This window comes from Balaenoptera musculus, chromosome 10 (genome assembly GCF_009873245.2).
Source record: "Balaenoptera musculus isolate JJ_BM4_2016_0621 chromosome 10, mBalMus1.pri.v3, whole genome shotgun sequence".
NCBI classification, from domain to species: domain Eukaryota; kingdom Metazoa; phylum Chordata; class Mammalia; order Artiodactyla; family Balaenopteridae; genus Balaenoptera; species Balaenoptera musculus.
Genome location: NC_045794.1, coordinates 87,404,896 through 87,549,074, shown reverse-complemented (window position 1 = coordinate 87,549,074; position 144,179 = coordinate 87,404,896). Strand labels below are relative to the sequence as shown.

General features: G+C 38.7%; 2 protein-coding genes across 13 annotated transcripts; one reads left to right on the top strand and one right to left on the bottom strand.

The window, feature by feature from the left end:
* The first annotated feature begins 28,719 nt into the window (after nucleotides 1-28,719).
* APPL2 (adaptor protein, phosphotyrosine interacting with PH domain and leucine zipper 2) lies at nucleotides 28,720-79,904 on the top strand. 7 transcript variants are annotated; one of them, XM_036867310.1, is made up of 22 exons: nucleotides 28,746-28,991; nucleotides 29,915-30,053; nucleotides 35,852-35,950; nucleotides 46,455-46,514; nucleotides 47,067-47,138; nucleotides 51,855-51,942; nucleotides 55,052-55,093; nucleotides 55,210-55,268; nucleotides 56,414-56,560; nucleotides 59,429-59,511; nucleotides 61,593-61,751; nucleotides 63,231-63,419; nucleotides 65,148-65,190; nucleotides 65,274-65,330; nucleotides 65,431-65,519; nucleotides 70,325-70,483; nucleotides 70,646-70,698; nucleotides 72,344-72,518; nucleotides 76,245-76,281; nucleotides 76,500-76,640; nucleotides 77,445-77,492; nucleotides 78,764-79,904. In XM_036867310.1, exons 3-22 carry the CDS (start codon nucleotides 35,927-35,929, stop codon nucleotides 78,896-78,898), a joined length of 1,860 nt encoding a protein of 619 aa, XP_036723205.1. In that variant the 5' UTR covers nucleotides 28,746-28,991; nucleotides 29,915-30,053; nucleotides 35,852-35,926; the 3' UTR covers nucleotides 78,899-79,904. The 7 variants fall into 7 exon arrangements, with proteins under 7 accessions (XP_036723200.1, XP_036723205.1, XP_036723202.1 ...); XM_036867305.1 differs by lacking the exon at nucleotides 29,915-30,053 and having other exon boundaries at nucleotides 28,720-28,991; nucleotides 78,764-79,888; XM_036867309.1 differs by lacking the exon at nucleotides 29,915-30,053 and having other exon boundaries at nucleotides 28,840-28,991; nucleotides 78,980-79,900.
* On the bottom strand, nucleotides 57,420-143,185 carry WASHC4 (WASH complex subunit 4). 6 transcript variants are annotated; one of them, XM_036867300.1, is made up of 34 exons: nucleotides 143,042-143,185; nucleotides 139,725-139,864; nucleotides 138,744-138,797; nucleotides 138,582-138,647; nucleotides 137,782-137,827; nucleotides 137,251-137,318; nucleotides 133,930-134,012; nucleotides 132,252-132,294; nucleotides 131,698-131,801; nucleotides 130,979-131,099; nucleotides 129,421-129,544; nucleotides 129,189-129,316; nucleotides 128,190-128,350; nucleotides 123,038-123,164; nucleotides 118,966-119,091; nucleotides 117,033-117,140; nucleotides 116,372-116,518; nucleotides 116,168-116,247; nucleotides 114,715-114,820; nucleotides 114,033-114,149; nucleotides 112,702-112,870; nucleotides 111,930-112,084; nucleotides 110,248-110,322; nucleotides 108,416-108,520; nucleotides 102,751-102,885; nucleotides 100,730-100,838; nucleotides 96,879-96,945; nucleotides 96,322-96,408; nucleotides 94,238-94,385; nucleotides 91,833-91,929; nucleotides 91,047-91,243; nucleotides 90,632-90,731; nucleotides 88,618-88,693; nucleotides 57,420-58,112 (listed from the first exon to the last, which is right to left on the bottom strand). In XM_036867300.1, the coding sequence occupies exons 1-33, from the start codon at nucleotides 143,100-143,102 to the stop codon at nucleotides 88,626-88,628; spliced, it is 3,522 nt and encodes a 1,173-aa protein (XP_036723195.1). In that variant the 5' UTR covers nucleotides 143,103-143,185; the 3' UTR covers nucleotides 57,420-58,112; nucleotides 88,618-88,625. The 6 variants fall into 6 exon arrangements, with proteins under 6 accessions (XP_036723195.1, XP_036723196.1, XP_036723194.1 ...); XM_036867301.1 differs by lacking the exon at nucleotides 57,420-58,112 and adding an exon at nucleotides 72,571-72,589; XM_036867299.1 differs by lacking the exon at nucleotides 57,420-58,112 and adding an exon at nucleotides 86,041-88,279.
* Nucleotides 143,186-144,179: the final 994 nt, after the last annotated feature.

The following is a 144,179-nucleotide window of genomic DNA, read 5'->3' as shown; positions in this document are numbered from 1 at the left end:
TATTAGATCAATGATATTAATGTCATTTTTCTTGGTTTTGAGCATATGCTATGCTTATGCTAGATGTTTTGGGGGGAAGCTGGGTAAAGTGTACATAGGAACCCTCTATACCATTTTTGCAGCTTCTTGTGATTCATAAACTAGTACAAAATATAAAGTTATTTTTAAGAAGAAATTGATACATGTACACATACAAATATATACTTATGTGTGAACGCATAAAACATCTGGAGGCAGGGATACACAACCAACTGAAAACATGGATTGACTCTGAGAAGGGGAATTAAGTGACTGGGGAACAGGAGAAGATATTTCTCTGTATTGTATACCTTTTTGTTCTTTATGACTTTAAAATCTTATTTAGGGACTTCCCTGGTGGCACAGTGGTTAAGAATCCGCCTGCCAATGCAGGGAACACGGGTTCTATCCCTGGTCCGGGAAGATCCCACATGCTGTGGAGCGACTAAGCCCGTGCGCCACAACTACTGAGCCCGTGTGCCAGAACTACTGAAGCCCACGCACCTAGAGCCCGGGCTCTGCAACAAGAGAAGCCACCGCAATGAGAAGCCCGCACACCGCAATGAAGAGTAGCCCCGGCTCGCCTAGAGAAATCCTGCGCAGCACCGAAGACCCAATGCAGCCAAAAATAAATAAAGTAAAATAAATTTTTTAAAAATCTTGTTTAAAAAAATACAGCTTTTCAAATAAGATTTTGAGCAGTGAAGGTACATGATGGAAATCAAGGAAGAAAAGTAAAAATATCAAAAGCGAAGAGCAGGTTTCAACCCTGGGTTTCTCAGAATGTGATCACCAGCAGTGAAAACGGTGCTTCTTCCTTTTAGAGTTCAGAAAAGAAACACCTGCCTTCTCTAGTGTTTGCTTTGCTCTTTCTTTAAAATTCATTTGCTGAAACGAGCATTTTTGTAACAACTGAGTAAAAAGAAGGAGTACCTAGAACCAGATAAATGTTAGAGAAATTTACAGTCAGTCATCAGCCAAGATCTAAAAGTAAATTTTTCTCTTTTTCAGGATACTGAGAATCATTTAATTTTTTTCTCTAGAGTTTGTTACATTAGTTCAGGGAAAGCATTGATGATTGTTCTGAAATTGTTTTCTAGCTTTTTAAGCATAGTAGATTTATATTCATAGCCTTTATTATATAGATTAGTGTGTTTCAAAAGCAAGGCATCTGTAGTATTTAGAAGTAGGAGATACTTTTGAAATCGACAGAGTAGTTTCAAGAATTATTGGGGGGGAGTATTGAAAGTATTTTTCAAATTAAAAATTATCACAGAGACTAATTTTTCCTTTTTCTGGCTGAACTTTTAAAAATCAACTTTCATTTCATTTCTTACCTACCTTTAATAGATTATTTAGAGTGAGTAACCCTGGAACAGTTCCCATGACTGAGTCTGTAAATCGACACTAATTCATTCCAACAACTGAAAGCAGCATATGTTGGTTGCTATTTTCGAAAGAAAATTAAAGAAAGCGGCTGGCGGTAGAGAGTATTTCTTAATAAATAAGTAACGACTTCTCGAGGAGCCAGAAGTGGTACAGCATAGCAGATCCGAGAGTTAATGTTTGCCTTTTTACATTTTTAAAGACACATCCAATTTAAAACCCACAAGTAAATTATTGGACACTTATATGGGTTTCTTGTGAAATTAATCTTTGTTAGTTATTGACCAAGTGCCTTCACCCATCTGAAAGGAAGGGTTTCTTTGGTTTACAGAGATTCCAAAGAGCCCTGGGCAGATGCGGAGCTGAGGGACACATTCACCCATCCCAAGCCCCAATCTCCCAACCTTTATTACTGGCACCTCCATCCACCCAGCTTATATCACTCCTGACTCTGCCCGCCGTTTACTCACAGCTAACGTTAATTTCTCCAAATCTCTAACGTCTCATTTGTAATATGAGACTCATAATATCTGCCTAATAGAATTGTAGGGTTTAAGTGAAATAATGTGTGTGAAGCACTCAATGCATAGTTAATGCTGACAAAGTAGCCTTTGATATCCAGGCACTGGTGTGCTCTCCTGCTGGACATAAACCATCTCACAGGATATTAACATCAGACAAGGCCACTCTGAGACCATGATAAAGCACAACAAATGAAGGTTCCATGCAGCCCACAGAATACCAAACATCCCCCGTCTCTGCTAAAATCAGTGACTGCTACTTCCTTACCAATTACCATACAGCTTCATCCCCCGCTCTGGTCTGCCTTGCCTAGAGAAGATTTATTGAAATGCCCAGTCGTGGTATGGTCCCTGCTTCCTGATAGCACCCAGTCTAGAGTGGGCTCTTGCTTTATCAGACCCTCCCCAAGATTACCCAACCAACACCCAAATCCTGTTATAGTTTCTTTCTAATACCCCTTACTGAGATGCCCCATGGTTTCCACGGTGTGCATTGTCTCTGGCTGCCATGAGCAGTAAACCCAGGCTGTTCAACCACAGGTGCGTTCCTGATGGACTGAAGAAGCTCCTTTGGCTAAAGGATGTTGACGGTGCTCAATTAACGATAGTTATTATTTTGGGGAGTCAGTTTCTCTTCCTCTTGTGATGTTGGAACATGCTTACAAAAGGTAAACACTGTGCTTCTCATTGGTGTTAAATTGGAAAATCCAAGATAGTCTTAGCTCTATGGTTCTGAAAGTCTGTGATTCTGAACTTGACACTCCCAGAGATGAATGGAGCTCATTAATTTATTCTATATTATTTCATTTACAAATATATACAGACCAAACCTTATTGGTATGCCCACATACAGCACTGTTCTTAAATTTTGCCCTTGTAAAAAATCAATTTCAGAAGAATGGTCAGAGCTGTGTGTTCTACATTAAATTGATGACATTGTGGGTTAGTTTCATGGAAAAAAAAAATCTTGGTGGTATTTTTAATCTCCTCTGGGATCACTGAGTGCTAGCTAAAAAGGAATCTCAAGGTATTACAGAATACTTTTCTCTTTATCTAGAATTCCCTGCATGGCAAGTGCCAGGTTATTATTTGGCTTATAATCACTCTGTCCTTGTTAGTTCAGTATGTCCCAGATTTGAAATAATAGAAAGTTTTGGCCTTGTTTGTGTAAAGGCCTATTCTTTTTTTTTTTTTTTTTTTAAGGCCTTTTTTTTTTTTTTTTTTTTCACAAACATGTTCATTGCCGTGTTACTTAAAATACCCAACCAATTGGACTCAACTTAAGGCCTATTCTTGATTCAAGTGCAATAAAAGCCCCATAGGTCTGTAGGGGCATGTTGGTCCCTTAGAGCAGGGAGGGAACCAGTGACCTTGGCATTATGAAGGTACACCTGAAGCGACTGTCAATAGACAGCTACTACTCCCACTTTAGTTTTCCTCTCCTCATATCCACTAGAAGATGGTTAAGGTTCCTTTTAATTCTAAAATTCTATCAGCCTAATATTATACTTTAAGATCCTTGCTCTAACTGACTGCCATTTTATTTTTCTCCATCCTGTAATATGATATAAATTCAGCAAACATTTTCTGAACACCTACTATATGCAAGGCACAATTTTAGACACTGTGGAGACTACAAAGATGAAAAAGACATGTCCTCACTCCAAAAGATCTAGAGAGTGGGTGGATGGAGGAGGATGACACAAGGATACAGACAAACAGGTTCATGCAGAGCGTGAAAAATGAGTTTGTGAACTCCTGTAGGGAGGATCCCTGTTAGAAGGAAACTGAGAGAGAGAAGTTGCCATGTAAGAGCTGTCAGCTGCTTCTCCAAATGGAAACAGCAAATCATCTTGGTGCAGAGTTTCTCAGCTTGGGAAGAATTATGTAGGTGGCTTCTCCTACCAGTGTAAATGGAAGGAAAGTTGTTACCTGTTGTCCTGAGGGAGGGTGTAACAGGACTCTGGTCTGACAAGGGCTACCCTTCAGAGGATCAAGGGTACTAAAAGCTGTTAAAGAATGAATAATTTTTAAAGATGGTATAATCATGACTCTTATACAAACGTAAAATGAACATTTGTCAAAGATTTTAGTTAACTCATTAATTAATGAAGTAGCCATAAGATGTTGCAATCAGTTCAAAAGAGAATTCAAAGTATCCCACTTACATAGGTCAATCATGAGTGCAAAGATAAACTTAGAAATAGGTGCAAAACTGGCTTCTTTGGGTGAGGAAGGGGAAGACATTGTCCTTATAGCAGAGAGAATTTACCTTTATCCACAGAAAAGTATAGTTCACATTGCTATTAGCTGTCTTCAAATTACAGTTATAAAATTCCTTAAAGACAGCAGAAGGCACAGAGCTCCCATACAATCAGATAATCCAGAAAGATGTGCCAGAAAACACCTTGTTTTTCACTGAAGACAAATAGTACTCTTTTCGTTCATCTTAATGACTGAGACAATTTTCCCTACAAAACTCTAGGCCACTGGGATTGTCCTGACTGAATTCAGGACTGAGAGAGAAAGGCAACAAAGGCCCAAGGAAGAGCTCTCCAGAGGGAACAGGAGACATAGGCTCAACAGCAAGGTCTAGGGTGTTGGTCCCGGCATGTGGCAGAAGTGGTCTCTCTGCTCTGGAGACCCCTGGCATGGTGGACATGCTGCAGGAATGGAGACAGAGTATGTGAGTGTGAGTGTGGGACCTGGAATGTTGGAGACCATGAAAGAAGCCTGTGCAGGTACTTGGGACAACAGAGGTGTCCTACAGCAGCGGACAAGGACCCCATGACCCAGGTGGGCCATCAGTGGTGGTACTGATAATACAGAAAATTGGATCCCAGATAGACTGATTAGATTTTCTAGTTCTTCAGCTTCATGAGGCATTTGGAAATAGTCCCCTGGAGTCTGAATATTTCAGAGGAGGCAGAATTCTGAGAAACTGTAATGTTTAAAGAATAAGTAAAGAACTGCATTTACAAATTTCTTAGACAAGAGTTCCAGGAGAGTGATAGGTATAGGTGCCGGATTGTAAATGGTTGAGGAGTGAATGGGAGGTTAAAAAGTGATGACAATGAGTGAAGTAGTAGTCCTAGTGATAATAATAATAGTAATAATAATAATAATAATACAGCAGATGCCGTTTTCTATCTGTATAAAGCAATTAGAACTGGTTATTGTTTAGTCAGTTAAAAAAAATAACTGAAGCAGGGAATCATAAAAAATAGTTCATAGATACCTTAGGCATTATCTGAATGTAAAACACATAACTGTGTATACAGTCAACAGTCAATTGATACACTATAGCCAAAATTTTTACTTGAGTAAAGGTCTGTGATTAGAGTTCTGTATCATGTTTCTTGAATAAACCACACTTGTAAACCATTTTGTGGGCAGAATCCTTCTAGAACTTTACCATTTTTCCCAATCTTTTACACTAGTTTTGCCCATCCCTAATTTTGTAGCAATTCTTTTTAGTAATTCACTTTTATCAAATCTTTCCAGAACATTCATAAAGCATTCAAAAGACATTTCACAGAAACAACTCTCTTTTTGCACTTCTATGACATTGGTTCAGTAATAAATATGTAATTATTATAACAAGCACAAGTGGGATATACAGGTTTGGTTTGGGAACAATTGCAACTCAAAAGGTGGGAACAGAAGTGTCCAGCAAGCCATAGGTGTGTCCTGGGTGTCTGTCTGTATGTTTTAAGAGAGAATGGAGAGTGAAGTGTAATCAGATGGATGAATTAGGTAGATGGCGGTTAACAGAGCTTCTGTGAAATATAACATTGGTTGTGTTCTTACTAGGTCCAAGCATCCCAGTGTTGCTTTAGCCTTATCTCATTTAATCTCAGCAACCAATGAAGCTCAAAGAAGTTAAGTCATTTGTCCAGGGACACACCAAGCTAGTAAGTGGCAGTAACAGAATTTAAACACAGGATGTCTTACTTCAAAACTGGTGTCTTAACTCCTTCTTTACAATATTTCCTTTTGAGAATTTTGGGAGTGAACCAGAGGAGAGAGGTGAGGTAGCCTCAGGGGTGTAATATATATCAGCTGCTTTGCCTCTTGGGAAGAGCACCCTAATTTTCCTCTGGGATCACACCCATTCCTTACTCTCAGGTCCACATACATCATATAGAATTTACCTCCTGGCCCTAGCTCTAGCAATGAACATGACCCAGAAATGGCCAATGAGAGTACTTCATTCCCCTAACCACAGTGATTGGCTAAGATATGGGCACATGACTCAAGTCAGGCTAATGAGGGTCAAGCTCTAGTAATATTGGAAAAGTAGAGTACTTTTCCACACCTTAACCCCCCACACCCAGGATCACTAGCTAGGGACCATGGCAGCAGTCATCACTGATGCTGGCAAAATCCTGTCTGAACATGAAGTCAACATAGGAAAGCAGAGTGGTGAAAAGAAAGAGACCAGTAAGTAATCAGTTTTTGAGCTTCTGGATCTGGCCATACCTGAACTCTGCAATTCCTAATAATTTTTTTCTTGTCTGAAAATATATTTCCTGTCTAAGTCTACAGGAAGACATGCATGTACAAAAGCATGAACATTTTAGCTGTGCAACCTCTTTTCAAATGAAATCTTATCTGGAATTCCAGGATATAAAATTGTAGCTGTTTAGGTTGAAGGTGGTACAGGGGGCCTGAGGGGCACAGACTGACAACCCCTGCTATGACAACGCTTTTATCCGACAAGTCTCTGACTTATAGTAAATGATGATGGGTCTTGACAAAGTACAGAATAGAATTTTGACAAACCTAACAATTTTTGAAAACTCTTTGTCAAATCTTGTCAAATACTACAAAGATCCATCAAAATGACAATCTGCACACTCTGCTAACATCATTACTTCTTTAAAACAAGCAGAAAATTCATTAAACTAAATGAAAGAAGAAAATGTAGAAAGATATGTCTAGCATCATCTCTCTCTCTCTCTCTGTTTTAACAATTATGTGGCTTATTGGACAAAAAGTAGATATGGAACCAACAAGGTAATTTGACCAGGGCAATAATTTCAAAAAGACTATGTTAGAAAATAGAGAAGGGAGTATCTTTGGAGAGTTCAGGTCTGTATTTTAAGCACGTGCGGCTGCAACAGCACCTCTGAAAAGAAAAATGAACAGCTGTGGTATGTCAGTGTAGACCATCTTAAGCAGTAAATCAACAAAATCATCATCGTCACCATCACCATCACCATCCTCATGACCACCATCACCATCATCATCATCAGTAACATCACCACCATCATCCTCACCATCATTATTGTCATCATAATCACAACCATCATCATCACCATCTTCATCATCTCTAACGTTCTGACCACCGAGCCTGTGTCGGACACTGTGTTAAGTGTGCCATGTGCAACAACTCATTTCATCTTCAGCGTGGCCCTCTGAGGTAAATACTGATATTACCCCTAAGCAATTAAGTGACTCACTCAAGGTCACATAGCAGGCAAGGGTCAGAGCTACGACCAGACCTCAAGTCAATCTGTTTCCCAAGTTCTTCAATGCAACCGGAGCTTGTGAATAAGCATTGGAATGTGAGGAGCCCAAATATCCCAGCACAGGCCCACAGCCAGTGGCTTCAGCACCCCCTGTAGTCTGGTCTCCCACCTTTTTACCCACCAAAGAAAAAGGACTGTATGTGTAAAGTTGCATAAGTCTGAGATTCATGGCACCTTATTCATGGTATTGTTTAGTTCAAAGACCTTGAGAGCAAAGATCATCTCCTTCATCTTCTCAGTAGTTCTGTGAGTTAAGGAGAGGTGGGTTTTTGAACTCATAGAAATAGACAGTAGAATAGACAGGTGGTTGCCAGGGGCTGAAAGTGGGGGAAAGGGGGAGATGTTGGTGAAACGGTCCAAAATTCCAGTTACGAGACGAATAGTTTCTGTGGATCTAACATGCAGCCTGGTGATGAGAGTTAACAGAAGTGTATTATGTATCTGCAAGTTGCTAAGAGAGTAGATCTTAAATGTAATCATCACACACACACAAAAGGTAACTATGTGAGGTGATGGAGGGGTCAACTAACCTTATTATGTTAACTGTTTTACAATATATACATGTATCACATGATCATGTTGTACACCTTAAACTTATACAATGTTACCTGTCAACTATATTCCAATAAAACTGGAGGGGAAAAAAAGGAGAGGCAGGTTTTTTTATTACTTACCTCTATCCTAAAGAAGAAAACACAGATACAGAATATTGTGAAACTTTCCAGGGTTATATTGATACAAGGAATCCTTATCAGTAATAGTAATCTCTGTAATAAACCACTGGATTTCATGCTAGAAGGGACTTTGGGCCTAAGCCCTGATCTTTCTAGTTCCCAACTTGTGTAGTCTGGGGTCTAAAGGGCACCTTAAGAACGTGATCATAATAGCTAATATTTTTGAGCTTTTACAATGAGCTTTACATACATTATATCATTCATATCTTTCAGCAACCCTTTGCAGTAGGTACTATTATTTCCCCCATGTTAGAAAAGAGGAAACAGGGGTTCAGAGTGGTTTAGAAGCTTGCTCAAGATGACAAACCCAGGTGGAAGCAGAGCCAGCATTTAGAATTCAATCAATCCTACTTCCAATCCATGCTTTTAACCTGGTACAAATCAGCCATGTCCAATGTACAAAAGGATAGTGTTCCAATTTGTTTGTTTAGAATTGGAACATGTTTTCTCATAGAAACAATTTCTAAAGGGTAGGGCTCCCAGATCAACCCCCAGAGACTTATTTATGCCTTGGTGTTGTTCAAATTCTATTTGCAGGAAAAATTGCAGGAGCAAGATGTTTCAGTGACGGTAATGAAAGTAAATATAAAAGCAAATACAATTAATAAAGAATGTTTTTTATATCTTAAACATTTATCTAGGGGACTCAAAAATGACTAGAAAGGGTAAAGAAGGTAAGTGAAAAGTTTTGTTAGATTATGAAAATTTCTCCCAACCAATTTCAAGCACTTTAGAGTTGATTACTGCTGGCCATTTGTTATGAATTTCCTATTCCTTGGTCCTGATACACCAGCAACATTCATCATATGAGTATCAGAAAAGATGAAGGTTTTTTTTTTTCAGTTTTGCATCCAACTAGATAGGTATTTGATATAAAAGAAAATGCATGAACTTTGGAACCAAACAGACGGGGATTAAAAATCAAAGCTCTGCCAAAGCAGAGAAGCAATTCAGAAATCTCAGCCCCGTTTTAGTAGGGCTTAGGTAAGTTTGTAAGTGGAAAGCATTGAACTTCAGATTTTCTCGTCATTTCTCTGAAGAAAATAGGGTGTAAGACCTTGGGTACCATATGTAAATAATACGTAGTTTGATGTTATTGTAAATTGAATTATTTTCTTTAATTCTTTTTTGGATTATTTATCATTAGTGCAAAGAAACAGCTGATTTTTGTGCATTGACTTTGTATCCTGCGACTTTGCTTAATTCGTTTATTAGTTCTAACAGTTTTGTGTGTGTGTGTGTAATCTTTAGTTTTCTGCATGTAATATTATGTAATCTGGAAGAGAGATAATTTTACTTCTTCCTTTCCAATTTGCCTTTTATTTTTGTTTCTTGACTAATTTCTCTGGTTAAGACTGCCAATACTACGTTAAATAATTGTAGCGAGAGCAGGTATCCTTGTCTTGTTCCTGCTCTTAGAGAAAACGTTTTCATTCTTTCACCATTGAGTATGATGTTAGCTGTGGGCTTTTCATATATGGACTTTATTATGTTGAAGTAGTTTGTTGAGTTATTGTATCATGAAAATATGTTGAATTTTTCAAGTTTTTTTTATCCTTTCAGTCTGTTTCTGTAATGTAATACATTGATTGACATTCATTTGTTGAACCACCTTGCATTGCAGGAATAAATTCCATTTGCTCATAGTATATAATCCTTTTAATATTCTATTGAATTATGTTCGCTAGTATTTTTGAATATATTTGCATAAATATTCATATGGGATATCCATTTGTAGTTTTCTTGTAACATTTTTGTTTGGCTTTGGTATCAGGGCAATGGCCTTATTAAATGAATTTGGAAGTGTTCCCTCCTCTTCGATTTTTTGCAAGACATTGAGGAGGACTGGTATTTATTCTTCTTTCAGTGTTTGGTAGACTACACCAGTGAAGTCATTTGGCCCTAGGCTTTTCTTTTTTGTGAGGGTTTTGATTACTGGTTCAATCTCCTTATCAGTCATAGGTCTGTTCAGATTTTATATTTCTTCATGAGTTGGTCTTTGTAGTTTGTGTGTCTCTAGGAGCTTTTCTATTTCATTTCAATTATCCAACTTGTTGATGTACAGTTGTTCATAGTACTCCCTTATAATCCTTTTTATTTCTGTAAGATCAGTAGTAATGTCCACTTTTTCTTTTCTGATTTTAGTTATTTGATTCTTCTCTTTTTCTTTGTCAATCTAGCTAAAGGTTTGCCAATTTTGTTGATCTTTTCAAAGACCCAGCTCTTGGTTTTGTTGATTTTCTCTATCATTTTTCTATTCTCAATTTGGTTTCTCTCTGCACTAGTATTTATTAGTTCTTTTTTTCTGATAGCTTTGGGTTTATGGGCTACTTATTCTTGATCTCTGCTAATGGACATTTTCAAGCATTATCTTAGATACAGTTTTCAGTCAATTGCTCAGGAAGTTTGGCTCTACAAAGTATCAACCATTTATTATTTACTACAAAGGAAATGGTTTCTCTTTACCTTTTCTTGAGGACACACCCTTGGCACTTTCCCTGTGGAGGGGAAGAGATCCAATTCCATTACTTTTGGTAGACGGTGTAACTTCCTGGATGGAAGTCAGGAAAAATTCCTCTCTGGGACCTGATTCCAGGTAATGTCATCAACTATAGCCTGGCACCACAGAAGTTACTGCTCAAGGCTTTCTTCTTCATTTCATTTTCAATCCCTTTCTTGCTCAGTATGCCATGAAAGCCAGTGGTTCTCAATCTCATTTGTCTTGTGTCATTTGAGAGATGACCAAGTTTTCTAATGATTTACACTTATGTTTTTAAATTTTAAAAGATTCAAGATTATCCTTCTAATAACTGCATTTTCACTTGTTTTCCAAAGTGCTTTCTTTAGTAAGAGAGAAAGGAATGGAATTGAAGCTAAACTCAAGGGACCTAAAGATTTCCTTAGAACATATGTATATGTATAACTGATTCACTTTGTTATAAAGCAGAAACTAACACACCATTGTAAAGCAATTATACTTCAATAAAGATGTTGTTTAAAAAAAAAGATTTCCTTAGTACATGGGAGTGTCATGGGGAGGGTTGAGAACTCCTGGGAGAGCAGGCTTCAGTCTTATGAGGTAATGCTCAGCATTTGGGAAAGCTGATATGAGGTGGGGGAAGGAGGTGGTGTGGGAGAACCCTGGACGAATGACTCCACTTGAAAAAGTAATACCTGGGATAATATTCGGCAGACGCAAAATAAAAAATGCTTAAAGCAATCACATGGATTTTGGAGATGAATATAAAGTGCTAAATGAATGACTTTGTTAAATGAATGACTGAGAAATTATCCCATTCTCCATCCCCCTTTACATTTTATGGTTGAGAAACTGAGGAACAAAAACAAAACAAAAATCTGATTTGCCCAAAGTCATACATTTAGAATGTGACAATGCTGAGCTTCAAACCAAGATCTTTTGACTTCAATAACTGGACTCTCCACTTCAGGACACATTATATTAAAGAAAACATTAAAGAAGCATTTGCATCAAACATAAATATCTTGATAGAGTATTAGAACATAATAATGATAATAGCTAACATTTCTTTGAGCACTCACTAGGCACTCATTTAATCCTCTCAGCAACCTTCAGAGGTAGGCAACTGAGACACAGAGAGGCTAAATAATCTGTCCAAAGTCACACAGCTAGAAAGTGGCAGGGCCAGTATTCAAACCCAGGATCTGCATGCTTAATAACACACAGCCCCTCAGGCTAACTGAGTCTGCCACCTCTCAACCTCTTGTGCTGGAAACCCAGGTGTGGCTCAGCTAGAGGAAGACCCTGGCCAGGAGGAAGAGTCAAAAACAAAAGTTCCCAAGGAAAGTCCAAAAGAGTGAGAGTAAAATTGTATCTGACTTATGAGATGGCAATTGTTCTCGCAAAAATGCAAAAGCAGAAGGGAATTAAAAGTAAGTTAAAAGATAGAGAAAGAGAATTAAACCATCTAGAATACAAAACCACTGGGCAACAAGAATAAGTTAAAGGTGACATTTATTGTTTGGGGAACTTTTATTGCACTTCCTTGACAATTACATAGTGAAATTATTTCACAATAGGCCATTCCAGTTTATTAGCACTAAAAAAAAAATGCCTCCTTCACATAGAACAAAACAGCCTAACACCATTGCTACTTCAATTTTACTTTGCCCTTATTTTTCCTGCTGAGAGCAGCGTATTTTGCACACGGCACCTTGTACCTTTCTCTTGGATGGACTCCGGGTTTCTCAAAGGCTCCCACCCCAACCGTAGGGAGGGTTATGTCACACTTAGCAGTGCCTCGGATAGCTGAATACTTTTTCTTTTCTTCCCTAGATTCTGATGAAATGGAGTCATTCTGTGCTCTTTTAGAAAGAAGTGTCTTCAAATTATTTTGAATCCAGTTTTGACATGTGATGGCTTCTACGTTTATAGTGATGGTTTTGTAGCATCACAATCTATGCTAATTTGTTATCCAGATGCATGATGAAAGCTTTATCAAGACATTTTTCACAGTTAACTATAGGTCTTTTTTCAGCTTGTACATGTGAGCTTATGTTAGAATGTATGCATGCTGGAACAAAATAGAAAACAAATTGGAATCTGAAACGTTAAATGGGTTAACCAGAATTTTAGAAACAGAGACCTGATTGAAATAAAAAGGTGTTTATGTGGGGTTTGTTGGGACTGCAGCCCAGGACACAGATTCAAGAAGCACTTGAATTGTGTTCTGCCAGACTACAAAATGGGGGAGGCTTATAAAGGCAAAAATCGCAAGGTTACAGTTAGTTACATGAGTTATTCATCAAGAATTATAATTGGAGCTGGCAAGAAATAAGGGTGTTTGTTAAGTAAGGGTTTGTTGGGGTCCGAAATGGTTGCATCGATACAAGGGGAGACCTTGAGACCATAAGGTTGTAGCTGTCAGGTGGTGTTCTGAGTATGGCCGGTGGTGTCCTTGGGTCTGGTATAGTACAAAGAAAGTTCAGGTTTTCAGTGGGGCAGAGATGTATCTGAGACCAGATCCTCAATGGTTGCCCAATTCCATTTCTGTCTGCCCGAACTGTGATTACTCCATTATTATTTCAATTTGTCATCCCATGTATGCAGTATAGAAAACTCCATGTCCATATTCAAAAGAGGCTTAGTAACTGAGGGAACCCGACATTGCCAGGAATGAGAAAATCTGAGTTCCTTCCACGATAAAGCCCTGTGATTTGGGAAAGCTAGCTAAATTTGTCAATCCATTTCCCCATTGGTAATTATAAACTGAGATTGATTTCATTGCCATCATTGAAGCTTTTCCCCCAGAGCTTTGATTACTCTCTCAATGAGAGTATTTTCTATTATTTCAGCAGAAATTTCATATTGTGCATACATCAGCTAAGTCTGCAATTTAATACTTTTAATCTGTCCCTAAAAAGGATCTCTCCGCCCCATTCACATTATGATAAATTAGCTCTTTGTGAAAAGTATCCAATATTTCAGGGCGAAAAAATTGGACTAGGGCCATAAGTGGTCTAGCCAAGTTTCATCACTGAAAGTAAGGAATGATCGTTGTATTCCATTCTTTCCTTCTGGTTCCTTGGGGTACACAAAACAGGGAAGGGGAGGGTTCTCCTTGTCCATTCCCTTTCTCTCTAACTCTTTGCTTGAAGGCACTTTCTTGAGCCAAGCATCCCTTGCCTACAGTGGCGAATGCTCCCAGCAGTTGGCTTTGGGCTTGTATCTGCTCATTTCTAAGAAGGTTCTCTTTATCTATGAAGGTCCCAAACAAAAGTTATTTCCTATGAGGCCTCCTCAGGACATCCCTTGTGACCCTCTTCCCCAGAAGGTTTAATCATTCCTTCCTCCAAATCCAGTAACACTTTGTAACCACCACTGGTACAGCACATAAAACATTGTACTATTTTTATTTGGGGAGGAACTCTTCCCTATTTATCTCTGTATCCCCAGTGCCAAGATTTATGGCATGTATATCAGTGCCAAGCATAATGTTGGGACTTATTATTGAATTTATTAAAAACAATACAGTGAAGTTTTAGGGACCTCACTTCATGTCCCTGATTATAATAAATATCATGAGGAGAAAGATAGGTTTTCATGGCAGAGACTGTTTTCAATCTTCATTTTCCCTTTCCTCCATTGTAATAGAACACCGATTTGTGGCTGGGCATATGGCAATGCAGAAGAAAGGTTGGGTTCCTCAGCCTCCTTTGCTGCTGGGTAAGGCCATGTGACTCAGTTCTGGCCAGTGAGATTTAAGTGGAAGTGTCATGTGACAGTTTCCAGGAATCCTCCTTAAAAGAAGGCAGGCTTGCACCATTTACTCTTTCCTCTTTGCCCCTTTTTTACTTTCTCCTGCCTGGAATTTAGATTTGATGGATGGAGCTGAGCAGCCCTCTTGGACCATGAAGTGACCTTTGGAGTCTCCGTATGGTAAAGCATCAAGATAGAGGAAAATCCTAAGTGTCTGTCTGTGGATGGATGAATGGATAAAGTAAATGTGAAATAGTTAAAGATATATTATTCACTTAAAAAAGAATGAAATCCTGCCATTTGTGACAACATGGATGAACCTTGAGGGCATTATGCTAAGTGAAATAAGCCAGACAAGGACAAATACTGTATATTCCACTCACATATGGAATCTTAAAAAAAAAAAGTCAAACTCATAGAAACAGAGGAGAATGGTGGTTGTCAAGGGCTGGGGATGGGGTAAATGGGGAGATGTTGGTTCAAGGGTACAAACTTAGTTATAAGATGAATAGGTTCTGAGGATCTAATATACTTCACAGTGACTATAGTTAATAATAATGTACTGTATACTTGAAATATGCTAAGAAAATATATCTCGAACTTCCCTGGTGGCACAGTCGTTAAGAATCCGCCTGCCAATGCAGGGGACACGGTTTCGAGTCCTGGTCCGGGAAGATCCCACATGCCGCAGAGCAACTAAGCCCGTGCGCCACAACTACTGAGCCTGAGCTCTAGAGCCCACGAGCCACAACTACTGAAGCCCGCGCGCCTAGAGCCTGTGCTCTGCAACAAGAGAAGCCACCGCAATGAGAAGCCCTCACGCCTCAACAAAAAGTAGCCCCCGCTCGCCGCAGCTAGAGAAAGCCCACGCGCAGCAACGAAGACCCAACACAGCCAAAAATAAATAAATAAAAGTAAAAAAAAAAAAAAAAAGTAAAAAAAAGAAAATATATCTCAAGTGTTCTTACCAAAAAAAAAAAAAAAAAAAGTAACTGTGTAACATGATGAATGTATTAATTAACTTGATTGTGGTACTCATTTCACAATGTATACATATATTAAATAATCAAGTTGTACAATTTAAATATATATAATGTTGTCAATTATACCGCAATAAAGCTGGGGGTGGAATTAGAGAGAACCTAGATCCCTGAGGACCCCGCAGAGTAAAGTGCTATCCCGCCCCTAGACTGCCAATTCTGGGATTTTATGTAAAGGAGAAATTTCTATGTTGTTTAAGCCATGGTGATTTGAGGTCTTTGTTACTCACCGCTGAACCTAATCCTGATATTGTATTGCATTTTGCTGCTTCCAAGTTGGCGTGTTTTGTAATAATATCTAGAAACCTTCCCCCAGAGGTTTAGATGAATCATATCTAGAATCTCTAGACTAGAAAATTAAATTTATTATATCATCAATTATACACCCACATGCCTTTGGGGCATCAATTAGTAGCTTTTGTTATTGAGCTTACTGTATGCCAGATTCAATGCTACACTTTAGATGTATAATTTTATTTAATTATTTTAAAAAGCTTATGATGTAGGGACTTTTATTATCGTCTCCCTATCAGTGAGGAAGCTGTAGATTAGAGAAGCTAAGTAAACAGCTGGCCAGTAACCAAGGCAAGGCAGTCATCCCTCTAAGCCCATGTATTCACTGGATACTTGCTGCAGCACAAAGGGCTGAGGAGAGACCATTCCTCCGCCCGCCCACCAGAGAGCTTTACTTGCAAATCCACTGAGCGCCAATGCTGCAAATACCAAGAATTCCAGGAGTGAAATTCTGCTATCTGCAGGGTGACCTGGATACACGCCCGGGAGAGATCCAGAGAAAACTGAAGAGCGAGGAATCCATCTGCTGACCTCTCTAGAGAGAGCCAGAGGCCAGAGACACTCACCTCTTCATGAGTAAATTGGTGGGGGGAGTGGGAGGTGAATGTGGGATTGAGGGGGTCTCACAGCACAGGCAGAGTTGTGGAAATGAAGTCTGAAGTCAGAATGACACAGGCACACAGAAACCATCAAATCAGCTCCATATTTAAAGATTAGAGGGTCAAACGCCTGAAACTCATATTCAACAAGAAAGGCATTCAGAAAAAAATGATTTATACCTTTTGCTACTCTGACCACAAGGGTAACACCCCAAACATACTGAAAGAGTAATGCCAACTAAAAATTGTCACTTGCCATCTACCTCTACAAGGATTAGGTCACTAGCCACTGTAATCACTGACCTTTAACATACCCTGAAAGGAGTTTGGGGTGGAGATTAGGAATGAGGCACTCTGTGCTCTGGGAAAAAAATGGCAAAACAGGCTTTCCGATAGTCAGATATTTTCAGAAGAAGATTTTATGAGCCCAATTCTTTTATCTTCGCATATCCAGGAAAACACTAAAATCATTAACAGTGACATCTATTCCTCATGACTAGCCACAGGCCTCTGCCAAAATGTGTGTCTGACTGCACGTACCCCCTGCCCCTTCACTAAAATCATCTATACTACTGACCTTGTCCCACCACCTCTTTGGAGCGGTTCCTCAGAGCTCTCTGAGATGCTGTCTCCCGGGGTAGAGTCCTCATTTTGCCCCCAAAGAACTTAACTCACACCTCTCACGTTGTGCATTTTTTTTTCAGTTGACGGTGATTACTTTCCTTTCATCATCCAAGGCACAAATGCTCGTTCATTCAAGAAATAGGTACTGAGGCACTACGATGTGCAGTGGCTTTGCTGAGCAGGGACTGGGACACGCAGTGGAAGGGACCCTCCAGGACGGCGCTATTAGGTGGGATACCCATCTGTAAACAGATCTGCACAGTGCAGGGTGCCACACACTATCATGCAGGTACGCACAGTGAGAAGCATCCCACCTTAGGGTCAGTGAAGGTCTCCAAGGTGGAGCAGGAGGGATGGCTAGGAACAAGTGACAAAGATGGGAGTGTATGCGCCTAAGGAAGGGAAGCGCAAGTGCCAAGGCTCAAGAGAACCTGTCGCCTTCCAGGAATTGTGCTTTCTTAGAAAGGCTGGAGCCCAGGTGTAAGGAAAGAGAGTAGCTCTTAAAGTGATCAGCTTCGTGAAAAGCTATAACAAATTTACATTTTTTTGGTTGACAGGCATTCGGAGTTCCTTCCCTTGCTTTTCATGGTATTTGAAACAGGTAGTGGTTTCAAACTCCCCTCTTCCAAAAACAATGCAGTGAATCAAATTGTCTGCTACTAGCATCCATCCCCCTTCCTTCCTAACAGACCACATTTCCTCGTTCTTCACACACGTCCACTCCTATCCCGCATGACTCTGGAGATGCTGATTCATCACTAGGTTCAGGGGTGGATGCTGGTTAGTCTACAGAGGTTGGTGAGCTACCGATGGTCCTGCTGCCTGTTTTTGTAAATAACATTTATATGAAAACAGCCACACCCATCATTTCCTATGGCTGCTTTCGTGATACAACAACAGAGTTGAGTTACAGAGACTCTATGGCTGGCAAAATCTAAAATATTTACTGCCTGGTCCTTTTCGGAAGAAGTTTGCTGACCCCTGGTCTAAGCCAATCAGAGCATTGAATTCCCCTGGCAGATGGTATTGTTCCAGAGGTGGGCTTGTTGCTTACATTAGACCATCAGATTAAAGAGGAGAATTCATATTTCAAGCTTATAACAATGATTCCCTCACTGCTATCAGATGATGCCCTCGGCTGCTGCTAATAGCCATCTTATAACAATGAGCTGCTCTAGACACAGCAAAACCAAGAGATGGAAAGGTCTGAGTCCCTGATAATGCTGTTGAGCTATTAAAATCAAGCAACCCTGAAGTCTGCCCTATCTCTGGACTTAGTGTCATGTGAGATGATACATTTCCTTATTATTTAAGCCAGTTTGAGTAAGGCTGTCTCTTCCTTGGAAGTAATAGCATCCATCATTGCTATATGAGTAATGCCATCTTGTTCAAAGACCAGACTCACAAGAAGCTATGATACCTAAAGCATTGTCACAAACCCAGAATAAAACAAAAGAGACAGTCATAAGAATCAGCACCGTCATGAACCCACACACAGTGCCTGCAGGGAGAGTCAAGAGGCGGCCACACACCCTTACCCACAGTTGACTGAAATTTTTTGAAAAGTAAAGTTCCCAACTCAATTAACTCAAGATGGTTTTCAAAGAGTAGCAGATTCGATAAAGGAAATTGGAAACTGGGGGAGTGGGGAGGTATATTACCAGAAGACGTCCCTTTGACTTCAGAAAAAGTGACAGGTTACTGCCTAAGAGGAAGGAGAAATAAGAAACAGAAATAAAACAAAACCAAAAAAAGTAACGCATGCCAGTTAATATAGAAGCCAGAGCTCCCTACAAAGCAGCTTGCAATAGCCCCAGGGATGACACTAGTTATGTTAGATGTTCATAGTTCATGCTTATATAAAAAATGGTCTTGACACACCAAGAACAGAACTATTCTTGAATGTCCAATCTACTCTGTTTAATAAGGCAAAGAAGATCAAAGGCTCTTTTTTTTCCCCAAGATTTTTGACCCTCCTCAAAAAAAGTTTTCTCTTAATAACAAACTGACAATTCAATGACATGGGAAACACACCCTGTTCCTAAAATGCTAGATCAAAGGAATCTTTGCAAGAAGAGTCCCACTTCAAGACACATCTTCACTGGTTCCTGGACCAGAGGATTGGACTTTTCTAACTATCAAACGCTGAGTCAATTATAGATTTTTCCCAGAAAGTAAGGCTGAGGTATAGAATCACATTTTTGATTTGCAGGGTGGGAGTGGGAGTGCAGTATAGTGAGCAAAGCAAATGCATTGGAGTCAGGTGGACCTGAGTCCAAGTCCTAGTTCTACCTGCAAACTAGCTATGTGGGCCTCTCTTTCCAAATACGTAAGACAGGAATAAGGGTACATAGCTTGCATGGTTGCTGTGAGACCTCAATTACATGTAATATATTATAAAGTATTAGCACACCATCTGACATATATTAGGCCTCCATTTATGGCAGCTATCTTTATCTATTATTGTTGCAGTAGTTGTTGTTGTTATTCTATTCCAAGTATTCCAAAATATTCTATTTGATAAGCGAAGTTGCTGTAGTGTTACCGAGTCCAAGCTCACTCTGCTTGCCCCACCACAGGCCAATGAATCGGGAGATGAGGTGCTGAGGCAAGGAGTACGACTTTATTCGGAAAGCCGGCAGACCGAGAAAGTGGCGGACTAGTGTCTCAAAAGAGCCATCTTATTGGGGTTTGGATGCCAGTTTCTTTTATAGAACAGAGAGGGGGAGGAGGTGAGGAAGTAAAGTAAAAAGGCCATAAGTTCTGCAAATATTCCCTGGAATGGGCGGCCTCGGGGAGGGGATGTGTTAATTTCTTCTTTCTTGTAACCATCCACAGGTGGGCGGGGTCCGGATGTTTCCCTGAACAAAGGCACTTTGGTTTAACCTTCAGGCAGAGGGGAAGGGTTCCCCGAGGCAGGCCATTATATACAGACAGTATCCTTTAAGTGAACAAAAGCAATGGGAAGCAAAGGTTAAAGTAAAAGAAACAGATCCAACATGTAGTCAGATTTGGCTCTTCCCCGTTACAATAGGGCAGTCTCAAGCTGGAGATGACCATCCCATCTGCCTCCTTTAAATCTTCAGTGACCTCCTGGAGAGCAGAGTGCGCCAAAGTGCTGTGACCGAGAGTTGAGTCCTCCATGTCGAGGTTCTCCAGTGAGGATTCTGAGTCCTCCAGTGTCAAAAATAATGATTTAACAGCAGTTTATTCAGGAACAAGAATTCCATGACATCCTGTTCATGGATTGGGAATGATTGCAAGTGGTCATTGGATCCAGCAACCCACTGCCACTTCCAAGGTGTCAGAGTTCAGCTGGGGTCATCAGTTCAATTTAAAAAGTGCAGTGAGAGGCTGAGGCAGTTGATGTGGTCAGTCTAGCCTCTAACATGCCCTGGAGGGACCCAAACTATTCAACAGTGACTAGCACTTAACAGAGATGTGTGGAAATTAATTATGACTTCTGGAGACTAGGAAGTCCAAGATCAAAGTACTGGCTAATTCCTGGTGTGAGCCCTCTTCCTGACTTGCAGAAGGCCGTCTTCTCACTGTGTCCTCACATGCTGGGGAGGGAGCGACCTCTCTCTCTTCTTCTTATAAAGCCACTAACCCCATCATTAGGATCCCATCCCCAACTTATCTAAGTCTAATGACCTCCCAAAGGCCCCATCTCCAAATACCATCACACTGGGGGTCAGGGCTTCAACATATGAATGGGGGAGGGTGCCTTACTGGGTCCCTAGTATGACCCTTATGAGACTTCATCACTTAAACAGTTCTACAATTCTCTAAGTCATAAATAGCTCCTGAAAGTGAGACTGGTCAGACTTCCTGAAATATTTGTTTTTTAGCCATGATTAAGTGTGAAATATTTCATCTCAGCTAGGAGAACATGGGGAAAATCAGCTCTGTATGAGTAAGAGTTCTTTAATACAGAGACTTCGTGACATTCCTCTCTCCTAAAGAACACTTCGAAATTACACGAGGGCAGAAGGTCACAGAGAAGTGAAGGGAGGATGGAAAATTGGCCTATGTCACCCAGAACTCAAGCATCCAAACAGTTCTGTTCTCTCGTTCCTTAGCCTGAGCTGAGCTCTGGAGCCAACTGAACTCCAGACGAGACACACACAGTTTTGATTACCAGACATGATATGTGTTACAAGGAAATAAACCTCTAATTTGTAAGAGAAACAATTAGGGGAGGGGAAGAGATTGAAAACATTGGTCTGCACTGAGTGATTTCCTTGAGCCTAAGGGGAATTACCTCTGGAGTAATTTAGTGAGAAGGCCTGAGCTGGTGCAGGGGCCAAAGAGCTGGTTTCATGTTCATTCCATGTTGATCTCTGCAGTGGTTGGAAAAAACAAAACAGAACAAAACAAAACAGCTCTGGCAAGATCAAGCATCCATCTCTTGGTACCTGAGAGCAAAGCAGAGAAAGAGAATCCCCAGCAGAAGGTGGAAGCAGAGAAAGTCTTAAAATATGTAGGACTGATTTGGTTACCTCTTGGGAGGTGCAGAGGAAGAGGGAGGAAGTGAAATCACATTTCTCGAGAGCTAACTGGAATATAAGGTCTTAGAAAGAAGGGGGCCTGCCTATCTTGTTCACCAGTGTGTTCCCAGCTTCTATCATAGGCCCTGACATGCAATAGACACTCACTCACTATTTGTTGAAGGAGGGACAGACATGGCACAGAGTCCATTATACAGTGGCATCCAGTAACTACTTTTGAAAGAATCAATTAATTAATGAATACCTACTGCATGCCAGGCATTGTCTCATTCTTTCATTCAATTTACAAATATTTTACTGAGTGAGCTCCTATCATTTGCCAGACACTCTGCTGGATGCTGTGAATTCAAAAAAGAAAAGAGACAGTTCCTGCCCTCAAAGAGCTTACAGTCTTGTTGACGTGGACCCACAGGCAATGGCGATGCAATATATAATGACCACAGGCTATATCAGAGTGCAGGCAAAAGTAGATGAGGTCTTAATCTTCCTGGGAGAGTCAAGGCAGTCTTCACAGAGGAGGCAGCCTTTGAACTGAGACTTAAGATGCATGGAGAATCTCAGACATTTCAGGCAATGAGGTTGGTGTGAGAGAAAATTACAAGTTCATCCTTGGAGGAGAAAAAATTCTGTGGGGCAAATAAGTGGGAGAGTGAATGGAGAAAGGAAAGAAAGGAGGCTTCAGCCTGATTTATTTTAAAGGGTCTGGTATTTCATTTAAAGCAGCTTGAACTCACCCATTGGTTTAATGCTCTGCTGTCGGCTGTCTTGAAATTCTCAATAATTTTATTTTTCTTACTTTATTTTATTTTTAAAATTGAAGTACAGTTGATGTACAATATTATGTAAGTCACAGGTGTACAATATAGTGATTCACAATTTTTAAAGGTTATACTCCATTTATAGTTATTATAAAATATTGGTTGTATTCCCTGTGTTGTACAATGTATCCTTGTAGCTTACCTTATACATAGTAGTTTGTACCTCTTAATTCCCTACCTCTATGTTGCTCCTCCTCCCTTCCCTCTCCCCATTGGTAACCACTAAGTTGTTCTCTGTATCTGTGAGTCTGTTTCTTTTTTTTGTTATATTCACTAGTTTGTTGTATTTTTTAGATTCCACATATAAGTGATATATATGGTATTTGTCTTTCTCTGTCTGACTTGTTTCACTTAGCATAATACCCTCTAAATCTATCCATGTTGTTACAAATGGCAAAATTTCATTCTTTTTTATGGCTGAGTAGTATTCCATTGTATATGTATATGCCACATCTTCTTTACCCATTCACCTGCTGATGGAAGTACTTTTATCTCTGCACTTGTGTTTTGTAAGTGAAGGCCAATAAGACAATGGAGCATACCCACAAGCAGAGGAGGTATATGCAAGGTGCACATCTGCATTACCTTGCTGCTTCATTCACATGTAGTGTTTGTGAAGCTCCATGAGCACAGAATTCCAGTGGGCCTACTACATGTGGGAGTTTAGTGACTCAAAGCTAGTACAAGGTAAGCATATTATGGAAGGCATCAGCACCCACTGAGTGTTGATAGACTATGTGCATTTTAAGAAGTGAGAGAAAACAGTTCGGCTAGTTTTGTACAATGGGCTATAAAAAACAAATTGTATCATTTCAGTGATTCCTCATATGAGTTAAACACTCATGTTTGCATTTAAAATGGGCATTGAACAATATAAAGATGAACAGTAAAGTTCACGCTAATCATTTATCATTCGAATTTTTCTTTCCTTAGGACATTAAGTGATAAATAAAAATATCATGACATGTTGAGAGACAGACTGCCAAAAAAGGGAGGAGACTTTATATTTTAGTAAATTTAATGGCACTTTTCCCTTGCTTTCTGAACATTTTGCACCAGGCTCCACAAAGTATGTAGCTGGCCTTGGTGGAGAGCCATTAAAAAAATCCTGAGCAGGGAAGAAACATGACAAGACTATTACTTTAGAAAAATAACTCTCAGCAGAGGGTGGAAGTTAATATAGAGGGAGGCACAACAAGGAGAAAGAAGATCCGTTATCATGGTCACACTGGCAAAGGATGGTACGGTCTGTGCTAGGGCAGGGCAGGGGGATGGGGAGAAAGGCGTAGAAGTGTGAGGAGTTCATGGGCAGAGTTCTAGGGCTGGATAAGTCATTCCATGGGGGAGAGGACTCCAGACTTCTGGCTTCAGCCACTGGGTGAAGTCATTCACTGAGATGTGGAATAGAAGAAAGAGAGAGTATGGGATGGTGAGGGAGGAGGGATGGGTTGAAGGGGAAGGGTGGTCTGGGAGAGGGGGTAGACTCTTCATGCCTGGATCTATGCAGTACTTCTCCCTCTGCCTTCTTCTGGTAACTGACCCCACCTCCTCTGGCCTTGAGGGTGCAGTCCTGACCTGGGCTGAGTCCGTCATGGCATGAGGAAGCGTGTGCATGTGCACACACACAGTCACAGCTAGCGGTCCAAGGAGTGGGTAGGTAGTGGTCCAATGAGTGGGTACGTAGTGGTCTTAAGGCAGGATCATCAGAGTCCTTAACTAGGATATTTCAAACTAAAGCTGGGAGACATCCCTTTCCTCTTTGGTGCCAGAGGTGAACGTGCAACTGCCAGCAGATATGGTCTAGAGACCCTGAGACTCAGGGCTGAGAGACGGAAGCCAACATGGAGAGGATGACCAGTCAGGAGCGAGCCCCGAGGGCTTTGAGTTCCTCCTTCTGACTGTTCCCAGCTTCACATCTGCCCTTCCTGGTTACACAATCTCAGAAATCCAACCTTCCCTCACTCCCCTCCACCCTCTCCCAGCCATTTATATTTTCCTTAAGCTCATTGGAGTTAGGTTCTGCCATTTGTGACTGAAAGAGTCCTAATTAAAACAGGACAGGTGGCCAGGCACCCATGGAAACAGGCTGTGTTGATATTATCATTCCCATATCATAGAGAAGTGAACTGAGGCTCAGAAAGTTTGGATAACTTGCCCGAAGACTCACAGCTAGCATACTGAGATGCCAGGGCTCGGATGCAGGTCTAACTCCAAAGTCAGTGATCTTCATATGATGCCACACTTTCTTCCTAATCTGTTCATTATTCTTAGCATTCTTTTCTATAAACACGGGGCTTCAAGTTTAGGTATATTCATGCTACTGAACTTCCAGTTTTCTTGCTTAATGACCAAAGCTATGAGGACCAGACAGTGATTTCTCTGGAGCATTTCCCAGGCTCTGACTATTCCCACTTTATAATTTACTGGTAACAGAGGGCCTAGTTGCTAACTTCGCAGAAGTCTAAAGCCAGTGGCCTTATGACCAAGACTGTTTTTCCTAAACTGTCTTGTTTTATGAGTTCAAATGGAAAGTCAAGTCTTATCTCTCATCAAGGAGGTGATGATAAACTGAGCCCATGGCTTCAGAACTTGAGAACATCTCTCTGGGAGCTTTTCTCAAGCTTGCTTCTCAGTTCATTGTCACATACTTGTCTTCTTTTTTTAAAAATTGAAGTATAGTTGATTTACAATATTATGTTAGTTTCGGGTGTACAGCAAATTGATTCAGGATACATACGTACATTCAGATTCTTCTCCATTATACGTTATTACAAGATGTTGAATATAGTTCCCTGTGCTATATAGTAGGTCCTTGTTTTTTATTTTATATACAGTGGTGTGTATCTGTTAATCCCAAACTTCTAATCTATCCGTCCCCTCCCCTTTCCCCTTTGGTAACCATAAGTTTGTTTCCTACGTCTGTCAGTCTGTTTCTGTTTTGTGAATAAGTTGATTTGTATCATTTTTTTTAGATTCCACATATAAGTTATATCATAATAATTATCTTTGTCTGACTTACTTCACTTAGTATGATAATCTCTAGGTCCATCCACGTTGCTGCAAATGACATTATTTCATTCTTTTTTACAGCTGAGTAATATTCCATTATATATAATTCCAATTCCAGGCGTGGGATTACTGGATCATGTGGTAAATATTTTTAGCTTTTTGAGGAACCTCCATAGTGTTTTCCATATTGGCTGCACCAATTTACATTCCCACCAACAGTGTAGGAGGGTTCCCTTTTCTCCACACCCTCTCCAGCGTTTATTATTTGTAGACTTTTTTAAAAATAAATTTATTTTATTTATTTTATTTTTGGCTGCATTGGGTCTTCGTTGCTGCGCACGGGCTTTCTCTAGTTGCGGCCAGCAAGGGCTACTCTTCAGAAAAGAACAATCAGAAAAGAACTCCTTCATCCTCCTCCATTTCATCCACCAACCTACTGTCTCATGTATCAGCCTGAATGCACTGTCCCTGCTTCCATCGTGTGTGACTTGGATCCCACTCCTTTTTGTCTGCTCAAGGACTTTCATCCTGCAATTGTCCCTTCACCCTTCTGTATCTTCAATTTTCCTCCCTACTCTATTGGATTATCCTCATCAGTGTACAAATAATCTAAGAAATACAGTCTTCTCACCCCTCAGTTTCTCCCAGACTTTTATGTTTTCTTTAAGCAAACTGGAGTTAGGTTTCTGTCAGTCGCAACTGAAAAAATCCTGATTAATACAGGACACATGGATAGGTACCTATGGAAACAGCCAGTGTACTTTTCCCCATTGGTCTTCAATGGGTAAAAAGAGTATAGCTCCATAGAGTTCACCCTTTCTCTCCCCAGAGGACATGGCAACTCTAAATTGTTCATTTGTGTACTTTCTTGTCACCAACCTCACAGCTGTCCAGGGATTTCAGATATAGTTGGGTGGATGTTTGAAATCCACCCTCGCAATAGTTTAATAGGGACCAATATTTTTTAATTTTTTTAATTTTTTTTTATTTATGGCTGTGTTGGGTCTTCGTTTCTGTGCGAGGGCTTTCTCTAGTTGTGGCAAGCGGGGGCCACTCTTCATCGTGGTGCGCGGGCCTCTCACTGTCGCGGCCTCTCTTGTTGCGGAGCACAGGCTCCAGACGCGCAGGCTCAGTAGTTGTGGCTCAAGGGCCTAGTCGCTCCGCGGCATGTGGGATCTTCCCAGACCAGGACCCGAACCCGTGTCCCCTGCATTGGCAGGCAGACTCTCGACCACTGCGCCACCAGGGAAGCCCCAGGGACCAATATTTTTAATGAAACATTTTTAAAACTTCCTAATGTTTACATGAAAATTCCTCTTACATAGTTTTGCACAGATTATCTATTGAATAGGAGAATATTTGGCTTCAGAATTTAAATGAGGGTCATAATAAAGACAGTAAAATGAGTGAGAGATACAGTGCTTAACATCGAGCAGTCTATATTTATTAAATGAATGAATAATTGGATGAATTAATGAATGAAATTAATTAAATTGACAGTTTGCAAATGTGTTGTATTCCCAAAATTGGTTTTGTAACTTAGCTGGTTTGAATTTGGGATGCATTATTCAACGGAAACGATTTTATAAATGGTACTTAAGTGCCAAGAAATCCCACTAAGGCTGTTTAGCCCATAATATAGCAATAAAATGTAGAAAAGTAATGGCATTGTGTCAGAATTCGGTTTAAACAATTTGGAATACTCGTGATTGAGGAAAAGTAACTTTAATTAGGAGAAGAGGTGGTGCATGAAAAATGTGGTAATTCTGAAGGGGACTTCTGAGACCTTTCAAGTGTTCTGGAGGGTACTGTCTCCTTTTTACATCTATTTTCAAATAAAAATGCATGCATTTCTCTCCCTAGGCACAGTCTTACACTATTCTTATCATCAGCATGATCATTATTGTTTGCTTGGTAGGCAATTAACAACTGTTGTGTTTCCAGTTGGATGGAAGGGTAGGAACAAAGCAAGATGGAAGGTCGAGGGAAATTTCTCTTAAGTAATTGGAAAAGAGTTGGAAGAAATGAGCATGTCATAAACAGCAAACTTGTATCTGTTATTATGTGTCTCAGTATTCAGAATAGAAGGAAGGTGACACAGAGAAGCTTAGTATTTATAGAGGAAGTAAGACCCACACGTAGAAAGAAAAAGCACTACTGGGTAAGTCATGTTGGATGACAATCAAGGCGTTGCCTGTTCAGTGATCTTTGGGGCCAGGAAGGGAGCAGGAATTGCTTGAGTCTGACCTTGTGCAAGAGGATTTCAGTGAGAAAAGAGTTGGAAGAGTATATGAGGTGAAATTAACTGAATGGTACTTGATAGAAAACACAGGAAAAGGATGAAACACGGTGTGAGCATGATTCTACCCAAGAAGAAGAAGGAATATGGTGGGGAAAGGATGCTGGATGATTTCCCCATGGAGCTACACGATGGCTCAGGAAAGGTTAGTGCTGATCTAGAGCCGGACAGGGAATAATGAATGGCCTTGGAGTTTTCAAGTGATCAGGCAGCACGTGATCAGACTTTCAGAGGTGTTGGCAATTCAGATTGTGCCTTAATATACCTAGGTGTTTCTATAAAACACAGAATTTGTATTATTTTACCATATTCTGACCGTTTTTGTTTGTTGTTGGTGTATTACACAAATCTTACAGATTCCTAAAGAAGGAGATTCTGAAACCCTTGCCTTTGGTATTAAAAGATGTCAAGTACTCCCCCTTCCCTCCTTCTCTTCTTTCTTTAGCTTTCTTTCGTTAACTGACTCTGACCAAATCACTTCATTCTTTGGGTCCCTGATTATTATTATTTTTAAATCTCTAAACGACAACACTGAACTAGATCATCTATCCCTTCCATTTCTAAAAACTTGATTATGAAACTTTCCAAAATGACAAAACACAGCAATCACGAGGACGAGCCCTAATAATATTGGCCAAATTAAATAAATGTGGTTTCCCAAAAAGTTACTTCTAAATATCACAGATGTTTCAGTTACCCCCTTTTTTCCCCTAGAGCTAGTTGATCTCTCTACTCTCAGAGCTGTTACGAGGGCACTGAGATTTACTTAGAAAAAGTGGTGCGGGAAGCGCGGGATTTTCACATAGCATTTCACAGATTTTCACATCAGCAAAACTGTAAGCTCGTATCTCCTTGACTCAAAAAATCTGGAGAGCCACACGTAGATAAAACCTTATCTTTCCGCTCTTGAGTTCCCCCTCCTGGGCTTTAGATGCATTGACCGGCATAAGATTCGGCCCCTTAACTGCTGAGCCTAACACCCTTCGCGTTCGCTGGGCGCCCGGCTGACCCGTGGGGTCTGCGGTTTCCCGCGAGAGGTGGGCGCGGGCGGAAAGCGGGGCCGCCACACTTCCGGTGGCGGGTCGGGCGCTCGCCACACTTCCTGTTGATGCGGCTCCGCTGAGGGCTGGGCCGAGAGGAGGGCCGGCGGGCGGGTGGCGGCGGTCACTCACTGGCCAGGCGTGGGCGCACGCGGGGCCGCCCTGGGCACAGAGCGTCGTCCGCCTCGTCGCCTGAGCCTCGAGCACCCTCGGCCGCCGCGTCACCTGCCCTCCGTGCTTCCGTCCGGCCCTCGGCCCCGCCGCGCGGCACCATGCCCGCCGTGGACAAGCTCCTGCTAGAGGAGGCGTTGCAGGACAGCCCCCAGGTACCTCCCGCCGCCCGGGTCCCCCTCGCCCGAGGGCTTGAGGCCGAGGAGGCCCTTCCAGCCCCGGGGTGGAGGCTGGGAGTACGCCGGGCCCCCTCGGGGGCGAAGAGGGGGCGGGCCCGGCCCTATGTCTTGAGTCCGGGATGCTCCGGGAGCCGGCATCCCTCAGGCAGAGCTGGAGACGCCGGGAAAGCTCCCCGCGGCCGAAGTCTTTGTGTCCCGACCCCTTTCCAAACTCAGCTGAAACCGAGGCTGCTCGGCCTACGCTTGGGCTCCACCAAGTGCCCCGGGCAAATCATCTTTTTTTGCCTCAGCTTTGTCGTAAGATAGGAAGAATAATTGTACCTGCCTCCTAGAGTTGTTAGAATTAAATAAGGAAATGCCTGTCAAGTTGTTCGTGGGCAATGCCTGGTACAGAATAAAAAGTCAGTCTTACTTATTATCATTACTACTACTGATATGATGGGACCTGGTGGATTTAGGACCAGAGTGGGATGCAGAGAGCCTAGACCTCTTCCCCAGCGGTGCCAGACCTCCCCTTGGCCCTGTTTTCCCATTCGTAAAGAGGAAATTACAATACCTGCCCTATTTGCCGCACAGGGGAACTTCATTAGCGAGCGCACCCGAGATGAGAATCAAGTCCTTTGAGCTCTGCAGATGAAAGCTGGTGTGTAAATGTAGTAAATGAGTGCAGAATGACATTAGTTCATAAGTCAGTGCACCTTTCCCCAGGGAACCTTTGTTCTCCTTCATTAACATTTCCCCAGCTTCATATCTGCCCTAGAGGCTCTGCATCCTTGGGTTATTTAAATACCTCTCTTTATTCCCTAGTATCTCAACTCTTGAAAAATTAGAGTAAGAGTAACCTGTTTTCCTTTCACCGTTTCTCTTCCCTTTGTGCTTCCTTTCCATTTTCTTCTTAGTGAATTGTGCCTCCCCAGGATGATCCCTTGATGGACTTACCAACACCCACTCTGCATCTCTCCAGTTCAGAATTAGTAGTCAAAAGGACTGTGTGCTTAGTTGCCTTGTGACCATTTCTTTGTGATCTTCTTTACATAGGCAAGTAAGAAAGTGTAAGCAAGCTGTGATTTTTTTTTTTTCTTTAATTGTTATCCGCTGGTCTGATTGACTTCTCAAAGGCCTCTCTGAAGTCTCTAAGTTTCTGGCATTTTAATGGGATCAAAGCCCTGGGTAGAAGTCATTTTGTCCATCCTCACACCTGTTGCGTGGGATCTGAACATAGTATTGTGGAGTTTCTAATGATATAATTTTGAACAGGGATTTCCACTTGCTTTGTAGTTGGAGAAACTGAGATGCAAAGATATATTGCTTTCCTAACTGAACATGGTGACGGCTGAGCCAGGTTAGAGAAGTGGCACTAACTGATTCTCCATGTTGCCCTCACCGAGGAGTTACATTCGGAATTTTTGGCTCTCACATCAATGAATAGACACTGGTTCTGAGTTGTTTACAGGATGTGCTCAGCTGTGAGGTAGGAGACAGCGGACTGGCAAACGAGTCAGGACACTTGGGTCCTAATTGTGGCTCTAACACTAACTTATCATTTGATTTGGGCAAGTCACTCATCCCCATCCTGTGACTGGCTGGGTTTTCTCATCTGCAGAATGAGGGTCACGGAGCGGATAATATTTAAGGGGCTTACAATTCTGTCATATCTGCATGATTTATAACTGAGCTTGTATGAGGAAGAAGAGGTTAAGAGGCATTGTCATTTCTGTTTAATGTTCCTCTTTACGTAGGGAATTTGTCATTGCTTTTGAGACGTGGGTGTCACCCTGTGAGGGTTCTTGGTGAGGTTTGAATGGAAGCAAACTACCAGGAAGGTCTTTGATAACCATCAGAGCATATTTAGCACTCTTGTATGGGGTATGTGCCTAATGCAGCTTTACTGCCAAGGAGATTCATAGACTTGTAACTGGAAGGAATCTAATCCAGCTCCTTAGTTTTATCTGTAAAGAATAAAACCAGTAGCAAACACCTGTGCCATACATGCATTTTTATGTGCCAGGCACTGTTCTCAGTGCTTTACATATGTTATCTTATCTAATCCTTTCAACAGTCTTTTTTTTTTTTTTTTTTTTTAAATTTATTTTATTTATTTATTTGGCTGTGTTGGGTCTTCATTTCTGTGCGAGGGCTTTCTCTAGTTGCAGCGAGCGGGGGCCACTCCTCATCGCGGTGCGCGGGCCTCTCACCGTCGCGGCCTCTCCTGTTGGGGAGCACAGGCTCCAGACGCGCAGGCTCAGCAGCTGTGGCTCACGGGCCCAGTTACTCCGCGGCATGTGGGATCCTCCCAGACCAGGGCCCGAACCCGTGTCCCCTGCATTGGCAGGCAGACTCCCAACCACTGCGCCACCAGGGAAGCCCTCAACAGTCTTTTGAAGTAGGTCCTCTATTAAAATTACCAAGGAGCTGAGAAGTTAAATAACTTGTTTCCAAGATTATACATTATCAAGTGGCAGAGCCGGGATTGGAACCCAGGCAGTCTGCCTATGTTGTTCAAGTTAGCCCAGCTACGTAGCACCTGGCTTTTCTGTCATCAGTGACCTAAAGTGTTTCACTAAAAGGAAGTGATCTTAAGAAACCATCTATTGTTTGTTTCCTCTTGTTTTATGTAGGGTATTTATGAGGGTTGCTCCAGTAACCTGGCTGCAAAGGATTCATTAAATGAACACAAAAGCTTTTATAGTTGAGCTCAGTGACCCAAGAAGAGCTGAATAGCAGTTGACTGACCTTATACACATCTATTCATGCCCTTTTCAGTTCACAGTGCTGCACAGTGTATTATAAGACTAGTCTTTGTGCATACGTGTTTTATTTCTGGTTACCTCTGGTGTATGAAAGACGAAACATTTTAAGGATTAAGGTACTTGTCTCCACTGCTGTTTGCGAGCCTCTGTTCCTCGCTAGGTGCTGCTAGCTGCTGGGAACATAATGACAAATAAGATAAGAGTGCCTTCCCTCCGCTAGTTCACAGTCTGTTCTGGGAGACAGATAAGGAAAGCAGCAGTTGCAGTACTGTGTGAATGCTGCTGTGATAGGAACACAAATGCTGCTTTGAGCTGCTGCAGCTCGCACCTCTCCAGGGGCTTATTCCCTTTCCTGTAAGTAGTGTGCTTTTGAGATAAAGTGTAGCACTGTTGCTTGCTGTTTTGTTACAATATTTGTTTATTTCCTTTGCAGTTGGCACAGCTGAAGCACAGAGAATTTAAAGATTAGGTTCTGAGATTATTCAGTGGGAGGTCCAGCTGGGAAACCAGGCCTTTTTTAACTCAAGCAGGATGCCTCAAAACATTACCTGGTGGTTTTGTCTTCATTGTGGAGGGCTTTTGTCCTGCTGTACTCTTTATGATACATTTTCCTTTCAGTAGGCTTGGTTCTACTGAGACATTTCTCTCCCTCTCCCACACTGTGGGAATAAGAGTTTTAATTGTTTTTACCTTAAAAAATATATATATGTATAATATTTATACTTATATATGATAAATATTAAAACATTTAAAATATATTTAAATATATATAAAATATACACGTGTGTGTGCGTGTGTATATTTTACAATCACAGCTGTTAAAATTGTGCCATTATATAACTAGATGCTATTCTTAGGAGTGAAAAATGTCTAGGACTAGTTTATTAGATGACACCCAGTTTCTTTATTCTAAGATAGAGGGTAATGTGGAGCTAAGGCTAAGGTGTTTGGTTTCGTTTTTCTGTCCATGCATACTCTTGAGAGTGTAGGGTAGTAGAAAAAGGACGGAATTTAAATCTTGATTCTGCAGGTTACTCAACCTCTCTGAGTTTGTGTTTCAACATGTGTAAAATTAGAATAAAAATAGTTGCTTAATTCTTATGAAGAATAAATAACATATGTAAAGTATCTTCATGCCTGCATATTATAGTAACTCCATAAATGATTGCTGTTACTGTCTTTATAAGTGATACGCACCAATGTCTTTTGGAATTTTTGGGGAACTTTCGAGCAACTGGTATACCTTTGCCTGGTCCTTGGTCTTATTCCTTCTTTAGGTCTCAGAACATTCCTGTTCTTCCAAATATAAGTTTAAGCAGATGCGGAGCTGATAAATGTGGATATTAAAACAGTGTCTGAGATAGCAGGGTATATTTTTTTTCAAGGATGATCATGGCCTAGTTAAGTTAGAAAGGGAAGACGGGAGTGTTTTTGTCAGTTCTAATGGATGTCATGGTAAACATGTTCAGAATATAAAGAAAAAAAAAACTTGTGATGTAGTTTTGGCAGTTATCACAGGTGAGAGCATGACAGTAGGATGACCCAAGAGAAGTCAGCTCCAAGCAGTCTGCATCCTGCCTCCAGACAGGACGGTGGGCTGTGGGCCAAAGAGCATGCCCACTGTTGAGACCCACCTTTGCTAGGTGGTGGATGCAGCCTCTTGTGGTGGAGAAAGCATGGCCATTGGTACCATCCAGACCTGGGTTTACATCCCAACCCTGCTGCTTCCCAGCTGTGGGAGGTTGAGCAAGTTTCTTAACCTTGATGAGCCTCAGTTTCATCATCTCTAAAATGGGATTAATGTGACTGTGGTGTCTACCTCATAAAGTTGTCGGAAGGATTAAATGAAGTAATATTTAGTGCTCAGAACAGTGTCGGACACATAGGAAGTACAGAGTAAATGGTAATTTTAGTTTTCTTTCTACTCTCTTTATGGAGGACATTTATACAAGCCCTCTCTTTTCATCCTGTGGCTCATTTTCCATTCTATATATTTTATTTCTAAGAGTATTAAAAACAATAAATAGGACTCAACTAAATGGACATCGTAGTATTTAAAAAATTAAATATCCTCAATCCAGTTGTATCACTCTTTTTCATTCTCTTAGATACAATGTTATAGCAAAGAATGGAACCAGAATCATCATAAACATTGAAGGACTCCTCCAGCATTGGCACCACGAATACCAAAAGATTCTCTCCTATTAGATGACATTTATAGATAGCTATGTAGATAATAGTGTTGCTTTAGTGTTGAAATGAAATCATACATGTGAAACCCTTAGTGTCCAACACGTTATAAGCAAAGTTCATTATCTTCTTCATAATCAGTATCATCTGCTATCACTGTGTATTAGGCACTGGTAGGCACTTTATGTAATTCATTACCTCTAGTGTTCCCTGCAAATTAGTGTTAGAGCCTGAATTTGGACCCAGGATTGACACGGTCCCAAGGGGATCCCATATCCTTTGAGAGGCCCCAGTAGACTGTAAGCTCCTGGAGAACAGAGTTGGTCTGATCACCTTTGAATCTCAGATCCCAACACAATGTTTCATCAAATATTGGATGAAGGCGGAAGTATATACATGAATGAATGTAGAGTGATAGACCAATCACTGTAGGTTCTCAAAACGTCTTTTAACAATCTTTTTTTTTCAAATAGTATATTTTAAAGAGATGTAATAAAGAATTCTAAACCGATGTTTTTCACCTACTCACTGACATCCATTAATGGATTATGAGATCCAGTGGGTCACATCCATGATTTTTGATTTGTTTGTTCTGATCCTTCTGTTGATAAGAATTGGTACTGAAGAGAGTACATTGGTCTGAGAGCAGGTATTTTTAGCCTTAAAGACCTCGGGAAAAAAAAAAAAAAAAAGACCTCGGGCAAAACCAGGATAAGCATGTACTACTGTGAAGTCCACCAGAGTTTGTCAACAATATCAAAGGTAGAATGATTCAAACGTCGGGGTTCCTCTTCCAGTTTATTGGGGGTGCTTTTGAGTCAGTTATTATTCTCTTACCTGAGATAGGTTAGAAAAAGAAAGAAGGAATTGAAATTCATTTGCAGGAAAATAATGAACCTTAATGGATTGTTCTTTGTAAGGTGCCTTTGGTATCATCTCATTAAAGACATTTCTATAGCTTACTCTCCATTCTATGCCTAATGGGTTTTCTGAAATATAGATCCCATTATCACTAATGTAGTATTTTAAATTCCCACTGTGCTGGAGACATTAACAAAAGTCCCTTGAATAGATATGGTCTCTTATGTGGTCCCTTGATACTTCTTTAGACACCATCCAATATATAAATATTTCTTCAGTGCTCAGCGTATCAGGCACTACGCATGAAAATGGTAGGAAATACCTTTCATCTAAGACATTGCTCAGCTGCTCTCGAAGCACTGAGTAGTCTTCCCAAAGGAACTGAGCTAGCATTCTTAAGTTGCTATTTGAGTTTTGTGCCCAGAGCTTCCACTGGTGGGCCCATGGTACATGAAATTTCCTGGTCATGAGTTTGAAAATTGGTTGAATAGAATATGACGAAAGACATGGAGCCTGACTGTAGTATCTTAAGTGGAAAGAATGACACACCCCTGCAAGACGTCCAAGATTGCAGAAAACCGGACAGATGGTTAACTGCTGTGATGATGAAGTGCTGGGTGACCACACCCCAGGTATACACACAGGCCAGACATTGAGTTCAGTTTATGGGCTTGAAGGGAGAGACTGCCCTTTTTAACACTTATTTTATTGGATGGACTTTACTGGTACTTAGGTAGAGGCTAAAGTCGAGACAGGTAATAGCCCTTGAGTCTTCTTAACCCTTTAAAAATTGGCTTTCTTTCCCTGGCCCCGATACTCAAACTGTATTCAGTTTGCCCTCGCAATGTAGTCTAAAGGATTAGAAAAGGAGTTCTGAATTAAAGCTCTAGGAATCAGCTTATATTAGTATTAGCAATAAAAAAGTAAAGCCAGACAACAGACATCTTCCCTCCCCATATCTCTGTGTGCGTGTGTTTGTTTTACCTCCATTGTAACTTTTCCACTTAGAAATAAAATTGACCTCTTTTCTTGCAGACTCGCTCTTTACTGAGTGTATTTGAAGAAGATGCTGGCACTCTCACGGATTATACCAACCAGCTGCTCCAGGCGATGCAGCGCGTCTACGGAGCCCAGGTATCCTCCTGCCCCCTCGCCTGGAGAGGAGCAGAGTGGGAGCTCTCTGCCCACCTTGAACTTCTCTCAGGAGGCTGAGAGATTTGAGTCAGAACACCACCATTTAAACTTTTGAAATAAAATCACAATTGTTTTTCTCTTCTGTTCACCTCAAAAAACTGAGAACAGTTTGTTTTCACAGCTTAAGAAATAGGGTAACTTTTCTGTAACTAGTAGACCCAGTAGAAAGGTACCACATAACTGCTTTTTAATTTTTAAAAAAATTCTACTCCAAAGGGAAACATTTGAGTCTCCTCTTCCTCCCTGTGAATGAGTGGGTTCAGTATTCTGAGGCATGGCTCTTTGTCTTTCTCATAAATGGTCAGTCTTAGATGTCAGTGTAGGCGAGTAGAGATGTTTTTTCAAGGGCTTCCTCTGAAAAGACTTGAGTCACAGTTCTGGAACTGTTGGGTGGCTTCTTTGTTTTGAGGAACAAATATCTCTGCCTTGCAAAACCATGGAAAATAAATTGCTGAGTAGCAAAAGTGAAACTTTTTAAGATCAAGAAATGCCCATGTGTGTTACTTTCTAAGAGAAAACTTGTGAGTTACTTAAAAATAAAATTTGTTATGTTACACATCAAAATATTATGGCAACCGATACTTTTCATTATTGATTCCTTGCCGACTTAAGCCTCTGTCTGTTAATATGTTCCTTTTTCTCATTGACGATCTCTAAATAAATACCACATTCAGTGTATAATAATAATATATCAATAATCATGTATACTCATTTATTTTACATAGCTCTTAATATTCATATATAATCATTTATTATCATGGTTTTGTTAATCATTCATTCATATCATATATGGGGAAAAAAACTCAGCTCTTGCCATTAGGGAGCTTACAACTGGATTGGGAGACAGACAAAAATAATTACCAAAGAGTGTTAGTGGTGCTAGGAGAGAAGGGTCACCTAACCTGGAGGAATTGTGCTGGGCACCCAAAAGGAGGATGATTATGATAGTTGAGACTTATTGAATACTTCATAGGTTCCAGGTGCAGTTTCAGGGGCTTTTACATGTAATCATTTCACCTAAATTCCCTAACTCTGAGGTGGGTGTTGTTATTATATCTTCATTTTGTAGGTCAGGAGATTTAAGAATTCTGATGATGAATGACTTTCCAATTCCACCCCATTAATACATGGTAGAGCAAGTCAGCCTGAAGCCAAAGCCCAAACACTTAACTACTAAGCATAAGGGTGGTAGCCTGAGCTAGGGAAGTGGCAGTGGAATTGGAAAGAAGTGGATTGGTGACTGATTCTATGTGAAGGGGTTGGGTGGGTGAAGGATGAATCAAGAGTGATGCCCACGTCTTTGACTTGAATAACAGGGTGCATAGTTGGGAGAATACAGGAGGAGGAGCAGGGTGTGTGTGTGTGTGTGTGTGTGTGTGTGTGTGTGTGGCAGTGGCAGAAATGGCAGGGATGCCAATCTTAATTCTTTCCTTTTTTTTTCTTGGTGTCATCATGGCTTGCAGGATCTTCGTTCCCTGACCAGGGATTGAACCTGGGCCCTCGGCAGTGAAAGCGCAGAGTGCTAACCACTGAACCACCAGGGAATTCCCCTTAATTCTTTCTTGAGAGGCTGATTTTGAGGTGTCCATGGGACATAAAAGTGGGGAAAGAGATCTTGTTGAAAGTTCAGATCCAGAGTTCAGGCTGGAGATCGATATTTGCAAACTACTGTATTATAGAAGTGTAACTTGATTAATTGGAACTAATTTTAACGACCAAAAGAATCATGCGCTCATTTGTGATTTTGCTCGTTTGTTTAGGTAAAACATTTAAAAACTGGTACATACTTTGTCGATTTTTTAAAAGCCCTATTTATTTCTATTATATGTTTTTGTATTTTTCACTAACTATTCAAAATTTAAGGGAACAGAAAATTTTTTACTGAGCTTATACCTGCTCTTTAGGAGTTTGAATATTGTTATTAAGTGATTTGTCTCATGTTTAAGAGTCCCAAGACTTAGGGACTGTGACTCCGCCACTCCCAAGAGTCTCTGTCCTGCCTTTCCATGTCTGTCAGAATCATTTCCTTGGAGATGTCCAGATGCTCTCTTATGCGTTTTTTTCTTTTGAGCCAGAAAACTGCATTTTGCCAAAACTAAGTGGGTCTTGCATTCCAAAAGGCTGTAACCAGCTTTTACTTCACATCACATGATCATCCCATGGGTTACTGGCAGAAGCCCTTCCTTCTGCCTCGGCATTTCCCGCAGCAGAAGCTAGCAAGAACGTCTGGCTAGTGCTGCCAACTCAGTGACAGATACAAGCAGTGGTCAGTGGCATTCAGATCGGCTGGGTCAGGGTCAGTTGTTTTTCAGGTTTATTTGAACATGTTTTGTTTCTTTTCAATTAAATTAAAAAGAAAACGTTCTAACTCCTCTTTGATCAGTTTGTTTATATGTATGTATGAGGGTGGGAAGAAAGAAAGAAAGAAAGAAAAGAGTTACCAATGTTTTCATTCAACTTTTTTCCCCAAAGTTATGTTTTCCTGGTTTTATTTAACATTCTTCCTTAAATATTTTACACCTAGACGTGTTAAATTACATTAATAGAGTTTTATAATTTCATTTTTAAAAACAGAGGCACTTAGTAAGATGTTTTTCATTATTATATTTTTTAAACCAGATTTATGCTGCTAATAAATGATAAATGTTCATAAAAGATATTTAAAATCAGGCCACATGGTAAGTTTCTGGATTCTGATATAGTGAATACTATTTGGACCTTAGTTTTAGAAAGAGGAAGAGTAAAAAAAAAACTAGAGGAAAGTTCTGTGAACAGTTTTGCTGATTTTGGCTAGTTTGGGGGAGATTTTAAATTTTATTTGGCTTAAGCAGTAGAATGAAGCTATAGGCTATAAGCTGTTTTCAGCATTTTACAGCAGTCCCTGGTCACATCTGGTCTCCTGACTGCCAGATGTGCCTTTGCACATGGGGGAACTGAGTACTCCATCATGGGTCATCTGAATGAAGGAAGCCGTACACACTTCTCATGCAGCAAGAGACGGCTTACTTAGAAAGCTCTGCTATCTTTCAAACTATTGACTAAATTTAAAACTTCTATAGTGTCTGAATAGATGCATAGGTATACGTATTCAGTAAAATCTGCTCAAATTTTGCATTTCATGCATTTGATATACTTGTTTTGATTCTGTATATCTACCGTAATTTTGTTTCTTTCCTAGAGAGGTTAAAATTTTAAAAAATCTTTTCGAAATGGATTTTTTAGGGTCTTACCATGAAATTTACTTACGTAATCTTACTTCTCCTCTCAGACATTGTATTGAGAAAACGGGAAGGTCAAATGATGTTCCTAGCAGTATTAGTGAAACCTGGCATCTCCTGGAACCTGTCTTCTCCAAAGGATGACAAGCCTCTGTAGTTGGTGCCTTCAGTCTGGATGGAATTTTTTGTTTGTTTTGTTGATTTTTTTTTTTTTTAAGTACATTTTGGATGGAATTTTTCAAAGTGAGAACCATGGTTCAGGCTCTCTCACTTCCTTTCAGCAAAGCAGGCTTACACAAACACAGTCTCATCTCTGCAGCTGCTCTGAACCAGACCTTTGGGAGTGCAGAACTCCTGATCCTAAAATGTAAAAGCCCACATTGGAGTTGGGAGTAGTATCTTTTCAAACTGGGGTGAGACTGTGGGAGGGGATAGGAGTAAAATACTTTGAAGGGAAGATATGCATACATTTGGTATTATAAAGAAGAAAATATTTTTCTTTAGAAATGATAATATATATAGATATCAAGCTAAATAAGTTAATGTTCCTCTTGGGAAACAGAGTAGTGGGCATTCAGGAGTGTGAGCTTGTGATAGGGGAGAGAGAAGGATTTGGGAGGCAGACAGGATCAGAACTGTATATTTCAATAATAAAAATATTATTAGGCACATAAACATACCACACACTAGGCAAGGCACCGCCTGTGTATAATCTCATTTAGCTTTCACAATAAAGGAGAGGTATTATTATATGAGAGAGGTTATGTAACTTGCCTGTGGTCACACAGCTGATGAGTGGCAGGAACAGAATTTGAACTCAGGTCTTTGACTCCAAAACCTCCACTCTCACTCTGAACCCCTGTGCTGTACTCTTTGGACATACTGGTCTCTAGAAATGGCAGCAGAGGCTAAGGAATTGGGAGTCTTCAAAGGTTGTTCTTGTCACCATAGAACACCCGCACTTATCAGCCTAACAGCTTTGTAGTGTGTTATGGGTGGGAGCCAGCTCCTTTTTGTATCCCAGAGTAACTTCCCTTGTTTAATTGGTTTTTATCCATAATGGTTTCAATCAGTGCATTTTAACAGCTCTCAAAAACAGTCAAATTGAGGTTTCTATGACAGGGACAGAGAAATATGTGTGTAGCTTAAGGCATTCAGGAGTAGAGAGTCCCTGAGTGGTTTCTGGAAGCAACTTCAAAGACCTGAGTTTTTGCACTTGATTTGCATGTGGGATCTACAGCCTTCCCTCATTCCGGCATTGAAGGCTTTCAGATTAGTATGGAAGATTATTCTGGGCCAGGCTCATTCATTAGGTATGAGGTTAAGTGTGTGACCTTAGATGCATCAGATCTGAGTTCCAGTCTTGACTTGGCCACTTGCTGTGTGACCTTGGGCAAGTCACGTGATTGCCTGAGTTTCCTTATTGGTTAAACAGAGGCCATAATAATACCCACCTCATAGGTTGTTATTAGAACTAATACCTGTAAAGTATAAGATCAGTCCCTGGTACGAAGTGCTCACTGTTAACATAACCACCTTCTAAGCCTTAGAATAATAATAGTTATGATAGCACTGTACCCTGGGACTGCTACTTGGGTTAAATAGAAGCTTGGTCCTCTGATCTTGACGTTCCTGAAGGAGCAGTCTGTACCTGCATTCCTCACTTCCTCACTACATAGTTGATATTTGCTCCTCCGGCTCCTCAGTCTGGGCTCTATCCCCCACTGGCAGCACAGGCTGCTTCATGCCTGGTTCACAGCCTCTCTCCACCCTCCATCCCAGGCAGCACCCGATGCTATTAACAGTGCCCCCTCAAAACTGTCCTTCTTTGGGTCCTGTGACAGTGTCTGTCCCGAGTGTCTACCCACCATTCTTGATTGTTTTCCTTTCCTGGCGCCCTTTTGCTGCCTGCCCCTAAAGTCTTGGTGTTCTCCAAAATTCCACAGGAGTCCTTCTCTGGTTAGTCTCTACTCGTTTCCTGGGCAAAGTCACTTCTTCAGCAAAGCCTGGCCATTTCAGAATCTATTTCTAGCCCTCGTCTCTAGGTCCTTATTCCAAACGACTTTTGCCTGTTGTCACTGTGGAGAGTGAGTTTTCAGCTCTTACCTGGGCTATTGCAGCACCGTCCTGAGCAGTCTTTCTGCCGTCAGGGGCTTGTTTTCCCCTTCAATCCATCCTGTACTCTCGAGCTACCACATGCAAACCTCCCTTCCCTCCCTGTCTTCACCTGCTTCCGTGGCTCCCTGTAACCACAAGGCAGAGGTAAAAACTCCTCATCAAGGCACGCAAAGCTCTTCATGAGCTGAGTTCCAGCCTACTCCTCTAGCTTCGTCTTTGGCTGTTCCAGAACGTGCCAGGCCCTCTGCACATCTCGAGACTTTGCTGTGCCCTTCCTGCTTCCAGGACTCCACATGGACCCCTTGCCCTGGCAAATGGCCTTCCCGGCAAATGGCTTTTAAGACTGACCTCAGGTCCGAGGTGTCTGACACCTTTTCTTTCTTCCTTTTCTCCCTTTGGACCAAAGCACCCTTCAGCCGTGTGCCCAGATGCCCTGCACTCTTGTTGGTCAGAGCACTGAGGGACAGTGGGGGATTTTCTTTCCTCCCTGTGCACTGTGAGCTCTGAGAGCAGATTGTCTTTGTCTCCAATGGCCAGCACCTTCCGTGGCCCCTCTCAGTGTTTGATAAATAGATGTTAAAGGAAAGACTGCATCCAGGCCACCTCGACCAGACCGTCGGCACACCCCCTCTGTGCGCTTTATTGTCCCTCCCAGATCTGTGTCCCCTTGTCAGCGCCTTAGCTCGGCGCACTGCCATCATGGGTCATCCAGTCTAGGGTCCGTTCGTCTTGGACTCCCCCTCCTTCCTCATTCATTCTAGCCTGTTGTTTTTGCCTCAGCGATACCAGGCAGATCTCTGCTACTTTCTGGCTCGGGCTCAGCCTTTTTTCTCTCTAACTCGACTTCAGGTGGTCTCCTGACCCTCATGTCATCCTGTTTTTCCACCACAGCCATTCATGATTTTTCTTCTGCTCACATCTGACCTTGTCATTCTCCTGCCAAAGTTCCTCGGGGCTTCCCTGGTGCTGGCAGAATAATGTCAGAGTCCTCAGCAAGCGTCCCCACATGGCCCGCCCCAAACACAGCTCTCCAGCCTCTGTCCTTGTTTCTCACCACTCCCTCTGTGTGCCGCCCACACCCACCCCCCCGGGGCTCCTGATCCAGTGCGACCCCCTGACCCCAGCTTTGGGGTAGCGCTGTGATGAATGAGACTCTCAGCCACTTGGCTTTAGGTAACATTTCTGGCCAAATGTTTGGCCTAGATCAAAGCAGTGCCTACACTGTGACTTTGACTCTAGTGGATTTCCTCTGCCCCTGCTCCTGGCCTCTCCATTCCTGCCCAGAGGCCTTTGGGTGGTTTCAGGTGACAGTTGCAGTTAGCGAGCGCTCTGTGCCACCATAAGGTAAACATTCCTTTGCCCAGAGCTCAGTTTTCCTTCCGGGTTTGTTAACCACTGGTCTTTCTGCCTTGGCGCCAGCCTTGGGAAGTTCTGATGAACATAGGATATTCTGTCGGTAAACCCTCCGTCAGGTTATCTCTTAAGGCTTCCTGTGAGGCACCCAATAGCATAGATAGTAACCAGAGAGCTTTTCCAGAGTGTTGGACTCTTACTCGCAGAACTCCATTTAGAATCTACATTTTAGGCCACCACGTTTGCTGGACTACAGCTAGAAAAGTATGGGATTTATGCTGATATCTGTAGCCCCTGTGAGGCCTGCTCACTGAGTACAGTACTACTAAATACAGTTTTGGACTTTGGATCAGAATAGTATGGTGTTAAGCACTTGGGCTTTAGATTTTGAGTCTGACAGATCTGAGGTGAATCGTTGCCTTGCCAGTTACTAGTTGTGTAATTATAGAGAGGTATTATCCTTTCTGAACCTTTTTCTCCTCATTTGTAAAATGAGGGTAAGAATATACCCTACCTCATAAGTGCCTTGTAAGAATTAAATGTAATAATATATAAAAAATGCTTAACAGCAATGTCAGGTCCCTAAAAAAGACTCAGTAAATGTTAGCAGCTATCTTTATTATTGTTACTGCTAATATTTACTCTTCACGCAAGTTCCAGTTTTGCAAGTCTTGTTGCAGAGATAATTAGGCAAGCTTACCTCACAGGGTGTGTATTAATTAGGTAAAGCATTTCATAAAACCTTTGTGTACAGTAGATTAAGTGTGAGTAAGATTAAAGTTGGTCTATTTTCATGTCACGTGTTCTGTATAGGAGAGGTTCATTTCTTTTCAGGGCAGTTGACAGACCATTTTATACATGTATTGTTTGTACCCAGTGGAATCATGCTGGTAGAACAGAATCTTGCTGCCTGAAATCACACACATCTGAAATACATAGCACCTTTCAGAAAGTATTTCTAGGAGAGACCCGGCAGAGTCCACTGTACACAGGAATTTTGGAAGCAGTTGTCCTTGTTGTGTGCTGTGCCCCTTCTTCCTCGGCCTCAGTGGAGTTGTGCGCATGGCACATGAGTGCCCCCCATTGGCCTGGGCACAGTCGGATGCTAGCAGCTCCCTGGCAGGTGTGTCCACTACACGTGGGGTGCTTGCCAGTACCTTCTAAAGGAGAGAAGAATTCAGGTAGCCTGTGGCGCTTGCTTGTTATGAAAGCACGGAGGGTGGTTATCATATCTGTTGACCGGTCTCTAAAGAATACAGATATGGGGGAGAAATATTTTAGACTTAGCTAAAATAAAGAAAAGAACGGACCAGAAGAGTAGAAACTGTTTCTTGAGTCTGAAGGATTGTAGCTTCATGGAGAGCCTCCTGAGGGAGCTGTGGCAGAGGACGGCTCTTTTGAGACAGTTACTGTCTAAAGCAGGATCAGTACTTTACAGCCCTTGGACTGGACTCTTATTTTTGTAAATAAAGTTTTATTTTAACAAAGCCATACTCATTTGTTCATGAATTATTTATGGCTGCTCTTGTGTTGTGACAGAGACCGTATATCCCATAAGCCAAAAATAATTGCTATCTGCCTTTTACAGGAGAATTTCATCAACTCTAGCCTAAGGCAATGGCCTTCTCAGGTCTTTTCTCTTAGCAGGACTTGGGATCTTAGAGAGTAGTGTTTAAGAGTGTGGATTTTAGACAGACATGGATTCACATCCCAGCCCTGCTACTAACTAGCTGTGTGACCTTGGGCAGGTGGCCTAACATCTCTGTGCCTCCATTTCTTCTGTAAAATTGAGTTACTAATTAGAACATGCCTGACAGGGTTGTCAGAATTAAATGACATAATGCCTGGATTGCAGTTAGTTGGTATCTGGCATGCATTAAGTGCTGTGTAAATGTTAGCTGCTATTGTTAGGATGATTCTGTGGGTCTGCAAATCATAGTCTACGTGGGGCTGCCTGGGGAGGCAGATGCCAAGGTAACTTGAACAAATCCATCTTAAACGCACTGCTGCTAACTCAGAGAAGAGGAGATGGGGATTTTCTGATACAGCAGGGTAGCAGCTCAGTGAATGGGCTAAGACCCTTGTTCCCATGTGCCCTGATCTTCAAAACAGCACTGCTAAAGATGGTCAACTGGCTGTTTCCTGGCTGACTGCTTTATGCCTGTCCACTCTGTATTTTATTGCCCACCATTGGTGATGTTGCCTTACAGGGTTAGGAAGTATATCTCCCCTCACACTATGATTCCAGGTATTGTTTAAAAACTTGAAATTTATATGAATCTTCTAACCTTGTTTGTTCCTTCATTCATCAAACATTTGTGGAGTGCCTGCTCTGTGCTAGGAATGGTTGCATGCTCCTGTCTAGATCCAGGACATAGCACTTCTGGATTTGTTTGTTTGCCCTCCTCTTGGCTTTGTGACTGCCAGCTCTGGTTAGTTTTCAAAGTGGTGGCACCCCAGTAGGATGCCAAAGCCAGGAATTATCATTATGTTTGCCTGACTTTATTCTGGGGGAGAAGAGAGAACGCCACGTTTCAGGGTCTACTGATGGCTGTTTCTTGGGGCAGATGAAGGAAGTCAGGGAACAGGTTGACCAGTTATCTGCAAAGAAGGCCCAAAAAACATAGGATTAGGCTCTGATGGGTCTTGCAAAAACCCATGAAAAATAAAACAAGCTCCGGCAGAGTTCAGGCCTTACCCCTAAGGAACAGCAAACCCAGGGGAATTAGAAAGGAAGTGGAGGCCAAGGCTGGCCAGTGCCCTCCCCTTATCTGCTCCAGGTCAGACCCAGCAGCTCCCTCCCTCTCTTAGGAATACACCCTGAACCTAAAAAGAATCCTTAACTGAGCTTTAAAAACGTAAGACACGTTTTCTAGGTTGGATGTGTTGATGATGGCAGGATAGTGGTAGACAGCTGCTGTGTAGCTGAAGATCAGAGGGATAAATACGAGAAGAAGAAAGTGGACAGTATTGGCCAGTGAAAAACAGCACAGAAAGGGCCTTCCCAGGCATTGTAGCTGTGCTTCTGTGTTACCGTCCATCATTACTGACCTAGTGCTATAAATTTGGTAGAATCTGACTGTGTCATAATGTTGCTTAAATTCCCACTGCACTTAAAGTCTGCAACTGGGCCATGGAGCCCCGCATGCCCTTGCTCTGCCTGTGTTGCCAGGCTTGTCTCATTTCCACGCCTTGCACCCCATGCTCCAGCTATGCCCTGCTTTATAGCTCTTCAGACAGGCAGGGTGCTTTTACATGCCTGCCCCTCCTTCTGGAAAGCTCATCCCCATGGCTAGCTCCTGGTCTTTCTCCAGGGGTCTGCTTAAAACATCTCTTCCATGGTCTTCTTGAGGACCATGCAGATCCTTCAGTCAGAGCTTCCTCCTGCACCCAGTATTTCCTTTGTGGTTCTCATCATGCTTGTAACTATTTTTTAGTGTCTGCTTCCCCAGTAAACCCCATGAGGGCAGGGACCACGTCTTTGTTGGAGGTTTGGCACATGTTAGTTGTTTACTACATTTGTTTACTGACTGAATGACCAGAAGGAGCATCAGTTTATAAATGATGGGGAGGAAAAAGCAAGCTTTAACCTTTTAATTTGTTTTGGTCTTGTTTTCCAAATAATTTCTGAACAAAATATTTTATTATTTTACAGATACATACATATTATGTTTAAGTGATTCTCTGAGGTGGCATTTTTCAGTGACTGTGTATGCACTGGACAAATCTTACTTGCTTTTCTCTTCTCCCTACAGAATGAAATGTGCCTGGCTACTCAACAGCTTTCTAAGCAACTGCTGGCATATGAAGAACAGGTAACTCGATATATATATGGCATATAATGCTGTGCTTAGGACTCAAGCGGAGTTCTTATAAAGGAATTCTCTAGAGGCAACCTTTAGAGACCTTCCCTCCTTCCTTTCTTTTTTTCCACAGACCATTTCCATTTTTTCTTTTGTCTTGCCTTTTCCTATCCACTGATAAATTCTGATGATTGTACCAAAGTCTTTATGATGTATTCTTATTAGCCTACAGAAGTAATCAACTGCCCTGAGGGTTCATATTTTTCGAGGGACTGCAAGTGAATCAACACTAAGAATTCCAGGAAATAAACTGAAAGATACCATTATATCTAAACAGAAGGGTGATGACCGACAAAGGAATAGCCTGGGAAGGGCGGTTGACTGCGTGGCTGGGGCAGAACAAGGGGAGAGCTCTAGTTCTCCGCAGTCAGACGCTCTGACATGATGTGCTCTTGGGAGAAGAGAGGAAGTCGAGGTGGAGGGCAGGGTATTATGGGGCAATGCTATAGTGCTGAATTCCCTAGCATTCAGTTAACACCTGCCACTTTTCTTCTTTGGTCGTAGAATTTTGCTCTTGGCAAAGGCGATGAAGAAGTAATTTCTACACTCCACTATTTTTCCAAAGTGGTGGATGAGGTAAGATAGCCACATGGCAAAATTTTATTTGATTCTATTTTGAACTTTCTTTCATCTTTATTTTGGCCCACTTTTTATTTTTAGGTATCTACTTAAATATCTGAGAAGGTATCTCAACCTTATCTTCCAAGGTTCATTTCATAAAAGAGGTTGTATGCTGTTCCATTTGTTTCTGGTTTGAGGGGAAAGGCTTTGGTGTATATGAACAATAGACTGAAAGAAAGACTTCTAAGAATTCAGTTTCCTAAGGAGGGAGAATTACTTTCTCAGGGCTGCTGTAATAAAATTACAAGTAGGTGGCCTAAAACAATAGAAGTTTATTCTCTCACAGTTCTGGAGGCCTGAAGTATGAAATCAAGTTGTTGGCAGTGCTACGTTCCCTCCAAAGTATCTAGGGGAGAATCCTTCTTTGCTTCTTCCAACTTCTGGTGACTCTGGGTGTTCCTTGGCTTGTGGCAGCATAACTCCAGTCTCTGCCCCTGACTTCACATGGCCTTCTCTTCCCACGCCACCCCCGTGTTTTTTCTCTTCTGTCTGTGTCTTTTCTTCTTATAAGAACTCTTGTCAGTGGATTTAGGGCCCACCAGGATAACCCAGGATGGTCTTATTTTGAGATCCCTTATTGAATCTGCAAAGACCCTTTTCCCAAATATTCACATGGTGTTTGGTATAAACATATCTTTGCGGGGAGTGTGATTCAACCCACTACAGAGAGATTCTTACAACTGTTTTTGTAGCTGTATTGTATAATACATTTGGAATATTTGTGAAAAGCAGGTATTGTTATAGGAAAAAGTACATAAATCCTAATTGTACAAACCGAGCTCAGATGCTACTGGTGTGGGGCAGAACCCTCTGCCGAATTAGGTAGGTGTGAACTGTTTCATCTTCCAAGGAGTGTGTAGTGCCTACCGTAGAATATCATCATAGAGAATACGCAAAAAAGGCAGTGCACAGATGCCATTTCACTGTGCAATCATTGATATGAAGGTAACGCTATCTTCAGTTCATAAAATGAGAAACTAACGTTCATATAAAATTGTACCAATTGCCTGTTCATTCATTCAACAAATCAGTTCACCGAGGCATTATTTATTCAACAAACATTTACTGACCACCTGCTATTTAGCAGATGCAGTTCTAGGCACTGGGGATATAGATACAAACTGTCCACTTCCTTGTGATCTTTGTCCTCTATCCCACTGCTGTGGCTCTTTGAAGTGTGTGATAATATGGATGCATATCTATTCCAGAAGAGTAGGAGGATGAATGGAAAATGGAATTAGAGAGGAGCAGAAAGTAAATTTTTTTGAAGGTGGGGAGAAGAATTTTTCTTAATTAACAGTGAATGAATAACCCAGGGGGAGAAGCAGTAGTCTACACCCACCGAAGTTACGTGTTTTCTTGACTAGAGGGGATTTGCTCAGGAAATGTGATTAGTTGTCAAAACCCTAAACCAGGATTTCTACTTTAAGATATTTACTCAGAGCTGTATTTTCATGGGTGGGAATGATGATTCTTTTTTTTGAATTAATTTTTTATTGAAATATAGTTGATTTACAATGTTAGTTTCTGGTGTACAGCAAAGTGATTCAGATATATGTATCTTTTTTTCATATGCTTTTCTGTTATAGTTTATTACACAATATTGAATATAGTTCCCTGTGCTATACAGTAGGACCATGTTGTTTATCTACTTTATATATAATAGGCTGTATCTGCTAATCCCAAACTCCTAATTTATTCCTCCCCTCTTCCCCTTTGGAAACTGTAAGTTTGCTTTCTATGTCTGTGAGTCTGTTTCTGTTTTGTTAATAAGTTCATTTGTATCATGTTTTAGATTCCATGTATAAGTAATATCATATGATATTTGTCTTTCTCTCTCTGACTTAACTTCACTTAATATGACAATCTCTAGGTCCATCCATGTTGCTGCAGATGGCATTATTTCATTCTTTTTTATGGCTGAGTAGTAGTCCATTGTGTGTGTGTGTGTGTGTGTGTGTGTGTGTGTGTACACACACCACATCTTTATCCATTCATCTATCGATGGACACTTAGTTTGCTTCCGTGTCTTGGCCATGTAAATAGTGCTGCTGTGAACATTGGAGTGCATGTATCTTTTTGAATTAGAGTTTTCTCTGGATATATGCCCAGGATTGGGATTGCTAGATCATATGGTAACTATTTTTAAGTTTTTTAAGGAACCTCTATACTGATTTCCATAGTGGCTGCACCAATTTACGTTCCCACCAGTAGTATAGGAGGGTTCCCTTTTCTCCACACCCTCTCCAGCATTTAGTATTTGTAGACTTTTTAATGATGGCCATTCTGACCGGTGTGAGGTGATACCTCATTGTAGTTCTGATTTGCATTTCTCTAACAATTAGCGATGTCGGGCATCTTTTCATTTGCCTATTAGCTAATGACAATTCCTTTAGTGAGGAGTGAATCATTCCAAAAGGATGGAAGCCTAGAATTGTGGTTTAAAGGCAGTGTCATGGCCTCCTGGAAGCTTAACACTGTGAGTTTTTAAACAAGCCTCTCGATGTCAAGACCTAAGCCAGTGAAAGCAGTTAACTCAGGTGGGAAGAGTAGAGTAGCTTTTGAGGTGGTTTTCTCAAAAGGTGGGCCTACATCAGGTTGAAAATTTTTCAAGAGAAGTAATTTGACACAAATTGAAAAATCCAACTAAAAGTAGAGATTTGTGTTGCTTATATTTAATAGAATGCATTGGATTCAGGTGTTCGATGTCTTAGGCATACAGAGATTTTTTATCCTTGGTGATTGCACCAAAAGCAAGGTTTCTAGATTACTTCCTTTTAGTGCATCTGAGACAGGAAATCTTTGACATTATGGATTTCATTGCCCAGTATGTGTCAGGCCCTCTGCTCTGAGTGTTTCCTATTCATGTTTTGTTTTATTGTCAAAAGAGCCATGCAGGGAAGATGCTGTTAACGCCCATTTTCCATGTGACGATACTGAAGTGCCAAGAGGTGGTCTGTGCTCTTCGCACTCTCCTCGGCAAAGGTGCTGTGTTTGGAAGTGGTTATCCCTTACCTCTCAAAGCCCCAAGGCAAAAAGTTGGTGACACAGACCACTTGATCCTTAAGAAGCAGTAGTAGAGTAGCTAGGAAATTTGCTATTCTTGAAGTGCATAACCACTGGAAAAAAACCATTTAACCTCTCTGAGTTTTGTTTTTTTTCATCTGTAAATGGCAGTAGCAGGACAGACCACTTAATTAGGCTGTTATAGAGGTTAAATTAAATAATTATATCAGAGCATTCGGCGCAGAGCCAATTCATCTAATTAACTGTTAGTAAAAAAAAAAAAAAAACCAGTACATTTCTTATTGAAGTTATTCAGGAAAAGTAGTTAACACATTCTATCCTAATGCATTTTTTGGCATGGCTGGCTTCATGTGTTCCCCGCAGAAAAAGCTGCCATTCTTTGGCTTGATTGAAAGGGAGAACATTGACTTCTTGGCCTGTCACTCCCTGGCCTGACAGATGGTTGACCTTAAGCCAGTCTTCAAGCTTGTCAGAGCAACCTCTGCAAGCACAACCCTGAAGGACCAGATCTGTTGGGGGGAGATCCGTGTGCAGAAGGGGGATTCGGACATGTGACTGCTATCACTGCTGAAAGAAAACTTTGCCAAATGTTTACTCCACAAGATGACTGCTGGGTGATTTCCCCTTATACACCCAACAGGAATCCCAGAGCATCCTCATAATATCTGGAAGTCTGGGCCTTCCACTGTGTTCATTACTGACTACCACATGTTTAAAGTTTTGGCAGATGTGTGAGCATGAAAGACAAACTCTATATCCCAGACAATGTGTTGGAAAGAGCATGGATTTTAGATCCCAGTAGCCCAGGATTAAAATCCCAGCTGTGTCACTTAGTTGCTCTCTGGATTTGGAGATTTGTTTGACCGCCTGTAAAAATGAGGATAATAAATAACAGCCATCTAACAGAGTAGGTGGGAACTAAGTGGTATAAAGCACGTAAAGGTGGCACACAGAAAGAGCTCAAAAGGGGTAGTGCTGATGGTGATAATTTTTATTTCTCCTAGACCATTTACAAAGACAGGATTTAGTAAGGCCTTGAGGTAGAAGGGGAGAAAGAATCAAGGGCTGTTAAAATTATCTAGTGAGGAGGAGCACATTTGAATACAGCCTTCTTGTACTTAGAAAGGTCTGAAATCTGGCTGAGTTATTTCCGCGGGGAACATTCTTTCTCCAGAGCAATTCCCGGGCCCCCAGTGTCTGTAGTTGCAGGGTTAGTAGATTCCCAGCAGGCCTGTCTTTCAGGGGTGACTTCAGCCCCCTCTGAGAGTGAGAGAGCACACAGAGGCCTGGCAAAGTGCTGACCTGTGCTGCCAGCACATCAGAGCTTTCTCCCTCTCTAGGCGGGTGTGGCTCACATCAAGAACACAGAGCCACAGTTTGCACAGTTAACAAACAGTAACTGTGGGCTCGGGGACTCTTTTAGCAAACTTAACGGATGCCCCGGTCAGTTAGAAACTTGCATTTAGTTTTTAATACCTCTTAGCTTCTGTCATTTACTGCTTTATGAAGGGTATTTATTTGCTTAAGGAAGTCTGACTGAGCTCTTTAACCACATGGATGTGTTCAGTGTGATCCCTCAGTGAAATAAGACAGTGTCAGTAATAGTGGGTATAATTTTCTTCAGTAGATTTCTCTTTCTTTCAGCTTAATGTTCTCCATACAGAGCTGGCTAAACAGTTGGCAGACACAATGGTTCTACCTATTATACGGTTTCGAGAAAAGGATCTTACAGGTAAAGTAACTGAGTTCAGTGCCATATACTTTAAGAATATTAATTCATTTAATAGTAATTTTTACTGCAATTATTTCTTTAAGTGTGTGGATCATTGAGAAATGCCTTCTTTTTCAGCTTTTATTAAATCTTCACTATGTTCTTGGCTCACCTAAAGGAAGTCACAGGCCAATAAGAAAACAGACTTGGAAACAGACAATTGTAATATTATGTGATGAGGGCAGCAGGACAGAGATGTACAAGGAATAGAAATGGCACACAGAAAGGCGTGATTACCCTTTGAGGATGAGGTGCCAGGGAAGTCTTCCCAGAGAAGAAGAAGATCTCTGAGCTGGGTTTTGATAAATAAATGTTTACCAAGTAGACAAAGATGACGAGGCTTATATTACAGGTTAGGGGACATTTGTAAAGGCATGCTGTTCTTGGGGAGCCATGAACACTTTGGAATGTAAAGTGGAAGGCTTGGAGAGGGAAGGGCAGAGTGGGGACCATACTTTAAATGTGCTAGACTCTGGGAGTACAGCTGTGAACAAGGTATATAGGGTCCCTGTTCTGATGGAGCTCCATTTTAGTGAGTGGGAGTATCTGTGACTAGTTCAGAGAGCCTAGTTGATCTTTTGGATTAATTTTGGTTCTTCAACTCAAATAAAACTTCAGAATAATTTTATATCATTTGAAATCAAGGTAGTCAAAAACTAAATATAAAAAAGAATAAATAATCTTGAAAAAACTTAGTTGATATTACAAAAGGGAATACAGATTTTCTAGTCCTTTTGTCCTTTCTTATTTCATTGAAAATATTCATTGCATAGAGAATAAAGAATTGTATTTTCTAGAACACCAATTATAAAACATTGCAGACCAAAAAAGTCTAAACCTGAGTGCTGAAAGATCTGTTGTTCAGTATAGTACTTCCTGTTTAAAAACAGGAAGTTTAAAACTTTCTTTTTAGGCAGAAAAGATGCAGTAAATGGAAGGCCAAATCTTAAATATGAAGCTTTTTTTCCCCTCACTTTGAGATCCCCTGTGATCATGTCACCTGAAGCCTATGGGGGAAACAGTAGAACTGGCATAAACTCTACCCAAGGGCAGAGTGACAGCACTAACACTTGGTAAATAAAAAATAATAAATAATATGTCAGCTTGTATAAAGAGAAACCTTGATTGAGAAGGGTTTTTAGTGTTTTTTAGTGTTGCTCATCTGTAATCGCAGGTAAAACCCAAACTTAAATGTGGCCATGTGCTGATTATCCAGTAGTAACTGAAAGCCTCATTGACTGCATTTTTAAAAAAGATTTTCTCTAAATGAAAACATTAGAAATGTGTGGGGATATCATTTAAATACAAACTCCAAGTCTTTTAGAAACAAAATAATTACCCCCTAAGACTTGTATTGTCAGATTGATGTCTTTCAGGTTTGTTTATGGGAACCTAGGATTGAGAATGCCCAGCATTGTTGATGATGTGGCCTTTGTTAGTCCAAACGGGCTCAACTTGTGGATTAGTAGTATCAGTAGTATTTGCCCAGGATGATGATTTTTTTTTAAGAAAATAAAACTGTCTAGTAGTAGTAAAAGGAGAAGCTCTTAGTATCTATGAAAAAAGTTAATCAAGGTATACTTTTCTGCTGACACCAAGACAGAAATTTGAAGTGTTTGGCTTGGGTCATACCTGAGTCAAAATCAGAACCAAATTAGAATCTGGCATCCCCTCTGCTTAGTGGTGTTTTTTTTTGTTTTGTTTTTGTTTTTTAACATCTTTATTGGAGTATAATTGCTTTACAATGGTATGTTAGTTTCTGCTTTATAACAAAGTGAATCAGCTGTACATATACATATATCCCCATATCTCCTCCCTGTTGCATCTCCCTCCCACCCTCCCTATCCCACCCCTCTAGGTGGTCACAAAGCACCAAGCTGATCTCCCTGTGTTATGCAGCTGCTTCCCACTAGCTATCTATTTTACATTTGGTAGTGTATATATGTCAGTGCTACTCTCTCACTTCATCCCAGCTTACCCTTCCCCCTCCCCGTGTCCTCAAGTCCATTCTCTATGTCTGCGTCTTTATTCCTGTCCTGCTCCTAGGTTCATCAGAACCTTTTTTTTTTTTTTTTTAGATTCCATATATATGTGTTAGCATACGGTATTTGTTTTTCTCTTTCTGACTTAACTTCACTCTGTATGACAGACTCTAGGTCCATCCACCTCACTACAAATAACTCAATTTCGTTTCTTTTTATGGCTGAGTAATATTCCATTGTATATATGTGCCACATCTTCTTTATCCATTCATCTGTCGATGGACACTTAGGTTGCTTCCATGTCCTGGCTATTGTAAATAGAGCTGCAGTGAACATATGGTACATGACTCTTTTTGAATTATGGTTTTCTCAGGGTATATGCCCAGTAGTGGGAGTGGTGTTTTATCTTACATTTTGTTGCCTTTTTCATTTACCCACCAATATAAGTACATAATCTGAAGACAATACAAGAGTTATTCAGGAAGCTATTTAAAATTGATGAGGAAGAAACTCTAAAACTGCTCCAACAGGAAGTAGAAGATGAGAAAGAAATGAAAAATTAAAGAATAGAAAGGCAGAAAGCAGCCCCATATCAGAAAGAGTAAGAAAAATGTGAAAAATTTAAAAGCTGGAGGCAGTTTTGAGACAAATCGAAAAACAATGTAGAAGATGTGAAAATGCTTTGCTCTGTTTGACAAAGTAAAAATGGATTGTTTTAGAATCGTAGAAAGTGTCACTTCCTTTTAAATATCTCTGTGTTTTAAAATTTTTAACCTTGGACAGTCATTGCTCTCACTAACTTTTTGGTTTTTTGGTGTTAGATTTTGTTAAGCCGTCTTTGTGCATGATGGGTGTGGCACCCACATGGGGTAATATTTATTGGTGTTGGCTTGTTGCAAGTACAGTATACTAGATTGCTTCAGATTTCTTTCATTAAAACAAGCATCCCCAGGCACCAGGACCTGAGGGTGCTGGCGGAGCTTCCCCCTTTCCACGCACATATCTTTATTTTCTTGGGAAAGCACAGAGCTCTGGGTTAGCGTATTTTATTTTTCTTTGCTTTAAGATGTTTCTTTTCTCTTGTTCAGAAGTAAGCACTTTAAAGGATCTTTTTGGACTCGCCAGCAGTGGTAAGCATCTTCTCTGTTCTTGGTATGTGAGTTTAGTATGTCTGTGGGAAGAGATGCTGAATGAATGTTCTTGCCTTTCAGCCCATCTGGGTGCTAAAATATCTCTTTATTTTTAGAGCATGACCTCTCAATGGCAAAATATAGCAGGCTTCCTAAAAAAAAGGAGAATGAAAAGGTACGAATACCTACCTTCCATTTTTCACTTCATTTACTTAAGCTCCTTTTATGTTTCCGTATTGTGAATTTGTGGCATTGAGGGTGTCCTGATGAATTCTTTTTTTCTCCTATACATGGATTTAAAAAAATATAAATTTATTTATTTATTTATGTATTTATTTTTGGCTGCGTTGGGTCTTCGTCGCTGCACATGGGCTTTCTCTAGTTACGGCGAGCAGGGGCTACTCTTGGTTGTGGTGCGTGGGCTTCTCATTGTGGTGGCTTCTCTTTTTGTGGAGTATGGGCTCTAGGCGTGCAGGCTTCAGTAATTGCAGCACACAGGCTCAGCAGTTGTGGCTTGCGGTCTCTGGGGCGCAGGCTCAGTAGTTGTGGCACACGGGCTTAGTTGCTCCGCGGCATGTGGGATCTTCCCGGACCAGGGATCGAATCTGTGTCCCCTGCATTGGCAGGCAGATTCTTAACCACTGTGCCACCAGGGGAGTTCCTGGATTTTTAAAATATTTATTCCAAACCTCATAAGTAGACTTCTTCTCTGTTCTAGCTTTTTTCAAACTGGTTTATTGAATGTCAACTTGGAACCATTGTAAAATGATAATCACATAATGATTCTAACTTAAGCTTGATAGCTCATATGGTTATCTGACTCACATATACTTGGGCACTTGAACTCCTTGCCCTGGATGTTGACTCTGATTTTTTTTTTTTTTTTTGACTCTGATTTTTTAACTCATGCTCTCTAGCTTTTTAGCTGCTATAGATAATATCGAATATTTTCAGGCATATAGCTTTTACTTCTGTTCCATGATTTCCTGGGAGTACAATCTTATGAGTGAACCAAAATATTTATGGCTTTGAATGCATGCTGCCATATTGTTTTCCTAAAGGATTGTAGCTCTTTGTAGTGCTACCAGCAGAAAGTATTGTCTTCACCCCAGTGCAGCCTCACAAACGCTGAGATGCCATTAATTTGGTATTTTTAATTTGGATTTTTTAAAAACTTGAGGTGGAATCTCATCTGCTTTTTATTTGTCACAAAAATTGTTCTAATGAATTAACAAACATGTTTTGAAGTTGCATGCTCTTACAGAATTGCCCCTTGCTTTGGACAGCTTGATGTTTGTTTTCCTTTCCCCTTTTAACCAGGTAAAGACTGAAATTGTAAAGGAGGTGGCAGCTGCCCGGCGGAAACAGCACCTTTCATCCCTTCAGTATTACTGTGCTCTCAACGCGCTGCAGTACAGAAAGCGGGTGGCCATGATGGAGCCCATGCTGGGCTTTGCCCACGGACAGGTAGGGTGATCCCTGTCCCTGAGGCGTCAGACCTAAGCCCGCTGTGGAGAACAGCATGGCATTCTGCTGACGTAGCCTATAGGAGATACTGAAGCATCATCAGAGAAAGAAACACAGGTGCACAGCCTCGCTGGAAATTTCTGAGATTCAGCACTTGGAGAGCTTCCAGAGGGGCTGGGTCATCATTAGTTGGACTTACTAGGCTATACGTGCAGGAAATGATGGCTTTGATCCCAAGACTCCTATGGGGAGGAGCTGGCATGACCCTTTGTGTCGGATTCAAATGAAAGCCAGGCCTGGTCCAGTTTTCTGAGAAGCCGCCGACTCCCAGGTTGGTGGAGCTAGGCCTACAACCCAGGACTCCGCACGATCCTTTGCTGCTCTGCGTGGTAAGGGTCACCCTCAGCTGGGCTGTTCTTTAAGGATACGTTGCTGAGGTTACTGCTGGCACCTTGGCATCTGGGGCGTGGGGAAGTGTTGCCGCTGCCTGCTGAGGTCTCTGTAGAATACTTATCTGGCTTCTCCTCCCATTTCGTGGGCTACGGAACGTTTGTTTGCAGGGAGGCTCCAGTTTTGGGATGGGCCCTTGACCGTGCGGCACTAGCCCTCACCCTCCATCCCTGCCCTGCTTCAGCCCCACTTAGGTTGGTGCCAAAACCTCACTTGGGCATGTGAGAAACACAGCTGGGAACCTTCTCTCAGTTGACAATCTAGGAACATAAAAGAATGTGAGGAAGCAAAATGTTGAGAAGAAAAAAAGCAACTTAAAAAAACCACATGTGAGCATCTATTTTTTTAAAATACATTTTAAAAATACATATATTTCAAAAGAATACAATATCAGTTTCATTCAGGGAAAAGGAGAACAAGAGAGGATCTTTAAACATCTAAGCTCAGCTGTCTGTCTTCTTCATGTGGTTATTTTATTGTTGAGTGATAGGAACACTAAGGTCAGCTTGGTGTCTTTAGAGGTAGTATTTAACTAGAGCAATAAAATCATTCTGTGTCAGCTGAGTAAAGCTGGATTAAACCAAAAACTAGCACTGTGCAGCTGGGGGCTTCAGTCCTCAGCAAATCCTTGGGAGCTCCCCCCGCTTCCTCATAATGGGCACTGTGTCCACACGTGTATACTCGCTCACTCTCTGTCACCCTTCCCTCTCCTGTTGCACCTCTGCCCCTGCCGATGTCCTGGCTTTGTTGGAGAATGCCAGTACTCCTTTGTTGTCTCTGATTAATACCTCCTCTCACATCTGTCCTCCCTGATTGACATTTCTTGCCTTTGAAGCAGTAATTCCTGCTCAGTTAGAGACCCTGAGTCAGGGAGGGACCTGGACTTAGCATCTCAGAAAGATGAACTGCTCCAGGCCTGATGGATCAGTGCTTGGGGAGCTTGGTTGTTTAGAGGAGGGTCTTCACAAGTCCTAAAGGATGGGTTTGATACTGGCTGGTTTCACTCGCTTCCATGGCCAAGGACTCCACCACTTCTCCCAGCCTGGACACAGTTGGGGAGGACAAGACATTGGGTGCAGTAGCACCAGTGTAGCCCCCGTGCCTAGGAAGTCAGAACAGAGCACACCGTCATTGTTGGGTGGTGGCAGCGTCATTTTTGAGGACTGAGGATGGCATGTTTCATTTTTCATATGAAAAGTATGCAGATTTCAAGACAGAAGACCAAGTAAAAGTCTCACCCTGCAGACTTTTTCATCCTGATGAAAACTAGTTCCTTCCTAAAGACCAGGTTGTTGTCTGACACCATGAATCTTTGGGATGATTCTAAAGCATTCGCTGTCCTACTGCCTCATCAGCCCTCTTTAACCAATGCCCATTGAGCATCTACTTTGTTAGTTGATGGTCATATGACCCTAGTGCTTCCTACTGTTCACAGAGGGCCATGAACTCAGGTCTTTGGATGATGTTGCACTGAGTGAGACTTCTCAGCACCACCCACCTTAGTGGAGGTGGTTTGACTCCATTCCTTCCGTGGCCCTCATTAAAGAGGTTTCCAATTAGACCATGATTCAGTCCTCAGGCCTGCATACAAACTGAGGTTTTGTTATCTGTGTACAGGTTCATGAGAACACAAAAATGAACTTTAGTGTCGTATTTACAGGGTAAGTACTACATAATGTGGCTGTAGAAGCCAGTGTCGTATCCCTTCCTTCCATCCGTTCATTCATCAGGTTTCTTTTAGGGATTGCATGAGCCCCTGCCTTAGGCATTTACAGAATAGTAGAGGAGCTAAGACATGGACTTAGAGTATAAAATCCAAGGAGTTAAGGGAGGGGAAAGAGAGAAAAAGCCACCTTGATGTTGTGCACTTAGAAATGTAGAAAGCTTATTTAACGGACCTTGATATTCAACATTTCAGGGACTCAGAATGGCATTTACAGTGTTATCTCTGTATGGTTCAAAGATCATGGGGCCAGAACATCTCCCTGCAGGTATACCTTGCATTAGGATAATCATGATCATTGTGTTTCTGTACTGTGAAAACTAAGTACATTGGTGTACATACTTCCCCAGGGTGTCTGGGGAGCCAGGTGTAAGGAGTCAGAACTGTGCTGGTGACACCTACTAGCCTTCTAGAGGTGAGAGGTCGATCTCCATGCCCACCACCCAGGGCAAGAGCTGCTTCCGGATCAGAACGTTGGGGAGCAGGCTTCGCCCTCCTCCCTCTACAGATACACCAGGGGCTTTGGGAGTCAATCTCAGCCGGTGAGGTGGGGCTCAGCAGAGAGGCAGCAAGTGCTGCCGGCGAGGAGGGGCCAGCCAGTGTCTGCTGCCCCTGTGCTGTTAGTCTCACGTGTCATGAATTCATCGATCACCTTGCTTAGACACTTTTCAGAATATCATAATTATATCTTTCAGATTAACTTTTTTAAGAAGGGAGCAGAGATGTTTTCCCAAAGTATGGACAGCTTCTTATCCTCCGTTGCAGACATGGTTCAAAGGTAATGCCGCACTCCGGTTTGCATCTCATGTATCTTTCCTCACATCCTGCAGCCTGTGTCCTCTCTCCTTGTCAGTGTCTCTCTGAGCCATTACTAGGCCATCAAAGTGCAGCACCAGCTGTTCCCACAGTTTTGTGACTGGGCGTTGAAAGCCCCGGCCACACAGCCTGCTCCCGAGGGCTGGGTCTAGTTCTGTGAGTCGTGCTTCTGCTGCCTGACCAGGCACATCTTGTTACAGGGGCAGCAGGCAGGGCTCCCAGTGGAATCTGGGAGCACAGGAACCTCCTGGTTCAAACGGCTAAAGCATCAGCTAAGAATTCTAGTTTTCCTATCCCTTACGTTGTATCCTGGTGAGTAGATAAATACTGCTGCTCCTGTGCCACTAGGAGGGGTCTTGCTGCCACATTGCTGTGCATCAGCAGCCAGCCAGCCCGAGTGGCCAAGGAACAACGTCTAGTGGTGGCTCTGGGCTCCGCAGTCCTTCCCCGGGAGGTGGACGCCTGGCCTCGCTGCATCAGGGTGTAAGGATTCGGAACCCAGCCTAAACCCAGACGGGTGGCATTTCAAACCACCCCACAGTGCCAGGGGCTTTTCTTTTAGTCCCTACTTCACAGTGATACACTTCAGGCTTTTTTCTTGGCTCCTACACACACACACACACAGACACACACACACACACACACACACACACGCTTTTTTGATTTAAAATAAAAATCTTCGAAGGGAACAATTGAAGGTAGTCGCTTTTCTACCCTGTTCTTTGAGTTCTGGGAGCCTTGGATTAGCTCAGAGTTTTTGAGCCTCCCTGTATGGGTCGGGGAGCAGAGGGGGGACAGTTACTAAAAACTCCCTGGAGTTGTGTGCATGATGTCACGTTGGTTCACATGAGGGCTTTTCTGGGGGAGACAATCCTTACCTTTCATCAGATCTTCAAAGAGGCTTCTCACAAAAGCTGAAGGACCTAAGCGGTTCTGTATACTTTTGGCTCTCTCCATCCACTTCTGTACAGCTTAACTTCTTTTTTCTCATTCCATTCTCTCAGGCTTGGCAATGACAACCCCGTTAAACTAATGAAGTTTGTTGGTGGAGCCCCCGGTCGTTCCATTCAAATATCAAAATAGCCAAAATTAACTTGGACTGACCGCTTGCCTCGGGGTTGCATTAAACAAGACACAGGTAGTATACACTGTGAACCTCTAAGAGGAGAATCTGGAACATACAAGCCCAGTCTCACTCACCTACAGCACGCTTCTGAAAGGAAATGCTGAGGAGCTCACTCTGTAACACACTAGACTCGCTAGCCCCTAGGGCTCCTCCTGATTTCAACATTGGAATTCAGTCCTATCTCCTTTACACAGTGGAGAAGTGGAACAACGCCTCTAGAGTTTGTTTTCTCGGATAGAGGGCCCATTTTGGCAGACTGTGTTTAGGACTGTCACCCAGGCTGTCACCCCTGGGTGGGGTAGCTGTTGAGGCCTCACGTTATGGGGAGAAAGGGCAGCTGCTTATTTCAAGCTAAAGCTTCCAGCTTTTCCACGCCTCAGACCATGGGCAGACGGGCCAGCCAGCCTGCACCGTCTCAGGGCAGTTGTGTGGCTCTCATATAAGGAAAAGCATTGCTCTTGGCTTTGCTGTTGCACCTTGGTACCACCTCCTGGTCACTTTCTGGTCTCCAGTGGCCGTCCCCACCATTCCTGCCTAAACCGGTGGGTGGGGGCCATGAATGACTGCCGTTTCCTTCTTGCCTTTCGGGCTCTTTCACAGGCTGCCAGCACATGCGGCTCCTGAGGATGGGCTCATCTTCTAAAACTTGCATCAGCAGTTCTGAGCCTGGATACCACTGTGTCAACAGAGAAATTATTTAGCTGGGTTCAGGCATTGTCCAGTGGTATTCGTTACGCTCTGTTTGAAAACGACAATCATATAAACACTTTTGGTAGCACAGACCGGAGTCCCTGTGATCTCCAGCTTTCAGAGCCTCGGAGGTGGAGCGTCGTGCCCCCCTGTGTGAAGCAGGAAGCCGTGGGGAGGCTCCACCATCTGCTGTGACGAGTGACTGACCTGACACCTTGTGTCTCAAGCATCCAGGTGGAACTGGAAGCGGAAGCGGAGGAGATGCGGGCATCCCAGCAAGAATTACTTTCTCTTGAGGAAGCTGTTTACACTCCAGACTTGGATGCGGCTGCACCCCAGATCAACAGGAACCTCATCCAGAAGGCTGGTTACCTTAATCTCAGAAAGTGAGAGTTCATTGCCTGCCTCTTCTTCTAAAATCTGTGTTCCCTGGGAGTGGCTAAACACCTGTTACGTGCCCCATCAGAGGGCGGGGGTGTGTGAGGTTGGGTTAGAGCTCCCGCCACGGCGCCCCTCCTGCCTGGGACATAGGAAGTGTCTGGGCCCAGGTCCCAAACTGCACTGAGAGATGGGGCTTGAAACAGTCGTGTGAGTAGAACCCAGTCAGTGCGTGGACTCCAAGACACCACAGGCCGCCCCTCCCTGGTCACCGTGGCCATTTGACATAGACTGCTCTTCACTGTCACCATCCTAGACCATTGAGACCCTTCCCCAGACCCCTGACGGGTGAGAGCAGTGTGCCAGTGACGCAGCACTGAGGCCAGAGTCTGAGGGCCAGGAAGCTTCCAGAATCATCCAGGTTCATACAGACTGAACCCCATGTATAACCCTCAGGTTTCAGATGTTCACTATGAATTAAAGAGGTGCCCAGGTTTGACTGTGCCTGAGAGCAGGTGGGGTTGTTGTCAGGTGCGGTGGTGAGCTCTGACTTTGGTCAGACATCCTGGCCCGGCTGGGCCCCGCTGTCCCGTCATTTCATCTGTAAAATAGAGCTGAAGATTGCACCTACTTCGTAAAGTTGTCACAAAGATTGAGTGAGGTAATTCCTAGCAGGTATAAGCACTCAAATGTTAGCTATTACCATTTTTGGAAATTGTAATTATTGAGGCAGGAAACCTAGTGCCCCATACATAGTTGCTACTCAGTAAATACCGAATCAAATAAATATATTTGATATCCCCCAAATGGAGGATGTGTGAAGAGGAATTGCCAGCTGTTTTCTTACCAGGTTAGAGCCTTTCAAAGGTCTGTAAAGCTCATTGAGATCACAGGCCAAAGGTCTCCTTTAGTTCTGTACAGATAGAAAACTCCACAAGGTTCTGGTTTTATTTGCCAGGAACTAGATTTTTCTCTTGTAAACAGCCCACAGAAGAAGCATAACATTCAGCTGGAGCAAAACCCAATCTGGTATAAAGTGCCCAGGATTCGGGGGTGTGCGCTGTGGCCGGGGTAACCCTGGTGACTAACTAGACTTAGAGCAGTTCAGCTCTGTGTCTTAGAGAAATGATCTTCCAGGTTTTCAGTTCCCGATGGTGATGGACTAATTCCGTTTCCAGATCCCGGGTTTAGAAGCCAGAGACTGGCTGCAGTGGGGGTGGGCGCCCCCTGCCCCCACCCTGGAGTTGGCTGTGGACCGACTGGCCTTTCCCGTCTGAGCAGAGCCCATCAGCTCCCAGCTCGTTCAAGCTAACCTGTACCTCTCCTGCTACTCTTTGCACCTGAATTCTTTTCAGAGAAGTTTTGCTTTAATGTAAAGCAACACATGATTTCTAAAATGCTACCAATACCCATAAAGAGGCAGCAAGACTGAGGTGCCTCTCATGCTTCCTAGTACTAATGAGCTTTTCACAACACAATTCTTACAGTAAAACAGGGCTGGTCACCACCACCTGGGAGAGACTTTACTTCTTCACCCAAGGCGGGAATCTCATGTGTCAGCCCCGGGGCGCCGTGGCCGGAGGCTTGATCCAGGACCTGGACAACTGCTCGGTGATGGCGGTGGACTGTGAAGACCGACGATACTGCTTCCAGATCACCACTCCCAATGGAAGAGCGTAGGCCACACGGGTTTTATGTGGGAGGAAGCAGGTGCAGCGACCCCACTTCTGCCCAGGGCCTGCTAGGTCACTCCTGTGTGCCAGCCCTCCACGGGGGAGGCCCCGTTCGGGTGGTGGTGACCTTTCGGGAGGGTGGTTTTATGTCCTCTTTAAGCCAGCACACAGGACCATATGGAATCCAGCCTGCCTTATCTAAGAAGTCCCAGAGAGGATTTGTGTGTGGCTGTGGAGGAGAGGCGACGTCCATGTGTAAGACGGCAATAGAAGGAGCTGTTTGTCGGCGGAGACTCAGAGAGAGGGGTGGGGCCGTAGCCGCTCCTCGTCTGTTCTAGACAAGCCTTTGTGTCCACATCACGGGGTCGGGGGGCTGAGGGGGAGAGTGGGTGCCTGCCCGAGGAGTCCGCTTCCCCAGCCGACACAGGAGATGTGAACAGGACGTGCCGCTGCAGCAGAGTTATTCGTCAGCACTCTGTCCCCACATCTGCCGTGCGCCTCGGGCCCAGGAGAGGCCATGTTTGCAGAATGGCAGCCGTGTATCATCACAGTAGATCCCATCCCAGCGGGACCCCCTCTCACTTAGAGCAGTGGTTTCAGACTGCTCCAAGGAGTTTGGAGCCCCATGAAGTGCTCCAGGCTTCACCTGCTTGGGGGAGAGGAGTGGCCCCGTTCTCAGTCAGAGCTGCTCTGCTTGCATTTGCTTTCTCTGTTGGGCTTCTGAGTTGAGATTTTATTTAAACAATAGCACGTTCATGGCGAGGGGGCAGCATTGGTATGATGTAGACCATCTCTTCTCCCAGAACGGCAGAGCATTTTTAGACATCCTCCTCCCTCTCTGGGTGATGGTAAATGACCTGGGAATGAAGATTCTGGGTTCTAGTCACACACAGTCCCAGGCTGTTACGTAAGTCCTCTGGGCCTTGGTTCCCTCAGGTAAGAAATAGGGATGAAATCCATGTTCCCCGCGTCCTACAGATGAGATGAGGAACACAGGGACTGGCACGTGTGGAGTGGAGTCCCTGTAAGAGTGACGCCTCCGCTGAAGGAGAGCAGTATTCTCTGTATCTTACTCCTGAGTGACGCCTCCACAGAAGGAGAGCAGTATTATCCGTATCTTACTCCTGAGTGACGCCTCCGCAGAAGTAGAGCAGTATTATCTGTATCTTACTCCTGAGTGACGCCTCCGCAGAACTAGAGCAGTATTATCTGTATCTTACTCCTGAGTGACGCCTCCGCAGAACTAGAGCAGTATTATCTGTATCTTACTCCTGAGTGACGCCTCCGCAGAAGTAGAGCAGTATTATCTGTATCTTACTCCTGAGTGACGCCTCCGCAGAACTAGAGCAGTATTCTCTGTATCTTACTCCTGAGTGACGCCTCTGCAGGAGAGCAGTATTATCCGTATCTTACTCCTGAGTGACACCTCCGCAGAAGTAGAGCAATATTATCTGTATCTTACTCCTGAGTGACGCCTCTGCAGAAGGAGAGCAGTATTATCCGTATCTTACTCCTGAGTGACACCTCCGCAGAAGTAGAGCAATATTATCTGTATCTTACTCCTGAGTGACGCCTCTGCAGAAGGAGAGCAGTATTATCCGTATCTTACTCCTGAGTGACGCCTCCGCAGAAGTAGAGCAGTATTATCTGTATCTTACTCCTGGCCCGCTGCATGCAGATACTCAGTCACTGAGGTCCGGGAAGCACTTACTTAGATGTACTTTATTTCAGGGGAATAATCCTCCAGGCAGAAAGCAGAAAGGAAAATGAAGAGGTAAAGGTTTTGTTTGTTTCACTTCTGTTCTAGTATAGTGGGTGACTTTGGGATTCAGCAGGTTTTTTTCATGTCATCTACAGTGGATATGTGCAATAAACAACATCTCCAGACAGATCTACCTGACTGACAACCCAGAGGTAATTCACAGCTGCCCTACATGCGTCTCAGCTCTTTTCTCAATGTGAAAGGTAAGCGTCCACCTCTTGCAACTGAGCGTGTCTTCCTCTGGATTTTTAGGCAGTCGCTATCAAGTTGAATCAGACGGCTCTGCAAGCAGTGACTCCAATTACAAGTTTTGCAAAAAAACAAGAAAGCCCTTGCCCCAGGTAACTAAAGGACAGAGAAAAACTAGCTTTTGTGGATCCAAACTGTGTATTAGGGGTTTCACCCATACTAGGAATTTCATCCTTACAGCAGCGTGGTGTTCAGCCCTGTTCTACAGAAGCAGTAACTCTGACCAGGAAAGGGTAAATACTTTGCCCATGTTCACACCACAAATGAGGGGCCGAGTCAGAATTCAAAGCTGTCTGCTTTCAATGTCGACCTCCTTCCCCTGGACCATGCAGCTGCAGCCTGAGCACACAGGACATGCATTGAGCATCCTGCTAGTCAGGGGTTCTCCCCACATTTCGTATCAGCATCAACAAAATTATGGAACCAAAACAAAATTTTTTTTAAATAAGGAAGAAAATCACCTTTTATGTGTCCATGTTATGGTGCAGGCCTTATCATATGTGCATTTATTTCACATATATATTTTTCATATTTCCACATTTTTCATAATTGTTCCTTTACACACTATTCCATCATTTATTATTATTGACTATTTGAATATTTAGGCTGCTTCCCCTTCCTTTGTTTGCTGTTGTCGTTTATAGTGAGCATTTTCACACATACGGCTTTCCTCGTTTTGAATGCTGCTTTAGGATTTATTCCAGGAATGCCATCTTAATGGGAGTTTCCATTTGATTAAATAATAGAAGGCTGTATTATCTGTTATGCTAATGAAAGCATGGCATCACAGGGCAAGTTGAAATCATGACTGTATTAGGCCTCCATCTTTAGTGGCAAGGTAGAAAGAATCCCGTTACATGTTTTACAGATATTGTCTAATGACTCCAGAAGAAAGTTGTCAGAAAGCTCAGAGTGGTTGAGTAACTTCCCAGGGTCTCAGTGCGGTGCAGCGTGGAGCCAGTGCTCGCACACCCAGCCCTGGGACGCCAGGAGGAGCGGCCCGAGAGAAAGCAGAGAATAGGCTGAGTCCGATGGTGAAAGAATTAGGTGCCCTGCTGAGGAGCCACAGGCAGGGGAACAGAACTGCAGGCTTTGACAAGAGGGGAGGCATAGTCAGAACCGGCTGGAAAGACTGCTGGGCGGCACCTTCTGGGAGACAGCGGGCGGGGCCGGAGAAGGGAGGGCAGCGAGGCCCCACGGGAGGTCCCTGTGGTAGTAGCTGTGAGACAGAGCATGAGAACCTGAGCAAAGGGGTCAAAACGGGGACGGGGCAACAAGGCTGAGAGCACTCCGGTGCCATAATTTAAGGGCGACAGTTTACACAAAAGTAGCATGCTTACTAAGTGCAGCTTTAAGGAAAGCACTTTATAAATGGAAATGGAAATACAGATCCGGCCAGTGGGCTAACCTGTTGGCATTGTACTGGGTAAACGTGTCTGTCTTCTCTCTGTAAAGCCACACGAGTGTTAGAGGGACATAGTGGAGAACACTGCACTAGACTTGGAGTTAGGAGACATGGTCTTAATAACAGCTCTGCTCTGAACACAGCTGGATGTCCTTGAGCGGGTCGTCAGCACTCGGGGCCCCTGGCTCCGCAACTTTGTGATGTAAGATGAGAGAAATCAGACCACCTCCAAGGCCTCTTACAGCTCTAAAATGCTGTCTTTCTGAGGTAATCAGAAGGTGTGACTGGTTTTCTAAAAAAACAGTCTGCAGCTCAGATTTATTTATTCAGTAACTGATTTTTCTCCTCTGTTCTACAACAGAATAAGTAAATCACATTCTTAGAAAGGAGCCCATAGAAGGGATACAGAAGAATCCCTAGAAAAAAAATGACTGTAGCCAGACAGCTGAATCAATGCAAAGATTGGAAGGGTGACAGATGTGGCTGCCAGGTGACGGCCCCAGAGCAGTGGAGGGGCGGGGCAGTCTCTCTCTCAGGGTCAGCTCATTAGAATAAAGAGGTGTTTTGATGACAGTGGGAGAATGAAGCAGAGAAACTCTGTTCTTGGGAACAAACTGCTGTTCACGTCCAAGCAAATTTCATGTGTGGCCTTCCCTCATTCTGCAGTTACTTGTATCTAATATTCATTCATTTATCCAGCTATTCAACAGATGTTTGTTGAGTGTCCAGTATGTGTCCAGGCGCTGAGCTAGATCATGAAACTTACAGACTTGTAGGAGAAGACAGGCAAAAGGTAAACAAATACTGAGTTAAAATACAGGAAAGCACTATTACGTTAAAGATGAGGGTGCTGTCATGGAGAATAAGGAGGAGACCTATTTAGGGCCTGTCTATAGAGATAATTAAATTGAGAAGTAAGAGATGAGAAGTAGCCTCTCTTGCAAAGAGCCAGAGGTAGTGCATTCCTGATCCCAGCTGTGGAGGCTGAATGGCAGAGAAGAGCTTGGTGTCTTTCAGGAACTGAAAGGAGATCACTAACTAGACAATGGTCGGCAAAGGGAGGTCATAGAGCAAGACGAGGTTGGGAGGGAGGGGGGCAGGGACAGATCATGAAGCAAGTCAGGGCAGGGGTTTGGGGAGCTGTGGAAGGGTTTTAGAGGTAGGGGTGTGTGAGAGAGAGAGCGAGAGAAAGATGATCCACTTCACATTTTGCAAGATCAGCTCTGGCTGCTGTGGAGGACACACAAGGCAGAGCTGGGCAAGCAGGTATCCAGTGAGCGGTCTGTAGCAATAGTCCAGGAGAACACGGTGGTGTCTTAAACGGATCATGGCAGAGGAGATGAAAAGTAGGTGGACTGGGGACTTACTTTGAAGGCAGAATCTGTAGGACGTTTGTTATGTGAGATGTGAAGTGGAAAGAAAGGAACAAACAAAGGATGACCACAGTCTGGGTTGAACACCTGGGCAGTTGGTGGTGATACCAACCATGATGACACCACCATGAAGACCTGAAGAAGAGTTGGTAGTATCAGGAGTTCAGTTTACGACATAAGTTTGAGACGCTTGTGAGACATTCCAGTGAGTTGTCAAGTAGTCAACTGATATAAGTCTGGAGGGCAAAGAAAATGTCTGGGCTGAGTCTCTGAATTGGGAGCCCATCAGCACGGAAATGGTGGTAGAAGAGGTCAGCTAGGGAGAGTGTAGAGGGAGGGAAGTGGAGCCTGGGACAGAAGTCTAAAGAACTCCAACATGTGGATTAGAGGAGAAGAAGCCTGCAAAAAACACTTAAGAAACAGCAAAAGAGTAGGAGGAAAACCTATAATGTGTGGCATCAGCACAAACCAAGAAAGGAGAATTTCAAGGAGGAGAGGTCAATCATGTTAGATGCTTTGGGAGACCAAACAGGATGATGACCCCAAAGTGTCCACTCGAGTTGGTGACGTGCAGATCACAGGTGATGCTTTAATTTGCATCATTTCCCTCCTCTGTTCAAAGAGTCTTCAGCGGCCACCTACATGCAGAGTCAAGTTAGACCTCACCCGATGGCGTTAACAGCCCTCTACAGCCTGGCCCCGTCCTGTCTTCGTTGTGTGATCTCCCCTCATACCCGCTGGGGAACCAAAATCTTGGGACTCGCTTCCTTCCCTTGAAGCTTCTACTCACACCTTCCTCCAGTGCTTCACTTGCTATATCATACTCCTCTCTTAAAGACTGGATCATATAGCAGATGTGATTCATTTGGGTTACTCAGGCAGCATAACACTGTGGGAAAGCACTATACTGGCAGTGAGGAGACCTCAGTTCTTAATCTACCTAACTCACCAGATAACTGAGTGCCTTCAGGATTACTACTCAGCTTCTCTAGAGGCCTTGGTTTCCTTTTCTGTTAATAACTGAGGTTAAAACTAAGCATCTCTCCTTGCAGTGACCGTCTACCATTCTGTCTATTGTGCTTGTATCCATTTTCCATTCATTATGCTCATTCGTCAGATGATATTATAATAGTTCCATACAACCTATTTAGTTATTGACATACTTGAGAAATTTGAAATACTGATACACAAAATATCAAATGAATGGAAAGATATTGAGAGTCTTCTTATGGTTCAAACAATGTAAGAAATCAAAATACTTTTACATGATTTGCCCCTCAAAGGTTTTTACACTCTAGCTGAGGAGAAAAGATTATAAACATGAAAAGGTTAAATTACAGCATTCTGACACTGGAAGAGAAGAAACATGGAGGCACGTGATTAATTACTACATACCGTGCTCTACTTTTACGTGCCACAATCTCAAAACAGTACATGTGGGCACAGTGCTCAGGAGGCACATAGAGATCCAAGACTGTCCTCGTGGCTTACTGAGAAGAACCACAGGACTGCAGAGGAAGGAGAGGGTCAGGCTGGCTTGAAAGGCCTAGTGGATGAGTGGCGATTTGAGCTGGTGTTTGAAGTGCAGGAGAGAGTTAGTGAGCAGCAGACCTGCGACGGAGTTGGAAATGAGAAGCACATGTGTGTTTGGTGTAGCTCTAGTGGAGGATGCATTAAGGGAGGGGAGAGGGAGACCTTCAGGAGAAAGGACAGCCAGGTGGTTGAATGCTAGGCCAAGATGTATGATTCATTCAGCTCACGTTTCTGAGTGCCTACTATGTACCAAGTAATAAATATGATTTAGCTATAGCTCCTGCCCTCAAAAACCTGTCTCAAAGGGAGAAAGATACAAACAGGAAATTAATAGGTAATACAGTAAGTAGTCTTAATGCAGAATGCTGTGCACCAGAACAAGCTATAGGTAATGTGGAGATCTGAGGGATTTTAACCATGGACGTGAATGACATTTTACGAAGATTTATTGGTAGAGTGGGTTAAATCTTCTCCCTTATCTACTTGTAAAAGTTACATCGGCATTCAACAAGTATTCATTTGATTGTAAAAGCTTAAGGTTAAAAGGGATTAAAAAAAATTTTTTTTTTCCTATTTTGTACTCCAGCCAGAACATGAAAAGTTCAGAGGTGGAAAATGACAAGATTGTTCCCAAAGCAGCAGTCATTATACCTGAAGCTGAACAACTAATTGCACCTGGAACACCTATTCAGTTTGACATTGTACTTCCTGCTACAGAATTCCTTGACCAGAACAGAGGGAGCAGGTATGGGCTAAGGGGGGTTATCTCTGGGAGAACTGAAAATAAATTTAACGTCTCATGTCCCTACCCACCTCCAGAGACTATCACCTTCTGACTTAGAGTTCAAGTGTCATGTGTCCCTTTAACTGAAACTGTCAGGATGTTTGACTCTGGCTATTCCCCTAGGCGTATCAACCCTTTTGGTGAAACTGAGGATGAGACATTTCCAGAAACAGAAGGTAAGTGGCTAGTTCTGTGTACTTACTCTTTCCCCGGCACAAAATGACCAGGGCCATTGAAATAAGATGTGAAGTCATGTTCCAAAGAGCTTTGACTTGAAATATGAATTGAAATTACGATCCACAGATGTGTGTTCTCTGTGCAAACTCACTAGGACACATGCAGTTAGGACCGTCCTGGGATAAACACTAAGGGAAGGCTGACAGATTTCCTGCAGCTGTCGTACCATCAGCCACATCCATACCCTTTTTGTAGCTCCTGCAGAGAAATGCTGCCAAATCTAAATCTGCTATAACATTACTGCAAAACAAAGTCCAAGAGGATAAAATCTGGGTGAGTCGTAGACATGCTATTTCATTTTAGAAAACCAAAAACACAAATAACTCATTCTTAAATTTGAAGATGACATGAAAAAAAAAATGGTATTTAATTTGTTCAAATTCAGATTCTGATTTTTGTTGTTTGATTTACATTCTTACAAGGTACATAAGAACATACTCAGTAGAGCTGACCATAACCTGCTACTCCAAAGAGCTACACTTCCCAGCCAAGGCAATTTAGAAGTGCTGGCAAGACCTCATTTTACCACAGCCTCTCCTTGACTGAAGCCTGAGAATGTCATTAGAATGAAATGCCACTTATTTAAATTTAAAAGTAGGACTTGAGAACTGGCATTCCTTACAGCTTTAGGTAAAAAAAGAAAAAATGATGTTAATAGGCTCTGCATCAAATCTGACTCTCTGCTTATATCTAGCTGACTTCTCACACAGTCCACAGTTTTTTAACTGTCTACACAAAAAACGTTCTAACTTGTAAAAATTAGCTTCATATGGGAGTAACCATTTATAACATATCAATTATATTTTCCTAATTAAGTTTTTTTAACCCTTATTTTTTAGGGGCAAGGATACTCATAGAGAGGACAAGTGAAGAAAAAGTAGGCTTCTTAGTTTCAAATGGTGAATAAGTGAATTACTGTTCTTACAGAAAAAAAAAAAAAGATCTTTTAAACCTTCTTCATGATCTTCCAGTTGTGGCTGCTGTTATTCAGTTTGTCAGGTTACGTGCCATTATCAAGAAGCCAGTACTGTCAGCTCACTAGCCTCAAATAAGCTAATCAATAGGTCTGCAATCTCCATTAGTTTATGGAATGTCACCACTGCCCTTCAGTAAATGATGTGCATGAATTGAATGAAACCCAACATCAGGTCTTATTTTCTTCTATAAGAGGACTTTATCAGCGGGCCAAAGTAATGAATGAGTTTTCTGTTGTCTAGTGGAAAAGCTCTTATTTTCAGAGAAAAGGTAAGATGCATATACTGCCACTTACACGTAGTCAACCTAGAGTTTTCATGCTAGAAGGATGTTCATGTGGTTTCATTTTATACATGAAGAAAAAGAGGTACTTTTCTAGTCTAATGAATAGTTCCAAACAGACAAAATATGGACAATAGGAGATTCAGAGCTTTGGCAATTTGTGGCTTATATAAAAGCAGAGTATTCAGAAGTTTTGGTAGAAAGCCCTCCAGAAAGCAAGGCAAACCCAGGTCTTCAGCCTGTTCTCAGATCAGCACATGTGCCTCTGGTATGCGCATCGACAGGCAGGAAGTGAAATGATCCTGAGCAGAAAATGCTCTCTTGCAGATTCTCTTTTGCAACAGATGTTTATAGTTCGGTTTTTGGGATCAATGGCAGTTAAAACAGACAACACTACTGAAGTGATTTACGAAGCGATGAGACAAGTACTGGCTGCTCGGGCTATTCATAACATCTTCCGTATGACAGAATCCCACCTGATGGTCACCAGTCAAGCTCTGAGGTACATTCAGTTCCGTTTTCAGATTTTCTTACAGCTTCGACTGATTCCCCTTTGAAAGCACGTTTAACCATCTAGAATGTTCACAGTAGAATTGTTTGATTAGATTAAGTAAAGATGCTAGTCATGTTTCTGCTCTGTTTTTTACATTTTGGTTTTATAAGATACATTGGCTAGAAGAAGTGCCCTTGAAGACAAGAGCTGGTATTTTTAGCAACTGGTATCTTTAGTGGTGAGTGAATTCTACCCTGTTGGGCGTAAAGATGCCATCACTCGAGAGTTACTCTCTGTATCTCAGAGCTTGCAAGTGGAAGGGTTTTTGTTTTTTCTCTTCCATCTCTGAGAGTACTATTTATAAAAATTAAAAACTATGAAAACAGAACAGGAGCCTGCCTGAGGTAACTAGACCACCACAAGGAAAATCTGATTAATATTTGTTGGGCTGAAAATAAAGAAGCCAAGTCATGTTAACTACATGATTTGGGGTTTCAAGTAATAAGATCCGTATGAATGATGGCAAACAACAGTCAAGCTGTGGCTGCCACGGGCATTAAGACCTGTGCTGTACAATACTGTTGCTACATGTATCGCTTGAAACCTAACTCGTCTGAATTGAGAAGTGTTTTAAGTGTAAAACACATACCAAACATTTAAGATCTCATACTATCCCCCCAAAAAAAGAATGCAAAATAATTTTAAAATTAATAATACACCTAGCCGGTAATATTTCCAACCTATTAAAGTGTATTAATTTCAGCTGTTTTCACTTTTTTTGATGTGGCTGCTAGAAATTTTTAAATTACATATGAGGCTTACACTAAATTTCTGTGGGACAGCAGCACTGCTTTAGAGCCTTACTCCTGACTTTGGCATTTATTAGCTGTATGAACCTGAGCAAGTTACTTAACCTTTGTGCCTCGGTTTCTTCAGCTATAAAATGAAAACAACCATATCCACGCCCCATAGTATTGTCATGAGGAATAAATGAGTTAATTCAGGTAAAACATTTACAGCTGTGATGGGCACATAGAATGTACTCAATAAATGGTAGTTTCAAAAAAGTTAATTAGTACTTCGGCAAAAATCAGAATATAGTTTCTTCCATTTATTAAAATCAGTCCTTTTCATTTGTTATAAACCTTTTACTGAGAATGAGGTTCTTATGAATAAAACCTTATATTTATTTAAAGATTTTTCTCTAAGGATGTCCTGGACCTTTCATAGGCATTGAAAGCTTTCATAAGCTACAAAGCTTATGATAATCTTTCTTATAATCACCACCAAAAAAGATCAGAGTAAATATATGTAAAAGCAATGTGAAAAACCGTAGTACATCAAATAACACTATCCCCAAAAGTGCAAAGACAACCCACAGGATGGGAGAAAACATCTTCAAATCATTTATCTAATAAAGGTATAGTATCCAGAATATATAAAGAGCTCTCACAAATCAACACAGAAAAAACCCAGTTAAGAAATGGATGAAACCCAGTTAAGAAATGGAAGAATGTCTACTTGAGTTGACATTCCTCCAAAGATATGTAATTGGCCAACAAGCACGTGAAAAGATGCTCAGTGTCGTGAGTCACTAGGGCAAAATGCAAACCAAATCCAGAACCACTTCACACCCACCAGGATGGCTATGGATTTTTTTTTTTTTTTTTAAGAAAGTAACAGGTGTTAGTAAGGATGTGGAGAAATTGGAACCCATTGCTGGTGGGCATATAACATTGTTCAGTCACTGTGGGAAATAATTTGGCAGTTCCTCTATAACTTAAACATAGAATTCCATTCCTGGGTAGATACCCAAAAGAACTGAAAACAAGTGTTCATATAATAGTACTATTCACAGTAGCCAAAAGGTAGAAATAATCCAAATGTCCATCAAAAGATGAATAGATAAACAAAATGTGGTATATACATACAGTGGGATATTATTCAGCCTTAAAAAGGAATGAAGTACTGGTACATATTACAACATGGATGAGCCTTTAAAACATTATGCTAATTGAAAGACAGACACAAAAAGCCACATATTGTATGATCATTTATATGAAATATCTAGAATAGGCAAATCTATAGAGACAAAGCAGATTAGTGAGAAGCTGCCAAAAGCTGAGAAGAAAGTAGAATGGGAAGTGACTGCTTTAACAGGTATGGAGTTTCCTTTTGAGGTGCTGAAGATGTTCTGGAACCTAGATAGTGGTGATGGTTGTACAATGTTGTGATGTGTTAAATATCAATAATGGTAAATTTTACCATACATATCCTTGTATGGGAATTCATGTTTTGAGACAATTTAGAAGTCACACAGAAAATCAGATCTTAAGCAAATCCAGGTTACCTGATGTAGACAGCAAACTTAAAAGTTACTCACAAAATATGATATGAATGGTTTAAATCTTCATTTATAGAAAAATTTTACAAAATATTTAAAGTTATCCCAACTTGAGGGAAATTGTTGATGATGCAAATTTTAAAAATCATTAAATTCATACTCATTAATAGGGACATAAATAAAAATTTATTTATTTAGCTTTGTAGCTTAAAATTCCATACACATTTTCTCATTTTCTTAACCACCTCTTTGAAATATGGAGGTTCTTATCCCAATTTTACAAAGCAGTTGAGAGAAGTCAGGATGACTTACACAAGATCATAAAGTAAGTAGACAGGTTGGAATTCAGTCTTAAGCCCTCTGATTATAAACACCATGCTTTAAAAAGTATAACTGCATACCTTTCAAATTGTAACCATTTGGGGGGGACAGCTTTATTGAGATATAACTTACATACTGTACAATTCGCCCCTTTAGAGTGTTTTTTAGTATATTCAGATTTGTGCAACCATCACCACAAACAGTTTTAGAACATTTTCATCATCCCCCCAAAGAAAACCCATACCTGTTAGTAGTCATTCCCTTTTCCCCTGCAAGCTGCTCAGCCCTAGCCACTAATCTTGCTGTTTCAATAGATTTGCCTATTCTGGACATTTCATATAAACAGAATTATAACCATCTTTTTAACAGATTCTTTGCTTTCACTTATGAAACTTATAGCAAATCAATAATAATTTATATACACAATACCATGTGTTAGAAAGTAGAAATTTTTACCTATATATAAAATAACATTAAATTCTCTAATGCAGTTCATTTTCTCAGAGACACTGATGATGCTTAAAATGTTGTTAAAGAATTCATGTAGAATACCTTCTTAAAGTGACTCCTCCTGCACCCAAACCGATAAGGGAATAGTTTTGTTAAAATCCCTTCACTGTTGTCTCACCTCTACCCCATGTTTTAAAAAAAAATGGTTAAACTTAGAAGTATCCATTCATCCAGTACTTTAAGGGAAACAGACTGATAGTGCTGAGATGGAGGCTGTACGGAATAAGATCCATCCACATTAATTTTCTGGAGAATTTTCTAGAGAATGATAATGCAGCCTTTTTGGATAAGCACTAAAATACTGTGAAAGTCTCTATTTGCTATCATCTTCCATTAAAGATACCCTGAGGTTTAACTACACAGGTTCAACAAAGGCAGAAATCATGGCACATGTTCCCTTTGGATCGTCACATGGAGCAATCTCACCTCGCCCTCAACTAGGTCTTATATTTTCATATTTCGAGGGGTTTTGTGTGATTTTATTCTGAACTTGTACAAACTCATCTAAGGATATAATTTTATCCAACATTTGTGATACAATGAATCTCTTAAAATTTCAGGTTGATAGATCCTCAGACTCAAGTAACAAGGGCCAATGTAAGTACCCTCATGCATGCTAATTTCAGTGATTACTCCTTAATTCATCTTTGTAGCCACCTGAAACACAAAGTAGGCACTTAGTAAATTTTATTTGCCAAATTAAATGTCACTAATAGTGCACTTTTTTCATGACTTTTGCCATGGAGAATGATCTTGTCTGTTTTTTTAATTCCAGTTTGTTGTGTGATATTAGGTCTATTCCTGTTTTTTTTTAGTTTGAACTCACCAGTGTCACCCAGTTTGCTGCTCATCAAGAAAACAAGAGACTGGTTGGCTTTGTGGTCCGCATGCCCGAATCCACAGGCGGAGAGTCCCTGAGCACATATGTTTTTGAAAGCAACTCAGAAGGAGAAAAGGTATTGTTATTTTCTTCATCTTAAGATTCCATAATATTTCAGCTCAAACAAAGATACTTAAAGGGTTATTTTACACAACCCCCCTGGATATTTAGTTGACTGTTCTTCAGGTCCCCATTGAGTAGTTTAGATAATAATACCTCCAGTAAGGCCCCACTGAAAGAAAACTGGAGTATAATATCCTTATGGAAAATATATATCAACCAAAATAGAGTGAATGAAGAACTTTAATGGTGAAATGTAAGTGTTTAGTAGAGATATCAGGAAATGTTTAAAGCAGTTCCCCTCAAATTTATTCTTTTTTAAAAAATTAAAGGAAAAGTTACAATGGAGAAAATCTGTTCTCAAGAGAGCAAACCAAGGAAGCAGATGTCAGGAAAGTACATCTAAACTGTTCTTTTCTTTAGTATGAAAAACTGCATTCACTACTTAGAATTAATCAAAATGAATCAACCCTTCTTTCAGGAAGTATCTGTTTACCACTGTGTATGAACGTGCAGTGGTTAAATATGGTTAAGAGAGAAAGGAAAAAAGTATCCCGGTAAGAACTTTAAACGATTTAATACCTTCAGTTTTCACTTAACCTGGATATTTTTTGTACGCACAAACCGGCAACAGGCGACCAGGACAGGTGGACGCTAGTGTTCAGAGCCCTGTGTGCTGAGTCTTCTACAGCCAGGTCCTCTGTCCCCACGCTGACGTGAGCAGACAGTGACCTCGCCGTACTCTCATAATCACATTTCTTTCTAAAATTCTTCATCCTTTTCTGCCTTTGCCAAACACTACTTTTCTTGTCTTTTGCAGATATGTTATGCTATTAATTTGGGAAAAGAAATCATTGAGGTTCAGAAGGTAAGGTGCATTTTAGTGCTGGTTTAACAACAATTCAAAGGCTATCTTTACACTTAGATTTCTCTCAAAAAGAGAAATGATGCTCACTAGGCAGGGTGGCCAAGTTTGGGATTTCCTTTTAAGCCTTCTAACTACCAGGCATTTTTGACCAGCTAGTTCCATGGTCACTGGTGACACGTAGAGTTCTTAGTATCACTGCTGCACCTCCTACTGTTTTATCAGTTTTTTTGTTTGCTGTTGTTGTTGGCTAGATTTCCTTTCTTTCAAATTAAGCGGGTACAAACCTCAGCATCTACCATGCGCTCTAAGGCCTTTCTCCTCAGAGTGGTCACAGGCCCAGCAACATTGAGACGTTACCTGGAAGCTTATTGGTAATGAAGACTCTCAGACCTGTCTTTCAGCAGTTTGCAATCTTTCATTTACCCAACTAATTTTTGAGATTAAATTTTGTATAAGAAAAACCCTGGAATTACAGCAGTGAACAAGGGGCTTCTGGTTCAGCACTGTCCAGTAGAACTTTCTGCAGTAATGGAAAAGATCTATTTAATATGCAGATTGAAACGTGGCTAGTGTGACTAAGGAACTGGATTTTTAATTTTTAATTAATGTAAATAGTAACGTGTATTGAATAGCTACTGGGTATCATATTTGTGCAATTCTGATCTATCAGGGAGGGGCAGACAGATCAAGGACTAAGACCAACATAATGAAAAAATAGCAAGCCCTGCAAGTTTGTATTTTATGGTGTAGATCAGAGTTGGCAAACTTTCTGTAAAGGGCCAGATAATAAACCTTTCTCAGCTTAGTATCTCTGTTGCCAAGTACTCAACTCTGCTGTTAACACAAAAGCTGCCATAGTATGTAAATGAATTGGCATGGCTATGTTCCAGTAAAACTTCATTTATAAAAACAGGTGGTGAGCCAAATGGCCATAGTTTGCCAACTCTTGGTATAGAGTAAAAGGAAAAGAATGAGTTTAAAGGTCAAAGTTGTGAGGGAAGTTCCTCTCTGGACTCTTTCCAGAAAGATGATTCTGAGTTGGCTATGTAAATGATATTTTGGCTGAGAGGTAGAAACTAGGCCTAGTTTCTGGAGGAAGTAATTCAATTGAGGGTTTCTTTAGAGATTCAAGGAGACCCACCTGAAGGCGCACACAGACGAGTCAGAAGGAATGAGGCTACATTACAGAACATAGTGACGGCCAAGCCAAAGGGGTTTTAAGTGCATTTTAAGCATTTTCTTTTCTCCTTCTTAAACTCCCATAACTTCAGGATCCAGAAGCATTGGCTCAATTAATGCTGTCCATACCACTAACCAATGATGGAAAATATGTACTGTTAAACGATCAACCAGATGACAATGATGGAAGTCCAAGTGAAAATAGAGGCGCAGAATCTGAAGCATAACCTTCTTGCGCCTTTGGGTGAAGAGCACCCAGGAAGGAGAGCTACCTCCTTAAGGGTTTTCAACTTCTCTGATACATACAGGCACACCACTTGGTTTCAGAATGCTGACAGCCGCTTGTGGAACGTACTATTGATGCCTTGATACTGAGACTTGGGAGGGAAACAGTAAGAAATGGTTGACAACATACCCATCTACAAATGTTATTTTAGGTGCTTTGTGGTAAGTCCTTTTCTTAGATTGCATTGTTCAGCGCTCAGAATGAAAGCTATGGAAAAAATTCATTGTTCACTTTATTTCAGTGTCATCTCTTTTCAGTTTCCAGTATCTTTTCAAAAAATGGTAAAAGCCTAGATTTATAATTTGATAAACACTAAATATTTCCTATTAATATAATCTATTTTTGTATTTTACTTAATGAGCTTTAAGTGCCTGTCATTCTGAAAATTGTATATTTATAATCAAGTTTATCTCATAATTGGGCCGAATAGCATTAATTTGTGCAGTTAGGTGATGAGCCCTGTGCTTTGAGGCTCGAGCACTAGCAGAAATGCAGGTCTAGTTTTGGTAATTGTTCAAACATCATGCAATAAAAAGACAAGCAGATGAGTACCACAAAAGATGTTTAGTTTTACAGTGGAACCTTAATGAACCAGCATTCAGAAGTTTATGGTCCTTTAGATACTGTTTTTAGGGGCGGATCACCATGGACAGGGTGCAGCTCTACCAATTCCTGTTTCTTCTGAGCCAGACCCTCCTTAAAGAAGGGACCAATTAACTTTAAAACTCACTTGAAGCACAGCTGGCCATGGGGCTTGGTATAAAAGTTCCTTTTTCCACCCTGACATGTCTGGTTCCAGGCATCCCAGCCCACTAGGAAACAAGTATAATTATCTTTAATTGGTACAGTATGTTTAATTATAACAAAGTTCAACAGAAATATCACTTTCTTTGTAATAAATTAACCTAGCAATAAAAGCTAGCAAATAAAACTATCTTTGTTTCTTCTGCTTTTTGTGGTTATTTTCTAGAACATCCCTGAAAAGAAACTAAAGTTGGTTCTGTAGCTTTAACAGTTAATTCCCAAAAGAAAACCAGGACATCATACTGAAATCACAGCAGAGGGGATGTACTATGCAACATGAGTGGAATAACGTGATCTCAATGCCAAGTTTTTAAAAGGTGCTGCTCTTAAAATGGTGGATTAATAAGGTAACTTTTGCAACTCAAAATTAGGTTAAAGGGTTTAACTGAGGAATCCACTTTTATAATGTGTGCACCGTCAGAGACACAGTGAGCTAGTCAAAACAAACAGTATGAAATTATACACCATAAAATCATCAGTTCAGTGTTAACTAATGTCTTATAAATTTCTATATCGTAATCATAGTAGATCAGTAAGTTCTGACAGGCTTCAAGAGCCCTGTCAGTCCCCTGAATTCTTGCTTAGAATTGTTCAGGATGGGAGGAGAACAACATTGTTAGAAACTGCAATCAGTTTTTTTAATTAAAAAAATTTTAATAATGTGTGGCCTACGGAAAAAAGACTAAACAAACAGAGCTACCATATGATCCAGCAATCCCACTCCTGGGTATATATCTGGAAAAGATGGAAACTAATTTTAAAAGATACATGCAGGCAGCACTATTTACAATAGCCAAGACATGGAAACAACCCAGGTGCCATCAACAGACAACTGGCTTAAAAAGATGTGGTGTGCATATATATAAATACACACACACAAACACACACAATGGAATATTATTCGGCTATAAAAAAAGAATGAAATATTGGCATTTGCAGCAACATGGATGGATCCAGATAATATTATACTTAGTGAAGTCAGTCAGTCAGAGAAAGACAAATATCATGTTATCACTTATATGTGGAATCTAAAAAATAATATAAATAAATCTATAAACAGAAAAAGACTAAGACAAGAAAACAAACTTTACCAAAGGGGAAGGCAGGGTGGGGTAGATAAATGAGGAATATGGGAATAACAAATACTAGTATATATATAACTACTCTATGTAAAATAGATAAGCAGCAAGGATTTACTGTATAGCACAGGGAACTATATTCAATATCTTGTAATAACCTATAATGGAAAATAATTTGAAAAAAATATTGATATATAAATGAATCACTTTGCTGTACACCTGAAACTAGCACAATATTGTAAATCGACTGTATTACCCAAAAAAACCAAAACAAAACAGTGTGGCTTAACTAAGCCACAAAGCCTGCAAATCATGAAAAACCAAAAGACTGAAATCCAATACATTAAAACTAACTTCACAAAAAAACACAGAATGAAAACACAAAATTAACTGAGCATATTCAGCAAGCACATATGACCAACAAAAATTAGTATCCAGAATATACAAAATATTCCTACAATTAGTAAGAAAAAGATAAATTGAAAAAAAAAATAGAAGTCATGAAGGCATTTCATAAAATAAAAAATAAAAAGGGCTCTTAAACAGAAATATGTTCAATCATATAAAAATCAAGGAAATGCAAATTAAAACCACACAGATACTGACTACAGACTGCAGAAATTAAGCTGCTGGTAGGGATGGAACAATGAGGAATAATCTCACCTACTGCTGGGATAGGAGAACAGTTTAGCATTCTCTCCAATGAACTTGCAGGTACACCTGGCCCTACCACCTAGGAGATTCATTTGTGACACTGCAGAAACTCAACACACGTACCCAGAAACATGTGCAATGATGATTACAGCAGCACTATTCATAGTATCCCAAATTTGGAAATAACCCAAATCTTACCTACAGACTAAATATAACACAATATGAGGGAAATAAAGCTAAATAAACTATATAGCTATATGCATCAACACTGATGAATTTAAAAAATGACAATGAATTAAAGAAGTCAATACATTTATATTAACTTTACAAAAACATGCAAAACACCATATTTTAAAAAATATAGATGGTTGTAACCCCAAAGAAAAGCACAGTGCACTGTGGTTTCCTCTGCAGTAGAAAGGGGAGCCAAGACCTGAGGAGGAATAATGGGAGCGCCTAAGTTGGTAGCAATAAGCTCTTAACCTACCTGGTGGCTACACAAGCATTCTAGTTTCATTCACTAAACAGTACATTACATATTATATACTCTTTTGTACATGCATCATATTTTTTAATAAAATTTTTAAGTTTAGAAAGAGTGGGTGACTTTCACCTTAACTGAAATGTGTGTTAATGCACATTAAGGCCCTCTGAAAATAAGTGCCATGTAAATGAAAGGTGGGAGGGTGGAAAATGAGATTGTTTTTTTTGAAGATTTAAGCATGCATTTTATTTTTAGTAGATCTTTCTTTATTGGAGTGTAATTGCTTCACAATACTGTTAGTTTCTGTTGTACAACAAAGTGAATCAGCCATATGAATACACAAGTCCCCATATCTCCTCCCTCTTGTGTCTCCCTCCCACCCTCCCTATCCCACCCCTCTAGGTGGTCACAAAGCACCGAGCTGATCTCCCTGTGCTATGCACCAGCTTCCCACTAGCCATCCATTTTACATTTGGTAGTGTATATATGTCAGTGCTACCCTCTCACCTTGTCCCAGCTTCCCCTTCCCACTCCCCATGTCAAGTCCATTCTCTATGTCTACCTCTTTATTCCTGTCCTGCCCCTAGGTTCATCAGAACCTTTTTTTTAGATTCCATATATATGTGTTAGCATACGGTATTTTTCTCTTTCTGACTGACTTCACTCTGTATAGACTAGGTCCATCCACCTCACTACAAATAACTCAATTTCGTTTCTTTTTATGGCTGAGTAATATTCCATTGTATATATGTGCCACATCTTCTTTATCCATTCATCTGTTGGTGGACATTTAGGTTGTTTCCATGTCCTGGCTATTGTAAATAGTGCTGCACGAACACTGTGGTACATGTCTCTTTTTCAATTATGGTTTTTTCAGGGTATATGCCCAGTAGTGGGATTGCTGGGTCATATGGTAGTTCTATTTCTAGTTTTTTTTAAGGAACCTCCATACTGTTTTCCATAGTGGCTGTATCAATTTACATTCCCACCAACAGTGCAGGAGGGTTCCCTTTTCACCACACCCTTTCCAGCATTTATCGTTTCTAGATTTATTGATAATGGCCATTCCGACGACCGGCATGAGGTAATATCTCATTGTAGTTCTGATTTGCATTTCACTAGTAATAAGTGATGTTTAGCATCTTTTCATGTGCCTCTTGGCCATCTGTGTGTCTTCCTTGGTAAAATGTCTATTTAGGTCTTCTGCCCATTTTTTAACTGGATTGTTTTTTTGATATTGAGCTCCATGAGCTGTTTGTATATTTTGGAGATTAATCCTTTGTCTATTGTTTCATTTGCAAACATTTTCTCCCATTCTGAGGCTTGTGTTTTTGTCTTGTTTATGGTTTCTTTTGCTGTGCAAAAGCTTTTAAGTCCCATTTGTTTATTTTTGTTTTTATTTCCATTACTCTAGGAGGTGGGTCAAAAAAGATCTTGCTGTGGTTTATGTCAAAGAGTGTTTTTCCTATGTTTTCCTCTAAGAGTTTTATAGTGTCTGGTCTTATATTTAAGTCTTTTAATCCATTTGGAATTTATTTTTGTGTATGGTGTTAGGGAGTGTTCTAATTTCATTCTTTTACATGTAGCTGTCCAGTTTTCCCAGCACCACTTATTGAAGAGGCAGTCTTTTCTCCATTGTATGTTCTTGCCTCCTTTGTTGTAAATTAGGTGCCCATACGTGTGTGGGTTTATCTCTGGGCTTTCTATCCTGTACCATTGATCTATATTTCTGTTTTTGTGCCAGTACCATACTGTCTTGATTACTGTAGCTTTGTGGTATAGTTTGAAGTCAGAGAGCCTGATTCCTCCAACTCCGTTTTTCTTTCACAAGATTGCTTTGGCTATTTGGGGGGTCTTTTGTGTTTCCATACGAATTGGAAAATTTTTTGTTCTAATTCTGTGAAGAATGCCATTGGTAGTTTGATAGGGATTGCATTGAATCTGTAGATTGCTTTGGGTAGTATAGTCATTTTCACAATATTGATTCTTCCAATCCAAGAACATGGTATATTTCTCCATCTGTTTATGTCATCTTTGATTTCTTTCATCAGCATTTTATAGTTTTCTGAGTACAAGTCTTTTGACTCCTTAGGCAGGTTTATGCCTAGGTATTTTATTCTTTTTGTTGCAGTGGTAAATGGGAGTGTTTCCTTAATTTCTCCTTCTGATTTTTCGTTGTTGATGTATAGGAATGCCAGATTTCTGTGCATTAATTTTGTATCCTGCAACCTTACCAAATTCATTGATTAGTTCTGGTAGTTTTCTGGTGGCATCTTTAGGATTGTCTATGTATGGTATCATGTCATCTGCAAACAGTGACAGTTCTTCTTCTTTTCCAATTTGTATTCCTTTTATTTCTTTTTCTTCTCTGATTGCTGTGGCTAGGGACTTCCAAACCTATGTTGAATAAGAGTGGTGAGAGTGGACATCCTTGTCTTGTTCCTGATCTTAGTGGACATACTTCCAGTTTTTCACCACTGAATATGATGCTTGCTGTGGGTTTGTCATATATGGCCTTTATTATGTTTAGGTTCCCTCTTTGCCCATTTTCTGGAGAGTTTTTTATCATAAATAGGTATTGAATTTTGTCAAAAGCTTTTTCTGCATCTGTTGAGATGATCATATGGTTTTTATTCCTTAATTTGTTAATATAGGTGTATCACATTGATTGATTTGCATATATTGAAGAATCCTTGCATCCCTGGGATAAATAAGCTAGCCTCACCAATTTTCATTTCCCAGCATTGCCTTTGGTTGTTTAGCCACCTGTCAGAACTACCGTTAGGGAAGAGCAGGACCTGCCTTACATTGTCAACACTTAGCTGAACCATTTAAAAAGAAATAGTTTTTATAAGACCAACTCAAATACAGACAGTTTATCTTCAAACTTTTCAACAGCTAATAATTATATGACAAGTGTATTTCTGCTTGTAAGAGCAATGATAATAATAGCTAATATTTATAGTAGTTAGTTTCCTAATAAAGCGCTTTATACAAATTAAATCCTCAAACAATCTATGAGCTATATTATTACACCATTTTATGCCTGAGGAAATGAAGCACAGAAAGGTTAAGTAACCTTGTAAGCAGCAAATCAGGATTCAAATCACAGTCTGGCTCCAAAATCTGTGCTTCTAACCACTATGTGCTATGTTACTAGCACACAGAGAAAACCAATCTCCAAACGCTCCTCTCAGTACATTAATCTTTGAAGATTATTCTGATATTCAATAATTACATCAACTTAAAAGTGCATCTTTAATGCCTTATTACCTTTTGTACACATTCTGAAATGATTACTGTAATACTAATTTTATATAGGTGGTGCTTCTGGGTACAGAAGTGCTAACTTTTTTTCCCTCACGTTAATAATAATGAGGGCATTACCAAAGAACGTGTCAGTACACACAGATCTTACCTACACTACAGAATGTACAGTCCTTAAAGGTGATCCCAGAATTACGACATCAGATCTGCACTGATTGGGAGATAAATTTCATCTACTTTCCTGAGTATGTCTCCACTGATAGGAACAACCAGCGCTATCCGGTAAACTAGGTGGTAAAGAAGAACCAAACTATTACAATAGAGGGAAATATCCATATACTTGTCCAAATCGACCTTTCATACAGTATATAAGAACTTTTTGTATAAACCAAACTCTCATTTTGCTATCACCATCTTTGAGTTCACTGCATAGTCCTATGACTTCACGTAATCTCTACAGAGCCACTTATTCTGGATTCCTTTTTTAAAACTGAAGTCTTTGACAACCTGTTAAATTGTTCCTAACATCTAAAAACAAAAAACTGTAGCATTAAATCTTTCTTAAGAAAAGGTATACCATCAGTCTGAAACTTCTGCACCTTAAGCTGGAAGAAGAACTAAAATTATTAAAATTGGTTAAAGTCTACCTTTTACGTTTGGCCAATCCATAAAAGAGTAACGTGACAATGTATGTGATGGTATTGTCTCATCTTTCCCACAACCTTACAAACTTTTCTCCTCAGAAGAGAAGGAGCAGCAATCAGACTTTCTGAGCAAGAACATTTTCTCCAGCACAGTATTTAAAAGGCTCTCCTTTATTATGATTGTTTCAGTTCAAGTCATGACTGCAGATGGCACTACAGCATTGCAAACTAATGATCCCTTCCCAGGATTAAGATTTAAAATTAAACATTCATGTGGGTTCTTTTATTTGAAAATAGCAAGCAACAGAAAGATTAAGAATATAAAAAGGAAAGAAAATAAGTCCACCTGGGATACAAAGAGGAGCCAGTACCAGTTTTATACTTGAAATTTTGCCTATGTGCAAGCAAGTATTTTTTTAAAGAGATTCCACACACTATTAGATCAAAGGGAACTCCAAAAAGATCAATATTAAGAACTACTGGTTTAAGACATTCAATTTTGAACATAAACATCCAGAGGAAGTAAATTTTTGAAATTGTATTTATTAATGTTCTATTATATCAATGCATATTGTATTCTCTTAGAACTGGGGAAGAGGAAAGCCCCACTTAACGGAGATAACAAACTTGCCATCTTTTATAAAATTTAATTAGAACTGACAATATTATGGTTAGTCCTTAATTCCTGAGAATTTGAACATTAAGTTTTCTGTGAGTTTACAACAAATGCTCACACTGATTTTTAAACTGCAGTTATGTCTGAAAAAAATGAGAATATTAACATTAATACATTAGCAAGGAAAACTGTCATCTAAATGTGTACATCAACTTAGGTGTAAAACACTCAAGCCCTGTTGCTCTGCACTTTTAACAGCATTTAAATATGCTTAATCTTTTCAGAGATTTTATTTCAAAAAAGTAAACTTATTATACCTCATCCAGACTGCAGTGACATTATTTTGAACTAAAGGCAAAATAATAATCTGTCACATTTTTCTCAATTGTAGGTATCCATGGAGTCAGCAATGTGAACTCTATGTAGTATTGATAAAATAACTGACATGTGTGGGGATAATGACAGAGACATCTGATTCTCTTCTATTTAGAATTTCTATCTCTATTAAAGGAGATGATTTTAGGGAAGTTAGAGAAGAAAAACAGAAAAAACAATACTGTTGCTATGAAATGGTGACCAATTTGATACAATCAAATGCAATATCATTAATATAAACATTTACAATAATGAAAATATAAATTATTAATTATGCAGCATGCTTTAGGGCCATTTCTACAGTTAGTACAAATTACAAATATTAAATGCCTTTAATCCATCCATTGTACATAACTCTGTAAGTCATGTTTACATAATAAACAAAAAACACTTCCTACCTATTCTGTTTCTTCTGAACTTTAACAGTGAAAGTGTTATCTTGAGCTGGGAAAGTTACCCTGACTGTGATCAATGAATACACACAGGGCATTGTACACCCGTTCCAAAAGCTGGAAATCAAACAACAATGTTAGAATTACTTGCAGGATTTACCCAAAGAAATGCTTAATAGGCAAGTGCAATGGAAAAATCAAGTATTTCCTAAAATGATGTTAGTATTACACATAAAGTTTTAAACTTTTTTGTCTTCACTGTAAAGGTATCATTGTATTATATTAAAAGACTATAGGCCATGATTAACCATTTAACTGATATAATCTTTACAAAAATAAAGCTAATAGCTTGCCAGGAATTAAATTTACTCAAAATCTTTACCTTTTAAATCAGTAAGTGATTTAGTTTATTAGAACTTTATTCTCACAGTGGTTAATTTTTTAAAAGCCTGCACAGTGCTTAATCTGATTTCTTAGATTATACTTGGTTTAAAGAAAAAGTCTGCCCAAACCATCATCAAGACTTCAGTTCAACCTAATGTAGAAGAAACCTGAGTTTGGATGTAGAAATAAGAATTCATTCAATTTTCTCTGCTATCATACATAATGCCTTCAGCCAAAAGTAAAGCTTCAAGCAGGACTCTATGGCTTTATCTGTATCTTCTTCCCCTTGAGTATTAAGTAAATCTTAAATTTAAAGCAGTTTTTGGAGGTTAAATGTTCTCAAAGCAATGTAAACTAGTTATAAAATATCTCACCACAGACAGCAGCAGCTCTTGTGAGCCACATGAAATTAACAATGAATCAGTTCACACTGTACAAAAAGGGTACGTAACACTTGTGCCTCACCTCTAGTATCAAAACCATCTTCATATATCCCTTTTATAAGAATATTGAAATGTATGCTTCATGAATTTCAGGCTCAATTCCTTTTGTTTAAACATTACTGGCTGTACATAGTATATGCACTGAATTTCCAATGACTGAGACAAATATGGATCAAAGACCTATACAAATACAAATTATAAACATTCATGTAGATTACAAGAGGTCTGAGGTGGCAGTTTAGGAATTTAAGTTAACCCTTCTAAAACTTCATTTCAAATAACTGTTCCCAGGCACATCTAGCCAAAGTCCAGACAAAAATCTGATTTTTAAATCTCATTCTCAACCTTTGAAAAGTAGAGCCTTCGGAAGAAGAATGGACTTAACTTTAGAGCACTGCCTTAGAGAGTTGCAGCATCTAAATATTTCCCAGAGATGTGACCCAGGAAACACTTGGTTATTAGCTTATTAACATCCATTTCATATACAATTCTGATGATTTCATAGGGGCAACGCATACCATCAGTATCATTTGACTACAGGATCTGCAGACACAGTGCTGTCGGACAGGTCTCCGTTGCTTGTTTTAGTCTCTTCTGGAAGCATGAGTGAAAATAATGGACATATTTATGTTCATTTTAAAAAATGAATTAAGTAACTAAAATTAAGGACTAAAAAAAAAAATTAAGGACTATATTGCTAAATTTCAAATTAAGAAAATGCTGCATCCACCAAATGTTTCTCTAACATCACAAATTATATGTAGTTTATTTACCTTAATTTTTTAGAAATCTAGGCTAAATATTGCAAATGTAATCGTTTTGACTGGTTTGTAATAGTAGTGTAGAATTGTGAGAGAGCAAAACTGCATCTGAGGTTTCACACTGCACATTCCCCCAGCTGGGCCAAGAAATTGTAGTGCTATTATTGATAGAAACATGGTTACACGTTCATGTATAAAATCATCCAGAATGAATAACTTTCCAATTGTATTTATAATTTATTTTTAAATGCAGTTTTTTATTATGACTGTGATAAAATGAATTTCTGCCTTTTGTGCAAAATGTTATATATATATATATTTCATTAACAGAGAAAAACTATTTAATGTTTTCAGCAACTTTGACAACATCTCTGAGCAAACTTTAGCTAAAATAGAGTCCTAAAACAGAACCACCACCCAGCATCAGGCATGTGGGTGACATACATTACCCAAAACCCTAGAGAGCTCCTTAAGAACAGCAGTCCAAAGCAGGAGCTCCACTGAGACTGAAATGTTTGTTTTGTCTTAATGCTTTTAGGCCTTAAAGTAAATGGCAATCCACCTGCAGAATATTCCTAGTTACCTAGGCTGGAGACAAGGTTCTGGCATCATGAAAGGCCTGAGCAGAACGTAAGCAATAACTCAATGTCTTCACAATTTAGATTATACTGACTCAAATTCTTCCAGATGGCTTCGCTAAATATTATTTTTAAATGAACCCAAACATAACATGTATATTTTTTTATTTAATAAATATTTAGTATCTTCCAGGTAACAGCCGGCAATCATTCTTCAAGAACATGATTATTATTCAGTCTAGATTCCAAAAATGCCTGCATATGCTAATAGTACTGATGGAACATTATCAACAGGGAATAGGGTAACTGATATAAGTGGTCTACCCAAATGAATCACCTCTATTCAGTGTGAAAAACATATTTATTTTAAAATTTAACTGGCAAAATAAGATTAACAAAAACATCACGTTTTATGAAGTATCTTTTATTCTTGATCTGTGAAATACAAGTAAGAAAAAGGAAAAAGAGCAAACATGAAACCTGTCATGTTGCTGTACCTAGTTTTAAGCTTCCAAAGAGGAAACCTAAGTTACATAATTTCCATAACAGAAAAAAGGAAATATCCATTCTTCAGGGGAGACAATTGTTGCTAAATTTCAAATTTGAGAGAAATGTACCACGAGGGTCCCTTAAGTATGAAATGCTGAACAATTTACACCCACAAAGAATATAATGGACAGAATCCTCTCCTTAATGACTATCAGCTATTACGGCTCTACTGCTCTCTAATTCTCCAAGGCCTGGCTGTGGAGGAGCACCGGAGGCTATTACTGTTACGCTAAAATGGCCTTGACTATTTTATGTCTCCTTCATCACCTGCCCCATACATTCAGTCAGTGTCCAGTCATCAGCAGCTCTGACTTAAGCCAACATTTAGTCTCCTCCTCTAATTTGTTCCTTCTTATCTGATACAGTTGAAGGATGAAAGAAAAAACCCTAAACTTGGTAAATTTTTTTTAAATTAAGAGAAGATGAACTGAATAAAGAGTTATCTCAGAATGAAAATGCATAAACTATGTTAAATTTCTTTTCAGTTTCACAAATGATCCCCTTAGGCTTTACTTCTTTAAAAAGACATTTCTAGGTCTATATTATTTTTCAAAAAGAAAAGTCTGACTAGATAAATTGGGGTATTCGTGTCTACTATTAAAGACAGATTTATTGGTCTTTCCAAATTTAAGCCACTCACTGACCTTCTTTCTCTTTCTTTTCTTGGTTTTCTTCAGCTGCAGTCTTGTCAGCTCTGAAGAAAATTCTTGCACTGCTCAGTGAGAAACAGAGCAATTCAAATTCCTAAGTAAATTAAAAAAATTAGAAATAAAAGCTGAAAATACTTACTTCAGTAAAACATCAAAATTATATTTAATATCTCATTATTTCTAAAAAGCTCTAGTGAGTGCAAATCGCAAATACAGAAACTGAACTGTGTAATCCACCCATTTTTTAAGATATGAGTCAAATGGCTTCTAAATACCATTCATTTAAAAATATACTCTTACATTCATCTCACTTGTTAAAATGGGAGTTTCAATATGATTTATGTTTCTTCAGTGATCAAGAAGTAATGGGTATTAAAAAGTCAAAGCAGATCTGACTGTTACTCTCTACCTGTAGATAAACATCCAGTCGCTTCTGAGTGAGATTCATGGTTTGTAGTAGTTTTTCATCCTGACTAGTTGACTGCACATTCTGTTGCTTAGCAACTGCTCTTATCTCCTTCAGGTACTTCTCTCTAACAGACTGGAACCAGTGAAGTGAGTCAAATTCCTGGTACTGATCCAAAAGCTTCAGAATATAAGCCACACCTAGAGTCACCAGCAAAACCAAAACGAAATTACAACGTGTAGACAAGTTATATTCTACTCCACCAGTAATTCCTAAAATTAAGCTAACCATTTTGAATTAACCCTCTTTCAAATTACATTTTACAGCACAAATGAATAAGTTTAGCAACATGGCTTAATTCCTCCTTAAAAACATATAAAGAACTAAAAAAAAAGGCCAATCAAGAAGAAATAACATGGCTATGAAAATCACCAGGAGATAACATGGCTGTAAGGGTGGGGAAAAACTTCCACTGCTAAATAGACAACTAGGAAGCTACAGGGAAACTAAATACAAGATGCTCAAACTGTAAATAAAACCACAACAGAAACAAAGCCTAAATAATTAGGTCCAACCACTCTAAGTGATTAGCAATACCAAAGGAGCATGAACAACAGTATAAATACTGGTCAATCAGATGACCCAGCCAAAACATAAACAGTAAATAAACACTGCTCATGAAAAACAAATCTACAAAGAGCACATAGCTCTATTCTCAAGCAAACATTTTGAAAAATCCATTGTAAGGTAAACATAAAATTCATGAGAAAACAATTCCACTAAGCTTACCCATGGCAAAGCCATCATCAGTAAAGGCAGCTCCAATTTTATTTTTTTTATTCAATTTCTCCTTGCAACTAATGGAATGCTCTACAAAGTTGAGGGTCTAAAAAGATATAACATATTAGAGAAACAATTGTGCTAAAAAATCTTCAGTTCCTAAAACAGACATTTCAAAAATTATAAACAGGATCTCTTCTAAGCTCCTGTCCTTTTGATTTGAAACATTTCCCTCATATAAATAGCCTCTTGGTGAGGTCATAATCTGTGTAAGTATCTCTTAATGGCTCTTCTTTCCAAGTCCTTTAAATATGAGCACTCCCTCAATCACCACTTAACCCAAGCACAGTGCTTTTGTGTATGGTTCATTCTAAAATATTATGCACATTTAACAAATGAAGGCACTGAGATTTGAGAGGTTTTAGTAACTTGCCTAAAGTCATACTCTAAATCAAAGTTGTCGTCAGAAAAGTAGGCCTGCTTTACTTAAAAGCTCAAGCGCTCTTAAGCATGGCAGTCCTTACTTCTGCCCACCCAATTCATTCTACAATAGTATTTCTTACCATATTCTCGGTTTAAAAGGCTTAGTAGTCATTTGGATAAACAAATTACCCCCAAAAAAGCACTTCCCTAAAAGTTTAGCTCCTCTGAAATACCTTATCTAATCATAGCATTTATTCAACAAATATTTACTGAAACTTAATAATAATAATACCAGGGATTATTAAATAATTACAATAAAAAAATGAATACCATCAAAGAGTTCACACTCTATAGAGCAGCACTCCTGGCAATGACAGAAATGCTGTGTATCTACATTGTCCGATACAGTAAGCCACTAACCACATATGGCCACTGTGCACTTGAAATGTGTATGGTAAAACTTAGGAACTGAACTGAATTTCTTTATAAAATTTTAACTAATTTACATTTAAGTAGCCACTAGGGGCTACAAAAGGATAGCACAGCACTGGGATAGAGAGAGACCTGATTAAAAATAATTATGGTACAGTGTGATAAGTACTATAATAGCTTACATTGGAAACAAGATTATCAAGTTCCACTTTTTTTGCCTGTAAAACTTACTTGGCAGTTAATCACATTTTATAAAATCTTTGTCAACTGTTACTTAAATCTTCTTTAGATATCTCATTTATGTTTGTCTTCTTTCTGGAATTAGATTATAAACTCAAGGACACAAGAATAGCGTCCTATACTTCTCTTCTTTGTAGTGTTTGTAATCCCTCTTGTTTTCTCCATCACTAACTGAATTCTGACAGCAGCTCTGCAAAACTAGACTCTTCCTCAATCCCACAAATGGTTTGCCATTGCTGTTTACCATGAATTCAAATTAAAGAAATATGGTGAGAACTCACCGTGAGTTAACTACACTATTATCAAAGTATAACTAAGATAGACTCGCCTCCAATCTGACACTTCATATTCATATCTGAAGATGAAAAGATAATGCCTATCAGATAACTGTGGACATTTTTGCTACATAACAATTATTATAATAGAGCATTAACAATTAACATATAAAAAAAAAACAGTAGAAAGGAAAATGCGTGAAGAAAAAAGCTGTCCATAGGCCATCAGCTACTTTCAATGGATAATAATGGTTCTAATATGTTAGAACATATGTGTTAATTCAGGCAGCAACGTGAAAAGTTATTACTCAATCAAAGTTAGATGTAATCAAAAGCTATGTGTGCTCAGTGATATTTAGATTTTAGAGCTATCCATTTACAAATTTTTTATGAAAGAGCTGTGTTATAGAAACCTTTATAGAAAAATAACTCTTATTGCTAATATACACCTCTCTAATCTCTCAACTCCATTTTCCCCACTGCGATTTTGGTTAACCTGAGCTATTTTTAAGATGCCAACTACAGAATTAGAGCAAAACATACCATATACTACAACGAGAAAGCACTAAAATTTTAGCTTAGATGTTCATATTTACTACCAAAAGACAGAAGTTGTCCTCAAATAGTATGCTTTTAAGAAATACTTCGTATTGTAACGGTCTATATTAATCACTTAAAATGATTATATGGTATAATTCAGCCCAAAGATTATATGGTGTTTGTGTGTGTGTGTGTGTATGTGTGTGTGTGTGTATATATATATATATATATATATAAAATAGTGTATACTCAAGTAATTTTAATCACACTAGGATTTCTCTGGCTGTTATGAACAAATAAGAATCTATCTGAACTATGAATAAGTCTCATTCTGCATAGCTAATAAGTAAAAATTCTAGACCGCATTCACTGAGACCACATTTAGTTTTATCTACAACCAGAAAGTCAACAATATAGTCTGTTTGCATTTCCTGCTGTAAAAAAAACTGGATCTATTTATTAATACTTTTTCAAAAAAATCATTTTGTATCTAAAAATACTCACCAGAGGTGGAACAATGATATAGAAATTTCGGAGATGTATATTCTTCGGCCTTCGAAACTCTGGAGCAAAAACATCCACAAGCATTTTGAAATACTCTGTGCCTTCGGCAGAATTTCGGGTGTGATCACTGAGGACTGAATCCAAATGCCTAAAATACAAAAAAATTATTTACTTGGTTCCTTTCTCAAAAGAAGATGTGGCTTTTAAAATCCACTTCTCATTAGTTTAGATGAGAGCACTCAAAAATATGAAATATAAGACATTTCTAAGTAAACTTCCTTGGGGTTCAGAATGAACTCATTTTTTTATGGACAGAGGCTAATCAATATGATTTAATTAACTTAGTCCCTAAAACAGAATATGTAGCGTCTCTTGGAACTTTACAGAGTTTTGTATTTCTTCTTCTCACAGTGAGCCCTGTAGAATTCCATTTCATTGTAAATAAATTCCTTTTCATCTTAAATCTCTTCACTAACACTTCTTCTATACCTCCTCACCTCAACTGAAACCCATCTCCTTTTGAAGAACTTAGCTTCCCACTCAACCTTCAGAAATATTAGCTGCTTTTTCTCCTACATCCCTTATGTATAGCTATTACCACTTTCAAATTATTATTCCCCCACCACTAGACAGTCTTAGAAATCTCTCCTTTGAGACTCACATGATCCAACTATATCCAACTACCCCCTCCTGAAAGCAGGCATCTGTAACGGTTTTAACCACTGCTCTACATTTATCTTGGACTATGATACCTACTCCAGTTCTCCTCCATCATTCTGGAAGACTTAATGTCCATTTAGATAATCAATTCATTATCATAACCTCATAACTCCATGACTTCACCTGCCATGAACTTTCCTTCACTTGATGAGTAAACATTTTGGGCGAGACTACAAAATAGGTACTTGCCATTACACTGCATCAGGGGGCCCTATAATCTCAGCATGTCCTGTTACTGGTGATGCTAAGTTTGACCACTTGGTTAAGGTGGAATACATCAGTCTCTCCATTGTGAAGATGTTTTTTTCCCTTTGTGTTTAATAATCAATTTCTGAGATAATTTTTTCATAGTGAATGAATACTCTGTTCTCCAAAAATGTTTAAGAACCCAATGTTTTGACGATTTGTCTCATTTCAAGTATTACAGGGATGGTTGCAAAACTGTTTTTTTCCCTAAATTTTCTCATCCCTTCTATATTTACTAGCTGGCTAGCACTGTAAAAAGGAACTTTCCCTCTGCTTCTCCAACTTTTCTTATTATCACTATACTCACGGTTTCTTTTTTAATTCAATGTATTGTAAGCAATTTCTACCATTATTCTTTTTGATATTCAAATTGTCTCCACTTTGCCCAGGGGTGCCCCTTCATGCCTGATTCAATAAGTGTTACAATTATTAATATTAATAATATAACTTAGTTTTCTAAAGACTTTCTTAACAATTCTGCATGCCTCTCTCAAGTTTTAAATTGTTTTCCAAAATCACTATTTACTCAAGTCTGTAGATCTGCACTGTCCAATAAGATAGTCATTAGCTGTTTAAATTTAAATGAAATAAAAATTTTAATTCAGTTCCCTAGTCCCATTAGCCCTATTTCCAGTATTCAACAGCTACATGTGGTTGTGACTACTGTACTGGACACTGCTGCTCTAGACTACATGAAAGGAAGGGCTAGTATTCTAGAAATGTGTTGGCAAATAGAAGTATTTAAAAAGAGTACAAAGAAATAAGTGAAATTAGTTTTATTAATGAGATATTTGGCATTCTTTTTTAAACACTAAATCCTCAAAATCAGTTATGAACTTTACACTTTAGCACATTTCAATTCGGACTAGACATGTCAGGTGTTCAACAGTCACATGCATTAGAGACCATGGTCTAGAAGATCCCTTTTAGGGAAGTTGGAAAGACATCAGAATACTGTAGTCTTGAAAACATTATATTTCATAAATTGAGACCATAACTTGCACAGTAAAAACACTGACATATAAGTTTATATATTACCCTCTAGCCTTGTCTTTAGCATTTAAATGAACATATACTTTTTAAATCTCCAAATTTAAATTATTCCAAAATTAGATTACCTAGCTGCTTTTAATGTTTCTTCTGCAAGACCTTCTTCTTTTACTAGTTCTTCAAAATTTACAATATCTTCAAGATCAGGTACAAATCTACATAAGAATTTGGGAAGGAATTTATTAAGTTAAATATGTGCAATTGACACAGATATGAAAGCAGTACTGGAAGACTCTAAATTTTTCAACTGTATCTTTGGAAAGAATTTTGCATTTCAGTTATATTATTAATATCACTTTAGTTCCATAATTGAATTTTAGATATATGAATAATCAAGTTATCCTTAAAAATCATGTAATCTATAGAACCATTCACAAACTGTACTAATAAAAGAAATTAACTATAACTTTAAGAGAAATAAAGCTTTTCAACGGTCTGCTGTAGTCTTAAAATTTGAGAAAAAATTTAACTAGTACAATTAATGATTTTCTTCCATATTTGATCTCAAAATATATCAACAAAAAAAGAAAAAACCCTCTCTACAATATTACTTATAAAAAACATAGATTTAATGACAAAATTTCTAAATGGCATAAACAAGGCAAAAATATGTTTGCATCCATACCTAATGGCATTGCTGCTACAATGAAGGCCACCAGATCTTATCATCCGTACATAGCCCATAGCATTACCTTAAAAACCACACACACAAAAAATCAGATGTTTATACAAATAACTCTAAGTTCTAATAATCAGGAATACAGTTATTTATAGCAATTACAAGGTTTCCACTCCTAAGTAGCAAGAGATTTTGCTGTATTTTACACTTCAGTTTTTGCTCCATAAAAATAAAACTTACACATTTGTGCACTTAAAATATAAATGTACATATATACATCTATATTAAATATTTTTAAAATAAATGTAACTTTCACTTGTAAAGTCATTAAATGCTGACTACATTTTAAAAAATCAAACTTTAATATATTACTAGATCAATAATTTCTTCACTCACATTAAGTATGTGTCTGTGTCTCTCTCTCACTCTCATACACACACACAGCTGGAAGTGATATTCAGAAATCCTTATCTGATGCCTCCCAAACTAATATCTCCAACCTGGGCTACTCCTCTAGGCTTTTTTATCCAATGCCTACACCTACATGTCTAAGAGAAATTTTAATTTAGTAAGTTCAACTCAAACTCAAGATCTTCACCCCCAATTATATTTTCTACCTTAGAAACTGACAATTCTATCCTTCCAGTAGCTCAGGCCAAATGCGCTGAAGTCATCCCTGACTCCTTCCTTTCTCTCACACTTTATATCTAATCAATGGGCAAATTATGTTGGCTCTACCTTCAAAATGTAGCCAGAATCCAACCAGTTCTCACCACCTTCACAGCTATCTCCCTATTCCAAACCAGCACCATCTCCTGCCTAGAAATGCACTACGCACTGGCCTCCTGATGGCTCTACTTCCACCTTTAGCGTCCCACCCCTTACAATGTTTCCTTCGCATAGCGGCTGGTGGTTCTTCTAAAACTAAGTTGGAGCATTTCATTCCTTTTCTGAAAACTCTACAATAGCTTTCCATCTCAGAATAAAATCCAAATTCCTAACATGGTCATCACAGCCTTGTATGATCTTGCCCCTTGCTGCTGTTCTGATACCATGCCCTACCATTCAGGTCTTCACTAACTCCATTCCAGCCCCTGACTATTTCCCAAAAATGCCAAGCAGACTCAGGGATTTTACATTTACTGTCGCCTCTTTCTGGTATACTCTTTTCCTAGCTATGCATGCACATGGCTTATTCCTCCATGTTATTTAGGTTCCTGCCCATATGTCACCTCCTTAGAGCTTTCCCTGAATATCACTAAATAGCACTGCCCAGCCCCACTACATCTCCTTACTCAGCACCTATCATTGATAAATTACATATCTCTTTGTGTCTCATCCCACTAGAATGCAAGATCCATGATACAGCTTTTGTTTTCTTCACTGCTCTATCCCTAGAGCCAACATTTCCTACTCAAATGAAATGAAATTACTTGGGAGAAAGAATAGACAAAAAGGTAAGAAGCTGTTAATATTTCACAACCATATATTACAGTAATATGTACTTTATATACATAATCTCATCTGATACCTTTTAAAACCCTCAAGTAGTATTACTGAATCTATTTTAAGGCTTATCTCAATATGAGAGATGATGTTAAAATGTTTCTTTATGCATCTTAGACAAATCAAGTATCTAGTGTGATTGTTTTCCTCCAAATTGTCAAACTGGTATCTGGCTGATCAAATATGCTAGTGAGAAGCAAATAGAGAGTAGCAGTGAAAAGCAAACCTCTGAAGCCAGACTAGTTGGGTTCAAATATGGACTCCGTACTTTTTAGCTATAAAACCTAGGTCAAGTTATAAACTTTGTGTCTTAGTCTCCACATCTGTTAAATTAAGCTCTAAAGGGGCAAAGACTTTGTTTGTTGTCATAGGTATCACCAGCACCTAGGAACATTGTGTTGTCCTCAATAAACCTATGGAATGAATGAATGGAAATAACATTTACTTCATAACACTGTTGAGTTTTACATGCATTAGAACATATAAAGCACTCAGAACAGCCTTGGCACATAGTAAATAAACGCCCAATAAATGTTAATGGTTGTTAATTATTTCAGCAGGCAAAGAAGGACTTAGACAAAAGGACTTCTCACTTTGCTCCCGGCTCTGAGATTCCTTACTCCTTTTCTCAAGAGAGTGAAGAGACTCAAAAGCACATTACAATTTTTTATAGGCAGAGGTAAAGAATTTATATTTCCTAAGAAGAGAATAAAGAATAAAATGCTGGAACAAAGTAAAAAGGATAATATGCGCCAACTGCGGAATACATGCTAGTGGCAACAGAGGTGTCGTTATTTTTTGTGTATTGGGGGAAAATGTGTATTTTGATGTGTATTGGGGGAAAATGACTAGCATACTAAGCTCATGATTTAATGATAATTTCATAGTACAAAATTATACTTTTAAAAAATATAAAAACATGAAATAAATACTACTACAGGCAGTATTCACATGGGGGAAAAAACTCAGATACTGGTATATGAATTAAGTGAAGTTTTAAGCAACACTGCTCCAGAGAAACAGCTCTTAATCTGAGGCCCACGGACTCTGACTTTGAGCACCTGAACTCCAGTGTATTATATGCACAACTGTATGTGAACGTGCATACAGGCATTGTTCTGGGAAAAACAAAAGTCAATCCAGAGCTTTCATCAGATTCTCAAAAAGGGTTAAAAACTACTGCTCCAAAAGTTTACAATCTAATATGTCATCAAATATCACTATGAATAAAAAAGTACTTATTTGAAAATACCTTATTATTAAATTGTTTAAAATTAAAAATTTACTAAGGTAAAATTCTCTAAGTTCTTGTACTAATACAAAATAGAAAGGCCTAATATGTAAACCAATTAATTTATAAAACTTAAGCTAGTGCTCACTGACTTTACTACCTAACTAAATGCTTATAATACCCTTCCCACTAGTAAACTTAAAGCCCCTTAGAACAAAGGCTATTATTTGTATTCTCAGCATCTAGAAAAATATCTGGTATAACAGAGACTTTATAAATGTTTGATAAATGAATGAATGAATCTCAGGAGCCACAATTTTACCAAATTATAGTCAATAAGAATTTACTAACTGCTTGGTGTCTGCAACTGTGAAGAATACAAAACACCTTTGAACTTGGAGCCAAAAAAGTCCCAGCAACACCACTTCTCTCTCTTGAGTTTCTCTTTTTTCATCTTTAAAAACATGACTACATGCCTATCTCAAGGGTTACTGTGCAGATATTAATAGAGATAATATATGTGAAAAGCTCAAGTAAGCATAAAGTTTTTTTAATCTAGGATTATTTTTAAATGCAGTTCTTGTTTTTAAATATAGTATTACACATTTCAGAAGCCAAGTTCTACTTGTAAGCAGAAGGGCAACTCAAGAAATTATATATAAATATGAAATGATGTAGCACAGAAAAATTATTAGTTAACTTCACATAAACATTTCACACATTTGCATTTAGGCTTAACTTTTAAAAGTCTAAAACACTGCCTTGAACAGAGTAGGTACCCAATAAATAGTTACCAGCTGACTATTTACCATGAGTATGGCCTTTGAGATGAGTAGGTTATTATATTTTTAATTTAACTGAAGAGCTTATCCACAAAAAGTTATTTATATTATTTTATTTATAAATATTTCATTTATTTAAATTACAATCTCTCAATTATTATTATGCACCAACAGTCTAATCATACCTGAAAAACTTTTGGTAAGAAAAGGAAATTATTAGTGAAATAAAGCTGAACTCGGGCACTCACATATTAAGTTTATTCGTATGAGATACTTAATATATGAGATAGATTCTTGGGATTTGTACTTTATTTCCCAACACTTTTACAATAACTTACCAATCTGGCTGATGAGTTGCCTGAACTGATCAAGGTAGCTTTGTCCCTCTGGGGTTATTCCAAGTTTTCTGATGCCTCGATTGAATTTTTCTGCTCTTTCAAAAGGATACTAGGGAGATAATTTGAAGACTACCATTATTAACAAAGACCCCTAAATCATAAAATGCCTACCATGACAATACCACTGTCCTTTCTAATTTTGTATTTCCATTGTGCTTAAAAAAAAGTCACTGAACTCTAATGACAAAAAATTTATAGCACAAAAACTATCAACATTCAAGGTCAATATAAACTAAATAAGGAGAATAATTATTAATGCCACCAAATTTAGGTTTTCCACCACCATTAGTTGTCTCCCTAGACCCAACTACTCTGTCAGATAGATAAAAGAAATCAACTCCTCCTAGAAACATTCGTTCAGAAATGTGTGACTAAGTTTCCATGGTCTGAGAAGTATCAGGGACTTACAGTTTTTCAAGTCTTAGCTAATTAAAAGATTTCGAAAATTACTCATTTTATATTAATAAAAAATGGAAACAATACTTATCCAACAACAGTTTTATTATTTATTTCTCTAAACACTAGTAACTTCTGTTCCAATAAAGATGAGAGTGAATATAATTTTGTACTGATAACTGTAATCTGTAATTTTAATAATTATTTCACCAGAAAGTAATATTTTACTGCTCTGACACTGAAAAGAACTAACAACTAGTGTATAAAAGGGCTGGAACTAGGTGATGCTTAAGATAGTTCTGGATGTGGCAAATCAAACGTAAGATCCATCTAAGCCTGTTGGTTCTCCATCCACATGGCTATATGCCTCTGTACTGTTACCACTTGCAATTCTTCATTTCACTATGGGAAAACTTAGCCCTGAGGGTGAAGGGAAAACGACATTCTTATAAATTATAGATGGGACTGTCAGTTGGTACAGTATTTTTAGAGTACTTGGCAATATGTATCAGAATTTTAAATACTCATATTCTTTGCCCTTTTCCTCTTCAAGGAATTTGTCTTTCAAAAATATTTGAACACACAGATAAATGTGCAAAGATGTTATGTGTAGCACCGTTTGTAACACAGAAAAATCAGAAAAAACTAAATATCCACTCAGTAGGAGAAGGTTAAAGGAGTTACAGTATACATCTTTACTATCAACTCTTTAAAAGAATGAGGTAGACCTATAAGTACTGACATGTGATAAGCACACTGCAAAACAGTATGTTTAGTTTTAGTCCATTTTTGTTAAGAAAAAAAAAGCAATTATTTGTAATGCACAAATACATATTTATCACACAGACATCTGGAGGGCATCACATGACACTGTTAATAGCAACTGCCTCCAGAAAATGAAACTGGAAGGAAAGAGAAATGAGGGAGGATATTTAGTTTATGCACTCTATATTGCCTAAATGTTTCAAAATGAGTATGTTCTGCTTGTGTATTATTTTAAAACAAAGAAAGGTAACACCTGACTACATTGATCATTTAATTTTTCCTTACACTTTTGTTTACAGTGAATGCAAAGTCAGAAATTGTGAGGGAAAATATAGAAAATAGGAAGCCAAATCAAGGAGACATAATGTGAAAAATAATAAAGAAAAAAACACCCCAAGAGAGTAACTCATAATGAATTTAGCATAAACATTTGCCATACAGGCAAACCCTGGAGATATTGCAGGTTTGGTTCAAGGCCACCACAATGAAGCAAATATCGCAATAAAGTAACATGAATTTTTTGGTTTCCCAGTGCATATAAAAATTATGCTTACACTGCACTGCAGTCTATTAAGTGTGCAATACCATTATGTGTAAAAAAAAATGTACATGCCTTAATTTAAAAATACTTTATTACTAAAAAATGCTAACCATCATCTGAAAACACAGGTTTGCCACAAACCAATTTGTAAGAAAGGCAGTATCTGAGAAGCACAATAAAGCAAAGCACAGTAATATAAGGTTAGCTTATATACTCAATAGTTGAATCAAACTACCTTAAAAAGAATATGTAAAAATACCTTATGATCATTTTGGTCCTTGATTTCCCTGAAAAACCGAATATCTTTAATCAATCTGGACTTGATATGTTCATCATACATAAATTGGCTAAATATATAGAACTTCTTTTTCAAAAACTGGTAGGTGAAATTAACCTATAAAATTAAAATTTCAAAAATTGGAGATAGTTATGAAAATTAATTTCAAATCAATATTACTGAATAAAATAGTCTATTTATAAAGTCTAATTCATGTTGGACCTGAAATATTTAAATAAATGAAGTTTTTTTTGTGCAAGTTTACAGAGCTTTCTAAAAGCTCCCCTTAAATATTTTTATGATACAAAAGGAAAAAAGAAATCTAAAAAATGGAAAATACTTTCATAATAAGACTAAGAGCTATAGTAAGAATCATAAACCAGATTTGACACTCTAGTTTTCAAGTCATAAACCACACTCAGAAGTTTCTATGTTCCACCATTCATAAGATTACTTATTACTAATCTACATGTCTAAAATGATACTAAAGTAAGAAACATGGTGCTCTTTGACCTTTCCTGAAGGAAGAGAGTAAACATTCAATTATTTATCCATAAATATTTTGAGCACCTCTTATGTGCAAGGCAATGTGCCTGCTCTCATGCTAGACATGGTCATCATCATGAAGTGTATATTCTAGCAGGACAGGCATTTTAAGACAAGTATATGTTAAATAAACTATTATATCTCACTGCAATAATTTCTAAAATGAGAAGTGTAGGTGTTCTGAGAATGGGTTAAAAGGTCCTGACCTAGACTCAGAAAACACTGAAAAAGTAGGCTTGGACCTGAGATTAAAGTCAAAATAACAAGATTAATTTTGCCTTATAGATGAAAGCCTTGTACTAATTTCCATCCCCACCACCCTCAAATATTACTAATATATTTTTGCATATGTATGCGCTTTTTTTGTTTCTATTTCATTTATTTCTGCTCTGATCTTTATGATTTCTTTCCTTCTGCTAACTTTGGGTTTTGTTTGTTCTTCCTTCTCTAGTTTCTTTAGGTGTAAGGTTAGATTGTTTACTTGAGATTTTTCTTGTTTCTTTAGGTAGGCTTGTATAGCTATAAACTTCCCTCTTAGAACTGCTTTTGCTGCATCCCATAGGTTTTGGGTCGTCGTGTTTTCATTGTCATTTGTCTCTAGGTATTTTTTGATTTCCTCTTTGATTTCTTCAGTGATCTCTTGGTTATTTAGTAACGTATTGTTTAGCCTCCATGTGTTTGTGTTTTTTACATTTTTTCCCCTGTAATTCATTTCTAATCTCATAGCGTTGTGGTCAGAAAAGATGCTTGATATGATTTCAGTTTTCTTAAATTTACTGAGGCTTGATTTGTGACCCAAGATGTGATCTATCCTGGAGAATGTTCCATGCGCACTTGAGAAGAACGTGTAATCTGCTGTTTTTGGATGGAATGTCCTATAAATATCAATTAAATCTATCTGGTCTATTGTGTCATTTAAAGCTTCTGTTTCCTTATTTATTTTCTGTTTGGATGATCTGTCCATTGGTGTTAAGTGAGGTATTAAAGTCCCCCACTATTATTGTGTTACTGTCAATTTCCTCTTTTATAGCTGTTAGCAGTTGCCTTATGTACTGAGGTGCTCCTATGTTGGGTGCATATATATTTATAATTGTTATATCTTCTTCTTGGATTGATCCCTTGATCATTATGTAGTATCCTTCCTTGTCTCTCGTAACATTCTTTATTCTAAAGTCTATTTTATCTGATATGAGTATAGCTACTCCAGCTTTCTTTTGATTTCCATTTGCATGGAATATCTTTTTCCATCCCCTCACTTTCAGTCTGTATGTGTCCCTAGGTCTAAAGTGGGTCTCTTGTAGACAGCATATATGTGGGTCTTGTTTTTGTATCCATTCAGCAAGCCTGTGTCTTTTGGTTGGAGCATTTAATCCATTCACGTTTAAGGTAATTATCGATATGTATGTTCCTCTGACCATTTTCTTAATTGTTTTGGGTTTGTTTTTGTAGGTCCTTTTCTTCTCTTGTGTTTCCCACTTAGAGAAGTTCCTTTAGCATTTGTTGTAGAGCTGGTTTGGTGGTGCTGAATTCTCTTAGCTTTTGCTTGTCTGTAAAGCTTTTGATTTCTCCATCAAATCTAAATGAGATCCTTGCCGGGTAGAGTAATCTTGGTTGTAGGTTCTTCCCTTTCATCACTTTAAGTATATCATGCCACTCCCTTCTGGCTTGTAGAGTTTCTGCTGAGAAATCAGCTGTTAACCTTATGAGTTCCCTTGTATGTTGTCATTTTTCCCTTGCTGCTTTCAATAATTTTTCTTTGTCTTTAATTTTTGCCACTTTGATTACTATGTGTCTCGGCATGTTTCTCCTTGGGTTTATCCTGTATGGGACTCTCTGCGCTTCCTGGACTTGGGTGGCTATTTCCTTTCCCATGTTAGGGAAGTTTTCGACTATAATCTCTTCAAATATTTTCTCTGGTCCTTTCTCTCTCTCTTCTCCTTCTGGGACCCCTATAATGCGAATGTTGTTGCGTTTAATGTTGTCCCAGAGGTCTCTTAGGCTGTCTTCATTTCTTTTCATTCTTTTTTCTTTAGTCTGTTCCGCAGCAGTGTATTCCACCATTCTGTCTTCCAGGTCACTTATCTGTTCTTCTGCCTCAGTTATTCTGCTATTGATTCCTTCTAGTGTAGTTTTCATTTCAGTTATTGTATTGGTCATGTCTGTTTGTTTATTCTTTAATTCTTCTAGGTCTTTGTTAAACATTTCTTGCATCTTCTCCATCTTTGCCTCCATTCTTTTTCCGAGGTCCTGGATCATCTTCACTATCATTATTCTGAATTCTTTTTCTGGAAGGTTGCCTATCTCCACTTCATTTAGTTGTTTTTCTGGGGTTTTTTCTTGTTCCTTCATCTGGTATATAGCCCTCTGCCTTTTCATCTTGTCTATCTTTCTGTAAATGTGGTTTTTGTTCCACAGGCTGCAGGATTGCAGTTTTTCTTGCTTCTGCCATCTGCCCTCTGGTGGTTGAGGCTATCTAAGGGGCTTGATGGGAGGCTCTGGTGGTGGGTAGAGCTGACTGTTGCTGTGGTGGTCAGAGCTCTGTAAAACTTTAATCCACTTGACTGTTGATGGGTAGGGCTGGGTTCCCTCCCTGTTGGTTGTTTTGCCTGAGGCAACCCAACACTGGAGCCTACCTGGGCTCTTTGGTCGGGCTAATGGCAGACTTTGGGAGGGCTCACGCCAAGGAGTACTTCCCAGAACCTCCATTGCCAGTGTCCTTGTCCCCATGGTGAAACAGAGCCAGCCCCCGCCTCTGCAGGAGACCCTCCAACACTAGCAGATAGGTCTGGTTCAGCCTCCCCCAGGGTCACTGCTCCTTCCCCCGGGACCCGATGTGCACACTATTCCATGTGCGCCCTCCAAGAGTAGGGTCTCTGTTTCCCCCAGTCCTGTCGAAGTCCTGCAATCAATTCCCACTAGGCTTCAAAGTCTGATTCTCTATAAATTCCTCCTCCCGTTGCCGGACCCCCAGGTTGGGAAGCCTGACGTGGGGCTCAGAACCTTCACTCCAGTGGGTGGACTTCTGTGGTGTAAGTGTTCGCCAGTCTGTGAGTCACCCACCCAGCAGTTACGGGATTTGATTTTACTCTGATTGCACCCCTCCTACCGTCTCACTGTGGCTTCTCCTCTGTCCTTGGACGTGGGGTATCCTCCTTGGTGAAGTCCAGTGTCTTCCTGTCGATGATTGTCCAGCAGCCAGTTGTGATTCTGGTGCTCTCGCAAGAGGGAGTGAGAGCACGTCCTTCTACTCCGCCATCTTGGTTAATCTCCTGTACGCGCTCTGTAACAGTCTTCATCACCCAGTTATAGAAAAGCGTGCTTTCTCAGAACTTTTCTTGTGGCTTAAACACTGCTCTTTTTCTTGATCTCCTCAGCAGTAGTAGTCTTAGAAGTAGTCTCTTCTTTACCCTTTCCATTCTTTTTTTTCCATACACTTATTTATTTATTCATTCATTCATTCATTTATGACTGCGTTGGGTCTTCGTTGCGGCGCGCGGGCTCTCTCTAGTTGCGGCGAGCGGGTGCTACTCTTCGTTGTGGTGCGCAGGCTTCTCATTGTGGTGGCTTCTCTTGTTGCAGAGCACGGGCTCTGTGGCGTGTGGGCTTCACTAGTTGTGGTGCACGGGCTTCAGCAGTTGTGGCTCGCGGGCTTAGTTGCTCCATGGCATGTGGGATCTTCCAGGACCAGGGCTCGAACCCGTGTCTCCTGCACTGGCAGGCAGATTCTTAAGCACTGCGCCACCAGGGAAGCCCATATCCTTTCCATTCTTAATAGTGGGTAACACTGCCAGCCTCTGATCGTATTTCTTCTATGCTCACCTCATCATCACCAGACATCAGGAATTTACATTCATTAGTGTGGTTAATTGATTAACAACGGTTTTTCCTGCTAGAGTACAATTATTATGAGAGCAGGAAATGTCTGTTTTTCTTATCCCAGTGCCCAGCACAGTGCCTGAGATGCATGAAATATGAGCATAATTATATCTGTTACATGAATGAGTGTTTGACAGATGAGGTCAAAGAAGAGTTTGATCCTTAAAGGTTCAGAGTTTATTCATCCTGAAAGGCTCAGACATCTCTACATGGATGACTCCTTGTTTTAAATTTGAAACTCTGACTACCTATGTCCCCTTCCTCTATTGATAACCACTAACACAGAGCTCCAATCACATCACTTATCAGCTCAAATACTTCAATGGCTTCCCCACTACACTAAAATGGTCCCTACGTAACTTTCCAGTCATGTAACTTCTCCCTATTCCCTTACTCCCAAATACACTTAATAACACTTTACTATTTAAACATTTGCGTTCTTCTTTCCTCAAGGAGAAACTGTGGCCTGAAAACCAGGTAAATTTAAAGACTTCTCTTTTTCCATTGAAGGAAACATAGCATATAAGCTCAAATGACTATCGCAAGTGACTGAATGCCCATTTCTAAGAAGATTCAAGATATTTTTTCAGCAAATTGCTATTTTTATGGATATCAAATAACTAGTAAACGCCTTCCCAAAAAAAGAGCGTGACTGATGTTAAATAAACTATCAATGATTTGCTTTCAGAAGCAACTTACAGAGAATATCAAACAATCCACCCAGATATATACTTATGCTGATGTCCTCAAATCTCCAACGTTATTTATAATGATGATCTTAAGATGGTAAAACATTCTAAAGTGCCTTTTTTTTTTTTTAAGATTTTTTTTGATGTGGACCATTTTTAAAGTCTTTATTGAATTTGTTACAATACTGCTTCTGTTTTATGTTTTGGTTTTTTTGGCTGCGAGGCATGTGGCATCTTAGCTCCCCAACCAGGGATCAAACTCGCACCCCCTGCATTGGAAGGTGAAGTCTTAACCACTGGACCGCCAGGGAAGTCCCTAAAGTGCCTTTTGAATTACAAAGCTTTCATCACATCTAACACAATTTCAGTGACAGACATTTTAATTATACCAAACAGAAAAATGGAGGTTAAGGTATAATATAAACAAGCAATAATGTATATTTACCAGAATATTTGATGAAAAAAACTATATTTCAAACTACCAAATTCAACAGGGGTCTATTACCCACACAACCCCCCTCCCAGAAGGTTCTTACTGTTGTATTCATGATTCCTGTGCCATGTGTTCGAATTGAATTAGCAATATGCCGAATGTTAATAGTGTTCAAATGTTTATTATTGCTTGTTCGCTCAATAAAAATCTGTAATAAAACAAACACAATCAATAGCAAACACTGACCAGTTAACCCAAGAATTTTAGAATTTTATTAAAGATAATTGAAAAGTCATTCAAAAAGATAATACAGTCAAAGCAAAGGAATAAACAAGACAATCTCTAAACAATTATTTTTTGTCTTCTTTATTTTACTAACTTGCACTATTGAGAATCAATTCTTTGCCCCTCGGCCTTTCTACATTAAAAAATTTTTTCTTCCACGCACATTATGGTCACCTTATCTTTGACAAAGGAGGCAAGAATACACAATGGAGAAAAGATAGCCTCTTCAATAAGTGGTGCTGGGAAAACTGGACAGCTACATGTAAAAGAATGAAATTAGAACACTTCCTAACACCATACACAAAAATAAACTTAAAATGGATTAAAGACCTAAATGTAAGGCCAGACACTATAAAACTCGTAGAGGAAAACACAGGCAGAACACTCTATGACATAAATCACGCAAGATCCTTTTGACCCACCTCCTAGAGTAATGGAAACAAAAACAAACAAATGGGACCTAATGAAACTTAAAAGCTTTTGCACAGCAAAGGAAACCATAAACAAGACAAAAAGACAACCCACAGAATATGAGAAAATATTTGCAAACAAAGCAATTGACAAAGGATTAATCTCCAAAATATACAAGCAGCTCATGCAGCTCAATATCAAAATAACAAAGAACCCAATCCAAAAATGGGCGGAAGACCTAAATAGACATTTCTCCAAAGAAGACATACAGATTGCCAACAAACACATGAAAAGATGCTCAGCAGCACTAATCATTAGAGAAATGCTAATCAAAACCACAATGAGGTATCACATCACCGGTCAGAATGGCCATCATCAAAAAATCTACAAACAATAAATGCTGGAGAGGGTGTGGAGAAAAGGGAGGGAACCCTCCTGCACTGCTGGTGGGAATGCAAATTGATACAGTCACTATGGAGAACTGTATGGAGGTTCCTGAAAAAATTTAAAATAGAACTACCATATGACCCAGCAATCCCAGTACTGGGCATATACCCTGAGAAAACCATAATTCAAAAAGAGTCATGTACCACAATGTTCACTGCAGCACTATTTACAATAGCCAGGACATGGAAGCAACCTAAATCTCCATCAACAGATGAATACATAAAGAAGATGTGGCACATATATACAATGGAATATTACTCAGCCGTAAAAAGGAACAAAATTGAGTTATTTGTAATGAGGTGGATGGACCTAGAGTCTGTCATACAGAGTGAAGTAAGTCAGAAAGAGAAAAACAAATACCATATGCTAATGCACATATATGGAATCTAAAAAAATGGTACTGATGAACCTAGTGGCACGGCAGGAATAAAGACACAGACGTAGAGAATGGACTTGAGCACATGGGGGTGGGGGAAAGGGGAAGCTGGGACAAGGTGAGAGAGTAGCACTGACATATATACACTACCAAATGTAAAATGGATGGCTAGCGGGAAGCTGCTGCATAGCACAGGGAGATCACCTCAATGCTTTGTGACAACCTAGAGGGGTGGGATAGGGAGGGTGGGAGGGAGGCTAAAGAAGGAGGGGATATGGGGATATATGTATACATATAGCTGATTCACTTTGTTGTACAGCAGAAACTAACACAACATTGTAAAGCAACTGTACTCCAATAAAGATATAAAAAAAAAATTTTTTTTAATAAAAAATTTTTTTCTGAAACTCACTCACTTGATTGTTGAGATTATAGAGGTATCGAGACACAAATATATGAATGTTTCTCATAATTTCCAAGACATCCAGGCCCTACAAAACAATCCACAAAGAAGTTCTATTATTATTAGTTTAAAATAATCAGACATATCAATATAGTGACTTACTGCTTATACCAAGTCTCCCAATATTTTTAAATTATTTTAAAGAACAACTATACAAAAAGTACAACCAAAGGTTAAAAAGAGTCTTCTGACATGTACAATTAGGACTACCTACTTGGGGAAATCTGACTGCTTGTTATCTTATTCCTTTTGTGTAGACAGGAACGGTTAAATTTAAAATTTTGAAGATCCATAACTCACAATCATTTCACCACCACTCTTGAGAATATTTGTCTTCCCAAAGATCTTTTCTATATTTTTTGCAAAGTAAACTAATGGCCAGATTCTAAAAATAGATTTTAGAATCTATTTTAGATTCTAAAAGATTCTAAAATAATAGCCAGATTCTGGCTATTATTCTATATATAATAGCCAGAATATGTGTATTATATATAAACAGTATATATTTATAAAATATATACTATTTTTCAGGCATTGTGCAAGGTTCTTTATATGGAATTCTCCAATATGAGGTATTATTCTTAATTCCACAGCTGAAGAAAATGAAGCTAAGGGAGTTCCCCAAGGAAGCTAGGAAGAGGCAGAACACAGGGATTTAAAAATATCTAATTCCAAATCCTTATGCTTCTTTTAATCATACTAGACCACTTTTAATATACAAGTTACCTAATAAGAATCCTTCATTCTTACTACTCTAATACCTAACGGTATCATATAAACTGTTCCATAGCTTTTCTAATTGGGGCTCAAAGTAGTATCACAATACCCCTTTGATTAAGTTTTTATTATAGATTTTCTCATGTTTTAATCTAAAAATTTATTTACTCATTTTTTTTCTCCCACATGAGCTGAGAGTGTTTTTATTTATTTCTGTATCCCTAAATGTAGTTCAGTGTCTAGCATGTTTTCAGTAAATATTAAATTTATAAATAAATGAATGAAAGGATATACAAACTGATCCTGCAATTGGTCCCTATATATGCAGTAAGATGAATGAAAAATTATGATCCTCAACTTTCAGAACTGAATTAAGATTTTTTGGTAAATATTATCTGGATTATCTTAGAAAGAATTACATGCAAATTAACTGAAAACAAACCTCTGCACTCATGAGATACTGCCATACTGTAAATTAGCTTATTGAATTAGTAAAGCTAAATACTTGTTTACACTCATTTTAAGACAAATACAATTACATAAATTTAACCAATTTTTTAAGATATTGAAGTTTATATATTGTATCTAGGTTTAAAATCCTTAACTGTCACCTTGATTAAACTTTTTAAAATACGGCAGAAGTCGCCTCACTATCCCAACATGTTTCTGAAAAGCTGTATATAAATCTATGTATATTTCAAATTTTCAACAAAAGGAAAAGTATAAACATTTGGAAGGCTGTGGTAAATTCTTTCATAAAGCAAATTAGCACCATCTAATTTTTTATTCTTCTCAAGTATGAGGTTTTTTCTTGGAATATAAACACATACTAAATAAAGTAAAAAGAAAAAATTTTTCTTAGAGAAATACTGTTATCATGCCACAATCAGACTATATTAAAAACAGTTTATACTATACCTGTTCCAAAGTCTGACTAGGAAGATGTGCCTCGGTCATAACCAATCCATAACGCTGAGTAGCTAAATTTCTCATTTCACTGTAAGTGGCCCAGTCATGAAGAGCTACTGTTGTTAGATTGTAGAAAGTCTTGTCTAGGTAGTGAGTTACATAAGCTTCAAAAAAAAAAAACGATCAAAACTTTTCTGATTCATGAACAGTAGGAAAGGCAGAGAAATGAAACTAAAAAGGAAACGACTTGTCTTTGAACATTAAATTTCTTCCTTTAAAATAAGGTGCTAGGGGGCTTCCCTGGTGGCGCAGTGGTTAAGAATCTGCCTGCCAATGCAGGGGACACGGGTTCGAGCCCAGGTCTGGGAAGATCCCACATGCCGCAGAGCAACTAGGCCCATGAGCCACAACTACTGAGCCTGCGCGTCTGGAGCTTGTGCTCCGCAACAAGAGAGGCCGTGATAGTAAGCGGCCCATGCACCGCGATGAAGAGTGGCCCCCGCTTGCCACAACTGGAGAAAGCCCTCGCATTGAAACAAAGACCCAACACAGCCAAAAATAAATAAATAAATAAAAAATAAAAATAAAGGAATTCCTTTATAAATAAATAAATAAATAAATAAGGTGCTAGGAAAATAAAAATGAAGAAACAAAAAGAAATTCAAGAATAAATGCACTAAAACAAAGAAAGATTTTCTCAAGGTTTCGTTTTTGTTATTTTCTCTTTAACAGGGCAAACAAATATAGAATATGACCCTAAGAAGGAAACCAGAACACTCACCTCGAATGTCAATGAAACGATTGAAAAACCGAATTGGATTCAGAGAGAAAAAAAGGGCCAGGTCTTTCATGCCAACTTTGAAAGGGTTTCTGTCATCCAGCTTTAAATGAGTATGCACAGAAAGTCGCAGGTCCTTCTCTATTTCTTTGCACAACTTGTCCAGCAAATGCTATTCACAAAAGAATTGCTATCTTAATTTTTCAAAATAATATTCTAATTGTATTACTCTTCTAGGTGTCTATGTTCTCACTGTTAGAGCTTTAGTATCTGTGCAATGATGAAAAAATTTGTCAAACTGGTTTAAGAGTCTAAATACTCTATGGTAAAATATTATTTTATTGGGAGAGTGAAATTATTTTGCTATCTATTGAAAATCAATGATTTTTTTTGACCAGGGAGCAGTTAGATGAGTTCTAATGAATTCATTACTATTTTAAGTATAACACCCTTGAAAAAAAAATCAAAAGCTAACATCTGAGGGCTTCATTACAAGGAACATGAATACACAATATTAAGCATAAAATTTATAGAAACCAGCAACAAAGGAGGAAAGGTTCTGAGAATATGCAAGAGAGGAAATTTTTTAAAAGTTTCCTTTTAATAATCATTAAAAAAAAAATCACAAAACTCATTGAGCTAAAGGCAATGAAATTAATCATTTTTTTCTGGTGTACCACAGGGTTCTAAGTACTGGCCAGACATGTATTTTATTTTCTAAATACAAGTATTTAATATGAGAAATTACATTTAAAAATTTCACAATTTTATCAAACCTATATAAGGTTTATATTGTGAAGTTTACTCATTTTTAATTCCTCCCTCCATATAAAAATACTGCTAGTTGGAAATTTAATTTTAAAGATATCAGTGTTTATAATACACACTTCATTAAAACAGGGACGGATGTACTATACTGCATTCAAATTATCTGTTACACAAGTAATAGGCTTTATACTTTTAAATATAAAATATTTCAGTCATTAGCTTTCCAAATGAAATTCAATAAAACATTAATAGTTAAGTTACCTTAACTATATGACCATTAGCTGCAGACAGTAGTCAAACCAATTTTTGCATTTGCATTCTTCTAATAAACAGAACTTTAAATTCAAATATACTACTTACTAAAGTAAAAAAAAGTTTTCCAAATACCTAATCTGGATTTCTATATTAAAAATTAGGAATTAAAGACCAATTTAGCACAATAGTGATAGTTCCTTTGTGATTTACAATAATAATCTTAAATTTGTGAAAGCCTGCTTCAATCCAAAGTTTTTCTAAACATTGCATTCTAGACACGTTTTAAGCTTTTCAATCTCAAAATATGTTACCTCATTTAAAATTTCCATGATTTCCTTGTCATAGCAATCCAGAAGTACTTCATAGGATTCTAAATGCCTTGCATGCATCATAGCAGGTACACAGTCACGTAAAGCACTGAACATGTACTAAGACGAAAAGTAGAATGTACATGAATTTAGAAAAATTACATCTCTAAATTATATTACAAAGGTTAATTATCTACCTTAAAAGACAAAACCTCAATCTGAAGGCTGTTTTTTTTACATATGACTATATTACTTTCCTAAGTAAGAGTCGAATTTTATTCTCTAAAGCATATACTTTAAGTATACAAAAAATTCACATTAACTTATCCTTTTCCTACCTTGATCATTCAAATACACTCATTTCCATAAAGAAATGGAAAGATCTGAACAACATATAACTTACTGACAAATAAGTCATATTATTTTGACACAAACTAAAACCCAGTGCAATGAGAATGATTAGGAATATGAGGGGAAGAGTGAAATATATATTAATTCATTAGTAGCAATATAAAATTTATCTACAGACTATATAAATTGTACTGAATATGCATAGCACTGTTAAAAAACGGCATCAGCAGTTTTAAAACACTTTATTAAATGATCTATTTTAAAATTAATTAAAGTGGTTTACACAGTGACTAAAAAAATGATGGGTTTATTCTTTACATTATTCTTTACTTACATGTAATCTGGCTGCATCAACAGCATTTTCATATACATCATCTAAATAAATTGGGAAGACAGCTCGATGCCAGTATAAAAAACAACAGTCACACTGTGTTTGGACTCTACAATGTAAAGTAATAATTAGTGGTACCAAAATTCAAGTAACCCCAAAAAATAATAAAAGGAATGACATTATATATCATAAGGGTAAAAGCTCTGTCTTACTCATTTTTTTGTATTCCTTACATCATTTAACCCAAAATTAGTATAGAAAAGCCACAAAATAAATATTTTTCAAATTGAACAACGTTAACAAAACACTCCAATACCCGACACTGTCAGAATTCTGCAAATACACTTCAGTTTTAAAGCATACTTAAGAAACAATATAGGATGGGATAGGGAGGGTGGCAGGGAGGCTAAAGAGGGAGGGGATATGGGGATATATGTATACTTACAGCTGTTTCACTTTGTTGTGCAGCAGAAACTAACACAACATTGTAAAGCAATTATACTCCAATAAAGGTATTAAAAAATATATACAGATAACTTTTAGAGTTTAAAATAAATTTATTTTCAATATTATTTGATATGACTAGACTTACAAGACCTGCATCACACGCACCTGTCTCAAAGCTGAAATGGAGACCTTTCAAAAAACTGTGACCAAAACAATGACAACAACAACAAAAACCAGTCGCACTCAACCTGTCTATAATCTTTGCTAAGTGACTATTTCACACATTATCGGGCAACAAAATGATCATTAAATATCTTAGAGTAAAGAAGGCTCAGTATTTCTACCAAGGGTGGAAAGTTAAATGCCACTAACTACAAAAATCTGAGCTTCTTAGAACAACAAAAACATCATGTTACAAATATGAGCATTAAATACAAACTGTGCTGAAACCTTAATTCGGCTGGGAATCAAAATTCAGAAGACCCACTTTCCCATTAAGAAACTTACTGCTTACTTAATAAAAAGAAAACAATAAAGCCACAGGAGCTATATAAATAAGTCTTCCAAAACCTAATTCATCTTAGTGACTGGCTAACCAACAATGTAATTCAAATTCATGCCCCAAATAAAATTACAGAAGACTATGTGAGATGGCTCTAAGTCTCACAAATAGATGAAGTCTTGTTATAAAGCAGCAATTTTAAGTCCATCAGAGATACGCATCACAACAATCACAATATGTTCCAGGGTCTGCCAGATGCTCTAAGGGCTATATCACATTTTCTCATGTGAGTTCTTCCAAAAGCTACAGCCTTACTGTAGAAGCAAAGTTAAAGAAATATGATCGCTTGTCACAGTCTACTTTTAGTCATGCTAAAGAAGTTATGAACAGGAACTAATGGTCTACCTAAGTTATATTCCTTGTCTTGCTATCCTTTAAAAAAAAAAAAAAAGCCCTGATGTTTCCATTACCCCTATCTTTTGAGTATCATTACATATACCTACTTACCTTTCTCTAAGTTCACTGATAAGATCCAGCTTTTTCATGACTACTTGAAGTGGAAAGAGTTCTTCATCTTTAAATGTTTTCTATCAGGGAGGGGAAAAAGGCAGAGAAGTTGCACTTGAAGGACAGGTTTCTTAGGTCAGTAGTAAGGGAAGTGTGAAACCTCAGATCTCATTTTTATTCCATAAGAAATAGCAATACATTTACCATTTGTGTGCCAACACTTAGTGCCAAAGAAACAATAAGTCGTCGTTGCTTTGTGCTTGGTCCATTTAGAGTGTTTTCAGCCAAAACTAGAGCAGAAAGCACATCAAGACGCTGTTCACTATATTTTTTGTCAGAAATTACTCTTTTCTTAAAGATAAAAGAAAACAGGAAATATCAGCTTTAAATCTGAGGCAATAACAAAAGACGGAGAAGAAAAATTTCTCAGTTATCTTTTCCACGATTCAACTTAAGAGCACTCAGACAAATACTTTCCCCGTTCAGCTTCTTGTGATAATGTTAGATGCTTTACTGCCATAATATTATCGCTGAGCACTGTCAGAGACAGCAAATTACTAGGCATACTTCAAAATTACCGTATTAATGTAGTAAGAAAATCATTTCTTAAAAGAAGATGCATCATATTTTTAAAATGCATAATATGTCATTTTTTAATAGAACTGTGTTAATGCTGCAAGTTCAGAGTAAAGATAACCCTGATCACTCTAAGTAAAATCATAAAATACCATGGAGATTATAACCAAGAATACTGTGTTTGAAGAAACGGAGTACACAGGTTTAACTAGAAAACACAAATAAAACAACAGGAAGGGCAAACTAGAAAGATAATATAATTATGCTGAATACATACTAACTTTCATACCTTGGCCACAGAAATAGAATTAAGAGCCTGATGCTGAAGATGCTGTGTTATATGTGAGACTGAATCAGCCACAACCAGGCTTCTCCTGTAGAACATATGTTCTATTGCCTAAAAAGAATCAGAAGTGATTTTATGAAAATCAACTTAAAACGTTTAGGCAAAATTACAGCATATCTTTATGACCTTGAGCTAGGTAAGACCTTTGTAAATGAGAGGCAAAAAGCACTACCATAAAGGATAAGACTGGTAAATTCAACTATATTAAATTCATGATTTCTATTTATCAAAAGTCACTATAAGGAAAATTAAAAGACAAGCCAACGTATGAGAAAGTATCTGCCACACACAAGGGATTAGTACACAGAATATGTAAAGACACCAAACAAATTAAACACTTTTTTTTAAAAAAGGCAAAAATTTCAATAGATAACTGAACAAAAGACATGAACATATTTTTCACAAAAGAAACACAGTTAATAGTATTAGACAAGATACCATCATTAACAATCAGGGAAATGAATGTTAAGTATAAAATCATTTATAAACACCAATGTGCACGTGCACACACACACAAACACACACAAAAGGCTGATGATACCAATGTTGGCCAGTTAGGGAACAATGGGAAGTCTAATATATTGTGGGAGGTGTGTAAACTGATAGAACTACTTTGGAAAACAATCTGGCATCATCTTGAAAAGCTGATTATGTACATATCACAGAACCCAGCAATCCACTCACAGGTATACAATACTTCAGAAAAACTTCTGCACAATTACACCAAGAGACATATACAAAAATGGCAACATTATTTATAATAGCAAAAACTGGAAAAAAACCCAAAAGTCCATCCCCAGGAAAGCTACACAATAATGAAAATTAATGAACTACAGCTACTCATCCCAACATGGTTAAGTTCAAATAAAAAATTTTGAGTAAAATGAACCAAGCCAAAGAATACATGAAGAATACATTAACACAAATTTCAAAAACATAACTAAACAATGAATGGTTGATAAATTCATTCATATGTGGCAAACTAAAAAGAAACAAGGGAATGATAAAATTCAGGGCTGTGCTTCCTCTGAGGAGGTAGCATAGCATGCGATCAGGGAGGGACAAACACAGGGGCTTTGAAAATATTGGTAACATTCTATTTCCTAAGTGGGATGATAGGTTTTTAAGTGTTTATTATTTTTAAAATTATGCTTATATATTAGATATAAGATATATATGCATCTATATATACACTTCTGTATTTGTATTTCATAAAAAATAACTGGTAATACCTTAAAGAAAAAAATGCTAAAAATCTAAAGACACAATCTCCAAACTATCTTTATTTCCTAACAAATCTAAAGCCACTATTAGCAGAAATTTACTAGCAAATCTTTATTTCAGTTTTTACAAAAGGTTAAAAGGGGGCTCTCCTGCCTGTAAGGAGTTTCTTTTTTTTATTTATACAGAGTATGCTAAGAAGCATTTTACCACATTTTCAAAAGTATTCAAATCCCAAAATTATAACACTTTCTCTAAATTACAAAATAAACAGCCTCCTGCTGACTAGCCTCATATACATTTGAATACTATAAAATAATATTAACGTCTCATGTATTTTTAAAACTCATGCAACATGCTTAAAACTTCCGTGAGTAAAACTTTACCAATACTTAGGCTAACCTTTTCATTTTCCTTCTTTTCTCTTTCACTACATGTTCACTTTTAATAAAGTTTATTGGCCATTCATAGAAAATTACTCAGAAATTTCTTTCAGTGGCTAGTTCCGTTATCCAGCTGAGAGATAAGTACACTTTTCCATAATTTTTGTATTCTCATCATCAAGAAGTCAAATCTTAACCAAAAAAAAAAATCCTGCTTTAAGCTCGCATCATCTCTCAATTATAATGGCAAGGTAAAATAATCTAAAACCTACCTTGAGAAGTTCAACAAGCCTGCATAATGCCTTAACTGATGTTTTGGTCATTGGCTTTTGCATGGACATGTAGAGATTCATTGTGGTTTTAATAATGGTACTAATACTATATGCATATAAAAAGCCCTATAAAAAATAATATAAAACATTGATTATAATCACAAGAAAAGGTTTCATTTCCTCAAGATTTCATTCTCTATGTAATAATAATTCTTCTTCAACTTGCCAATAACTAGTGTTTTTAAAGTTCATTTTAAAGTCAGCTCTTAAGATTTTGAAATATTCTTTCTTACACAATGTTATACATGATGGTTAAGTTTCAAAGCAGCCCTTAAAAGTTATGTAACCTATCACTTACCAGAAGTTTAGTACGGTTGACATTACAGCATATAACCACAGTTAAAGAATCTTTCCATTAAAACAAAACTTTCAGAGGAACGATTTGGATGTCAGGAAGATATCTATTCATCCTTATCTTACCTGCCAGGCAAGAGGATAAAGACTCTTATCTGCTGCAGCTTAAGACAAGAGCTGAGGACTCTAAGGAAGTAGGAATTGAAAAATGAGAAGGAGAAAGAGAGCTGCTCTCTGGCCAGTACAGATATCCAACAGTATTTCTCAGTTCCAAGCGAATCCCCGTTTCTTTTTCACCCAGGCCAATCCCTACTATCCATCTGCTACCATGTCCCCTGCTTATGCTGGTGCTATTCAGACTTTCTCTCCTTCCAGCCCAATAAGAACAGATTCTCTCCTATCCTTCTATTTATGAAGGAAGCCACAGGTCTTTTAAGGTTTAAAAAAAAAATTTAGTGCTAGTAAACCCAGGGAAACAGTATAGAACACAAAACAGGAAAAAGGGTATTACCTCTCAAATATATTTTCATTTAGATCCAAAAAGGACACAGAGGAACATAATGATGGAGATTCTTTAGGTTTATAAAGAGGGACCAAAAAAGATACTTGTACAGTTTAGAGATGAACTACGTTATTGTGAATATATCCAATGAGCCAGGGCAGAAGCTATATGCCAGTGATCCTCAACCTTTTTCTCCTGCTCTACCATCAGTAACAATGGCTCACTAAAGGAGTGATACTCAACGGGGGGAGAGGGGATTTTTGTGAACCAATAATAGCTCTGTGGTGAAGAGATGCGATAAAATTAAGAGAACTAAGAAATGAGAGAGAAGGTAGCATCCTAAGCGGTGACAATAAGACCAAAGCTTGGGGCATACATGCAGGAAAGAGCCACAAGTCTTACCTTGTCAGCTACAGGACTATTACACCAGACTCTGCCCTAGTGCAGCACTGGGAAAAGTTAAAAAGCAGAGACAAGGAACAGCAAAAGTATAACTCTAAGGCAGGTTAAAAAAAAAAAAAAAGGGAGTTTCTTTTTTGTGGGGGAAAGGGGGCAGAGAACTCATGGACCAATAGCACACCATTCCTTGACGGTCATTAATTTGTGAAGGACATACATGAAAGATGTATTTTAAACATCTAAATGGGGAGGGGGGAGGTCTGGGGTCTGTTTCTGTTAACTGCAGAATAATTTGGACCAACCTTTCCACAGAAAACAACTAGGAAATCTGGGCAAAACATTTTTAAAATCTCTTGAAAAGCATCAAAGAGCTATCAAGAAAATAAGAAAATACAAGGCCAAGACCTGGGAGAAGACAGAAACCCAGAGACATGAGCCTGGCATTTGTGGCTGCTTTCCCACAGAGGCATCTGCCCATTCCCAAAGAGGGTAGTAAAGACAGAAGCCAAACGTATCTTTCAACAACCCCCACAAGGGAAGGAGGGTAAAAATACGAGTTCACGGCCCATCAAGGAGGGGAGGGGGTCCTGGCAAATCACCTAGGCTCTGAGTTGGGTTCTTAAAAACTACCCCCTAGAAAGTAAGCGTGAACTAGAAAAGACAGCCATCACAGAATTTAGGTCCCACTTTAAGTCATCTCAATCCATGACTGGGCTGAGGTGATCTGGGTGCTACTTGTCCTAGACTAGCTGTGTATCAGAAGCAAAAATTAAATCCTCTCTGGAGGAAGAAAAACAATACCCAGATCCTCAATTATATCTACAGTTTTTCCATATACAACATGCGTTATTAAAAATAACAAGGCATACAAAGAGATAAGACATATCCAAAAACAAACAACGACAACAAAAAATAGCTAATAGAAAGATCTAGATAATGAAATTATTAGACACGGGCTTCAAAATAGTTATGTTGAATATGCTGAAGAAATAAAACACAAAATTATTTCATAAAAGAACTGGAAACTATAAAAAAGAAACGAACTGAAAAGTAAAATAATTAAAATTAAGAACTCAGAAAAAAATAAAAGAAGTCAGCAGATGGGTTTAATAGCAGGTTAGATGTAACTGAAAAAATAATTAGAACAGAAAGAGAATAGAACAGAAATAGTACTTAAAGAGTTAATGACTGAGAATTTTCCAGAAATTCCAGAAGCTCTACAAATCCCAAGCAGCACAAACACAAAGAAAACCACACATAGGTTCATCAAAGTAATAATATCGCTAAAAACCAAAAAGTAAACCTTATAAGCAATTAAACAAAGACACATATTGAAAAAGCAACAAAACTGACAGCTGACTTCTCAACAAAAACAAAATTAAAAAAATTCAATGAAATACTAACAGGTATTCTGCAAGGAGAAAGATGAGGAGATGCAACAAGGATAAAAAACAACAGAATGGGTAAATATATGGGTAAATCTAAATGAATACTATTAAAAACAACAGCAACAATGCCTTGTAAAATTTAAAATATATACAGAATCAAAATACACAGCAGCAGCACAGGTGAGAGAGGGATAAATAGAATTAAAGTGGCTTAAGATTCTTTTACTGTCTGGAAAGTGGTGAAACTACTAATTTATATTGGAGTTGAATGTTCAGTAATGCATCTTAGTATCTCTACAGTAACCACTAAAAAAACAGTAAAATACTGAATTAACAAACCAATAGAAGGAAGAATGAAATAATAAAAATAATTCAAAAGCAAGAAAGGAAAAGAATAGGGACACAGAACAAGTGAGACAAATAGAAAGCAACTAATCAGGTGCTAATTTTAAATCTAAATATCAGTATTGACATATACAGAAAACGGTTTTATAGGGGAGAAATACAGGCTGCTTATAGGAGACACACATTAAATAAAGAAGTCAAACAGGTTGCAAGTAAAAGGATGACAACAGATGGACCATGTAGACCTTAATTAAAAGAAAACTGGTACAGCTATGTTACTATCACAAACAAAAGACCTATGACAAAAAGCATTACTAGAGATTAAAAGGGACATGTCACAATGATAAAAGGTTTGACTCACCAGTAAACTATAACAATTCTAAATGTTATGCACTTACTTCGTCTCAAAATATACAAAACAAAAGCTAACAAAGCTACGAAGGATAAACAGAAAAATCCACAATAATAGTGGGAGATTCTAACCCAGCTGTCTCAGTAACTGATAGAATATTCAGACAAAATCACTAACAAACATGACCCTACTTGATATATATAGAACACCACAACCAACAAAAGGCAAATTACATTCTTTTTACGTATACATGAAATGTTTGCCAAAGCTGTCCACAGGCTGGGCCACAATGCAAATCTCAACAAACTTCAAAATATTGGAAGTATTTTAGTATTGCTAGAAATCAATAATAAAAAGATAACTAGAAAACCCTCATGCATTTAGAAATTAAGAATTTTATTTCAAAATAACCAAGAGAGCAAAGTAGAAATCACAATAAATTTTTTTTAATATTCTGAACTAAAGAATAATAAAAATACAACACATCAAAACTTATGCGATACAGCAAAAAAGTCATGCCTTGGAGGGAGTATAGAGAGTTAAATGCATATATTAGAAAACCTAAATTAATTAAGTCAAACAGATCCAAACATACATAACCAAATCAATTTTCAGTTTTAAAAACAAAAACACATCCTACCCTTTACAATTTATTCAAAGTGTACCTTCTGTACATTGGATTAACAAAGAAATGACCCCCCCCAAATATTCTAAGTAAGAAGATGCAACTACCTGTATAAAAACATTACATCTATTGGTGAGGTCTTCAGCAAATTTATCCATTCTCTGCTCTTTAGATAAAATAGATTCCATTTTCATCATCCATGAGCTCACAAAGACGTAGTAAGACTGTACATCTCTAACAAAGGAAAATATTGAGGTTATTCAGCACAGGAAAGAAAATTTACTTCCATTTCTTCATACTGGATGGAGTATTTCTCTGCAGCAGCCACTTCATCTTTCTTGTTTTCAATATATACATATATCATATATACAAATATAATTTACTTAAGTAGCAAATATTTACTGAATGCCCATACATGCCAGGCACTGTTTCTCAGTACTAAAAACAAAAAAGGGCAGTAAACACAATAAAAAATCTCTGCCCCCGCGAAGCTTACATTCTAGAAAGGAGACTTGTATAATAAAGAAATCAGAAACTGAAATCTGTAAGATGTCAGATATGTGCTATGGAAAAAATACAGCAGGGAAAAGAGCCACTGGGGTGGTAAGTACAATTTTAAATACAGTGATCAAAGTAGGCTTATTGTAAAGCTGATTTTGAGCCAAGATTTGAAGAAGTTGAATAAGTAATCCATGCAAATATATAGATGAGAATTTTAGGAAAGTAAATAACAAATGCAATCATCCCAAAACAGCAGTTTTTCTGGCATGTTCAAGTAATAACAAAGAAGTCAGTATGACAGGAGCACAGAGGGCAGAGATGAGAACAGAAAAGATCAGAGAGGTACAGGGGTCAGGGGGTTGGAGGAATAGGAAAAATGGAGAGTGGAAAGAGGATTTGTGTAATGCCTGGTAGGGCAGTAAGGACTTCAGTGGAAAGCCTCTAGAGGATTTGAGTAGAGTGACCTACTCTAACTCTGAAGAGGATCAATATCACTTTGACTGGTATGTTGAAAATAAACTATAAAGGGGACAATGGTAAAAGCAGGAAAACCACTTAGGAAGCTCCTGTGATAATGCAGGAAAAAGGGGATGACAGCTTGAACCAGAGATGAATGGAAGTTGTCAGAATCTGAATATAAAAGCTAACATTTACTGAATGCTTACTATATATGCCCAGCCACTGTTATAAGCACTTTACACAAATTAACTCAGTAAACCCTCACATTAACCTTATGAGGTTAAGTATTACGATCTCCATTTTACAGAAGAGGAAACTGACACACAGAGAAGTAATGTGCCCAACATCATACAACTAGTACACAGCCGAGCCAGGACTTCAGCCCAAATCTAGGAAGCTTTCCCATCGTGGAAAAACTAAATAATATAATTCTACTATGCAGGCTGCTTACTAACACTAAATCACTGTATCAATGCATCTCAAATTAGTCAAGATGAGAACTTTTAGCCCACAAGCTATTTAAGCTATACTTCTTTATTTTAAAAACAATTAAGTTTAATTTTAATTAATTCAATCAAATCTGAGAAAAATTATTTCTTCTGAGCCAGGATTCCATTAGACAAAAGACACCAATAGCTGCACTTCTGGCTTTGCCTCAAATGGCACTAAAATGTATTATTTGACTTGTGGATGATTTGATTTAGAAGTCTGGAACACAGAGTAAGAGCAGAGTCCTAGGGCAATGCCTCCACTTTAAGAAGAGGCTGTGATCAGGACTCAAGCAGGGATACAATGCACAGAAGGGAACAGTAAAGTCACGAGCAGGGACAGAAGGAAGAGGCCTACAACAGCAATCAAGTTGATGGCAATAACATTAAGACATATCATAATCATAACATAACGTTACTGATTAAGTCAGTAACATTAAGAAGAAGGCTAGGGGCTTCCCTGGTGGCGCAGTGGTTGAGAATCTGCCTGCCAATGCAGGAGACATGGGTTCGAGCCCTGGTCTGGGAAGATCCCACATGCCGCGGAGCAACTAGGCCCGTGAGCCACAACTACTGAGCCTGCGCGTCTGGAGCCTGTGCTCCGCAACAAGAGAGGCCGCGATAGTGAGGGGCCCACGCACCGCAATGAAGAGTGGCCCTCACTTGCCGGACCTGGAGAAAGCCCTCGCACAGAAACGAAGACCCAACACAGCCATAAATAAATAAATAAATAAATAAATAAAGGAGTTCCTTTAAAAAAAAAAAAACCTGTTTAAAAGAAGGAGGCTAATACACAGTCAAGGGCAGTCAAGAATCACTCAGTTTTAGATCACACTACACGGGATAAAGCAGAGGTTTGTCTGTCACTCCACCCATCATTCCTACATCCAGACACCAGATAATCTTTATCTCCTGTAAATATATAAAAATGAAACTGCTTCAAGTTTTAAAAAGCCAAGTTAATTGACAAAGTGAGTCCAAAAAGGGTCCTGTCAGATTGTCAGCTTCATTTCAAAGTACAAACAGGAGAAACACTAGGGAGAAAGAACAAATCTCCTGTCCTGATACAAAGCACTCAACAGTGTCAACACTTGTACGTCAACTGGGGGTTTGAAAGAAAGGTTCATACCTCTACCCTCCAAGGGCAGTATCCCCAGCATCAAAATGGTTGTGAACAAAAAGCAAAATGCAACAACCTACAAACCTTGGACCCTAGTCAAAGAGGTGGCTGGGGCACTTGGCCACGTGGGGTCTAATGTATGGTGCGGAGGCAGGAAAACTCTCCCCCACTGCTTCCTCCTCCTCCACAATGAACTCTGGAGCCTGACTGGGACAGCCCTTAGTCACTTCCTCAACTTTTTCTAAAATGTCAGACAAAGCTCATGCTGATCACACCATCTCCTCTCTCCTGGGTTTCACTTTAGTGTTGTGAATTTTAGGTTTCTTTCGCAGTTATGAGGAGAATGAAAAAGACATTGCCCCCTTCAGCTCAAAGGAGCTCTATAGTGACTGCAGAGAGGTATGTTTTTGAAATTAAAGAATTTAGAAATATTGAAATGTTATCACACGGAGGAGGGGGGGGGTCTTTGAAAGTCAACTTATTCAATCTTTTACATAATAAGACTCAGTTCCTCCAGCACCTTGGACTGATGGTCATCTGTATTCTGCCTACGTAGCTCTAGTGAAAGGGTACATTACCTCTCAGGGCAGCCTACACAACTCTGCCACAAAGGCTCTAGAGTAGGACGGGCGTGGGTTTGCATGCCTTCTCTGATACGTTCCCAGCTGTGTGACCTGGCAAAGTTCATTTCTCTAAGCCTCATTTTCCTTATCTGAAAATGGGATAAAAATATAGAGAAACACTACAGAGTAGTGTTAAGAGCTTGTGCTCTAGAGTTGGACTTCCCAGCTCTGCCACGTATTAGCTGTTTCAATTTGGGTAAGTTCAATCTCTCTGTGTCTCAATTTTCTCACCTATAAAATGGACGTGACAACAGTACCTACCCTCATAGGATTTTCTGATGATTAAAAAAGATGATACACATGAAGTTCCTGGAATAGTTATTGGCTTATAGAAAGCACAGGGTAAATATTAGTTGTGACTTTGTTATTTCCCATATGAGAAGACTGTTACAGGGTTTACAAAAGACAATGTGTTTAAAGCCTTTAGCATAATGCCTACTACACAGTTATAAGCTTAATAATGTTGGCAATTATTATTAATATCTGTCACCTTCATCTTTTGGTTCTAATTCAACTTCCTGGAGCCACAGAGATCAAATCTGTTCCCTCTTCAACCTGAATGCCCTTCAAATATTTAAAGAAATCTAATACATCATTCCTCAGATTTCTCTTTTAAAGGCCAAACTATATAGAGACTTTTCAATGAGTCTTCAAAGGTCATGGTTCTCAGATCTAACAACCTGATCAGGTTCATCTGGAGATGCAACAGTTTGTGGCCCTCTTAAAATGTGGCACCACCAAACACTCATTATAATCTGACCAGTAAGAATTTAATGGAACTACCAATTCCCCTAGCCTAGATATTGTAACTACTAGTTTCCATAACTTGGGTATAGTTATTAATGTAATCTAAGTATGAACTGACAGTTTTAGCAACTGCATCATACTGTTAAAGAATATTAAGTCTCTGGTAACTAAAACATACACATCTTTTTTTAAATTACTGCTACGAAGCCTGGTCCTGTCCCTCCATCCTACTGAGTTCACCTCTTTAATCTAAATCCAATCTTATGTCTTTATCCCTCCTCAACTCTGTTTCAGAATGTACTGGAGAGCCCTGAAATCTCTGCCATGAGTAGTCCTGCCTGAACTGACTTGTCACTCTCCACTGACTTTAATTATAGGACTTGGGAGTACTAAGAGATGCTTTAGGGGATCTCGTATATTCCAGATATACTCCTCTTTGCCCCATTGTACAGGAGTGACCCAATTTCCCCTCAACAGTCAAGATTAACAGAAAGTAGGTAAATATCCCTATTATCCTTTAACCACGTTACAGTTAAAAACTGTCCAGTACAGGGTCACTGGCAGAGTCCTGTGTCGCTTCACTTAAAATCTTCATCCCAGTCAACGTGAAATTTTAGCAGTATACTCAAGTGACAATGTACAGTAAATTTAATTGTTAAGGCTATGTGATGAGAACATGGGGGCTCATTATATTATTTTCTCTATTTTGTGTATATTTGAAATTTTACATAGTAAGATAAGCTAAAAGATGTAAGTATCAGAAGAAACTAAGAGTTAAAAGTGTTCTTTTAGGAAGCAGGACGAAGGCACAGGGGGGAATGGGGCAGAGGACAATCATTTTTTTCCTTTGAACCTTTAGTACTTTTTAACTTCTTAAATATGTGCATATATTACTTTCATAAAAAAAAAGAAAAAAAAGGAGTGCATTAAATTAAAGTCAACTCCTGCAAAAATCAACATTGAGTCATGTACACACAATGTTCTAAATGTCATCAACTGGCATCTACTGCAGAGACTTCACTTTACACACAAAAATATTTAATGCACCTGACAAAAAGTATATGAATGTATGCACACATATCTGTACTTCCATAAAGTATAATTTGCCTACATCTTAAATTGAGTTTAAGCCTAAAACATTTAAAACAAAAAAACACTCCTAGAAAATAAATCTCCTAGAGATTGCCCAACGTTTTCTCTGGTAATCAGTAACTATGTCTGATCTTGTAATTCAAATGCTTCCTGCATATTTACAATCAGTGTAAGATCTGAAAATATAAACTATCTAAATAGTTACATTATGGGTACTTATAAAACCTACTTGGTAAGTGACTGAGCTTTCTGCTGTAGGAAAGTATCTCTGTATATTTTAATGGCTTGAAGACTTTTTCTATCCAGAAGTTTGGCAGCTGCTGGTATTTTCTGGATCAAAAAATTGTCAGGAAACCAAATAATATTAGCAGTCAGAGTGATGGCTGGTACCTGAAATAGGAAATGAAAGAGGAGGGAAATCATTAAATGCAGGTTAAACAACAAACTGTTTAATAATCCCACAACATGCAATGGAAGACAACCTATTTCAAGAAAAATAATGATAAAAAGATACTCATTAATATGAGACAAGTTATGTTAATGTGGCACAGAGTAAAGGCATTCCTATACCTGTTGTGGAGCATGACACTAATTTTATTCTGCCTAAATATTAAACAACACACACACATACACTTACACACACAGATTTTCAGATGAATAAAAATATGCAAAAATTAAACAGACACTTGAGTCTTCATGACCTTTACTTTCACTCTATTTTAGTGAAAAAATACAAAATAAATATTCAAGATGGCTGGGTTCTCATGGTCACATATCACTTGATTCTATACACCATCTAAATTTTCAATTTTGAAAACAGGTGCCACATCATGGAAAAAGCAAAGACAAAGAAAAAAATTGTTTTAAATTTTTTCCTACTTCAATAATGAGAATGGGTGGCAAGAAGAGAAAGCGAAGGAAAAGAAAGAGAAAAAAGTAGTAATAGCAAGTTAATGTATAGGAAAAAATGTGGAAAAGCATCCACTAATATGTATTTCTACAATGTGGAATTATGGGGTATTTTCATTTACTATGTTACTTATTTCTGGAATGCTTAGATTTTTTTAAATGAATATTATGATATTATTTTTGTAATGATTATTACAAAATATTACAAAAATTATTATTTTTGTAAGCAGGAATAAAATACATTTTAAAATACCCAATTTTATCCAAAATCTTTTCCATCTATTCAAATTGAAAAAAAATAGAAGTTGCAAGTTCTTACCTTCTTACAAATGTCCAATAAAGACTTATAAAACTTTTTATCAACAGTTCGAAAAATCTGAAAGTGCAATACAAACAGTCCACAAATTCCTACATACTTGTCTCTCTGGTCAATTTCAGAAGGTTCTCCTTATAAAACAGTAACATGAGAGAAAAACAGAATATACTTAAAATTCTGCTTTAAAGGAAATGAAAACTTTTAAATGAAAACCAAAAAATGCATGTTACATTACCAAGTTTGGCTTCTACATTTGCAAAAATTGAGCGAATACTATGTGCAAATTCTTCAGCAAAAGTGCTATTTTTTGACACAGATACTCCTCCATTGAGAGAATCAAACTGCTGTTCTATACAGGCCTAGACAGGAAACATTTAGAGAAATTTACACTCTCATAAGCTATTATGACTTAATATGCTATTAAACAGATTTAAATATAGAGTGATAAACTCCTACATTCATCATTTTGATTTTACTAACACTGAGGCTCAGGTTTTTACCTTAACCTAATATCTAAATCCTTCTAAATGGGAAATGTATATGTACTTATACATTTGAGTACCCCTTATGTGAAAGTAATAAAACTGAACCAAAATCTATAATTCTACATGAAGAGATACAAACAAGTGATGCTTGGTGATGTATAGAAGGTGTATGTGATGAAGCATGGGAAAGCATGCTTTATTATTTTATTTTGCACTTTTAAGAGGAGACTTTATTTTTTCTGTTTACAATTACTTTCCTAACACTTTATTACATTATGTGTAGAAATGGCTCCTGGAAAAAGAATCAACAAAAAAATTCTTCTGAAATTAACAGATTAACAGTTAAATTGGTATAAACAAGAGTTGTGATCATTCTGTAAAAATTGTGATCATCTAAAATATAAATTAAAGGTAACCTTGAAGCAGATTTTAAATGGAACATACAGTTGACCCTTGAACAAGTGGGGGTTAATCCCCGTATAATTTAGAGCTGGCCCTCTGCATCCACAGTTCCTCCACACACTTGCATTCAGCCAATCGTGGACTGTGTAATACTGTAGCGTTTACTATTGAAAAATATACATATATAAGTGGACCTGTGCAGTTCAAACCCATATTGTTCAAGGGTACTGTAATGCAATTTCTGGTGGATACTACCCAAAGCTGTGCCATCCAACAGAACTTTCTGTGATGATGAAAATGTTTTATATCTGTGCTGTCAGATATGATTGTTAGCCACAGCTGGGTTTTCCCCCAGCTTTACTGAGATATCACTGGCATATAACATATATAAGTTTAAGGTGCACAGTGTGATAATGAGATTACATGTGGCTATTAAGAATTTGCCATGTTGCTAGTGTAGCAGAGGAAATGAATTTTTTTTTAATTAATTTACATTTAAACAGCCACATGTGGTTAGAAGCTACCTGGATTGTGCAGATGCAAATTATATTCCCTGAGTAGGAAATTAAAACAGACTTATAAAAGGCTCTCTTACTAACCTAAATCTAGAGGTTAACAACAAACAAAATGTTTGACACAACTACTCAGATACTAACCCTTGAATAGTTTTATCCTTTTACATAATTTAAAAAACCCTTATCACAAATACAACCAGTATACTATTAATTTCATTTGCTACTAGATACTGATATAACTATATTTTAGTACATTAACCATGTTTTAAGCCTAAGCACTTTTAAAGAAAAATATAGTCACAACAATATGCTATAAAAGTGACCCACTACAATTCTGAGATGGGTCTACTAATATAAGCCCATTTATTATAGCCTGATACAGCGCTCATACCTGAAATATCATTCCATCAAGTAACTGCCCTTCTAGCTTCAGCAAGAACTTTTCAAATGGCTTTAGTTTTTCTTCCTGAATTCCAAATTTTGAAGGGTTGTGATGGACAGATTTCAGTAACCTTGTAGAAAAGTAGGAGAAACACCTTTGATTTGCCTAATAAATTCTTGTATTAAAAATATTCCCAGAAATCCAAGTTTTATATTTGTATCACTTGTTTGGCTCTACACATTTGAAAATCTGAACAAAAACAATCCTAACGTTATTTAATTTTCTAATCCTACCTTTTTATATCATCTTAAATTCAGATCTGGTGCTCTCTAGATAAAAGACATTTAGTGAATGCTTATAAATTGAATAAAACAAAATGCCTTGACTTTAAAAAGTTCTAGGGTATAAAACAAAATAAAACCAAGCTGAGAATAAACAACTATCATTCCTATAGAACAAGGAAAAAATGAATCTGAGTCCTAAGGTAGTCAAATTAACAACTACACTTTAAGAATTAGGATGCTTTATACAAGTATATCATACTCGCAAAAACCCTACCTGAAATTAAAAGAATGGTTACTGTCTTCAAAGAAAATCTGACATGAGATCCTTCTAAATACAGATTTCAGGTCTCCTAACGGATCTGTACTATTTACATTTATTTATTTTTTACTAATACATTACCTATACAAAGTAAGAGAGTATTTTAAACATTGGAATTGGCTCACCTTTTGTACATAGTCCAGTGGTCTTTCAATGTGATATGATTATCAATAATTTCATCCAGGGTAAGCAGAACTGCTAACAGCTCTCCCAATTGCTCATACATAGTCTGTCAAAAAACCTTAAATGATTATCATTTAATCACTAGTCAGAAGTTAAGCTTCATGTGGATTTTTTAAGTTAAACACACTTGGGCTAATTACTAAATTAAAGCAGTGGGTAAATTAAACTACAGATGAAACTGTTAATCCTCAGATGGAACCATCAGCCTTACACTGGGAAACCCTTCACCCAATATTTCATCCTTAATCATGATACTGTAGATTCTCTGAAGAGACCACTTGGAGAGTCTGCATTGGGCCAATACTAGGAAGAGTTACACTGATAGTGGGTCAGTAATGCCTCATCAACTTCACAGATGAAAGAGAACAAATGCAAAAAAAAAAAAAAAGAGCTCCTTTAAGAGCCTTGCAATAATTGTTGTACTCCCCAATCATGCAAACTCCAAAGTAAAATATACTAAAAATTAGTTTTACAGGTCAAGTTAAATTACTTTTACCTGAAAATGAACTCCAGTTGTCTCTATAATTTTGGGTGCAATCCTGTAATAAAATAACGCCCAAGTTAAAAAAAAAAAAAAAAAAATCTCCTTTTTTGTCACAGTTCATGTTCAAGGAAAACACATAAAGCAGAAGCTCTTGGAATTTTAATATGTATTTATTTTTATTTAGGCTTTAGTCACTACAATTTAAACGACCCAAAGAATTATTATCATATTCCACTTTCCCAAGCAGATAACTTGTACATACAGAGTCTGGGCTCTCCTTGCCTACACCCAACTCCTCAGTGGGTAGGTATATGTCAATATGCAGCCCATGAATAACCTTAGCCATTCAAGCCTAAAGGATCTAACTTGGGATGGCGCTAAAGAAATAACAAAACTGGTATTTCTTTCTTTCTAAACTATGAGAATTTCTCAATTTTCAACTAGAATCTTTGTTATCCCACCCGAACTGGCATTTGGGAACTAGACCTCTGTTCAGTTGCATTTATTGCTAGCATTCTCATTCCTACTGAAAAAACAATGCATACAAATGGGATTATACCAGAGTCAAAAGCCCCAGGATAATTCAATTTTACTTCCTAGAGAGTCAATCTACTCAACAGTAAATAAATTAATACTTGTATATCAAAGCATATATAAATATCCCACAAGATAGAATATTTTAAAAATTAAGCACAAAATTCAGACAAATTTCATCTTTCAAGGGCAGCAGTGTGGTAGTGGGGAGTCTCTTTGAATTCCACACCAAGTACAGCAGGGGTTGGGGAGAGCTGTGCTCTCATTCCCTTCTGCCATGAGGAGAACTTCAGTGAGAGCACAGAACATAAAATAAATAACTGACTGACTGGAAAAACGTGCGAATGAGAAACAGTTAACACAGTCTTTCACTTTATAAAGAGAGTTGAGATGCAGCATGGTATAGTAAGAACAACTATGAATGGACTGGTGACCAAAAGAGCAGTACCTAACTTCGTATGGAATCTTGGCAAATAATTCCTTTGGGCTTCAGTTATCTCTCTTCTCATAATTGAGAATCCCTAGTCATATACCTAAACAAAGTTTTGTAACATTATAATTAAGTAGTAAATGGGAAAAATTTTAAGTATACAGTTTTAATCAAATGCAAGATATTACTTTGTGGTGGTTAAGAATACTAAGGGCTCTATGAAAATTTGGTCTTTTTCTTGATTTAGGGCAGTGGTCCCCAAACTTGGAAGAGCATTAGAATTACTCACAAAAATTTTTCAATGTAGATTACCTAGCCCCACTCCCCAAGATTCTGCAGCTTAGGAAAAGTGTCACATGATTCTAATCCAAGGACCCTTCAATGTAAAGGAAAGAGGAAATACGTAGAGGGAACTTGGTACATATACTAATTCTATATTAGTCTTTTTCTATACAATCAGATTTCTTTAAGATTATTCTGTCAACACTCTCGTTCAGACAGATAATGGGCTCATTCACCATGGCAGAAACTGTCTTACTAACCTATGGATTACACACATCAAGTAGTGTTTAAAACATCATGAGTGTTCAAAGAACGCTGAATAAGTGAATGAAGGAATGAGTGAGTGAGTGAACCAACGAAAAACTTTCAGATATTTAGCTAGTTTAAGAAAAACATTTCCTGCATCTCTATTAAAAATGTAAAAACATTTCTAAAATCCATTACTTGTTACTGATATAGAGGGCAGCCAACTGATGGACTACATTCATCACCACTTCATAGCACCTCGTAACAAAACAAGACAGTTCCTGAAATGACAAGTTGAGTATATGTTACAAGTTGAGTAAATGTCACTATTTCTGACTGAATTTTATGGTAACAATCCTAAACAAAAACAAAACATTTTCTACTAAAAATCTCCAGTTAACCTGCAGCAAGACAACTTCAAGCATCCTTCAAGCAATCAGTTCTTAATTCATCTCCCAATGTTATTTCTAACTCTTTGCCCCTACAGCATTTCACGCATCCTTCTATTTTAAGTCCTGTTTTCATTACTCATATAATTCCTAACTGACAGAGACTGTCTTATTCCTTCTTTGAATGGCCACTGCCCAGTATGGTGGCTAACCCTCAACTGCTTCTCAATAAATGTCTGCCTATTAAATGAATAAATGAGTGAACATCTGAATGAATGAAGAAGCTCAGAAGCTGCCAGTTTAGAAAGTATGACAATGAGGGGAGGGGGTCTTCAGAAGTCACTCTGAAATAACTTCAAATGTTTATTACCTTGAATCTTATCTATAAACAGGCTTGGCACACGTCAAGTGAAATATTAATTATCCCAGAAATATGTTTGTCATTAAATAGTTAACTCACATCTATCCTAAAATATTTAGAACCTAATTAAACCTATGGCTGCTCTAAACTGTAAGCTCTATGAGGGCAGAAATTTCTGTTGGTTTTGTGCACTGCTGTATCCCAAGCACCAAGAACAGTTTCTAACATATGCTAGGCTCATGAAACATTTGTTGAATGTTTAAAAATGGAATCAAATGCAGCTGTTAGATCCACAATTTAAATTTTTTGAAAGTGAAAATAATACATTTCAATTTTATTTAAACAGCTCTAGTTTTACATTTCTTATTAAACTTGTAAAAGTCTAATAAAAGCAGGGAAAGAACAGAAAATGCAGGACAAATAGAAAGCACAAAACAAAAAGGCAGAAATAAGTCCAGATACATAACACACTATTTATATAAGACAAATAGAAATAAAATTAACCAATTAAAACACAGAAATTTTCAGATTATATAAAAAAGCAAAATCCAGAGCGATGCAGTTTTAAAGAAACACAACTAAAACATAATGACACTGAAAGGCTGAAAGAATAAAAAGAATTTAAAAAAAGAAAATGCTAACTAAAACAGAGCTGGGGCAATGATATCAATATCAAACAGATTTTATTAGCATTACTATAGCTAATGACCATATATGTAATTATATGTTACAGACATAATTATTATCTCAGCTTAAGAAGGTCACCACACAATAAAAGGTTCCATTTACTGGGAATTATGAACAGTTATAAACTTGTATGCACCGAATAAAACATCCTCAAAATAAGAAATGCAAAATTTGACAAAACTAGAGAAACTGACACATTCACTTCAACCTTGTAAAGTAACATTTCTTAGACTCCTGCCCAGCAGGCTTCCTGTTAGGTTCTGCCAACAGGTGGCATTAAAAGCAGGCTAGAAGGCAGGAAATGGACATCCTTCCTACTTCTTGCTGTTTTTATCGACATAATCCAGGCAGGAGCAGTTCACCCCAGCAATGGCAGCTTGCCCCAGGCTCCTGCTGCTTCCAGCACTACAGAACCAGTCTTCAGTTTTAAACTCTACCAGCAGCAGCCAGGCAGCACGGCTTCCTCAGAGGTATGATACTAATTCCCTAGGGCTCCTCCTCGTATACCTCCCAGACTCTGGCAACCCGAACCTTTTCCCTTTTATACCCTAGATGTAGAGGTGATATCTGCTTCCTCTGGCTTCCCTCACTGTTTTTTCTTTCAGCCCTCCAATTCTTATGGAACCAATTCTCTATATTAAATCTCCTCTTTTTGTTTTCTTTCTTTCTTTCTTTAATTGAAGTATAGTTGATTTATAATACTGTGTTAGTTTCAGGTGTACAGCAAAGTGATTCAATTATATATTTTTTTTCAGATTCTCTTCCATTATAGGTTATTACAAAAGACTGAGTATAGTTCCCTGTGCTATACAGTAAATCCTTGTTGTTTACCTATTTTATGTATAGTATTGTGTATCTGTTAATCCCACACTCCTAATTTATCTCTCCCCACTGCCTTTCCCCTTTGGTAACCGTAACTTTGCTTTCTCTGTTTGTGAGTTTGTTTCAGTTTTGTAAACAAATTCATTTGTATTATTTTTTAGGTTCCACATATAAGTGATATCCCATAATATTTGTCTCTCTCTGTCTGACTCACTTCACTTAGTATGATAATCTCTAGGTCCAGCTCTGTTGCTGCAAATGGCATTACTTCACTCTTTTCTATGGATGAGTAATATTCCATTTTTGTATATATGTACCACATCTTCTTTATCCATTCATCTGTTGATGGACACTTAGGTTGCTTTCATATCTTGGCAATTATAAATAATGCTGTATCATTGGGGTGCATGTATCTTTCTGAATTAGAGTTTTTGTCTTTCAGAATATATGCCCAGGAGTGGCACTGCTAGATCGTATGATAGCTCTATTAAATCTCCCCTTTTGAAATACCTCATGTGATTTGTTTTCTGGACTGAACCCTGACTGACACATACCATCATAGAGGATAATTTCAACAAAATGCTCTCAGTTAGGTAAGAAGACCAAAAAAAGTAGTAAAGATATAAAAGATTTGAATATAGTAGCATGCTTGATTCAATGAAATATATCAAATCTTATATCCAACAATCAGAAGGTAAGTGGGATTATGGGTACTGTTTCCTTATCTCCAATTCTTGCTTTTGTCATATTATATAAGCATTGCTTTTATAACAGAGAAACAGAAGTTATTTCATTCTTTTGATAAACCAGAAAACCTAGAATAACTAAAACTTTGCAGTGATGAAAAGCATATCTAAACTGAAACATCTGGTTAGAAGCATCATGTGCTGCTGCTTTTAAACCTCATCACTGCTCACATAACAGCTTAATGATCTCCATTAACAACTTTTTCTAACATAAAGTATCTTTTCCTACCAGGTACAAAATTTAAATTATTTTAAAAGGCATGGTGATAAACTGTCCATAAATGAAATTATACAAAGAAACTTATTTTGATAGCTTATCTCACTAAAAATGCTATGAAAATCTTCCAGGAATTACAATCTCCTTAACTATCAATTTAATCCATCGCCAACTAAGTATCTTACCCTCACAGTACACATTCTTAGCATTTGAAGGTTTCATAACTCTTTTCTGATTATGTGTGATTTACTCAAACTTTTCAAAGAAAAGGCTCAATAAAAAGTAAAAACCATTTACCTGTAAGAATGAAATAAATCTCCCCATTTGAATTTGGCAATCACCTTCCACCATGCTGGAATCTGTAGCTTTAAAAGGCAACATGAAGAATATTTCAATTTTTTATTTTAATCAACACCAAAAGAAAAAATGTGATTTTTATTCATTAGGACATCTTCTAATCTGCATAGTATTGAAAACAGAATTTTTACACTGAAGAGAAAAATGAAACAATCATTAATCACACAATTAAAAGTAACCATCTGTTTCACAACTTAATGAATTCAAGGAGAATCATCTAGCTACAGTGCTTTGTAATTTATAAAAATATCAAAATAAACTTCATACAGAATTTGCTGCTGCTTCATCACTGAGGTTTTCTTACCTGTTTACCAAACAAAAAAATAAACCAACAAAAAATCTGAATGTTTATTTCCTCACACTAATACTTCACATGATCATGACAGTCCTAGAATTGCCAGTTAACTTTTTGTTCATTTCAATCGCAAAAAAAAGCATCACAACATTACAATGTGAAATTTTAAAACTTACCTCCTTCTCCATAAAACAAGAGACCATTATAAAATTTAGTTTCAGCCTGTTTAAAAAAAATTAAAATAATTTTATAAGGTTGCTATTTTGTTTTTAAATTCCTAAGCTCTCTTAGTTATCCCTATTTAATAGTAAGCCGATGACTACATCACACACATAAATTCACTTAAATTCAAAAACTGCTTGCAATATAGGTAAATGCAATTTATCTTTAGAGTACCAAAGATATTACTGATACTCAACCTTATTTCTTGATTTCTTTAGCCTTTTCTTTGTCTTATCTGACCACTCTGTAATTTCCCACATCCTCCCACTAGTTCAGGAGAGAAAAAGCAACCACATAGTATCAAAAAGGTAGAGAAAAAAAGATGAAGTTTACCATCTTCCACCAGAGTTTTAATGGCTCATGGGTGAGGAAACACAGAACATATTAAAAATTCAAAGCTTTTAAAAAAAATCAGTTATATCCAGAAAGCCATTATATACAACAAGCAACACAGAAGGAATGCAGACCCAGACTCAAACCATTATTACCAGTAAAATGTTAGGTGAATGACACTCCTTTAGCTTCGGTTTCCTCATCTATTCCTCACGTACCTCCTGGGTGGTTATTAGCATTAACGGGGTTAGCATGGTGTTTGGTACACAGTAAACACCCAGTGAATGGTACTCATTATTCCTACTATTATAAAGATACAGTTCATTCAACATTCACTAAATATTTATGCACACTGTACACATATAAGCACATATCTGCTTTTAAATCATGTTTTTAATGTCTTAAGAGTACAAATAATTACCTCATATTTTAATTTCTTGATTTCACAACAAAGTGCAGCATAAACAGTGATGACTTTGTTTAAGACCTAGTTTCATGAGTAAAAACACAAAAGGAAAAAAGTAAATTACAGCAGATAACTAAAGCATTTTAAAAACAGATTTTTAGGTTTAGGAATCTGTACCTTGTTTTCAGTCTTTATGAGTTCCAAAAGGGAAGACTGTTCATAAGGCAAAAGCTATAGAAACAAAAGAAAATAAAATTTTTTAATTTGAAAAAAATCATGAAAATTCTAAATACACAAACTGAGACTATCTCTCTTCTATGCAAACTTGTGTTCGACCCTGTACTCAGCACTAGCACTACGCCAGATGGGCAGTGACTGCTAATGGCTATGGGATTTCTTTTTGGGCTGGTGAAAATGTTCTAAAATTGACTCTGGTGATGGTGGCAAAATTCTATGAATACAGTAAAAACCAAAGAATTGTACGATATATGAATTACATCTCAGGAAAGCTGTTATTAAAGTAAGACTACATGTGACTTAGGACAGTGTCTAGCACATAATAAGTACTCAATAAATATTAGCTATTAAGCGCCAACAGTTTCAAAGATAAAACAAAACAGAACTACCTCAAAATGGAACAGAGCAGGAGTGACTTATTTTATATCTTAAAAAAATCACTCCCATATTAAGATCCCCTAAATAGCATAAGGGAGCTTTTGGGAAATCATGGAAATATTCAGTATCTTGATTGGGATATGAGATACATGGGAATAGGTGTCTGGTTAAATTCACTGAACAGTATTTTAAATCTATGCATCTCACTGTATGTAAAATAACCTCAATTAAAAAAACAAGTAAAGTTTGAATATGCTATTCCAATCCTCTTCATTTTCTTGATAATGAAAAACAAGTTAGCTCAAAGAGTTCGTGTCATTCTTTGACACTAAAGACTTTGAGTTTGTGTCATTCTTTAAAAAGGAAAACAAAAACACATGCATGGCTTAGAGAAAAGGAAATTAACCATTTTTCTCCATGTTTATTTTAGTTCTTTTAGATTCCAAACAATAAAAATACATATCCCAATTTTGAAAACTGTTTTCAAGATACAGTATGTCCTGAAAAAGTATACATAAATTAAAAAATAAAACAAAATCAAACCTTTAATGCTATAGGATCAAGATTGAAATCCCAAACATCTCCAATTGAATCATCCAGTGCGTCCTCAATTCTTCTCAATTGAGAGGTATACTCCTCAAGAAATTTCCCATAATTCTTAAGCTGGACTTCAGCATGAATTTCTAAATTTAAATTTTGAAAGTTTGTAAGAAGTATAAGTAATGAATTACAAGACATTTACTTCAAATAATATCAAAAGTCACAGCAAAGTAGATACTAAGCATTGTTAATGTATCACTTCAGAATGTCTGGACTTCTTGAAAATAAAGTTTTAAAGTTAAACAATAATTGAACTTTCAATCTTTTCCAAATAGATATGATAATTGTAAAAACAGCAGATGTTACCAATTAGAGATATCATCTTAAAACTGCAACTTTAAAATACTATGAAAAAGTTACTCCATAATCTAAAAAATGTGAATAATGCCTTAGACAACTCAATGTCCTGATTCTATGTTTTAGTCATAAACAACTTTTTTGTGCAAAAAAAAAAAAAAAAAATCATGACCTGATTTAGGCGCAAAAATCTGTGTTGTCATAGAAGCAAAATTTTAAAATGTAATGCTTAATTACACAGTAAACTATGTCTAAAAATACACCTAAATATTGTTTTTTAAATGGTTTTAGACCTGCTTCATCATATTATTCCTGTAATGCCTCAAATTTACCAAGATATTTTGTTTTAATTATTTAACTATCATAATAGAATTGGAAAAGCCACTAAAGGACAGTGAGTACAGAATACTGTGCTGATATTTACAGAATTTACACATTAATAGATGACTCTAGGAACTCACTGGAATAATCTGGACAATAAAAGCTTGCCTACTCAGCAAAGTTAATGACAGTAAATATTCCACCTTATTAAACATAAGAATTCATTACTCATTCCAAAGGCAGCAAATTCAACTCCAACTCAGTTTCTTTTATTGATGTGAATTACTTTATTCAATCGCTGTCTTCTAAAAAAAAGTAAAAATTTTCTCTCCTCAAATTAGCAATGCCAAGCAACTCTAAGATAAGGTATGTTCTAACTCATTAAGGATAAAGACCTAGCTTCACATTCTCCCCTATTTTGCAACTAATGCTCCAAATCAGGTGGATCAATTAGTTCATTAAGGTTCCCATCTCATTATAGTATTAATCTAGGCAATTCTGGGAAACAATTAGTCTAGATATGATTCATATTCCAAAAATTAATGAAAACCAGGCACAGAGAAGAGAGGTCCTCTCTTCCCTACAGCTTAAATTTTAAAAACTGCATTAAGATTCTCGAAATCCCAAGTACATGTCTAATTTTCAGTTACATGGGAAATGACCAAAGCTGCGTTTAAACAGCAAATGAGTTCTTAAAGGCAATGCTAGAAAAACATGCCAATGAATTATTCATTTAGTCTGTTTGGAAATTCATAAAGTAGCAGGCAAGAGAAAACCTGTAATAACATTAACGTTCCTTGCTGATAAATTTTTAAATTGGTAAAAGTTAAAATAAAAAGATTTGAAATAAGAACTCCATAATGATTCAAGAGTAAAAAATGCAAAAACCTATTTACATGCTTATCTCTTCCAACAGACTTAATTCCTTGTTTTATCTTTGTATCCCTAATAATACCTACCACAGTTCCTGGCATGTGGAAAAAGTCTTTTGAGTGAACCAGATCATTCTGATTCAACCTTTTTTCAAACCCAAAACATATTTTCATTCCAATATTTTGCAGATACTAAAGTAGGGAACCTCTGTCCATAAAACTTCATACATGACAAGGTGCAGTTCACTTTAACAGTAAATACAGTTATCTTCTCCGTAAACAAGTTGAAAGATTCAATACCACCAGGATCATTTTTTCATGCTGCATAGGAGCTTATAACTTATGGAATGTTTTATGAAAAACTGCTAACCATCCTGAATTAAGCTCATGCTTCTTTGAGAGGCTAATAAAACCTCATTACATCTAATGTGCCTGTCTTTTATAAAATTATGCAAAATTTACACGTAATTTTTAAAAACAAATTTATTTATTTTATTTATTATTTTTGACTGCGTTGGGTCTTTGTTGCTGCGCGCAGACTTTCTCTAGTTGCAGCAAGCGGGGGCGGGGGCTACTCTTAGCTGTGGTGTGTGGGCTTCTCACTGCAGTGGCTTCTCTTGCTACGGAGCACGGGCCCTAGGCGCGCGGGCTTCAATAGTTGTGGCGCGCAGGCTTCAGTAGTTGTGGCTCGCGGGCTCTAGAGCGCAGGCTCAGTAGTTGTGGCGCACGGGCTTAGTTGCTCTGCGGCATGTGGGATCTTCCCGGACCAGGGATGGAACCCGTGTCCCCTGCATTGGCAGGCAGATTCTTAACCACTGCACAACCAGGGAAGCCCTACGCCTAATTTTTAAAAATTACATTCACCTTTTGAGAAAACTACATTAAAAAAACAAATTCACAAGCAGTATGTTCCAATCTCTCTTATATCACCTATGCAGATTCATATCACCAAAGATAAGAAACAGATCACCAATTTGCATTCGTCTTCGGTAAACTTTCACTGAAATAGTTTGGCCTCTAAATTTTGCTGCGTGGAACTGAATTTGCTAGGTTAAAATGAGACAATCCAATTTTACTAAGTAAAATCGGAAGCAGATTTGCTGTAATTTCTGAAACCTTTTTAGGTGCGCTGGAAACTACAGGACATCACTTTTGAAAAATACCACTTAACGTAAATAAAAGGCATGGGAGGACATAAACTGACATTCACGTGTTTATTTTTTTACCGCGAAATGAGTTCTTTTTCGCTATCTTCTAGCGAAGATAAGCATATGAATACGAAGGTAAAAACACTCAAACTTCCAAAAGTTGGTTTGGGAGGAAAACGAAGAAAGACAGGAAACCGAAACAGGAACCCGGACCTCAGCCTCACCTACAACTGCACGTTCTGAGGATCTGGCGAAAACCCCGGGCGGCCAGAGACAAGGCAGCCTCCGCTCCCCGGGCTGCGGGCCTCCCCGGGCGTACCCCGCCCGAGCCCCCGGCTGCACGAAGTGGACGCCGCGCCCCCCGGGCCACAGCGGGCTCCCCAGGACAGTCACCGCCCCGAAGGCCGAGCCCTGGCCGGGCCTGACCCAGCGTCGCCGGGGAATCCCAACGCGGAAAGTTAGGTTCGCGAGCGCGTCCCTCTCACACCCCGAGGCGCAGAAAATGTCCCGAAGTGGACCGCTGCGCGCCCACAGCGACGCAGAGCCCTCCCGCAGGAGCGCTGCCGGGGCTGAGGCGGGCCGGGGAGCGTCCACCCGCAACCTTTGCCTGCCGCTCCCTTACTCTGTGAGCCGTCGTCAACGCGGTCGAACTCCCAGTCCGGGGACAGAGTCTCCACCGCCATCACGCCGGCGCCTCCCACAGTCACAGCCCGGACCAACCTTGGCGACGACGCGGCCTCACCCGGGCGGCTGTAACCGCACGTGACTTCCGGCTTCAGTCCCGCCCCCGCTCGCGAGGGCCGGCCGGGCTCGTTGCCCCTGCGGGTCGCGGGGGCCGCTGGGAAAGCGAGTCCTCCGTGGTGGCTCGAGGAGGTTGCCGCGGCGATGGCGGTAGTCCTCGCGGGGTCCTCCCGTTCTTATTTGGGCCTCGCCACCGTTCAGTGCACTTTTCACGCCACATCGATACCTTCAATTTCGCTCTGCTGTCTCCGGGCCATTTTTAATACTAGGAGAAGTGCTCCCTCAGTCTAGCCTAAAAAGGGCAAAATTGATGGGGTCGGGGCAGACGCTGTCCTCTAGGACGTCGCCGTGCAGGCGCTTCTTCCCAGAAGCCCGTTTATCCCACGTCTTCCCGGTCGCCACCGTCCGAGTTCTTGTTCTGCACGCCCTATGCAGATTGTTATTGAGAAAAAAAGCCGTGTGCAAGAGGAATAGTTACTTTACGAACACCTTAAGCGAGGAATTTTACTTCTCTGCTAACTTGCGCTCACCGGCTCTCGACCCACCTCTTCTTAAAAAGGCAGGGGGGAAGAAGAAGCGCTGTTTAAGTGGGTTCTAAAAGGCGCCTACCTGCTAACGGGCTTTTCGGTGAACAAGGATCTGTGTTACCCAGTAAGGCTACATGTCTACAGGTATTTACACAGCAGTGTTCATTGCTGCATGGTTTTTAATAGATACTAGTAAGAATCCAGGTAAACTTCCATCAATAGGGAGTAATTACATAAAGTTTAATATGTCCATACTACGAAATACTAGATAACTGTTAAAAGAAATGAAGTAGGTTTATAGAGACATGAGAAACTGACAGGAGGTAGTTGCAGAAAAATGTGTACTTGTGGTTACATTTGTATTTTTATATAAACGTGTACTGGCATATGTGCATGTAGATGCATAGAAAGAGAACTCGGATCACACCAAACAGGACAGTTGTCAACTGGAAAAGAGTATGTGTTGGTGATTAGAAAGTGAATTTTCAAGTT

Excerpts from the sequence above, each read along its gene's own strand:
- APPL2 (XM_036867304.1), top strand. The coding sequence starts at position 35,311 with ATGACGAAAGACATGGAGCCTGACTGTAGTATCTTAAGTGGAAAGAAT. Across the intron at positions 47,139-51,854 it reads TTTCCAAAGTGGTGGATGAG|CTTAATGTTCTCCATACAGA; the intron begins GTAAGATAGCCA and ends TCTTTCTTTCAG. Across the intron at positions 63,420-65,147 it reads ACCACTCCCAATGGAAGAGC|GGGAATAATCCTCCAGGCAG; the intron begins GTAGGCCACACG and ends ACTTTATTTCAG.
- WASHC4 (XM_036867300.1), bottom strand. The coding sequence starts at position 143,102 with ATGGCGGTGGAGACTCTGTCCCCGGACTGGGAGTTCGACCGCGTTGAC. Across the intron at positions 112,871-114,032 it reads TCATGGAAATTTTAAATGAG|CATTTGCTGGACAAGTTGTG; the intron begins GTAACATATTTT and ends TTTTGTGAATAG. Across the intron at positions 88,694-90,631 it reads AGAAAAGAAAGAGAAAGAAG|AAGAGACTAAAACAAGCAAC; the intron begins GTCAGTGAGTGG and ends TCATGCTTCCAG.